At 44.4% G+C, this 138,555-nt stretch overlaps 1 protein-coding gene across 1 annotated transcript; it reads right to left on the reverse strand.

Annotated features, from left to right (window-relative positions):
- Positions 1 to 45,045: 45,045 nt before the first annotated feature.
- Siah3 (siah E3 ubiquitin protein ligase family member 3) lies at positions 45,046 to 109,054 on the reverse strand. Its single transcript, XM_076872734.1, has 2 exons — positions 108,847 to 109,054; positions 45,046 to 45,714 (listed from the first exon to the last, which is right to left on the reverse strand). The coding sequence occupies exons 1-2, from the start codon at positions 108,979 to 108,981 to the stop codon at positions 45,046 to 45,048; spliced, it is 804 nt and encodes a 267-aa protein (XP_076728849.1). The 5' UTR covers positions 108,982 to 109,054.
- Between the last annotated feature and the right edge of the window lie 29,501 nt (positions 109,055 to 138,555).

Here is a 138,555-nt window from a genome sequence, read left to right on the forward strand (position 1 = left end):
ACTCCACAAGAAGTTTCTGAATCTTTTCACTATGAATAGCACAGCTGCGGCAAAATATAATCGTGTACTTTGTCAAAGCTTAGAGAAGTTGGCACCGCAAGGAGAGTTATTGTATATACATTTGATCTCTATAAATTGGATTTAAAAATAAATAAGTACATAGAGATGTCCCAAACTTTCCGAGGCTGATATTTTCTTCCTTTCCTTTTACAGGAACCCATACAGCAGACTCACATTTGGGTGCTAGATGAAGCAAGGGGGATTTGGGTGGGAATAAAGATGTAGGGGTGGACAAATGCCCGGCCATCCTACCACAAGTCAGACTGTCAGTGCTGCTTCACATTTTAAGTACCATGTGATAGGTCCCTAGCACCTCGAAGCATAGCTAGCAAGGGAGGCTTGATGTTTTTGAAGCATATAATGTTTGTGAGTTCACTGAAATCCAGGAATTCCTCCAAAGGGTATTAGATCCCTCGGTGACAGATACTCTGAAAGTCAAGTGGGACCTAGTTGTGTTAATCAGCTTTCTGTTACTATGACAAATGCCTTTGATAAATCAACTTATATATAAAAAATACTTATTTTGGCTTACTGTTTTGGAGGTTTCAGGCCATGTTCTGTGGGCCCCATTACTTTGGGGCTGTGGAGAGGAAGGGTATCATGATAGGGAGCACATTGAAGAGCAAAGAACCATTTACCCCATGGTTGGAGATGAAGGAAAGAGAGGAAGAGATGAGGGCTCCACAGTCCTCTTTGCAGGCATGCTGCCTGTGACCTCCCAGTAGACCCCGCCTCTTAAAGGTCTTACACCTCTCGACAGCCCCACAGCCTGAGGAGCAAGCCTTCAACACATGAACTTTTGGGAGACACTCTAGACCCATATGATAGTATTAGTGTTACCTGAAAAAATACTGATGTACAACCTGATTGTCCCTTTTGCTTTTCTACAAATAAATATCCAAATAAATGAATTTATATTAACTTTCACCTGAACTATAATATTTCTAATATAATATTTCAACACGTGGGTTATTCAATAAAATGGAGCATGGAGTTCAACCACAAGTTGAAAATTAAGTCTCTAGCTCAAAATGTCTCAATATGTCCTACAGAGCCGGGGGTTGTGAATATTACACAGCAAACAGGATTCTTAAAATAATGACATCCAGAGCCAAGAACAACATCACTTGGTTCTTCCTGAGTCCTAGAGCACTGGGCTGATGTGTGTGTGCCACTGGGGGCAGCACAGTGCAGCCAAGGCAAGGTCATCTGCGTCCCTGCAGCAGGATGGTTCAAGTCTTTAGGACTGGAAACAACATACCTAAAGTCTACATTTCCACTTGAAAATATTTTTTTTTTACTGTCAATAAAAATCCTTTCTGTGCTTATGTAGATTTACCAGTCTAATTTTTCTAATAAGAAAAATATATTCAAGCCAGGCATGGTGGTGCATGCCTGTAATCTCAGCAGCTTGGGAGGCCGAGGCACAAGGATTGCAGATTGAAAACCAGCCTCAGCAATTTAGTAAGACCTCATCTCAAAATAAAAAGTAAAGGCTGCGGTTGTGGCTCAGTGGTAGAGCGTGGGCCTAGCATGTGTGAGGCCCTGGGTTCGATTCTCAGCACTACATAAAAATGAAATAAAGATATTGGGTGTCCACCTACAACTAAAATATAAATATTTTTTAAAAAATAAAAATAAAGAGGGATGGGGATATGGCTCAGTGGTTAAGCAACCTTGTGTTCAATTCCTGATATAGAAAGGAAGGAAGGAAGGAAAAGAAAAAAAAAAAGATATTCACTGATAAAGGGGAAAGAGGATTATGATAATATGAACAAGTCAATAATATTAATAACTATTTATATGATGCTTAATGTGTGCCAGGCATGGATCCAAGCCTTTTACTACTTCTGATTTGTTTATTCCCGTAACAATCCTCCAACATAGGTAACAGTTTTTTTTCCTCTGCACAGATGAAAGCAATTGATATTAAACAATTTGCCCAGAGGTCATGGAACTGGTAAACGATAGAGTTGGGATTTGAACCTAATCAGTCTAGCTTCAGGTGCATGTTCATAATTCCAACCCTGAGAAAGCAGGGAACACAGCTGGAAGGGCAACACTTTCCCTGCACAAGCTAGTTACGTATTTCTTAATCTGTATTGACATCTACTCTCTCTGCAGAGAGTTGTGGCATATCAAGTACAAAACTCCTACCCTCCAGAATCACAGACGACCCTTAAACTCGAAAGGCTTTAGAATCTTTATACTGCAGTTCTCCAGAACCAGAGGTCCTCATGGAACACCAGAAGACTTAGGGATCTGTAATTCCTCGGGGGGGCGGGGGTACTGTCAAAGGCTTCCTGCAATCTCAAAGCTCCTGGTTTCCTTCTTTGTTCCTGGTTCAAAAGCTGGGTTGTTGAATCTATCGGGACAAGCCCAGGTATGCTGCAATAAGAAAAACTCCCTAATCTCAGTGATTTTAAACTCAAAGTTTTATTGTACATGCATGTTATAAGCCTATTAGCCATGACACATAGATAGGCACTCACACGTTACATGGATTTTTGTTGTTGTTGTTTTGCAGTGTTAAGGATGGCATCCAGGGCCTTGCACGTGCCAGGCGGGTGTTCTGCTACTGAGTTACCCACAGCACCCCCCACTTTTATTTATTTATGTTTTTTCCTCTTGAATTTTCTCAGTACGCTTTTTTAAATTTTTAAAATTTATTTTAATTAGTTATACTTGACAGTAGAGTGCCTTTATGCACCTTGATAGATCACACATAGATGGGATATAATTTCTCATTTTTCTGAGTGTACCTGTTGGAGAATCATATTGGTCACGTAGTCACATATATGCCTATATACATACAGTAATAATGTCTGTTTCATTCTACTATCTTTCCTATCTCCGTATCCTCTCCCCTCCCCTCCCATCACTTCCCTCTACCTAATCTAAAGTACCGCCATTCTTCCCTAGTGCCTCCAGCCAATGGCTTGAAGTTCTTCTCATTGTTGATGACTCTGGCTTTCTCCTTCTTGTAGACGTTCCGAATGGGCATCACTGGTCCTGTTCTTTAGCAGAAGAGTCTCCCCTGTTGGGGCCCAGGAGGTGGAGCTTGGAGGGATCCCTGCATGTTGACCTGCAGGGACCTGATGGACCTTCTGCCTCCTTGGGTCCACAGAGATGCCAGTGGTTTGGGCCACTTTCTTATGGATGCCAACTACACTTGACTTTTCCAGGCTGAAGCCCACTCAGACGTTGGTGTGATACTGCACCATGGGGCACCTCACCATGGGCCAAGGGGTCTTGACTTATAGTAATAATTCAAGGACCCAGAATGACAGAGCAGCCATCAACTCCAAGTGACCAAGCCAAAAGAAAAGAATGCCCAGGAAGTTCTTGTACCTGCAATTAAGGTTCCACCTGGAAGAAGCGAATGATTCATGGGCCCCAACTGGCTGCAGAGACCACCCAATCACAGGAAGGCAGTAAGTGCAACCTTAGCATGATCCCAGAGTAGGGAAAAGGAAGCAGGAGTTTGTATAGAGCATTAAAAATCTCTACATTGCTAAGCTTGAGAAAGAGGGTTTCAGAAAGCACCCAAAGTACTAATCAGAATCTGCTGCGATCCCGGTCACACAGTAAACAGGGATCAGTGCCAAGCTTTATTGAGTCAGACTTTAATGCATTAGATTAGAAAGCACTCAATTTGGCTGAGGTTTTCCTGATTTCAGTGGCTGCTCCATCCAGTTTCCTGTGCTTCCCTCCCTCCCACACCCTCCATCCACCTGCCAGGTCCGGGGATTATAATACTGATGCTGTTACGTTGGCACAAGGTGAATCTTCAGGGCAGTTTTTATTTGCAGTGATTTAAAGGGTTGAGTGAAGCCATGGTTACAAGAGATGAAGAACAAGAATATTTTATAAACATTTCATGTGTGATGCACCCTCTGGATTTGCTTTTACAAAAGGAGGCTTCGTGGGGCTCCTTCCCTACCCCATCAAGCAATTTTTTAATTTTGTCTGTACTGTTTTTGGTGTGTACAAGATGCTGCTCCCACCAAATAGGGACTCTCCATCAAGGGTGGTTCTGAACTGACCTAGCACAGCAGAGGTAAGAGACTGACACTTCTCCATGCCACTGACTGGGTGGAAAAGGCCCCAACCTGGTTGATCTTGCTGTGTTTTCCCTAGGGAAAGAGGAAAAGCAATTAATTATGGAGTCATACAGATCTGAGTGCAAATTCTAAAGGCACAACTTTTTAACTTGGAGTCTTGAGCAGATCCATTTCTTTATCTTTGATGTCAACAAATGCTCAAGAAGCCGATCTCTTTAAATCGGCCTAAAATAAGAAAAGCACCAGTCTGCCATGACCTTTTCTTTGATTCTGACATGTCACGGACTATAGAATTCGGCATGTTATGGCAATGAACTGGTGACTTGGTGTGTCAGTCAGCTTTTTATTGCTGTGACCAAAACACCTGACAAGAACACCTTAGAGAAGGAAAGGTTTACTTTGGCTCATAGTTTCTGAGGTTCAGTCCATGGTCAACCACATGACTCCTTTCCTCTCTCTGGACTTGAAGTGAGACAGAACATCATGGCATAAGGGCATGGTGCAGGGAAGCTGCTCAGCTGCTCAGCTCATGTCAGCTCACAGCAACCAGGAAGGCCAGGGAGGGAGGGAGGGAGGGAGGGAGGGAGGGGGAGAGAGAGAGAGAGAGAGAGAGAGAGAGAGAGAGAGAGAAGAAAATGCATGAAGATGCCCAGGGACAAAATACAATCCCAAAGGGCACACACCCAGTGACCTAATTCCAGCCACATCCCATCTGCCAATAGTTATTACCCAGTAGAATAGTCCTTTCAAATTATTAATCCATCAAATGGATTAATCCACTGATGAGGGTATAGCTCTAATAATCTAACCATTTTACCTCTGAACATTCCCGTTCTGCCTAACCCATGAGCTTTGCCGGGGGCAGGGGGCACCCCTTATCCAATACAACATTCTGCTTAGGTCAGATAACAGAGCACAGGAGACACATGTTTACCCGGATTTGTCACTTTCTCTTTCAAAGAAACTTACTTAACTTATTTCAACATGTGTTTCAAGTTGTAGGGGGATCAAGAAACAAATAGAGGTCACTATAACAAAGAACTTTCAAGGAAAGAAATGTCCAAGTAGCCCGGGATTAGAAATGATATTGTTATGCTATTGAATTGTAAATGCCTTTATTTTACTTTCTATTTTTTGTGGAGTTGGGGATCAAATCCAAAGCCTCATGCATGCTTAGCAAATGCTCTGCCATTGAGCTACATTCCTTAGCCCTTGATTGAAAAAATTACAACCCATAAATGCATCAAAAGCAGGAAGGGAACAGGGCTGACCCAACTGGTACCCTTATTACTCTTCTGTTATTGAAGAGAAATACACATCAGTGTGGGGTAAATACACTCCGCTGCATTCCCCCCCAAAAATGGATTTGAACCATATTTTTCATTTTCTGTTTCATTAAGTATGACAATGATATTCAGTTGAAGTAGACTTATGAGTTCTGAGAAAATCAGTAAATGACCAAGAATCAGATTGACACCAAAGCAAAAGTCCCCTTAAATTCTGTTCACTGTTTCCTTAGGGACCTGGCAGCCGCTGGCTCATTCCAATCCATGGCTGCAGCCATAGATTATTAGAGCCACACTCCTCGCCCTGGAAGCTAAGTTATTTTCCATGGAGCCTGCATTCTGTAGGATTTTTGTTTGTTTGTTTACCACCATGAAAGTGATGGCTATCATGTCTAGAGAAAGATTGCTCAGAATGTATAGTCCTCAGCAAAATCAAAACCCCTGGAGATGTGGTCCAGGATTCTGAGTTTTTTCAAGTTCCTTAATACACTAAGGTTTGGAAACCATTAATTGAGTGTTCATGTTTGAAATGATTTCTAAGGTCCATTATCAGCAAAGAGAATCCTCACCTCTTGGAAGGCTTATGAAAACCAGTGGTGAATGTTCTAGACCTAGACTGTAGACAAAACTGCCTAAAACCCAAGCAGGTGTGCACTTCCCCTGACTTCGTACTCCATCCTGAACAAGAGGTCATTTTCTGGGTTTTTCCCTACTTTTCTTTTTCTTATAACTTTTCACCAATTACCTTTGAACTTTCTTTGGCTTCTGTCTTTCTCCCTAGATGTAGATACCCCTAGGCTATGTCTTGACACTTCTTTTTGTTTCATCTAGTGTCTGGTGTGGTCAGCCAGTTCAGCTGGGGACTCAAAGGTGCCTTGAAGCAGATAGCCACACCAAGCCTTCTCTTCCATCTCTCACATGCCCCTACTGTATGTCACAGAGCAGGTACATCAGTTGTCCTCTGACTCGCTATCGTATTTTATTAAAAGTCTTCATATCTTTAGGTAAAACCAGATGGTTTTCCTGGGATGTAATGCCACTGCCATTGAGTTGCCTACTTGACATCTCCTCTGGAACATCTGGGGGATCTCTCTCTGTCTTTCTTTCTCTCCCCCCCCCCTCATAGTACAGGGGTGCTCTACCACTGAGCTACATTCCCAGTTGCTGAGAGCCATAGCCAAGTGGGAATGACGCATGGCATTTTTGGTTGAAAGGTGACGCCAGCAAGCCACTGAGATGATATGATTATGTTAAGATCTGCATTCAATTGGATATTAGACCCCTGCTGTCTGCCTCGGCCTGCTACTTTGGAGCTCTAGCGGGACTCCTGGAGAGTTCCCATTGGTTGGGGAAATGCGGTAGGAGGGATTTCCGGAGGAGGGATTTTCCTGTTGGTGTAGTGTGGCCCGGGAGAATGCAGCATGTGTGGTTCGGCATATTTCCTGGGAGCGTTCGTGGTGTTGGCGGGAGTTTCAGAAATAAAGTTTGTTCCTGCTTGAGTGGCTCGTGATTTTGTGCCCAGCCAGACTGCGGCACCCAGTACTTTTTACTTTTATTTTGAGACAGGGTTTCACTGAGTTGCCCAAGCTGCCTTGAGCTTGCAATCCTCCTGTCTCAGCCTCCCGAGGCACTGGGATTATAGGCATGTGCCACCATGCCAGGCTTGTCTGGAGATGTCTCTGACTCAACTGTCCCAAAAAGAACTCCTTGTCTTCCCTGGTCCATTCTGGGACAGCAGAATTCCAGGCTTCCAGATGCTCAGGTCCAAAATTTGGGGGTAACATTTGATGCCATGCTTCTTCCTGTAAATTCCTATAGTAAATTCTGGTCACTCAGTCTCTAAAACATACCCAGAATCTGACTGCACCTCTGCACCTGCTCTGAGATAGCACTGTGTTGTCCATTATTTTCTCTCTCCTGTCTCTGACCCCATAAGTGGTCTCCTTTGTTCCATCTTCTGTTCCTTCTTCTTTAGTCTGTTCTCACTATGTCAGCCAAGGTTATCCTCTCAGAATTTAAGTTAGATTATGTCACTACATTGCTGAAAAGTATAAATCCACCCCCAACACACACACACACCATTTATCCTAGGATAAAAGTCAAAATCCATAATGAGGTCCTTCATACCCGTGTGACCTCATCTTTGACTCCTCTTCTGGCTCCATCTTCCCTGGTGACACTGGTCTCCTTGCTATTCAACCATCCTGCTGAGTATCTCCTCCCAGGAGATGGCTATGCTGTCTCTGCCCACCATGCATTTTTCTTAAACAGCTCCACAGATAACCCCCTCACTTGCTTCACTTCTTTGGCCAAATACCATCTTCACAGTGATTTCCTCCCTCACCACTCAATTTAAAACTTTACCATCCCACCAACGCTTATAATCTCACCCAGTCCTAGTTTTTCCCAAAACATTTAACTACTGTGAAAATTACTCGTTTATTATACTTACTGGTCTCGTCTTTGCCCAACTGGAATGAAAGCTGGACAGGGGTTTCTTGTCTGTTTTGTTCACTGAATTTCCCTAGAACCTAGATTGTCAAGTAAATATTGGCAGGTAAGAAAGGAAGGAAAGAAGTCAGTCCGTCAGTCCGTGGGTTGGAAGCCCTGAACGTTAGAAGAGACATTGTTAAATTGAAACCCAAATAAATCTATGCTGAGTGGCGGGGGTTGGGGGAAACTGCAAATTTTTGAGAACTAGTACAGGAGGCATTTCTCACACACTGATTGTTTCTGATTGAGCTCAATATGAGTGGTCTGCAGCGCCTGCTCACATTGATTAAATGGTTTCCTGCCTAATCAATTCTCCATCAGTTATTATCTGCGTTCTCACCTGTCAGCCACATTGAATGGTGAATGGCTTCCTCTGGCTCCTTGTCAGGCTCTGGAAGGTAAGAGGTTTGTGACATGAAGTCCTGAGGTAGGGTGGAAAGAGACTCTAACCTAAGTGCAGGTTGAGAGAGACTCCTTATTGGAGGCCAGGTCCCACGGAAGGTGTGCCCTGGAAACCAAGGCCTTCTTTGGGGTACTGGCTTAAGTGAGCCTGATGTGGAAGCTGCCATTCCATCCTTCCTTGTCGCATTGCATGTGACTAAAACACTCAGGGGTCACTTCAGGGGAACTGGGCTACAAGAAATAACCACACAAGAGACAGAAATACCTTTTTCTTTGGGGCTGCTGTGACGGTTCCCCTGACCTTAAGGGTCCACAGAAAGAGAGAGAGGGCAAGCACATGTTGACCCCTTTTATTGAGGAAAAGCCATTCAAATGAGGCAAGGGGTCAGGTTTCAAGGGGCTGAGTGTAGCTTCATGATGTCTGCTGTCATCAGGTTGACTGACATCTAGGAAGGCCACACTCAAGGGCAGAGCAAGAGAAGGGGACACTCAAAGGGCGTTTCCATGGAACATTCTATCCCAAACAGGGCAAGGGGTAATATCACAAAGGAACAGGTGAGCGTAGCTCTACCCATGGGGCTCCAGGAAGGCACGCTCATGCACGAAGACACATTTGGTTGCATTATTTCTACCCCCAAGATAGGGACTACCGTCTTCAGCAACTTAAGAGTAGCCAGATCATCAGGGAGATGACCAACAGAGCCTCAACGGATCAGGAGAGGGAAAACTGATCACATGATATGGCGGCCTCCCACACTTCCTGATCTGGGTTCAGCTGCTGCCTGTAGTGTGGGGTTAGATCCAGCAAGAGAGATGTGAAAAGGGGCTGGGATGTAGCTCAGGGATGGTGTGTGCTTGGCAAGTGTGGGATCCTGGGTTTAGTCTCCAGTACCAAACAACAAACGGAGGTGAATGGGTCAGAAGCAATCTTTGATCATTGGCAACATCCCCTGCATTAGCATTCCACTGGAGCGCTGGGTGTAAATGGGAGAATCAGTCAGTGTCAGTTTTGTGATTTGTTGTGAACATGGTCCTCCCACAGGGTGGATTAGGGGTGAGCTCATCTCCCAGTCACTCCATAACTCTCTCTTGGATGGGGTCCAAGGAGACTCACGCTGTGCTGTTTGATGTCCTCATTACCCTGGGCTGAGTTATTCAAAGGCTTCTGTGTGGCTCCAAGAGGCAAGGGCCACCAATGAGGTTGGTTCATCTGGGCGAAGGTGCTTGTGCTTTAAAACATGGTCACAAGTTCTTTGGCACGTATCTCATCGACAGATAGGGTTTATGTTCCAACCTTGAATCTGAGGGTGCTCTGTGACCAGCAATATATCAGTAGAGTGAGGTGAAATGAAGCTGTGTGTCAGTCATCTTCATCTCACTTGTGTGGTTCCTAGGACTCTATATGTAAAGTCTGGCTACCTGAGCTCCCTGCTAGAGAGGCCACATGAAGGTACTCCAAGTGACAGACCTAGTTGAACTAATTCATCCTTAAACCTTCCCAACCCAGTCACCAGACTGAGTGAGGAAGTCCCTTGGGGAGTGGATCCTCCTACCTCAACTCTCATGTCCCCATCCCTCAGCCAAGCGTCCCCTGTCCATTTCGAGTCATCCTGGCCAACGCCCTAGACATCATGAAGCAGAAACATACCCCACTGTGGCCTGAATTCCTGACCTAAGAATCTTGAGTATAAATGGGTGTCATCTTATGCTGCTAGGTTTTGGGGGTAGTTTTGAAGCAATCGGTTGCTGGAACAGTGACAGAGTCTGATCTAGCTTAAAGTAGGGATAATGTTACTGCATTTCAGGTTGACTTGAGGATTCAATGAGGCCACATGTGTCCAAAGTCAAACATGTAGTGGGAGATGGGGTGGGGGGAGGCTTAGCTCTTCTTGTCTTCCCTTTCCTTCCACTTAAGGAAGATTCACCTAATCCTGTCTGTGTTTGAAATACAAGTGTATCTAATGCATACTGTGGTCCCAGAGTGGGACGCATTTCAGTAGAACTGTTGGTTTACCTGTATTTCTATTCTTCTGCACCCCTCTCCCCAGACCTGTGAGCTCCTTCTCTAACAGTGATCTACCTGGTGCTTTGAGTATATAGCCCTTGCTGCTCTGCTTTGAGGTTTATTTTAAAAGGGACATGTTTTTTTTTTTTTTTTCTCTCCCTTCTCCCTTTCCCCCTCCTTAACAGGTTTAAGGAGACAAAATTATTGGTTTTTTCCCCCATTTTAGGCCAGTTCTCTGTCCTTGAGCACACACCTATCACAGGAAGGGGATGCCATCAGAAGATCTAAGGGATTCCTGGCTCCCAAATTAACAAGTGAATCACAACCCCCAGCACAGGGAACACCTGGACTGTAGCCTTTGAATAGCTTCTTTAAAAGCCCTGGGTTCTCCCAGGATGAGGAGAATCACTGCCGCTGGGACAGGAGTCCCCTGTGCCTCTCCTTTGCTAGCAAAGCAATAAAGCTTCTTTTTCCTTTCTTTTTTTTCTCACAACCGAGTCCTCCTTATTAAATTGGCATCAGAGATAAGGACCCAGCTTTAGGTAACATTTCCAATAAGGTCTGTTCTTTGAATATAGTTGCTTGGTAAATTTTGCTAAGAAATGTCTGTAAGCAGAAAGTTGAGCCTGTGTACATGACTTCATAGTGGGATAGGGGCGCATGAGCAATTGTATTTGTAAGAATTAAACCTGAATTTTTAAAGTTAGCTATCAAAGAGACCCACACTCTGGCACCCAACTGCCTGAGATCAATCCTGCTCTATCTATCCCTTATTGGCTATGATACCAAGCTAATTACAGAACCCCTGTGTCTCCTTTCCTACTAAAGGGGAGAAAGTAACACTACCTGAGCAGTTTGTAATGAGGGGTAAGCACTACACACCATGCACCTATAAAAACTCACCCTGTGCAACATTGCTCTTCAAAGTGCTGTCCGTGGGCCAGGGGACTACAACACTGATAGATGAACTTGTTAAGAGATGCGGGATGGGGCCAGGGTTTTGGCTTAGTGGTAGAGTACCTGCCTAGCATGTGTGAGGCATTGGGTTTGGTTCTCAGCACCACATAAAAATAATTGAATAAAATAAAGGTCCATCAATATCTAATATATATTATAAAGAAATATATATATAAAAGAAAGAAAAAAAAAAGATGCAGGAATCTCAGGCCCCAAGCCAAGAGGACCAAATCAGAATCCACATTCTAACAAGATTCCCAGGTAATTTACTTGTATTAAAAATTGAGAGAGACTGTTCTAATAAGTCTGGGCTATTCTTATGATATAAAAGAGAATTGAGATACATTTGGAAAATATCTTCCTAGAAATTTTGTGTACAGGGTTTTACAAAATGGTATGGTCATGGAGATTAAGCCAAAGGAAATATAACATGAAGGGCCACCATACAATGTATCCAGTGCCTCCTTTTCTTCCCTCCCTGTTATGCTTTGTCCTTCAGCACTTCCTCTCTTGTGCCTTGCAATACCCTCCCCTGCCTTTCTTCCCAGGTGGCACCTAGTTAACCCCAGGGCCTGAAGACTCTCTGCTGTCAAGTGTTGCCCAGGACTTACTCCAGGTAAAGGTGCCATCCACAGTATCCTGTGCCATGCCAAGGAAAGTTGCTCTGCATTTATCAGAAGTGTTCTTTTTTGCTTCACCTGTAAGTTTATCTGAAACTAGAAGCCCATTAAGAAAAATTTGATTCCTTTGGGTAAAGTGTAGACAGCTTCACCAGTTAGTATTCCTGATACTCTCCTGCAAAAATAGCCATCTGGGTCTATTTGTGGACTGCTTTTCCTAGTAATACATGCCTCTGCTAACCATGTGCGTCACCGTGGTGACACTTGTTTAGACAGTTTTTGAAATGAAGGGAATCATTATTTATAAAATTATTGCAAGCTGACTTCTCATTAAAATTTCATTAATGCCTTCCCTGAGTATGTTATATCTGATCTGTTAAAAAACATATCACCCTCTTATATTTCCACTAATGCTGTCCACCCTTTTAATACCCTGGAATGTTTTAATACCTTTTCAGTTAATGCAAGAAAAAAATAAAAACAAGATATAATGATGGAACTGGGGACACATCCCGATAAAGTATTTTGCACACGCCTGTCTCATACCCATGCCTCACTAACACTACAGAAACCAGCAATAAAAACCAGAGAGGCTTAGGAAAAAAAAAAATCCTGGGAAAGCATCAGTTAGGAAATCAGTGGATTCTGTATTAGAAGTCTTTGGATACCACTGTGATTTGACTGATAAGGGCTACCCAGGGCTGGGCATATATGACATCTCTTTTGTTTCATCTTCTCTGCAAGTTCTTCTGTGGCATGGTGGTGAGTGGCTGAGTCTTCCCCAGATGCTGCAGGGCAGTCTGCGGCCAGCAGCACTGTTCTCCAGACCCCAGGGCCAGTTTGGAAGCCAGGGAGGCAGTGGCTGGGCAGAGCAGAGCTGGGCTCCACTTCGTTCATTCTGCATAGAAGGGCTCCAGGCCTTCCCTCCCCCGTGAACTCTGCCTGGCCTCCTCTGCCTCACACAGCGATGGCCTCCTAAGATCCAGCGGATGCCAGATGTGAAATGGTGTGGAACAAAAGCGAGGAAGAAGCAATAGCCCTACCCAGGCACCTGTGTTCCTGCAGCCTCTTTCTCCTGCTGTGGTTTAATGATTCCATTGTGGGCAAAGCAAGCTGGATGTCTTTATGTCCCCAAAGGGAGTCATTCAAATTTGCAAAGCCTCTATCCCAGCCCACAGGAGTCCAAAGGTTTTTCAGGACAAATGATCTCTCTCAATGCAGATGTTATTGTTTTAATATAATGAAAAATGCAGTGACATCAAGGGCTTACAATAGCCCCCATCATTCATCCTTTCAAATCCTGCAAGTATATTTAGTAAACGGATAGAGTAATCAGGAGCACAAGGCAGGCTGCTCCATTATTCAGGTTATTACAGAATCAGCGATGTTTACTTTCTTATTACAGTTTTCCAATTAGTGGGAGAGCAATGGCGATAGCCCAGCGTGGAGTCTCCAGGGAGATGCCTGAAATTTTACATGCAACTTAAAGAGATGGAAGGAGTTATCAGGGCTGCGACTTGTGCTAATTTTCCCTTTTCACCAAGGGATTAAGTAGAGAGCTGTGGATTTGCGGTTTTAATCAGAGGAGCTGCTGGAACTTTCATCATGGCCTCTAAATTATGCCCGTTGCTCCTTCCACCCCCTGAAGGAACAGGTCACCGGATCCTTCTCACAGGATTCAGGATTATCAGGGTTTTCTGGAATTGGCAGTTGCATGATCAGCTGTTTCTCACTTTGAGCTCGAAGAACCTTTTCTCTGCCCCTGGGACCCTCTGTCCTTCAGCTCCAGCCACCCTAGCCACCCCCACTGTTTGTGCCCCTTGCCTTTCCCAGCAGGCTGTTCTTCTGTCCCTCTTCTAGGGCCACCCTTGCTACACCTCCTTCCTCTCAGAACACAAGAGGTCTGTAAACAGGACCTTCCCTTGTTTCTTAAACACTACAGCCTGCTAACATCTGATTTTACAAGCCATTGATTTTAGAAAATGTCGGTGGTACAATATGACATAAAACCCCCATAATAATGCCATTGACCCCAAGATAATCATTTTTCACCCTTCAGCCATAGTTCCAGATAGATATTGTCACTCTTTTCACTTTACAATGTGTCATGAGCTTTTTCTCATGTTATTAACAATTTTTTCGACAGCACAGTTTTGAATGACAGAACAGAACGTTACACAAGGTGTCATGGTTTGAATATGGGGAGTCCGCTGAAAGCTCCTGTGCTAATGCAGAAATGTTCAGAGGTGAGATGGCTGGATGGCGAGAGTTGCACGTAATCAGTCCATCCTAGTTTGAATGGGCTGGCTGGGTGGTGACTGTAGGAGATGGCTGGAGAAGGTGGGTCACTGTGGGCTTGCCCTGGAAGGGTGCATCTCCCCTGTGGTCCTTCCCTCTCTCTTCCTCTTTGTGCTTCCTGGCCACCTCCAGGTAGACTGTTTTCCTCAACACTCTCCTTTGGCCATGGTGTTCTCCCTTACCTTGGGCCCACAGCAAGGGTCTGTATGGACTGAGACTTCTGAAACCATGAGCTCCAAATAAACTTTCCTACCTCTAAGTTCTTATAGGTATTTTGGTCACTGGGACACAAAGCTGACTAACACAAGGGTATTTTGTTATTGTTTTAAAAAGCAAATACTTTTAGTCATTTAAGTGCCTTCCAATATTCCTCTCATATGAACTATGTAATATTAAATACCTTTGCACCTATCTATTATTATTTCCTTAAGATAAATTCTTGGAAGTGGAATTATCCACCGCTGGGGGAGACAGGCACTTTTAAAGGTTAGCACTTTATACTTATGGAGGGAAAGCTGCTATCCTTTAAAACAATTGTTAATGCACCTTCAAAGTTGTTTTTCTTTTTTGTTTCAACTAAGGTTCTTTGGGAAAACTTACAAGAACCAGGCAAAATCACCAAGTCACTCTAATTCGCTACTTTTAGGTGTCCTGTATTATATTTTGCTCAAGATCACACTAAATTTTCTGCCCAGCTATGTTTCTATCTGCCATTTTTTTGAACAAGTGATTAAGACCCCTAACTGACCATGCTCAGAAATGTGCTGACCTCTACATGTGATGATCTTCCCTGTATAGATGGAGACTCATATGTATTTTTATGTAAAAAAATATATATAAATAAAAATAATATTTTTAATAAATGATATAAATGAAATTATTTTCATACTTATATTTCTTTATTTATATAACTCTTCCCAGTGAAAGCTTGCTTTCTTTGGGGAGAACTTTGCTTTGCAAATTAACTCCAATGCTCACCTTATTTGGTGCAAATAATAAACTTCTCTCTCCTCCTTTAGCTCCTGCACTCAAACAAACCCATTGCATTCAGTCACTGAATTGCTGAGTTAAAGTGCATATATGTTTTGAAAGGTTTTTGATTCATGCTTCCATTTTAACCTCCATAAATACTGTTCTGATGCCCCATGACTCAGCAAGCAATTATATTCTTGTGACCTCTCCCTAGGGTAAACCTTCAAGTTCCTGAAGGGTTGAAACTGCACTTCCTTTTCACTTCCCTGCACATGCACATTGGAGACAAAATTTCTTGTTCATTCTTGGCTAATCAAGGTTGGGACTAGGTAAAGTGAATGAAGAACTTACACCCTGGGTTGTGAAAAGTGCTGGGTCAGGTGTGTTCTTTAAAATGTAAAGTTTTGATATTTTTTTCATTGTTGGTTTTTAAGATTTTCGCATCAGTTTTCATTTTTTTTAAAGATATTATGCCAGTGTGTTTGGGCAGCTATAACAAAATATCTTAGATTGGTGGTTTATAAACAACAAAAATTTATTTCTTATGGTTCTGAAGGCCAAGAAGTCTAAGGTCAAGGTGATGGTGAATGTGATGTTTGCTGAGAGTCCATTTCTCATTGACTGCTGTCTTCTCACTTTGTCTACATGTGGCAGATGGGGGCAAGGGAGGACTCTTTGTCTCTTTTCTAAGGTCACTCATACTACTCATGAGGGCACCACCTTCATGATTTCATCTCTTAAATTCCCACCTCCTGATACCATCACCTCGAGGGTTAGGATTTCAATCCATTAATTTTAGAGGGAACTTAGTGAAATTTTGTACCAAAATATTATTCATCTTGATTACTGAGTTTTCAGTACCACCTTGCATTTGTACCCAAAGCCTCACTCTCCTCATTCTTTTCCTAGTCCTGTGGCAGCGTCAAGGTCCTTCCTAGTCCCCTGCCACCTGAGATCCAGAATCTTGCCCGTGTTTTCCTGGGTGAGCTGAGCAGCAACCGAGTTGCTGACCATGCCTCTCTGGTCCTCTTTCTACAACAGAAATGTCTCCCGACTTGCAGATGCTGGCGACAGAAATGATGACTCCAAGGTCTAGTTCAACTTTAGCCCTCATGGTCCTTCCCTATTGAGTATCCGATGCTTTGGGTGGAGAGGTGAACTGATGGAGGGCAAAAATGGGATGGTGCTTCTTGGTTCAGGACTTCGAGTGGGCAAAGGTTACATTCTGGCCAGGAGATCAGTAGCATCCCATTGACCTTTCCTCCTTCTCCTTTCTAAACCTATAGGCATCCTCCCTCATGGTCTCAATGCTTGAAATTTTCATTTAGTGGTACTAGTTATGATAATAATAATCATAGACACTATTTTTGAGTGCTCACTTGCAGACTCAAGAGAACACAGACAGGAAGTGGTAGGGTTTTCATTAAAACTCAAGTCACCTGGCCACGACAGAATGACAACAAAACCACAGTCCTTGGTTGGGCCTACTGCATTCCAAATCTAATTTGGCCATTTCAGGCTAAGGGACTTTGGGCAAAACACAGTGGCCTCCCTTCTCCTCAGTTTTCTCAGTTGTAAAGTGGGAGTAGTGACAGCACTCACAGGTAGTGCTTTGCAAATAAAATAGCAACTTGGTGCTCAGCAGTAGCAAACGAGGATTCAGTGTTAGTGTGGTGGTGTTGGTGTGGTTATTTGTTCTGTATTACATGATACTAGAATCTTCCATTTCATCCAGGCACATGGCTAACCCAAATCAAGATTTCCTTTTCCTGCACCTGCAAGTCAGTGTGACTACCTAATTCCGGTCCCAGAACAGGAGGGACCTTGGCATCTCTTTCTTGATTGCACAGTGTGTAGTTTGAGGCCCAGAGGCACAGGCTTCACCTGGGGGATTGTCAGAAGTGCAGGATCTGAGGCCTTAGCCATCCCCACAGAATCAGAACCTGCATTTAAACAAGATCCCAGATGATTCTGGGCACCCTGAAGCTGGAGAAGCACAGATCTGGCCTTATTCCCTGCTCGCCTAATTCTGCTCCTCCTTAATCCGCCCTCCTCCTCCTCTCCCATCTTCCCCCAACAACTTACAGTGCTGCCATTTTCTCTCTCTCTTTCTCTCTGGCACTTCCTGGGGCAGAGGAATAGGACCCCTTGATGCCACACCTTTGAAACGTCCTACTTTTAACCCAAGCGTTCAAGATGTTCCTGCCTTGACTAATATTCTGTGCATCCCCAGTTCACCTGGCTTAGCTCTGACATGGATAGAAATGGTGATGGCTTGTTGGGAGCCAAATTCTGCTAGAGGAGGGGCCATGCTCCTGGTGATGCCCAGAAGAGGCTGTTACCAATATTGACAATGGGTGCGGGATTAAGCATGGAAATGATGTTCAGTGAACCAAAGAGGTAGGATAGATGAATGGGCCTTTGACTGGTGTCACTGTAGCTAGTCCCTAAATCTGCTGACAGGGACCCAGATTTAGGATACTAATGGTTACTATTGGAAAGACCCAGAGCTGAATCATGTGGAATTGTCTGTTTTCAGAGTACGCAGAAGTCAAGTTGCTCTTTGCTCTATTTCTCTGTTGTTCACCTTAAAATTCAGCTTTATGGAAAGTGGCAAGTGTTTATTGAGCTCCTCTGTGTGCTGAGCTGTGCTCAGGGTTCTTGCCTTCCTGTTCCCCAAAGGAAAGTGAGCCATTTGTGAAAAACTCTAATCTGAGAGAACCTGAGATGGAAGTGTGGTGTAGACACAGGAATGACCAGAGAGACGGGAGAAGTGGCAGATACCACATGTCAACCCAAAGCTCATTGGTGTCCCTTCTTCCCCACCAAAATCATCCTCACTTTGATCAGGGCTTCGAGGGAGTTGGATCTTGTATAACTTTGGCAACCTGAACTGGTTAAGGAAGAAGGAAAGATTTCAACACCACTATTCCTTTTTTAAAAAAATATTCATGTCTTTTAGAAATGTGTCTCTTCCCATTGGCCTCCAAGATCCTTGACAGCCGGGATTCTGTCCACCTCGGTCAGGGCTGTTCCCCCAACCCTTTGGGAACAATGTCTGACATGTGGTAGACTCTCACATGAAATATGCAGACCAACCAGGCCACTCATTTAGATCCAGCAAATAGGTATTGATTTTCCGTGGCGTGCCAGACCCCGTGCTGGGCCCTGAGGACCCTTTGGTACAGTGATACAGATTCGGGATGACAAACACGAAACAAGTTACCACAGGAGCTTCAGGGTTGCCGAGCACATCAAGGTGTCAGGAAGGTGATGTGCAGAGAGAGGGTGCCCTCCGCGAACTCCTCATGCCTTGCCCCGCGCGTCTTCCGTCTGACTGATCCTGAGTTCCGTGGATGCTTATTACCGGCATGGTTATTTTAATAACATTAAAAAGGTATATTTTTTCAAGGACTGATTACTTTTCAGAAATGCATTTATTTCCAAATAAATTTCCACATTTTATATGATTCATAAAAATGTTTTTCGATATGTTTAAGACCTAGAATATTAAATTTTTAAAAGCTTGTTGGAGTAGATATTGCCAGGAGCAATATCTAGAGAATTCACATGGAGATCACTGAATTTCCACTGGCACTAAAACTGATCTTTCAAAACCAAGTTGTAAATATTTTTTAATCATTTTTTCCCTGTGTCTTTTTATTTGAACAACAAACTGATAAAATTTGATGTCAATAAAATCGATCTGATTTAAATTTTATCATCCTCTCAAAATTCACTGCCACAGCAAGTTATATAGCAAAAATGCAAAGTTGAACAGAAAAAAGTAAAACTTCTGCCTTTTCTGCTATAAACAGAATTAAGGAATATTATGGTCTAGATATGAGGTAACCCTCAAAATCTCCTTTGTAATTCAGGAATGCTCAGAAGCGGAGCAGTTAGATTACAAGAGTTGTAACCTAATAAATCCATCCCAGTTTGAATGGATTAATTGGGTGGTGACTATAGGCAGGTGGGGGCATGGCTGGAGGGGATGGGTCACTGGGGGTGTACCCTGAAAGTAGTTACCTTCCCTGTGGCCCCTTCCCCCCTCTCTGTGTTTCTTGGCCACCTAGTTGGAGGAAGTGGGCATGACCTTGGTGACAATATCTTGTCCCCAGCACTTTCCTCCCTCCCCTGATTCCTAGCCACCATGAGCTGAGCAGCTTCGTCTGCCACACCCTTCTGCCATGATGTCCTGCCTCACCTTGGGCTCAGAGCAATGGAGTTGGCCAGCTATGGACTTACATTTCTGAAACCATGAGCTGCAATAAACTTTTCCTCTTCTAAGTTGTTTTTGTCAGGTATTTTGGTCACATCGATAGAAAACTGACCAACACCAAGAAAATGACTAAAGTCAAGAAACTAACACGGATAGCTTGTTTGACAATAAAAATCTTTGCCATTCTGTGGTACAGCTGTTTTTTAAGGAATATATCATTTATTCACACAGTAGAGAAGCTACAGAAATTTGCAATCTGGACCTCATAGATTATAATTACCTTTAGTCATTTTCATTTAAATAATTATAGCCCAGTCTTAGTCTATCTTGGGTGGTGGTTATAACAAAATACTTGAAGCTGGGTGCTTATATTAGTCAGTTTTTCATTGCTGTGACAAAATACCTGAGTAAAGCAATTTAAAGGAGAAAAGATTTATTTTGGTTCATGATTTCGGAAGTTTCAGTCCATGCTCAACTGTCTCCTTTGCACTGGGCCTGAGGTGAGGCAGAACGTCATGGCAGGAGGGTGTGGTAGAAGAAAGCTGCTCAGCTCATGGTGGCTAGGAAGCAGGGGAGGGGGGAAGGTACTGGGGACAAGACATAGTCCCCAAGGTCATGCCCACTTCCTCCAACTAGGCCCCACCCCCTAAAACTTCTACCATCTCCCAATAATGCTATCACACTATGAATCCATAAGTGGATTAATCCACTGAGAGCGTTAAAGCCCTCATGATCCAATCACTTTCCCAAAGTGTCACCTCTGCATGTAGCTGTAGGAGGGACCAAACCATAGAAGTACTTTATAATATCCAGAGGTTTATTTGTCTCAGGTTCAGTGACTAGAGGGTCTGAGCAGCATGGGGCTGGCACCCCGACAAGGGCCTCCTGACTGCTTCACAATGGCAGAAAAATGGAAAGGGAGCCAGCTGCGTGCACAGCTCAAGTGTTTTGTTACAACAACACAAGCGAGTGTGCTAACAGTGCACAGAGCAATTTCCACCAGTGAGTGAATTTCCAGTAGCTTTAAGATTATGAGTGAAGATTTATAGATTTCCCAGAAAGTTAGGAGTGACAGGCCTGGGAGAGAGAACTGTCCTGGGGAGGGAAGGTTTGCAGAATTTTAACAGAAGGCCTTTAGGTTGAAGTTCTAGTTTCCTTGCTATGGTTTGGATGTGAGGTGTCCCCCAAAAGCTCAAATGTGAGACAGTGCAAGAAGGGTCAGAGGAGAAATGATTGGGCTCTGAGAGTCTTAACCCAATTGGTGATTAATCCCCTGATAGGGATTAACTGAGTGGTAACTGAAGTGGTGGGGTGTGGCTGGAGCCGGTGAGAATTGGGGCGTGCCTTTGGGGTGCATATTTTATACCTGGAATGTGGACTCTCTCTCTCTCTCTCTCTCTCTCTCTCTCTCTCTCTCTCTCTGCATGTGTGTGTTTTCCGATCATCATGTGAGCTGCTTCCCTCTGCCACACTCTTCCGCCTTGATGTCCAGACACACCTTGAGCTCTGAAGAATGGAGCCAGCCTTCTATGGATTGAGACCTCGGAAACTGAGAGCCCTCAAATAAACTCTTCCTCCTCTACAGTTGCGCTGGTTGGGTGCTTTTAGTCACAGCAGCGTAAGAGCTGACCAAAGCATTCCTCTTACCTCTTTTCTAACCTATCTTTTATTCTTCTCTCCTGTCTCAAAACCATCGCACCAAATAAATATAACCAATGAAATTATGGTACAGCCCAACAAGCACCCCAAACAAACAAGCGACAACCACCCAAACAAAGCTACTCAGCATGGCCAAGGATGCAGGCAGCTCGCAGAAGGATTAACTGAGCAGGAGCCTTAGACTCTGCCCTGTCAGGAAAGGCCTCCCTGAGGCAGGAAGAGGAGAGGGAATTATCCAGATCACTGGCAGCCAGTGGGCAGACTTAGAGAAAGAGCATGAAATCCTGAAGAGAGAGGATGCTGGGCAAGTCCCAGGCCTGCAGGATGGCCAGAGTTGGAAAAGAAGAGAGGGTGAGGGGAAGGGAGGAGTGGAGTGGGCCAGGCAGACAGCGCGATGAACACGGAAGAGAGAGGGGGCTGGGATGTGCACAGGGCAGGAGCCAGGGGACCAAAGAGGCCCCCAAAGGGGCTGATGGCAGTGCAGAGCTCTAGTGTCACAGGTGGCTAGGGCTGACACAAGCTGCAAACCTCCACTGCAGAAGCAGCTGGAAGGACTCTGGCAGTAGCATTCCCTACCTGTATCGGTGCCAGTGGGAAGAGCTCCCAGGGTGGAGGGGGGTGGAGGGGCCACTTGGGGCAGAGTTCCAGAAGTCTCCACAAGTGGGCATTGTACTATAGCCTTTTAAGAAAGCACTGCATTTACTTCTCAGTGTTTTATTGATGTGTGTTTTTAATTTCAATTAAAATAATGGGATGGAAATGTCTGAGACCTTTCCTGGGGGAGCCCTAATCCCTGAATTTAGTTCCATTAAGAGGGCTGTGGAGACAGAAGCTTTGTCTGCCCTCCGTTGTCTTGCCTCGCCTTTCTCCAGAAATATGTAGACTCTTAGCCTCTCAACGAAGTAAGCAGTTCTTGATCACCCACCATATCAAAGGGCTAGCTAGTAAGAGGGATGCAAAGAAAGGCCACATAGTCCCAGCTTGGGGGACTGACACCTGATAGGGACAGAGGTATGTAGACAGACAGCAGTGTTCCTGTGCAAGAAGAAAGGATTGGCACTTTAATGGGGCTCAGTAAGGCACTCAGGGGGCATGCGGGGAAGAAACTGGGGTCAGGAAGCTTTCTCTGTGAACTGGCCCCTGCACAAACAGAGACTTGAAGGCTAGTATCAATCTGCTAGGAGAGAAAAGGAGCCCAAGTTCAGGGAGCAATGCAAGCCAAAGTCCAGAGCAGTGAGTCCCAGTTACTGAAGTGTAGGGGAAGAAAAACCCTCTTTTCTTCAGCCTTCGTAAGTTCTTGGCTGGAAGGAACCTCTGTAATAAAAGACAGATAACAAGAGAGAAACGAATGAGCTTATTAACCCATGCATTTCACATATACGCAGGGGACACCCAGAGATGAGCAGTTCTTAAAGAGGTGGTTTGAATTCCAGCTTACGTAGCACCTTCAACAAGGGAGTAGTCCATTTTTAGAGGAGCCACAAGACAGGAAAAGGACTTGATTCTCCAGGAGTGGCAAAGTGTGGGCAGATAAAGGCTAGTTGGTAGAGCTTGTTAAAGTAGATTCCTCTGTACCATCTCGAGGCCAATAAGGGTCCAAGGTCATCTTCAGCAATAGAAATGGGGGAGAGGATGGCTCTGTCTTTAAAAATCAATGCCCTGCTTTTAGGCAAACTGGCTGGAGGGCAGCGAGCATTCCTGCCTCTGCTTCCTCTTAATTGCCTTCAGCTCAGCCATCCTTCCTATTTGGGGGAAGCATATTCTGGCTTCCTATGGAAGCACAGAGTGTGTGGTAGACCCATAGAGGCCTGGGGGACAATAGGGGACCATTGCAGTGGCTTCACACATCACACTCAAGAGTTGCCTCATGAGGTGGTGGGGAGCCACTGAAGATTTCTGTGGGAAGGGAGTGACTGGTGTGTTGTGTGCTGTGTAAAGATAATCTCTCAACTGTACAAAGGGAGGATTGACGAGGCAAGAAGTTGAGGACACAGGGATTAGTGTCAGGGAGCCGAGATGATTTGGTAAGAATGTGTAAGGGAACAGCAGGCCTGGAAGGAAAGATTAAATGCGACTTTATAAGAGAGAGCAACGCTTATCAACCCCATCTGAAATGAGGTTTACAAAAATAAAAAATGATCATAACAACCAATGTTACTCTCATGGTTCCAGAAATTACAATGCACTGAGGTGGCCAGGTATTGTCACCCACCCGAAAATCATCATGAAGGGGAGGACTGCAGGGGGGCTCTCAGGCGGCCACTTGAGGACCTGGAGACATTCTTCCATTTGTGATGTGATTTCTTCTGAATCTTGGGAAGCATCTTGGAGGAGCAGGGATGAGGAGGAAGAATCAAGGGGATGCCCAGGTGCCTGGAAAGGAGAGGTGGGGAAAGGGGAGGGATTAGGATGCCTCTGGGGTTCTAGCTCCTCACAGAGAGGAAAGTGCTGCCTTACCAGAGGCGGGGAGCTCAAGATGGGAGAGTCCCCGGGGATGCCAGATGCACATGTCAACTTCAGGTCTCTCGAGTTTGGGAGCCCAGTGGGCCTCTCTGTGTAGTGCTCGGGCTTCCCTGGAAATCTGTGAGCATCTGCAACATCAGGTGTGGCAAAGACTGAGTAAAACGAACACTGAGCCACCCACCGAATGTAGGATAAGGCAGTAGCTCATGATCTTTTTATTCCTCCTCACTCCATGGGGCTGGGGATCGAACCCAGGCCCTCGTGCGCACTAAGCATGTGCTCTTACACTGAGCTTCACCCTCAGTCCCGCTGTGACCTTGAAAGGGCTGAGGCAGTGGAATTGCGAGGGATGAAGCTGGAACTCAGAAAGCAGGGACATGAGAGGCTAATGAAGCAGAAGGTGTTTTGCTCGAATTCGGGAACCCCAAAAGACCACCAGAGACCAATATCGATGTAAGCAGCAAAGAGGTGTTTATTGTGAGCTAGCTCGGTCCTCCGCGCGCACACACAGCAACTGGTGATGCTGAGAGGCCCCGAGCCCAGGGTTTGCAGCAGTTTTATACACTCTTTGGGGAAGGCAGGGACTTCACATACATCATAGCATCTCTTAGCAAATCATCACACACCGCGGGAAAATCATAAAACAACTCTAAAACATGATTAGTACATTCACTGTCGGGAACAAGTTGTTGGGTAAGGGTGACTGGTTAGTACAAGAGGAGGATTCCTTTGAACTGATTGGTTTAGGCCATGAGGTGTGTACGAGGTGTATACGTGCTACACTACATGGTTTCCCAACATGTTATCAACCACCATAAACTACTGGGAGGGTCATCTGGCATCCCAGGTATTTTCCCTGTCTCATGCTGATTGGTGGTTGCTAGGGGGTTGCTATGGGTCCTCACCTAGCCTGACTGAGTCAGGGACACCTGGTGCTGCAGATCTCTCCTGTTATTTGTAGATAAACAACTCAGCAGGGTGGGTATGTGCCTAGGAGTGCTCGGTGGGTCTTTCTAAGGACAAGGGTCATGCCCCCTTCTTGGACAAGCTTTACTCTGAGATAGAGTTTCTCAAAGGGTTCTGGTATCTGGATTGCTTAAAGGTCCACTCTTTCCTGGACCTCGCTAGGGGTCTTCTCAAGAGGCTCCCGCCTAGGGTTTTCATGCTGTCCTTGTCGGGTCTGCACCACCCCACCTTAGCAAGAGTCCTGCTGAAACCAAGGCAATGTAGAGAGAATCCCTCGTCCTTGACATCTGATCATTCTCAGTATCCAGTCCAATTTCTCGTCCTCCAGCTGATAACCTGATCAAGCTGGCCAGCTGTGAGCAAGAATCCTGTCAGGTCAGTTTAGCAAGAACCCCCTACCCTTCACGTCTCTTCTTTAGTAAGTTTTCACCCACTGGCCCCCTCCCCAACCTGCCCTTTCCCTTGTATTCTGAATTGAGATCAGCTCTATACTGAGATCTATTACAATAGTTCCCAAGTAAAGCCTGCTTTTTAAACATTTTAAGTGCTGTCAGGCTCTGTTTTTTTTTTTTTTTTTTTTTTTTGTAACAGTTGGAAAGAGCAGAGTGGGAAACTGAGTAGTGTGTGTGTGTGTGTGTGTGTGTGTGTGTGTGTGTGTAGGTGGCTGGGTAAGGTAATGCTGGGGTAGATGAGGACGAATTGCTATTCATTTGACATGAGTTCCGTTTACAAGTTTGTTGAACTAAGAAAAAGCAGTTGTACCTAAGAGAGTCTGCAACAATGACTCCACCTTGGGCTGTGGTGACCGTTCTGTGAACTGACAGGCCAGAGGAAAGTTACTTGCAGAGAAGGAACGTCCAGAGGATCATATTCAACTTTCCAAGAACAAGGAGCTGGTCTGCGCTGAGCTGTGCCGGATCCAGGCGCTACAGAAGTAAATTTAGCCACTGGTCATTCTGAGAATTAGGCCCCACTTAAACAGCCTTATTTTTCTTACCCCCGCTTAAAATGACCCTGTAAACTCTTCCCTAACAGGATTCATTCTAGTTTCTATTTGAAGTCTGTGATCCCCAAGAAGCAATTCTAAGACCTCAAAATAAATGCTTTTTTCCTTTTTTTTTTTTTCTTTTTGCATCACAGGTCACCTGAACTTCTTTGGATGACACTATTAAGAATTTTTTTTTTTCCTTGAGAAATTTAAAAGGCGCCCAGTAGCCTAGTAGCCTACTGTTCTTGGAAACTAGTCCTGGAACTCGATTACTAGGAGTTGAAACCAGATGTTGGTTGGCATTCCAGTAAAACCGCAGGCAACTTGGGATACAATTTTGGGATACAATGAGTGCTTCCCAATGACCAGTGTCTGGAAGCTTCTATTGGGCTGAGACTCTTAGAGGAGGCCATGGGCGGATGCCAGGTTATCCCTTCTTCATCTGGATAGGGACAAAGGACAATGTGACTTTTTTTTTTCTTTAAAAGTCACCTCCTGCCTGGCATCAGGACAAAAACCCACTAGGCTTCAGTGGTGAGAGCAGAGTACGTGCTCACAGGGGAATCTCAGAGGCAGTACCACCCCTCAGCCCCTCAGCTGCTCCCTCCCAGCCACAGCAGAAAAATCCACCTAATTCCATTTTACCTCTCCAACCTGCTGTGCTTATTAGTTCTCTGTCTCCCATTCACCCAATTGTTTAGAACAACCGAATCAAGCTGACATTTTGATAATGAACTCCAGGCGGAGGAGCCGAGTTTTCAAATTTGGTGTCTTTCTCCCTAATGTAGTTTTCATTGATTCTGAGAGTGGCTGGAACATCCGGTGGCTCTTTTACAATTCCTGGAAGAAATTTAAACATTCTCCTGGGTGGGTGGGGAAGCACCCGCTCTCTGTGCAAAGACGGGTTAGGTGTCTTCAGCCACAGCCCAGGAAACACAAATGAACTGGTTGGTTGTGGGGTGGGGGTGTGTGTCAAATGGAAATGTTTTGTAATTTCAGAGCAACTCAACAAAATAGATCCTTCAGAATGGTTTTATTTTTCTGTGGCAAATGTAGTCTTGGGCGTAATCTCCTCCTCTTCCTGAACCTGCATTTGTAGCCTTTCGCATTATCTCTGCACTAGCAGAAAATAGGATTTCTCACCTACAGATGGAGAATAGAGAAGAGGCTAGCCTAAACATTAGGTAGAAATTACTTGTCAGGTTTGATCAATTCAGAGAAAAATCCAAATCCCCTCTGAAAACACACAGTTGATACTTGGAGATTAGGGGGGATGTCCTTATAGATCCATTGTTTGGCTAAATTGCCCGCATATGCAGCCTGTTTGCTAAATGAATGATACATTTGCATCTAAATGGTCCATAAATAATTTGATTCTGCTCCAGACAGTGCAATAAACAAGCCCCCTCCTCCTATTTGATGTGGAAGATGTGGAGTGTGGACTCCTCTGTTATTGCTTTGACTGCTATTATTTGACAAGGCACCAGGGAAGGAGTACATGAATCTATTAACGAGAACCCATCTCCATTATGAGCTGAGATTTGAGTGAGCCGGCAGAGAAATCTTTCATAATATTCAGCTTTTGGTCTCCAGCTCTCTGGGCAAATTTTTTTTTTTTTTTAAATAGTAAGAAATAAGAGGCCAAGCTTGGACAGGAAGTCCACCCCCACTCTGTGCGGCCTGAGCAGTTCTGCTCTGCGTGTTGGGATGGTGTGAGGTGTTAATTACCATCTGCGCTGCTTTTCATGAGAGCGTTGATTACCTGTTCCTCCCAGCCACACGTGTGGATGCCGGAGCCCACGGGCTACAGTGGTCCACTCAATACCCCTGGGCCATTAGCTACTAAGTAAGTGGCCACAGCCAGGTATGGGGATCACTCAGCTTGCTTTCTTCCGTGTCCAGATAGATGGGTTCCAGCTCTTACTTTGGAAGGTAGAGATTGAGGGAAGGCTTGGACAGGTGCCAGCTTCCATTCGCACTTAGGTGATGCCCTGTTACATCAAAACGGATTTTTTTATGGCCTCCTTTCATGAGATTTGTGACGTTCGGTTCCTTTAAAAGGCTCCTATGGGATAGTGTGCCTTCATTTAAGAAAGTTCAATATATTAAATCCAGTTTCACATGAAAGAAACACAGAAGGATGTTTATTCACTTTGCAAAAGGATTCATGGTGGGATTCTTAAAGTGATAAATATGATATGTGGCACTTAGTGTGTGATTTAGTTTGCTGTTCCGGGACTGTGTCTGTGGGCAGAAGGCTGCCTACTTAAAGGGCTTTGGTGCTTCTGCCTTCTGATTAGCCAATCGTTGTTCCCCTGCTCACAGGGACATGGGGACCGTGAAGAAAGTAGGGTTTATCTCGGGGGTAGTGGCCTCTAAGCCCTGGTACTGCTTCTGGAGCTCCACGTCCCTGGCTCTTCACTGTGGCCCCGAGTACTGAGCACATTGGCTCATTTTACCTGGATTCTGATCCCCTTTGAGTTTGCTTTTCTGAGCGATGCAACTCCCAGACCTACACTCCCAGGTTTCCCTGGCATCTGGGACTTCTCAAACAATTTAGGAATTTGGCCTTCTGTCAAGCATGATGGCAGGCATCACTGGCTTCTCTGGGGCACCAGGTGCAGAGCTTCTGACCCTAGTGTCCTGTCCCTGGCACCACAGTGCCGCACCCCAGAAGCCAACAGCAATGGAAATCTTGTTAGAAGAGCTCTGTGAGGTAGCTGGGTGTTTTTTCTATTTGCTCTGTCCCTAGCTGTGTGACTCTCTAACCTTCCTAGAGATGACCAATTATGGTCTGATTGAACTAGCTGATATAGATTTTGTTGTCTTCAACCAAAAACCTTGACTGGTATGCCATCCTCTCCCTGTGTGTCTTGGGGAATTTGGGCTCCTGTGTACAGCTGTGCAGCTAGTACACTGCACAACCCAAAGTACACCATTTACACAGGCTGACCCGCCTTGCCTTGTGAACGGCTGTGTTGTTTTCTCTAAACTTTTGCTGCTCCCACTGCCACAGTTTGGGCCTCACTCTACAGCCCGTGCTGTCTGGCAGCCAAGTGTGAAGGTGCAATCTTCTATAAAGATTACCATTCTTTCAGACCACAGAGACTTCTCCAAGAGGTTAGAACTCTTTTATTTAGGCTATAGTTTCTTTGGTCCAAGCACTTATAACAAAATTTTCCACAGGTGGGGTGTATTAGTCATGGCTTTCATTTTTCCATAAATGAAAAATAAATAACAAAGTTGTGCCATCTTTGGGCTTTGCAGACCTGGGGGACATACTGTTTCTTCTAGAGTTATCTAATTTCTAGACATACTAGACAACTTATATGAGAACATACCTTTGATATGCCATCTAACCAAACCTAAGTCCATATCTTACCTCTTTAATTAAGTTCTTATGGACTAGCCATTTCCCTCTATCCTAAATCCCTCCAGGTACAACTAGAGGTCAGTCCTATAACTTAGAGATTCCTCCCAGGACTGTTCAAACTAGCCAATCCTACACCGTCTCAGCTTCTTACTCTGCCTCCCCCAATCCTTCCATGAAAGTAAAAAGAAAGCTTTTGCCCAGGCTTCCCCTCATCCCTCTGCCTCCTGAGGGACCCTGGCACTTCCATGTGTGGTCCTGGATGGTGTGTGTGTGCCCTCCTCTTGGGAACTACAGGAATAAGCCTTTCTCTGAAGGCAGTTGTGTCCAGGCTTGATGTCTTACTGAACCCAATTCAAACAAATCCTGGGCCCATCTTAAAACACTGGGCAAGAAAAGAGTTGAGCAGCTTCATGCAGAGTCTTGTTCCAAAGATGATCTCCTGTAATGAGCTGGATTTCCCAAGACAGAGCCCTGGAGTTTAAATGTCTTCTGCCTCAGGAATGTACATGCAGGACTCCCCAGGAATGCATCCCCTTCCCTGTTACAGTGTCATCCTGGTGTTAGGGCCGGGTCCCTGACCCTCAGACTCCAGGCCCCATTCATCATTTATTTCAGGACCTATCATACAGTAAAGGCTCTCTGTGGCCTGCTCTGTTCCCACAGAATCTTTGAGGTGAATGCACGGACTAATATGAAGATTCCAGCAGGGTTCTGACTTCATTCTTATGTTTAGGAGGGAAATCTCAGAATACCTGTACAGTTTATGGTTATTTTAACAAGTTACTAAACAATTATGAAATTGTTGAGTGATAAAAGACCCCAAGCATTACCTCATGAAAATATTACCTCTCTTTTTTTTTCTCACTGTTTTTCCATCTAGGTTTCTTTCACTTGATAATAGATCACCTTATTGTATCTGTTAGGATGTTCGCTGTCGGGTTCTAGAGCAGGAATTGACAAAATTTATCTCATGGGACGAATTCAGCCTGCTTCTTATTCTCTATAAATAAAGTTTTATTGGAACACAGCCACAACTATTCATTTACATATTGTCAAAGGTGGCTTTCATATCACAATGGCAGAACCAAGAGTTATGATCGAGGCCAGGTAGTCAGCAAAATCTGGAACATGTATCTTCAGATCTTTTACAGAAATAAATCTGTGGACCCCTTCTCTAGTGGGTAAAATGGGCTGGTAGTCTAGGGGCATTATTTACATGGTCTTCAGGGACCACCTCAAATTCTTCGTGGTGGATACATCATTCTTTAACTAAAAGAGCTGCTACCAAGCTCCTCTTGAAACCCATACCGGTTAAAGTCTTATTAACTTTCATTGTGTTGGGCCACATTTTGCTGTTGGCACACAAATGTACAAGAAACACGAGATCACTCGTGTTTCTAGGTGTCTAGGCATGAATGGCCAATTGTTCCAGAATTCTCTTCTGAAATGTGTGTATAAACATGGCGACAGTGACTCTTCTGGACCAAATTACATTGCTGGATGGTGAAGATAGATCCGTCCTCAGAGAGATTTACTTACATTTCAGGGTAATAAAATATTTTCCCTCTTTCCAGAGGAGAGGAGAGGTATGTTTGCTTGTAGTCTTATATAAAATGAGAGTTCCTGTCCTAATCCCAGGTTCTTTTCCTTTAACACACATCTTCTGTGGGTGCAGGCAACACCTAGCCCTTGGTGCACTGTTATCCTATTGGAATTGGAGCTCAGGGAACCTGCACAAAAATGTTCCTGTTGCTGTGAATAGTCAGTGCCAATTACATTTGGGCTTATTGTCTGCTTATGGGTCAAATCTGCAGAAGCAAACAACCAAACCAATAACTGATACTGGGAACTTCTGGCCCACTCCATAGTTGCCTGATGCAGGTCTAAGTGCATTTGTTTAGTTTCAAGCACACCGAGAAGTTCCTTGAGGGCTAAGACTAGATCTTTCCTTCCCAACATTCAATAGGCACTCAATAATGTTAGTCACTCAGTCATACCTTCTGTTCTTTAATGCTTTTCTTCATGGAGCACAAAAACTTTGGATTATTTTCTAAATTGATGGCTTCTGTCCAAGTGCTGATGTTATCTGAGACTCGGGTCCACAGCCACACTGATCTTGTTAAGATGCAGCGACAAGCTCCAGCCCAAGACTGTTCAACCAGTGAACAGACCCATGACCTAATAGACTTGTGGCCAGAGGCAACAGGCCACACAGCGGGCTCCCTAGAGAATGAGTTTTCCTCCTGCGTGCTTGCTTCAGACAGCAGCCCGTTCTCTCAGAACAGTGAATGCATTTGATGGATTCTTCCTTCCTACTTTTGCCAGATTTAACAAATAAGAAGCACAGGATTCCCAGTTAAACTTGAATCAGATATAAATATTATTTTAGTATAAATAAGTCCCAAAGATTACAAAGGATATATGTATGCCAAATTTTGTTTTTGTCGCTCATTTCAAATTAAAATTTAACTGGGTGTCCAGTGTCTTATTAAGCAGGACTATTCTTTGCCCTTTCTCCTCTAAGCCCATTTCCCACCTGAGCTCCATCCTCTCTAAATTCCCTCCAGAAATGGTTTTTTTATTCTTCTTTCCTTAAAGCACCCTTCTTGGGATGGTGATGCTGTGGAGCTGGATGTTAGGGAATGCACACACCTTTCAGGAGAATTCCATTGCATTTCCCTGATTAACCTATGCCGCAGTCTGGCTGGGCACAATTCAGGAGCCACTTGTCAAAAGAAACTAACTTTATTTTTAGAACCACACAAGATAAACAAAACAGCTCCTCAGGAAAAAACCCTCAGAGCCCAACTGCCACCACTGGCTTCCCACAAGCCACACACCCCAACAACCTCTTCCTCCCACAATCCTTCTGCTATTGAGGCCGATTGGCTGGGTTGCATGGGCGGAGCCAAAAAAGTCCCCCAATGAGCAGCTCCGTGGTCTGAAAGGGCAGGGAAACAGCCCAATGAGCATCACTGCAGAGGAGCCAATCAGCTAGATGTTGCTGGGGCCCCAGCAAACTTTCAGACTGCCAGCTGATGAGCTGAAGCGGACAATCTTCAACATCTGTTTACCCAATTTAAATTAAACCATTTAAATCACGTGAATAAAAAAAAATTATTTGGATCCATTTTTTCATGAGCGCTCATCATATATGACATATGGACATACGTACATTCAAACACAAAACACAAGTGTGCACACATAATACATACGACACATAACATAATAGTAAAGGCCTTATAACTTTTTACAGGTGAAATCTCCATTGCAATGTTTAAAAACTCTATAGTCAAAAAATAGAACTGATCAGCAAAACATTAACCTAGGTCTGTATGAGCTCAAAAAAAAAAAATATGGGAAAGGGCAATAATAAAATAGATATTGAAAAAAGCATTCTGGTTCTGTCGCAGATGTAAGAATAACCAAACTGGAGTTCTGGATATCACATCTTCTTTTTGGTCTGTAGAAATCGTTTTAGTTAATCTGTCTGGAATCCAAATCAGCTGCTGTTCTCCCTGTGGAAACACATAAACAGACCCCCGATTCCAGGCAATCACTGGGTCAGGACCTTAGTTAATCTCTCTGGAATCCAAATCGGCTTTGTTCTCCCTGTGGAAACACACAAACAGACCCCCGACTCCAGACAATTACTGGGTCAGGACCTTTCCATTGTCCTGTTAGAATATCCTTCCAAAGCACCTTGGGCTTATGTACATTTTTTGGACACATATGCCTTTCCGCAGCACTAAGCCCTGATGAATCCAAATTTAAGAAGTTTAGAGTAAAAAGGGTTATTTTAAGTTTATCTTTGGGGAATATATACCCCTTCCCAATTCCTTCTTTTTGCTTTAATAAGTACATTTTAATAGTTTGATGAGCTCTTTCAACTATGCCTTGTCCCTGTGGATTGTATGGGATTCCTGTTATATGAGTAATGCCAAATGATGAGCAAAATTGTTTAAAAGAGGTAGAAGTATAACCAGGGGCATTATCTGTTTTTAACTGTTTTGGAACACCCACAGTGGCAAAATTTTGTAAGCAATGAGCTATAACATCTTTAGTTTTTTCTCAGGCATGAAGGGAGCCCATCAAAAATCCAGAAGAAGTATCAACTGTAACATGCAAATATTTTAATTTTCCAAATTCTGGCAAGTGTGTGACGTTCATCTGCCAAATATGGTTAGGTATCAATCCTTTGGGATTGACTCCAAGATTAACTTGTGGTAAAAAGGTCACACAATTTTGACATTGTTTTATTATTTGTCTAGCTTGTTCCTTAGTTATTTTAAAATGCTTTTGTAAAGTATTAGCATTGACATGGAACTTTTTATGAAAATTTATAGCTTCTTCTAGTGTAGAGAAAATATGTATGTCATGTGTAGTTTTATCTGCTAAATCATTGCCCAAACTAAGGGCTCCAGGCAATCCTGTATGTGCCCTGATATGTCCTATAAAGAATGGATCTTTTCTGTCCCAGATTAGACTTTGTATAGTGGAAAGCAAAAAGAAAATAGTAGAGGAAGGGGAAATCCTACCAGCATCTTCAAGGGATACTATAGCATTAACTATATACTGACTATCGGAAAATAAATTAAATACAGAATTTTTAAACATCACAAAAGCCTGTAATACTGCCTTAAGCTCTACCTTTTGAGCTGACTGTTTGGGTACTAAAAATGTAAAAGTTTGATCAGGTGTAACTATTGCTGCTGTACCATTATTTGATCCATCAGTGAATATATTTGGAGCATTCCCGATAGGTGTTTTTCTTGTCATTTTTGGAAAAATTACAGGATGCGATGACCAAAAAGACAATAGAGGATTAGATGGTAAGTGGTTATCAAATGAAACATTAGATTTGCACATGATTATTGCCCAAGTATTTAACTCATTAGCTAACTCATCAATTTGATTCATAGTATATGGAGTAATAATTTTATTGGGAGAAAATCCAAACACTCCCTTTGCTGCTTTTATTCCTTTGAGTATTAATTGTCCTACAGCCTCAGGATACCTAGTAAGAATAGTGTTAGGAGAATAAGATAAATGTATCCATAATAATGGGCCTTCTTGCCAAAATACTCCTGTAGGAATATTTTTTGTTGGTAGTACAATAAATAATAAAGGCAAACTTATATCAATTCTATCCAAATGCATATTTTCCATATATGTTTCAATGATTTTTAATGCCTTTCTTGCTTCAGGCGTTAACATTCGGGGTGAATTTGGATCTGATGGACCTTTTAGGATATCAAATAAAGGTCCCAACTCTCCTGTTGGTATACCTAGATAAGGTCTTATCCATTTTATGTCTCCTAATAACTTTTGAAAGTCATTAAGTGATTTGAGTTGATCTACTCGTATTTGAATTTTTGGTGGATGGACCATGGTTGAGGATAATAGAACTCCTAAATAATTAATTGGAAAATTTAATTGTACTTTATCTATTGCTATCTCTAGATTATAATTTTTTAATAAGTTTGTAAGTGTGGCATAACATTCTAGCAATGTGTTTTTAGCTTTGTGTGCTAATAATACATCATCCATATAGTGAAATATTTGTAGTTCAGGATTTTGATTTCTAAGTGGCTGGATTGCTTTGTTAACATAAATTTGACACATAGTTGGGCTGTTAGCCTTCCCTTGAGGGAGTACTTTCCATTCATATCTCTGATCAGGACCTTCATGATTCAGTGCAGGGATAGTAAATGCAAAACGTGGACTATCCTAAGGATGAATTGGAATTGAAAAAAAAATCTTTAATATCTATAACTAAAACATACCAAGTTTTTGGCAAAGCAGACAATTGAGGAATCCCCGATTGAGCAGGTCCCATAATAACCATCTCATTATTAATGGCTCTTAAATCTTGCAATAATCTCCATTTACCAGATTTCTTTTTGATGACAAAAATGGGAGTATTATGGGGAGATACAGAAGGTTGTATATGTCCTTCTGCTAATTGTTGTTTGACCAGATCATGGGCTGCTAGTATCTTGTCTTTAGTCAGGGGCCACTGAGGAACCCATACTGGTCTTTCTGATTTCCAAGTAATTTTTATTGTCTCAGTGGCCCTTTCTGAAAATCCAACCCATGTCTGTCTGTTCCTTGATCTATTTGTATTGGTGCTGCTATACCTTGTTCTTGTTTTCCTAATCTTTTTCCTTTCCTTAAACCTTGTCTAGTCATAATAGTGGGTGCATTTTGGTTGATGTTATTTGTTAATGTCAAACCTAATTGATCTAAGACATCTCGTCCCCATAAATTTATAGGAAGATGATCCAATACATATGGCTGTATAGTTCCTTCACATCCTTCAGGATCCTTCCAATCTAATACCATTGCACTTCTATGGGGATTAGTCGCCACTCCTAGGCCTCGAAGAGTTTGAGTGGCTTGTTGTAATGGCCAATGTTTTGGCCATTCTTGACGAGAGATGATGCTAAGGTCTGCACCTGTATCCAGTAGCCCATTAAATTCATGTCCTTGAATATTTAGTTTTAGCATGGGGTGAGAATCTAAATTTAAAGACAGCATAGCCCAATCTACACCTGTGGAGCCTAATCCCTTGGAACCTCTTTCTATAGCACGACAAAATTTATCATGTAGGCTTGGTATTATTAGTAACTGTGCTATTCTATCTCCTGGTGAAATTACTGATATACCATTTGGAGAACTGGCTATAATTTTTATTTCACCTTCATAATCGGGATCAATTACCCCAGGACTTATCATAAGTCCTTTTAGAGTAGAAGAGCTGCGTCCCAATAATAAGCCTACTGTTCCTTTGGGAAGAGGTCCTTTCACCCCTGTGGGAATGATTTGAACTCCCATATCTGGAGTTAGTACTGATCTGGCGGAGGCGCAGATGTCCAACCCTGCACTCCCTCTGGTTTGTCTGATGAGGGATCTGATGGACAATGTGTCCTGGGCACTACCCTGATGGGGTTGCTGGGTTCCTCCAGTGCTCCGTATATTTGTGGTTTTGGGTCCCGGAGCATTGGGCCCCCCTGTCCATTTTTTGGCAATGGAGCCCAATGCTTTTCTCCACGATATTGTGGATAAACACTTGGTCCTTGTTCGTTTTTTGATAATGGAGTACCCTCTATGGTGGTTTGAGAACGGCATTCATTAGCCCAATGTCTCCCTCTACGGCATCGTGGGCAAATACCCGGTATTCTACTCCTTTGATACCCTCCTCCTATGGGGCAATTCCTTTTTAAATGTCCTGTTTGTTCACAATTGTAGCATGTTCTTGGCCTGGAATCTAAAGCCTGTTTTACTGCAGCTGCCACAATTTGCCCTTGTTCATTAATGTCTCTGGCATCTAAAGCCTGTTTTACTGCAGCTGCCATGACTTGCTCTTGTTCATCAATGTCTCTACATAATTTAATATATGTGTTTAAATCTTCATGTTTCCATGGTCTAATGATATCTCTGCACCAACGATTCGCTTGGTCATAAGCCAGTTGTTTTATTAATGGCATTGCTTGTTCTGTATTCCCAAAAACTCTGGTAGCTGTTTGAATAAGCCTATCTACAAATTCAGCATAAGATTCATTAGTTCCTTGTATTACCTTAGATAATTGACCTTGTAAACCTCCATGTCCTTGTAAAGTCTTCCATGCCTTAACTGCATCTACAGCAATTTGTAAATATACACCAGGATCATATGCAATTTGTTGCTGCTGATCCTCATAAGGTCCCTTTCCTAACAACATATCTAGATTTCTCTGAGGATAACCAGCTGCTGCATTTCGCCTAGCCGTCTCCTTGCAAAATTCCTCATTGGCAACCTTCCATAACAGGTATTGTCCTCCATTTAGCACAGCTTTACACATATTAGCCCAATCTGCTGGTGTCATGTTCAAGTTGGTAATGGATTCGACCAAGCTTACAGTGAAGGGTGCTTGAGGACCATAGGTTGTTACAGCCTCTTTTAGCTGCTTCACTGTTTTGAAATTTAAAGTATGGTAAATTCGCTGCCCTCCTACCTCAAATACAGGGCATGTTAATACTTGAGATCCTGTCTCAGGATCTGAACTATCCACTGCGGGGGTTGGGGGACTCTCAGCATATGGAGGTGGCCTTGTCAGCTAGACACTTACGTCCTCTGGTGATAGAAAGGTGTTAGTAGCAGTCTCCTGTAGAGGTGGTGCTGTTGGTTGGACACTTAAGCCCTCTGGTGATAGAAAGGTTTTAGTAGCAGTCTCCTTTTGTAACTTTCCCCCTGATGGCTTTTTCTGCTCTACACTTTCTTTCTCTGTCTGATTAGCTCGAAAGACCTTCTCTTTTCCTTGAATCTTTTCCTCTTTCTGACTAACTTGAGAGACCTCCTCATTTACTTGAATCAATATGTCTTCTCCTTCCTCTACCTTTGTCTGAATTGAAGGTTTTGGACTAAGAAAACCAGATACCAACGCCCACAATGCCAATGTGCCAGCTGGCAGAGTTCCTGGGTTGTTCGTTTCTATTCTTTTTAAATCTTCACCATGATGGTTCCATTGTGATATATTTAACAACTCCTCCTTAAAAAGCCATGGGCTACATTTTTGCATTGTATCAACGTATGCCCTGACTGTTCTTGATTTTACTGAGATGCCTTCTTCCTCTAACAATTTACTTAACACTCTTTCAGTTTGTTTTTTACTAGTTTCTGATCCCGTATTTCTACTATAATACAACCCAACAAGATGACGCCAAACAAAACCGAGACAGAATGAAATAAAAATGGAACAACAAAAATTCATTATAGCCTTTCTATCCTCCTTACATGTGCATCCGTCCTTTCTCCCTATCTGTTCCTCAGACGTAAATAGTTTTTCCTCAGAAGTGAGCGGTTTTTCTTCCGTCTCACTCATCTCCAGGGACAGGCAACTTAAAACAAAAATGAAGCAAAACAAAAGAGGAATCTTAAAATGGCTCCCCATCCTCTCACCCTGCCCTCAGGGGCAAGCGGTTTACTTACCCTCAGTCGCTCCCCGTGCGAGCCACCAAATGCCGCAGTCTGGCTGGGCACAATTCAGGAGCCACTTGTCAAAAGAAACTAACTTTATTTTTAGAACCACACAAGATAAACAAAACAGCTCCTCAGGAAAAAACCCTCAGAGCCCAACTGCCACCACCGGCTTCCCACAAGCCACACACCCCAACAACCTCCTCCTCCCACAATCCTCCTGCTCTTGAGGCCGATTGGCTGGGTTGCATGGGTGGAGCCAAAAAAGTCCCCCAATGAGCAGCTCCGTGGTCTGAAAGGGCAGGGAAACAGCCCAATGAGCATCACCGCAGAGGAGCCAATCAGCTACATGTTGCTAGATGTTGCTGGGGCTGCTGTGAGCCAATCATCAGCTGGCAGTCTGAAAGTTTGCTGGGGCCCCTTCAGCTCATCAGCTGGCAGTCTGAAAGTTTGCTGGGGCCCCTTCGGCTGTGGCTCTCAACAAACCTAGATTTTGTTTGCAGGAAACGGGACCATGGGGACCTTGAGGTAGGCAGTGGTTTGCGTTTGAGTAACTGGGACACTCTGTGACATTTTGAGGCACTTGATTTCTGGTTTGATTGTGTTTTATTTTTTAAATCTTTAATTCCCAGAATTGCCTGTTGGGAAAAAAAAATGAAGTCACTGAGACTGAGTCTTTCTTAAATGGAATAGGGAGACCTCAAGAAGATTGTACTCAAACCTGCTCCAATACACTTCAACAGGTGAAATCGGGCAGCCCCTGACCTTCAACATCTCTCAGCGGGAAGTAACCTAATTAACAAACCAATCAGAACAGGTTTGTGACTTATAATTTCTGTCCAGCTAACGAATTGCCTCTGAAAACAACTTTTGGGGAAATATTGTTAAAGAAACCTCCCTGTGCATGCCCCATGGGACACTGCTCTGAGTACCCTGATTCTGTGTACTAGAATTGCAATTCTTTGTTTCTCAAATAAATGCTATTTCCTTTGACCTCTGTGTTAATCTTTTTTAAAGTTAACACTGTAAAGTCTGATCTAAAAATCAAGACATGCCTACCCCTTGTGTATTACTGGAAATAGAATTGAAACCGAGGAAGAGGCAGAATGGAAGATTCAATTACCTTCTAGCTGGGTGGTAATCAAAGCCCCCAACTTTGATACTTAATAGATGCTTTTCCCGCTGGCCCTTACACAGCAAATGCAAAGTCTGCCTTGTCTACCCCAAGCCAATAGGGAACCAGTTCAACGCTTTCCTTCTTTCTCACCCGGCAGGCGAAGCTTACAGGGGGCTTAGTTCAGAGCTGCAGGAGAATGAGATCTGATATTTCACATTCCCCAGGAAGGTCGGAAGGTCGTGAAATGGTGACCCCTACCCAGGCAGCCAGGGGAGACCTGCGCGATGAATAAAAGCCTCTCTAGGGATTTGCGAGGTGACTCTGTGTCAGGGCTGGGGGCAGAGATTTAAATATAAATTAGGACCAGACAGGGGTTTACTTCAGTGCTCAAAGGAAGATTTATAGGGTTGCAGTCCCTTTATCAGCACCAGGCTGTGGGGATCTGCACTGTTGGCACTGGGGACTGTTCCACGCTGGGCTGGTTCATCCGTCATGGCTGAGGAGCTCCCACATCCTCATCTGCCTGCCAACCCCCCTTTCTTGCTCCTCTGTCCTCTCTGCCTTCTATTGCCAGCCCCAGATGACAGAACAGAGTTCCCTCTCACACTGGGTTGCAGAGTTCTCCTGCCTATACTCCTCTGTGCTCTTTTTAGACTGTTTGGTTTTTTCTTGCTTCTCCATTGAATGCAAGTATGACGGTTTCCAGTCACCTCTTTCCTGCTTTCCTGCCTCTTTTAAAGAACTACCCAGCTATCTTCCCCAGGTGACTTCACCTGCTTCTTTGTTTTTGGTGACCTGTTTTCTAACCTGACCTCTGGCTCTGGATTTGAAAACCTGATGTTCGGCCAAATAGCCTCAGCAGAACCCCATGGGGAAAGAGAGTTAAAAAATCAGAATCCTGGGCTCCACTCTAGACCCCTGCATCAGAATCTCTGGTTCTAGGATTCTAAAACTGGGTTCTACGGGTGACTCTTAAGCACACTAAAGTTTGAGATCCAAAATTCTGGATGTCAAGGCCGGGATCAGGCTGGGGCTTCCTCCCTCTGCTGGGCTTCTGGAGGACCACGTTCTCTCTCAGGGGAGTCTTTCTCCAGCGTGAACGTAAGCAGAGTTTGTGTGGAATTGTGAGGCAAAGGACAAATAACCCGGCCACCGTGGGGTACAGAGTGGTCCCCAGAGAGGACAGGGCCTGAAAAGTGCCCCGGCTCATGAATATTCATGATGGCCACGCGGTCAGTTTTGATCACTCAGATCCACTCAAGGCACTTTCTCTAAGCCTTTGCGAGAGCAGGAAACAAGTTCAGGGAATAAGGAGGAAGGGAAGAAGATTGAGGTTAAAGTGAATTGACAGGCAATAGGATTAGAACTCTTGCTCAATTCTGATCTTGCGAGTAACTAACAGTGGCCTGAAATTAAAGAATTAAACCATGAAGGCTTCTTTGACAACTGATCTGATAGGCCCTTAATTTCAGGGACAGTGTTGTTAGGCAGAGGCAGAGGACAGCTAAGATAAGGGACTTGGGAGACCGGAGAAGGGGAGTGAAGCAAGTCTTTACCATGCAGAGAGAAGGGCTTTGGTCTCTCTTCTCAGTGCAGACTGCAATAGGACTGGGGGCAGGTTAGTTGCCAGGGCTTCTATTTACCTCTGGTAGTGTTTTATTCTGTGCATCTAATTATGACTTTTAAATATGAAATGAGAGGGGAAGATAATGAAACCTAAGTCAAATGTGACAGCTGGCGACTCTCTGATAATAGCACTTCCTTCATGTTGCTTACTAGTGTGTGAGTGAGTGTGTGTGTGTGTGTGTGTGTGTGTGTGTGTGTAGGGAGGGACCACCAACAACAACAACAAAACAACTCCAAAGGGTTCCAGGAAACAATATCAAATGTGATTTAATGACATTTTCCACGGGAGACAAGGTAGAGAGAAAGTAGCATTCTACGTTTGCTGCTGTTGCTTTAACATTAGAAAGCCTAGAAAATTCTATGTACACATCAGTTTCAGGATAAGTAAAATGCCTCTCAATTTCCTTTCTCTTTCTTATCTTAAACCAAGGTTAAAAAAGGATAAGGAACGTTTATAGTATAATCAAGGTGAAATTTTTTCACAGTATTGGAAAAAACAAACCCTAACCCCTGTAGATAACTCATGACCTGATATTGGAGGAAATCAATGCTTATCTACAATAGATCTCTGGGATCTTTCTTCAGTGGAGGTTTTCTTCAGCTGGCCACCCTCCAGGTTAACACAATGGACAGCAAACCAACTCTTAAAGGAACTCTTCAGAACAAATTTGACAATCATTCTGGGAGACTCCACTTGATGCATTTGGAGCTGAATGTCAATCAAAGCCTAACTCTTTGATGCCCAGTTGGGATACCCCCCTCCCAACAGAAACTGGCTCCAGGTGGAACCTCAGAGAACCTCACTTCTGCCATCCCTTTCATGGAAATCACTGGGACCAGAGTCACTGATTCACAGTTGACTTTGGAGATTCTGCCATTTTCCGGGGACTTAGCCTGTTCTGTCCCCTCAGTTTTGCCCGAGGGGAAACCGTATACCCTTGCAGGGTCCTTGTCGGGTTGCAATGAAGTGAAGTAGCCAAAGCAGGAAAGGAAAATGCTAAGCTCTGTTCTTCGTGTGACATCTCTTGACTGACTACCTTTTCTGTCCCTCAGATTCCTGCCAAGGGCCCCAGTTTCCTGGGAACTCGTTTTATGTGATGTCTGAAACTACTGCTTACTGTGTCTTCTCAGATTTTGGATATTTTAAATCTCTAATTTCAAAATAGAACATTTCTTTAGATTAGGTTTTGACCTATGTGTAAGGTTCTAGAACTAGGGAGGGGCACCTAAGTGATAGGAGATTCAAGCTCTATTTATAGAGCTTGGTTTTGCTTTTGGGTTGGAATTGCTAATGGACTAGTTTTATGGGCCATGATTCTCCATGAAAGCCATCAAATATAGCTCTGTGTACTCACAGAGATAGAGAGGGATCCTGGTGGGGTGGAGGAGGGTGCCCTCTGGCAGGAAATGCTCTTGTAGCTGCTTACAAGCCTCAGAATCTCTTCTCCAGGATGGTTTGGGTTTTCTGAGGATTTGCTCTTTGACTGTCATCTCCACCCCTATCAATATGGCCACGGAGGTCTTGCTTTCTCCCAAAGTCCACTGTCTGCAATAGTCCTACCCTGTTGTGTGCATTAGCAACGTCAAGGTAATGCTCTACTGGTAAATGTTTAACAACTGGTTTCTTAGGGAGAGAAGGGGAACCCCTGGCTTGTGTTTGCTAATTTCCATGGTGCAAATTCTCCCACCATGGCCAATTTTGAGTTATCACCATGAAGTCACTCAATGTGGAGTTGGAAGATGAGCTGTAGAACATCCTTGTGTAGCAAGTTCATCTTTTGGATCTGACTGATACAAATAATGTCAGGAGCCCAGAAAGCAAAGAGTGATAAAATAATTAAGCAGTGATTAGGTTGGGTACTTATTACCTGTGCATTAAATATAATTTATTTAATTGAAAATTTATACAATTTAATTTTTAATAATGCCTGTACTTAATAATCAGCTTGCAAAATTGCTGAGAATTTAACAACCAGAACACATGGCAGCTCTAGGGTGCCACTGGGTTTTAAGTTGGCAAAAAAAAAGGAAGAAAAAGGAGAAATGAAAGAGCACATTTAGTACCACAGTACTAAAAGACTCCTAAGCCATTCGGACTTATGGCTAGGTCCTTCTGAGCCTTGGGTCGTGAGCTCATAGGAATGACGTGGTTGATGCTGGTCAGAGGCCTAGACTGTGGAGGCATACATGTAGGTGTTTCTCACCTATAAAGTGGGTATAATAAACAGTATCCATTCATAAAGTTGTTAGGGAGATTATATGGAATAGCATATTCAAATACTTAGTCCACTGGGTCATGTAGTAGACTCTTAATAAATGGTAACCGTGTGTGCTATTATGACTTCTATCTGAAGATAAAGTGATTCATGTGAATACTGATTGTTAAAAACAACCTTCCTTATATGGCCTGACATCCATTTCACCAATAATCATTCATGTTGGCTCAAGGAGAGGGATGGTTCTTTCTCCATACCTACAGAAGAAGCTGTGATTCAAATATGGGTAACTCCTTTCTCACCATTAAGTGCTGCTGTCTCTCTAGGTCTTCTTAGAATGTACATGTTCCTCAGAGGATGTCAGTAAGTCTAGCACCTCAATGTGAATGAGACAACCAGAACCCAGGGCTGTGCAGGGGTTCTTGGGAATCTAAGAAGCCTGGCAGTGGGTGAAGAGAGACAAGAAAGGGCCTTGAGACCTCCACATAACTGTCCCCACATCATCTCCCTGGGGCCGGCCTATTCCCAGGTTGACCAGATGCCCCTAAAAGCAACTCCACTCCAGTCTTCCTCTTCCTGTTTTCCCAACTGTCCTAGGGCAAAGACCCAGTTGATCCACTGCTGATGTGGGAACATTGCTAAATATTTTGGGCAGTCTTCTTATTTTGAGAACCCTAAGTGTGAAGTTGGTTAATCTGAGTTCTACCTGTGGTCTGATCACTCCATGTGTGACCTGGAGAAGGTAATGTCCTGCTTGGGCATTTTTATTGTTTTTAGTATATTGAGGATACTGATGAGGATTAACCTGAGACTCAAATGAGAGAGAGAGAGCCCTTGAAGAGCACTAAAGCTCAAACACACTTTTTGGATATTATTTTCTATTTCTTATTTGTTGTTAGCTTCTCCTTTTTCTTTAATTCCTTACATGTAGATATGGAGAGAAAGGTCTCCTTGGAAGTACCATAGATGGAAGAAAATAGCACATGTCCTCCTCCTTATTCTAAGGATTTCTAGAAACCAACATGCAAGAAGATCCTATCCAAGATCACTTACTCATAACACAGTCTTGTATGCAATAACAACGACCTGAAGTTATTCCCAGGTTGGCTCAGGTGACTTGGCACAAGAAGGCAAAGGTGATGTCCTCAGGAGCCCCGAGGCCCTGTGAAGGTTAGTTGTATTCTTCATGAGGTTTGTTTGTTTATCTGGGGCACCTGGGATGCTACACAAATGTTTTCAAAATGGTTGAGTATCAGAAGTCAGGAGAGGAACTGCGGCTTCTACGGTTATCAGACTTACAGCCAAGCAGGTCTTGGATTACAGAAAGGGACTGGGGACTAAGTAGGGAGTCAGACAAGCCTATTTTTTTCTGGCACTGACCAACCAGCCTCAAGTCATTCCTGGACCATTCTTGTGGGTGGAGGTGGAAAACTAGTGCCAGTGCCCAGGGGGAGCATTGCCATAGCTCTGAGAGCAAGCAGGATGCAACCTAAAGTTTGTCACCCACCCAGGGCTCTGAAAAAATGAAGCCCTAGCCCCAGGGCTCTAGCAATTATTGTATGACTCAAGAGGATTGCGCTGTCAAATCTTCCAAGGACCTCTTTCTGGTACTTGGGGTGTTAGGTGGCAGCAAAAGTGGCTGGAGAATTACTCTGGTTGTTTAGGGGGAGGGTGTTGTGTTTCAGGATGAATTATTTTTGATGAAGACAAGATTGCTGATGGGCAGCCGGGACAATCTGCCTGAAACTAAGTACTCACTTGGAGGCCTGCCAGGATCCAGCTGAGGTGACAGAATGGGTTGGCGAAAGGCCCACTGGGCCCCAGTAAGCACTTCTTGGGGTTTGGGTGTAATGCTTCCCCGGCGCCTGAAGTGTGGCAGAGGGGAGAAGCAGATTCAACCTAAAGAGGCAGGACTCCCTCTGAAATAGACTGAAGAAAGAAAGAGAAATGATTTGGACAGTACAACTTTCAACTACAACAGTCTTTTCCTTTTGGAAATAGTGGAGAAAGGAACTGGGGGTGGCAGGAAATAACTACTCTGATCGAATCTTACAAACATTCTATAAAACTATGTCAACAAAACAGGACAGACATCACACCAAGGTCTGGAATCACAGGATGTTTACATGATATTAATGCCCGCAGCAGACAAATACTAAATACCACAAAGTACCTGAGACAAAATTAAAAGAAAAAAAAAAGAAGGAAAGAAGGAGAAGAATAAAAAGGAGTCTAGTGTCCTGATATCCAGAGGTCCGGGGCTCACAGGCCATGTATGGGCTTCTGGTGGCTCCTGGCCTCACATCTCAGCTTCTGCGGAGTGGACTTCCGTCGCAGTGATAGCAATTCCGATGGCAAGGCTGCCATTGTCAGAGAAGAGCTGGGCCAGGGAGGTGTTGAGGACAAGGCAGTCCCCATCTGTGATGACCGAGTCCACGCACTCGAGGACAGACCGGGGGGTGGCCTCCCACTTGAGACGCCGATGGTTTCTGTTGAGCTCCAGGCGATAGGTGAAACAGTCGGCCTGGGTGGGGGTCCCGATCAGCATCATGGTGGCAAAGAACTGGGGGTGCCCTTCGTGCCTCTCCTGCTTCCTGAGCACCAGCAGAAAGTGGTGGCCGAGGCAGGAGTGCATGATGATCCAGTCGGCCGGCGCCGGCAGGTGCATGTCTGTGGCCAGGAACACTATTTCTGCTCCCTGAAGGATGTCAACCCTGTGGGTCTGACGCAGATGGGGCACAACCACCTCCAGGTGGCCTTCCCACTGGCAGGAGAACAAGGGGCACAGGCAGGGCGTCACCTGGGCAGCGTGCAGCCCTGCCTCCTGGTGGTGGAGGTGGTGGGGGTGGGCATGGTGGCGCAGGTGGTGGTGGTGGCGGTGGTGACGGTGGTGGTGGGGGAGATGGTGAGGGTGGAAGCTGCCTTGCTCTGCAGTGCTCTGAGTGATGGCACGTCTACTGGACACATACTAGAAGGAAAGAGAGTAGTATTAGTGGGGCATGAGACCTGTGTCTGTCCCTGGCTGTGACTCCCCTGGTGACCAAAATGTTAAAAGCTGATTGTCGGGCTGAGGTTGTAGCTCCATGGTGGAGCACTTGCCTACTAAGTATGAGTCACTGAGTTTGATCCTCAGCACCACATAAAACTAAATAAATAAGATTAAGGGATTAATGACAATTAAAAAAAATTTAAAGCAGATTATTTAGTGCCAACAGAGAAAGATTCATTTCTTTTAAAAATAAGGGACATTGTGGGTACCTGGGGAGATGGGGGGTTAAGATTCTGGAAACTTGGGCCAAGAAAATGCAATATTTATGCCTTTGTGATTCTTTAATAAGATATCCAAGCAAATAGCAAATAGCCAATTTTCCTCCTCAAATAACATTGTACTGTAATGGTCATCAATCATGAAGAACACCCCCCACCCTGGTGGTTTTTGTTTTTGCTTGCTTGATACTGTTGATATTTTTGTGCAGACAATAGGAGTCAATGGATTTTTTTTTTCTATTTTATCATTGCTGTTATTTTTAGAATAAAAACTCAATAATACCTATTTGTCCTTCCAGGGTTATCAGGGGTCATACAGTTTTGTGTATCCTTCTCCCAGGTCCTAAGGCAACCATTGGGACACAGAGGCAATTGTGTGCAGTTGACCCCAGTCACCAGGGAGGAAGCCCCACCCTTGACTCCGGGCACTGTCCCCCACCATGGACGCTTCTACCCTATTCCTCCGTCTCTGCTCCAGAGCAACTTCTCAGGGGCTCACTTCCAGGCACTTCCATTGTGACAGTGTCCTGACCCTTTGTTCCTCAGGGCAGTGTGCCCACAAATGTCCTTAGTGACAGTCAGACCTGCGATGGCACCTTCGGATCAGGCATTTGTAAGCATGAATGGAGCACCTGCTATGGCCAGGCCCTGAAGGCGTTAGCAATAGACAACCATGTCTCTTGGTGTGGGTGGTACAGACATTAATATGCTTATAATTAATTACACATTTGACAGGGGTCCTCCTTGTGACCTGAGGACTATGATTCATATTTTTCAGTTGAAGATACAGGCTTCAGTTGCAATGTGCCTGAGGTTACCAAGCTGGAAAGCCGCAGACAGGGATTCATCTTCACACCTCCTGACTCAGAACACAGAGCACGCACCCCACCCCAGTTCTGCCTGCCTTCAGCTCCCCACTCTCACTCCCGAGTTTCTCTTATCTTTAATTAGCTACTGAAGGATCTGGGCCCTTGGGTAGAGGTGGCAGCCTTATAGCGCCCCCCCAGGCACGGGGCCCTCATCTGGTAGTGGTCTCCTAGGCTACCCTCAGGTCGCGAAAGTCCCGTCTGCCCTAGTTCTCCAAATGCTTTCCAGACTTGAAGTGCCTTTGGGCACCTGCCTTTTCTTCTTGCTTCAGTTTGTTCCCAAAGTATAGAAAATAGGGTGAAAGTCTGCCTTTTACACTCACCACCATGGTTACAGGAATTTTTCTCTCTTCTAGCTCCCTGTGGCTAACTACTAGGGGCCGACTGGCGTCCTCCCTTTAGAGCATGAACACACACACATTCACACACATGGTGTGCAGAGACGGCCACCTGGTGGTGGAGGGGACCTAGAGGCAGGTGGGCATAGATGAGGTCTGCTCTGGAGTTGTTAGCTCTAGCTTCCGGGGTCCGGGTTCTTGCATGAGCAGTGTAAGCTATGTAAGTCCCTCCAGCAGCGCCTTGCTGCCTCTGATGGTAGCTACTGGGCTGCCTGCTGTCACCCATCCTCACCCCTAAGGGAGACATGGCGACTTCAGCCGCGAGGCAACAGACTATGTTCCAGAATTCTGCTAGTGATAAGTTACCCTTTAGTATTAAACACAGAGAAGGGAGTTACCGAGTATGTAGCATCTACTACGTGTTCGGCACTACGAAAAGTAGATTTTAGAAAATGATTATTTCATTAATTCTCTCACAGTAAAGATCAGTTTGGGGTTTTTTTGTTTGTTTACAGATAAATTAAACCTTGTTGAGTTGCCATCTGCCTGCCGGCAGCCTGGACCATTTACTCACTGGGTAAAGGGAGGGTTCCTCCCAAGAAATTCAGGGCTGTATCTCCATCAGCTAGGCTCCAGCTTGCCACAGTCCGGCTGGGCACAACAACCGGGAGGTCACGAGCCACTTGTAGATTCAAGCAGGAACGAACTTTATTCGAGAACCCACGCGAACTCCACGGCAACTCCGCTAGAACCAATGGGAACTCAACGGGAACTCCGCGAGAACTCAAAAGTAGCGGGCACCCGAGGTAGCAGGAGCCTCCTTATTGCCAGACAGCAGAGGTCCATATACACAACTGAATACACAGCCTGCCCCATTCCAGCATCATCCAGTTACAGCAATCAGTCATTATCTTAATAATCATACACAGCTTAACTTATTATCATCATCTTAATGGCTTGCTGGCGTTACCCCTCAACCACTCCTTCTGGCAAAGTGCCAGGCGCCATGTTGACTTGGTCGTGGCTCTCAACATTGAAGGTTGAAGCGGGAACTGCTTTATTGCAGGGAAACTCAGCAGGAACTGGGCGGGAACTCAAGGTAGCGGGCACCCAAGGTAGCAGGAGCCGTCTTATTGCAAAATAGCAGGGGTATATATACCTAACTGGTTACACACAGCTTGACTCAATTAGCATCAACCAGTTACAGCAGTCAGCCAATAAGGAATCCCTACCATCTAAGTGGCTTGATGGCGTTGCCTTACAAACCACTCCTCCTGGCAAACTGCTAGGCGCCATCTTGACTTGATATGCGGACCCCAACACCAGCTAGGCTCCATGGTCTGTCCAGAAGTCTGCACCTTCCTGAAAGGTGGTCTGCCTCTTCAGCTGTGCTCAGGAAAGCCTAGTCTTGTGCTCTGATGGGAAGCCCCAAATGCTGCCCCTACCCAGTCTCTGAGAAGACCCCTTTCTCACATGGGCTTTACAATAATCATGAGAGAAATACGTTATGCTTGTCTTATTGATGAAGAAACTAAGACACAGAGGGACTGAGTCACTTGCTCAAAGTCACACAACACATAAAAGATGAGGCTGGAAATGAAGCCCAGAATAGCTAAAGGGGACAAGGATCATAGTCTGGGAAGAACGCAGTCTGGATCTCAAAAGACTTTTGTCTACTTCCCTGTTTACTTGTCCAGCACCTGTGATGAAGGAAGTTTTCTTATTGGCAAAAATAATTAACCCCAAAGGTCTTGCTGACTGGGAGAACAACAAGTTTGAAAGGGCCAGATGCGAAAGAAGGCAAGATGTTTAAGAAGCAGTAAAATAATGCCTTAAGATGGCATTAAAAAGGAAGTCAAGTGTTCATACGAAGATGATCTTTCCATTTAGATGGGGTTGGGGTGAAGACTTTGGTGACCTTCCGCCTTGGTCCATGCCTTCCTCTCTCCAACCTGGTCACTTGACCTTCACACGTGGGTGGCAACTTGGTTGAACACAGGCTACCACAAGAGCCTGGAGAACCTGATTTTGCCCTTGGCCTAACGCATGAGGACAGAATGTCCTGGGATTCCCATCTCAGAAGTGGCCCCTGGGCTAGTTAACCACAAGCCCTTCCTCAGCCCACCTGCCTTCTTCTGGGTTGTGCTGTGCAGCCAATGTCAGATATGTGAAGTCACAGTAGGGAAGGAGGGGGGATACCCTGAGCTCCCTTATCCCTCTCTCCAATCTGCCCGTGCCCCCCATCAGACAATGCAACAGGAACCTGTCAGCAAAGGGAGTGAACCAAGCAAGTGTTGACTCCCTCTGGAAACGGTACTGAGCGAGGCAGGTAGGCGGAGGAGGAGGAGGATGCCTCTCTGTATGCAAATATCTCTGTTCCCTCCTATGTGATGTGGCAGGTGAGCTCTGATGAGGCTTCAGGTGGGGAGGAGAGAGAAACATGACCACAACTCAAGGTAGTCACCTAACAGGGCAAAGGGTTGAGAATACAGAAGAGCATCCTTGTTCCTGGCTCACTGGCCCCTAGGATCATGTTATGTTCTAACATAATGCAAAAATGCAGTGGAGCAGGTCCTCTGTATCTGTGCTTTCTGTCAACCACAGATTGAAAATATTTTCGAAAATCAGATCCGTACAGAACATGTACAGACTTTTTTTCTTGACACTATGTTCTAAACAAAATGTACAGCATTTGCATGGTAGTAGGTATTATAAATAATCTACTGATGGTTTAAAGGATTTGGGAGGATGTCCATGAGTTATATGTAAACTCTAGGTCATTTTACATGAGGGGCTTGAATATCCATGGATTTGAGTACCACAGAAGTTTCCGGAACCAATCCCAGCAGACACTGAAGGAGGATTTCATGCATGAGGGGCTCTCATAGCAGAAAGTAGGGGAGGCTGTTCTAGCGAGTGTGAGGGACATTTATTCTGTGTGAAGCATGAAGGGTGAATTGTTTAACAAATTAGGTAAAGGTCTTGCCGACAGGGAGAACAACAAGTTTGAAAGGGCCAGATGCGATAGAAGGCAAGATGTTTAAGAAGCGACAAGAAGTTTCCAACAGACCTGGCAGATGGACCATCTGGTGGAGATGGAGAGGGGTTGGGCCTTATTGCCAAATCAAGGGGAGGCTGAGATGGCCTTCAGTGCCCAGTGGGAAACCAGCAGGAAGGCCCAGGACTCAGCTGTGCACTTTAAAATGTTCTTGAGGGTGGCACAATGTGCCTAGGCCCACAAGCAGAGCCTGCTCCAAACCAGCACTCAGAGTGGGACCAGCAGCCAGTCCCCACCCTGTCCACCCAGTGGAACCAACAGTGCTCTTCCACCTAAGCGCCCCTGTTGCTTCCTTTGGGCTTCTTCATCTGCCAGCCTTTTTATGTTTTGTTTTTTCATTGCTGCTGTATCACAAAGCAGCCAAGGATATAATCCAAAGAGACCGAATTGAGTGACTATGCAAATAGGGTGGGACATTATGAACTCACGGAGACCGGGGCACTTGCTGTGCTCCAAGAAGGCGCTAAGAATGAATGCAGTCTTAATTCCTCATGTCTTCCTACTCCATCTTCTGATGCAAAATATGTTTCATTTAAACGATCCTTGGGTGACGGAGGTCACAGGTCTACTGGCAGGGAGAAGGGATTCTTTTAATTGGCAAAATGCTAATCGTTTTTGGAAAATGAATTCTAATCTTCCCATCTAATACAGTGGATGTGTGAGTAATTACTTTCCTTCACTAAACTGTTAATGCAACATTAGTGATTACACTAATTAAAACTAATGAACTCTTACAGACTGATAAACCCCTCAGTCAGTCAGAGGATGCCTCCCTTCCATTGGCTGTATTTAACTTCCCATTTGGAAGAGAGATTTTGAATTAACCTTTAGAATAATGTGCAGAATTGGGTTTAGAAACGTTAGGCTTTATAGACTGGGTATAATTCTTTCCCCCCAAGCATTTGTGAGGCTATTTCCACTGAGGGTGCAATTGAATTTAAAAATGCATTCTTTAATTTGATCAGCCACACTCCCGTGGTTGGTAATGGCTATACCTCCAAATCCTGGCTTTCAAAGGGAAAACCTGCCCTTGGAATTATGACATGACCCTTTCTCCAACCTGCACTCCCTGTGGTCAGCAAGCTCACTTACAGGATTGATTTTCCTTTCCACTTGCTTCCAGAACACGGCCATGCTCATGCATTTCGGCAGAAAGAGGATTCTGCACCCAATTTTAAATGACTGGCTCTTGCTTTGAGTCTGTCCGTGCTCTTATTTGTATTAATTAACGGAGGCTTTTTCATCCTGGGTGAAGAGGGCAAAGGAAGTGATTCTATGAATGTATTTCACACCGAGGAAGGAAGAGCAGGTGGAGAGAGGATGGGGTCACATGACACCAGGGCAGGGGTTAGGGTTTGGATATGAGATGTTCCCCAAAAGCTCAGGTGTGAGCCAAGGCAGGAATGTTCAGAAGTGAGATGATTACATCATGAGAGCTGGAACCTAATCAGGGTATTCATAATTTGAAAAGAGTACTGTACTGGGTGGTGACTGGGGTGTGGCTGGAGAAGTAGGTCACTGGGGGTGTGCCTTCGAGGTTTACGTTTTGTCCCTGGTGGGTGAAACACACACACACTCTCTCTCTCTCTCTCTCTCTCTCTCTCTCTCTCTCTCTCTCTCTCCCTCTCTCTCCTCTTCCTGGCTGTCATGAACTGTCAGCTTCCTTCATCACACTATTCCTCCCTCCGTCACACCTTTCCACCATGATGTTCTGTCTCACCCCAGTCCCAGACCAATGGAGTCACGGCAACCACAGACGGAACCTCTGAAACTGTGAGCCAACACAAACTTTTCCTCCTCTAAGTTGTTCTGGTTGGGTCTTTGGGTCTCAGCAAAGCAAAGCTGGCTTAAAAAATAGGCATTAGAGTATGGGGATAAAGTCAAGGCCTGAGCCAAGTTCAACGCCAGGTTTCGCTAAGAAGGGGAGCGTACGCATGCCTGCATGACACGGTATTTTGTTTCTGGGAAGGAGAGTCAGAGGTGGAGGCTAAATGTTGTCCATTTGGTTTTCCTGGCTCTGCATCTCTCCCTCAGAACCTAGTGCAACTCTGTATGTGTGCACAAAACCCAGGAGGACATTGGAATGCTTCAAAACAGCGAAGGAATAACACAAAGTGAGCTAGAAAATGCAGCCCCGGGGTAGGACTTCTTAATGAATGTATCTCATGCTCCTTTCTCCCTACCAGCGTCAGATTTCGGTTATATTTGGGGCCTAGGTTATATCATGTCTGCACCTTTCTTCAGAATACTTTAGTATAAATAATATGAGATATGCATAGATAAGATATATTATATAGATATATAATACTTTGTATATATGATACACAATCTTTTAAAAAACCATACTCCAGGGGCCTGCCAATTCCTGGATCAGGAATTCTCACTTCAAGGTTATCACCTAACATTTTATTGGAAAAGTCCACACCCCAGAAATAATGAGTACAATTGCTTCAATTCCTAGCCATATTTCTGGTTCACACCAGATGCTGCTAATTAACACTTCCGCCTGGGTCTTCATTGGCGACGTTAGTGGTTTGTCAATCAGCATAATGGATGGCGAGGAGGGAGTGGGGACCGGGTAACATCGTTCAGGGAGATCTCTTACTTTACAAATGGGTTTTAAAAGCTTGTTCCCTAAATGTTCTATGTCCAACCACTGGGTCAGGACTTCTGACGGTCTGATGCCATCTCTCAGGCGTATTGGAGTATTGGGATCTCACTCTGAAATATCATTACATGCAAAATTTCTTTCCTAGTGACCAAAATTATGTAAATTGAGTGTGGAGACTGATGAGCACACACAGGAGCCTCTAAGTCATTGACCCTTTAGATAAGAGGGATATGGGACATTGCTTTGAATAGAGGAAAATGACAACTTGGAGGACAAATCTATTTAAAACTTAGACCCAGGGGTGAAAAATAGAGAAGAGGTCCACACAGATGTTCTCACAAATATTGGTCTATGACCTCAAAAGCCTCCCATGCCAGCCCTCTTATTAATGCCGTCCTGGCTACATGAGGGTCTGGTAAGAAAATGTGGGTTACACTGTGAAAACAAGACCTACTTCTCTGAGTCCCCAAACTAGGATTGCAGGGCCTGTCTTTCTAGATCCCAGCTCTTGGCTGACCAGAATATTTCTTGTTTGTTGGGTGCCTTCAGGACAGGGACTCTTTGCTCATGCTAGCACAGCGCCAGTATGCATCAGACAGATGCTTGACCCCTCTTTGTAACACACATGGATGCATTAATCATAGCTTGCTTTATGAGGCTCACACTGGTTCTGTCCTTTATATCATTGAAGTGTGTCAGCATCGATCTAACTGGGGTTGTCTATTTGAGACAATCAACTGCTCTAAGATGGAGATGCTGTCTCCCTCCCTGGCCTCTGGAGTAGTTGTGCAGCAGTTAAGATCTTCACATACACCGGGCGGTGGCACACACCTGTGATCCCAGCAGCTCGGGAATCTGAGGCAGGAGGATCTGAGTTCAAAGCCAACCTCAGCAACAGAGAGATGCTAAGCAGCTCAGCGAGACCCTGTCTCTAAATAAAATAAAAAATAAGTCAGGGGAGGTGGCTCAGTGGTTGAGTGCCCCTGAGTTTGATCCCTGGAACCAAAAGAAAAAGAAAAGAAAAAAGATCTTCACACTCAACTCACTACTCATTTCAACCTGCACTGAAAATCAGTAGCTGGTGGCTTCTCTCCTCGAGCTGGAAGTCATTTAGAGGGACAGTGTCTGGTCCAGTAATGGGCAAATCCAGCACTTTACAGTACCTGGCATCTGATAGACTCTTGATAAGTATATTTCTGCTTGAATGAATGAATGAGCTGATGATTCATAAACAGAACCCTGGGGACCACCTGCAGTGGAGGCTCTCTCCTCTACCTTGGTTTCTCAGCTGCTGGACAAGTGTGTGTGTACAAGGAGTCCACAGCTGTGAGCTCATCAGGATGGTGTCCTGGCAGTTCCTCACCCAAAAACTGACAGGGATGGGACCCAGAAGCTGCCTTTGAACCTGACCGAGAGGCGGACCAGCTGCCAGCATGCACGTGACATAAAAACTTCAAAGAAGAAACTGCTCAAGTCAGAGAGGCACTTTCTTTGCCTCTACTCTTTACAGAGTTGACTCAAAGTCTCAGGCATTCCTTTTTGGATCATGAATTGCTTCTCACATTGGATTGGGAAGCATAGTCTGCTGGCTTGACCCAGGAAGCCTGTCTGCCTCCTGGATGGATCCAGACCACTCTCCTCTCCCACGCCTCAGCAGGGCGGAGGCCTTAACAAAAGCCCAGATGCCTCCCAATCAATCTCCTTACTCATTTTCTGTTATCAATCACCAGGAGGCAATTTCAACCCAACCAAAGAATATCCTTGCCCCTCCCGCTGTATCCTATGTCCACCTGGAGCTATACAATCCACACTTCTACACCCCATCCAGATAACTGGGAATCTCCTCTCAATGGCCTACATCAGTTCCCAGCGGCCCAGGGAATCATCATCATAGGATGGGAGGTGTGGCCAGTGAGCGGCTATTCTAGGGGGTATGCACAGAGCTTGGATGTGTGAATTGGGGTGTCCATTTGCTTTTGCATGAGGTCCATCATAGGATAGGAGGAAGCCAGAAATGGGAGAAAGTGAGACAGATGGCTGGCTGTGTACACAGCTCGTTACGAAGGTGTAACGAGCAAGAGGACAGAACATGTTTGAAGAGTCTCATGCCTTGATTTTTACTTTTAAGTATCTAGATTTACAGAGTGTGGGCCTTCACTCGTACTTTTGCTTGGAGCCTGCAAACATTTGGAGCAAGTCTGTAGTCAAAGCAAATAGTTGAGGAAGGCAGCTCCCTTTCCGTTTATTCTTTGGTTCTGCTTTTCAACTGCTAGGCTTGGAGCATGTTAATGAGTCCTGTAGATGAAAGACTTTGTCTTGAAAGCACCTTTTTATATAGTCAGATTTTTATATCTGCAACTGGAAAGGGAAACCTGAGCCTGCATGAGGAATTTAAAGGTTAAAATTTAAATACCTTAAGCTCCATTTACTGGAAGCATCTCTGTAGATTGACATGAGGACCACAAGGTAACAAGGGAGGTGTGATGGGTTCGCTGACAGTAAACCTCCGCCCATCTGGACACCCTTAGTGTCCTAACCTACCCTTAGCTTGTTGACAACAGTCACAACATAACAGGTTGCTGTGGCCCAAGTTGGTCTCCTAGCTATTATGGTTTGAATCTGGAATGTCTCCCAAAGGCCCATATGTTCAAGTTTTGGTCCCCACTTGATGGTGCTACTGGGAGATGGTGGAATCTTCAGGAAGAGGGACCTAGTGGAAGGAAGTTAGGTTGTTGGAAATGTGCCCTGGAAGTCCTGAGATATTGAGACCCCCAACTCCTTCTCTCTTTTTGCTTCCCAACCACCAGGAAGTGATCAGCTCTACCACCACACTCCTGTCTCCATAATGTACTGTGTCCCCACAGGCCAAAAGTAGCAGAGCCAAGTAACCATGGACTAAAACCTCTGAAGCCATCCGTCAAAATAACTCTTTCATGGCTGGGGTTGTGGCTTAGAGGTTGAGCACTTGCCTCACATGTGTGAGGCACTGAGTTTGATTCTCAGCACCACATATAAATAAATGAATAAAGTAAAGGTCCATCAACAACTTAAAAAAAAAACATTTTAAAAAAATCTTTCATCCTTTAAGTTGATTATCTCAGGTATTTTGTCACAGTCATGGAAAGCTGATGAATGTACTAACCTTAGAGAAGAGGTTAGAAACTAGAAATAGCAAATGCAAATTTTGGAAGCAAATATGTTAAGTCATGTGTAGCCTAGGATGTCCCTAGGCCACATATCAAAGTTGTTTTCCTCAATTATTCAAAGGCATCTTGTCCAGAAACTCCACAAATTCAGCTCACTCTGTCTGAGCTCTCCACCCTCTCCATTCCTTACCTGCTTTGTTCAATTAACTTTTATCCATCCTTAAGGGGTTCCTTATTCTGATTACTCAGGTCTATCTGTTGTGTGCGCCTTTCTAACATGCAACAAACTTATTTAACATCTGATCTTCCTGCTGGGCCATGAGGTGAGCTCCAGGTGGGGAACATGGTCTGTTTCTTCCCCATTATTTGTCCAGGACCAGCACAGTGCTGGGAAATGGGAGGTGCCCCAGAACTCTTAGTGGAGAGGATGAATGACTCCTCTCATTGATGACTCCATCACCGTCTAACCACGTTCACCATCTGCCCATCACCACTCAAAGGCAAGTCACCCACTTTGCCTCTCAGAAGCCTCCTACTTGGAGTGAGTTGGAAGGCTCCCCCCACAAAGATGTGCTCACACACTGACCTGGAACCTGTGAAAGAGACCTTCTTCAAAATAAGGCTCTTTGCACATGTGATTTAGGTGTGATTAAGCCTTGAGATGAGGTCCTCTTGGAACATCCAAGTGAGCCCGGAGTCCAGGGACAAATATTCTTAGAAGAGACATCGAAGACACAGAAGCAGAGGAGATGGCCATGGGAAGAGGGAGGTAGAGATGGAGTCATGTGGCCACTAGCCAAGGAAGGCCTGGGCCATCAGAACTGGAAGAGGCAAGGGTAGGTGCCCCCTTAGAGCTTAGAAGGAGCGTGACCCTGATGACACTTTGATTTCAGATTTCTGGTGTCCAGGCTGTGACAGAATAAGTTTATATATATATAAGTTTATAGGATTGTAGTAATGTGTTATGGCAGTCTTCGAAAATGAATACATGAGTCTTCCTGCATCCACTCTTGCCCCCTTACTGACTATAACTTTTCTCACTAAATATTCTAATGGTTTCCAGGGAGGGTCATCAAGAACCAACATACTCTGCCACCTACCTAACTCTCTGGTCTCATAATCCCTTCTCCCATACCTATCTCACTCCCTCTACTTGAAGCACACTGGCCTCTTGCAGTTGTTTGAACATGCTGGCCACATGCCTGCCACAGGGCCTTTGTACTCTTCCTTCCCTCTTCCTGGAACACTATCAGATACCCATGTGGCTCACTCCTCCACTTCATTCACACCTGTACAGTTATGTCTACTCTGAGGCTGTCCTTCTCTTACCTGTCAAAAACACACTTGAATCCCCCTATTTCACTTCACAGCACTTATCAATACCATGATAAGGTATATTAGAGGACAGAGAGACTGTAGCTCATATATTTATCTGTGTACTGTTTGTCTTCCCTACTGCAACATTAAGTTTCTTGGGAATAACAACCTGGTTCCATTCATTGATGTATCTCTGGAACATTATTTGGAAACTGAAGGGGCTTAGTGTATTTTTAAATGAATGGACAAACTCCTTTGCATCTTTTAACCTTTTCCATCTTAGAAGACTCAAGTAAGGGGCACATGTCCCTGGAGGGTGGACGTGTTCCTGCTCCTGCTTTCTCCCATTCCTGGATCTCTAAAGATAGAAAACCTCAGCTCCATGCAACTCTGACCTGGTGGATTCTCATAGCTGCTGACTGCTGAGACCGTGGAAGTTCCTGTCTGTAGGGGACCTAGGGGTCACCAGAGACCAACATTTGCTCACATGCATGCCCATTCCTGGGTGTATCTTTGAATTCTACTTTGTGGATTCAACTGAAGCTGAGGCAATGCTCATGTCTCACCAGGCTTTAAAACTGGGCCAGGGCTTGGGGTCAAGGGTAGCCTCCTGGAGTATAATTTCAGGCCAGTTCCCTGCTGGCTCCAGACTGTCTCCAAATCTCCCACACGGATGGATTCATACCTACACATCTGTACTCAAGTCTCCAGGCTCTGACAGCAGGACTGTGGGAGAAGCAGGGGTTCACTCTCTCCACTGAGAATTTTGGTTTCCTTAAGACTTGTGTCTTGCCTGAATAACTCAGACTAGGATGCTCTGGATGGCAGGAGACATAATGCTTACACCCAAGTGTGGATGTAGTCCATAGGTCTTTCCCGCCCATGTGCTAATATCAAAGATACCCGTGTGCTAATATCAAAGACATGCAAATTCAGGAGCAGGGAGACATGCTATTTCACACAAAGGGCTGTCTTCCAACCGCAGAACCATCTTTAGAAAATTAGGCCTTCATATAAGTCTGCCCTTAAAATAGGACATGTGTCATTTAACCAAGGGAGATAGAAAGACAGAATTGCACAGTAGAAAAAAATGAAAAAAACTACAGTTTGAAGTCAGACCCACTTGGGTATGAATCCTGTACTCATTAATTAACCTCTTTATGCTTTAGTGTCTTCATTTATAAAGCAAGAATAACATTATCTCCTAGGGTTGAAGTAAGAATTGAATGAGACAAAAAGAACACTATCTAATATCCTCTAGCCCAGAGTAAGAAAGCAGTAAGTGGTAGATGCTATCATCATCATCATCACATAATTATTATTATTATTGAACAGCTAACTGATTGAGATATAAGACCAGTAATCACTGCTGAGGATGCAGCACCTACTTTCTGTATCATGAAATGTGTTTCTTAGAACATGTAATGAAAATAATATTCATGTTGACTTGAACCATAATTATAAAGGACATCTAAGCAGTTCTATGTGGAAGAGACCCTGAGGTGGGAAGGAGACGTGGCCACAGCAAGATGGCTACAGTGAAACCAATGACAGTATCAAGTGTTGACAAGGATGTGGAACACTCGAAACTCCTGGGCCCGGCTGATGGAACAATCACTTTAAGAAACTCAATATCTACAAAAGCCAGACCTTAGACCCAGCAGTTCTACTCCCAGGCATGAACTTGTTGGGAGACCGTTCTCCATTCTCATGCATTTCTGCACATCTGGTACTTTGACATGCGGAGAGACCTTAGAACTCACCCCAGAATCTGGTTTCCTCTGACCGTCCCTATTTCTCCCCCTCCCAGCTATGGAGAGGCTTTCTGCAAAGTTTCCTTATCAGCCTAACATCTGGACCCATAAAGAAGAAACAGTGCCTCTGATCTCTTCCCCAAGTTTCCATTAACTAAACTTATATTGCCAGCAAGAGATAAAACTCTGTTAACACACCTGGACAGACTTTTGTCACACACCATTGTCTTCTATTTCAAGTCTAAAGGGAATCTTTTACAAATCACTGTCTCCTTTGCCAACCAGACAGATTTTATCTGAGGCCACTGTATGTTCTCCAAGCCCTTGAGCTCCCTTCAAAATCACTTATAAAAGTTAGGTGCGGTGGCTCATGCCTGTAAGCCTATAGGCTTGGGAGGCTGAGGCAGGAGGATCTGAGTGTAAAGCCAGCTTCAGCAACTTAGCAAGGCCCTAAGCAACTTACTCAGCAAGATGCTAAGCAACTTAGAGAGATCCTGTCTCAAAATAGAAAATAAGTGGGCTGAGGTTGGGGCTCAGTGGTTAAGCACCCCCAGGTTCAATTATAACCCTTCAGGTTTGTCTTCATTTCCTTCTCTCGTGTTTGAATTTCTGAATGATACTGGGCTGATAGGGAGTCGCCTTGTGTTATCTTTGCTCATCCTGTGATTTCCCCCCCTTTTATGTTAATACATTTGTATAACTTCTATCTGTCTTTGTCAAGTTTTTACAGTAAAACTTCAAAGGGCATAGGGCATAGGAAATTTCCCTTTGCCCTTACACGATAAGAACTTAATTGTCTCTTATCCCAAACTATTGTTTCAAAGATATTTGGATACTGAACAACCTAAAAAAGCAGCATCTCTTCTGGGAGCAAAGGACAAGTTTGCTTACAGCCTTGGGAGAAACAGAGGGTATCTGCCTTAGGAGCTAAGAGCAGGAAAGCTCACAGTCCACTGTTGAAGATCAGGTTTTCTAAGTTTTTGTAAGGCAATCTATTTGTAAGTACAGGCATCATTTGACCATAATTGTATTACCTCATGGGAACCGGGTCTCAGGGACCTGGTATAAAATTGTGAATGCTCTGGCCACTGCAATTGCTGTGAGTCAGAGACTGTCTTTCATCTCTGGCCCAGGAATCTCATGTCTCCTACCCACATCCATCCAGTTGTGACTTGCAAGCTTGTGAGCCTGAAAGTAGTGTAAAAATCTGAGACCCTCACTTGTTGCATTCAACACCTGATAGATATGAGTGTTATGTGATCAAAAATCATGCACGTGAATGTTTGTAGCAGCATTAATATATCCTAGCCCAAATCTCAAAACACCTAAATGTCCTTTAAATGAATAAATTCTGATACACTCACATAACACACTACTGCACAACTACAACAAAAGAATGAATGGCTGCTATCTGCAACAACAGCGGTGGATTTCAAAGACATGATGAATAGAAAAGTAGACACTGAAGAGTTCATATTTAAGAATTCCATTTGTATGAAGTTTAAAAATGTACAAAGCCAATCTGTGGTGATAAAAGTTTGAACAGTGGTTATCTTATGGGGGGACATATGTGAAGAGCCATTAAAATATCCACTTAACACCTGTGTACTTCACTGTGGGCTGTACATCAAAGAACAGAAGATGAAAGATGGGAGGGAGGCAGAAAGGGAAGGAGAGAAGGAGGAAGGGAGGAAGAATGGATAGCGGGGACAGAGTCTGCCTTTGCTAAAAGTACTGACTCTTCGGTCTGCAGATGCCCAGTGGGTACCTAAAAGCAGGATAAATGCTCAGCATCTCTGCCTTCATTTTGTAGCTGTCTCTTTTCTACTTTAAACTTTGGGTAAGATTCTTGTTCAACTCTGCACAGGGGCATTTTAATCATCTCAGGAATGTTCGTATAAAACTGGCCATGTGCCCACTTCAAGACTGAGGACACCACTGGAAGAGTAACTGAGGTATTTTTCAAAGACATTGAACTTACAGCGTTTACAGTATCCTGTTTCAGATCCCATAGACAGGCACCTACAAGTCTCTAGTCTTTGCTCTGCACCTTTCAGGAATAGGAGCTAAGAGCAGGAAAGGTCACAGTGACCAGGCAGGCAGATCACCCCCATGATGAGCTACCAGCTCTAAGCAAGAGTGATCATCTCATGGGAACCCAAGTTGCCTCCTTCCAAGATCACAGGTCTGATGGATAAACATCCTGAGGAGCAATGGAGATTGCCCCCCTCTAGTGATAAGGACTTCCCAGAACCAGAACTCAGATACTGATCACCCAGACCATTTTGACTAAGGCTGCTTGACTAAACAGACCTCTCACTCCTGCCCCTAATCTTCCATTAAACCTAGAGTTCATGTCAGTTCCCGAGAGACAAGGCTGAGATACCAGCCTGGCTTTGCCTTTCCAATAGAGCTATATGGATTCAAGTTCCTTTCCTGCTTTTGCCATTGTTTTTCCATTTGGCTTTTGGGGTTGTGGCTGGACCTGATTTATGGGGACCCCCAGACCTCTGGCCTTAGGACTATGGTAATGGAAGGAGAGAGAGAAAGAGGATGGGTGTGTCTGGTCGTTGTCTCCAGGTCACTGATAACTGGGCACATCTCACAGGGCTGTGAACCTTAGAGGGTCTTTTCTTTCACCTTCTCCTTTGCTCCTTTGGCCTGTCTGCTGGAGGCCGCACCTGGTTTCCCTTGATGCTAACAGCTCAGGGGACTGGAGGATAAGGATAAGAATCAGGCCAGAGATAGGGAAAGGGAGAGTAAGAAAAGCAGGCTCCTGACCTTTGTGTCCCAGGGAGAAAAAGGTCCTGGAAACCAGAGGAAAGGCACTGAAGGTGTCCTCGGCCTGGAGAGGTGCAGAACTTGGCCTTTGGTCCTAGGGACAGCAGACTTTTTTTCTGAGACTCTTAGACACAGGACTTAAGCACTGAAACCAGGGCCTCAGCATGATTGTCAGGGGGACAGGCTCACCCCTGACTGAGCAAATGCCTCTCCAAACAAATGGCTCCATTTGTCTCTGTGGGGTGACCGCCCTCACCCCATCTGAGGGACAGCACAGTCAGGAAAACCCACTGACAATGGCTCCAAGTAAATCCCCATAAGCGAGGAGGGGGCAGGTGTTTTATTGACTCTGAATCTTTGCCAGTAGCTGGGTACATATTTAATAAAAATTCTTAGGCTTGGGGGAGAGGCATGAGAAGGCAGAAGGGAGAATTGGTGCCCCCTGGGCTTGGGAGGTTACAGACCGGCCAAGCCATTCATTCATCTAATATTCATCTTTCAGTTATTACAGTCACCGTGTGTCTCTAAGGAACAAGTTTATTAGTGTTGCTAAGATAATTAGCCTATTCTACTTCAAGGCAATTCAGTTGCCCCCGTAAATGTATTTCTTCCCAGAATTCACCATGGCTACCTTTCAGCATGGGTTCGATTTTATTCACATTTTCCCCACTGGAGAGTGCTCACTTTGTACAAGAGTTCTAAAACTCTCCAATTGACCCAGTCTCTGAATTGAAGATTAAGTCTCCAGTCTCTAGCTCAGTCTTCCTGCAGGCAAGGGTGGCTTCAGCCTGTGTAATCCTGCAGCTCAGGTCACCTCCTGGGCCCTCGTGGGAGGCTGGCTCTCTTCCTCTCCCTGCTCCTCCCCATCCAAAGGAATGTCACAGAGGAGAGGGGACATGGGAAGTTCTAGCAATGCAAAGCCCCTGGCTTTGCGGCCTGCACTTGTATACATCTATAACTTTCCCAGCAGTTTCACAGCCAGCAAAACTCTCCTTTCACTACTCTGCTGAGAGTGAGTTAAACCCAGGATCTTCCATCTCTCCCGGTTTGCATGCACAGGAATTACCTGGGCATCTTATTAACATGCAGACTTTAGTTCTGCAGGGTTGGGTCAGCTCCCAGGGATGTCAAAGCTGCAGGGTCACAGACCACACTTTGAAGAGCTAGAGGCTGGACTCACTCTTGCTGGTTCATTGAGCATCAGGCTGGCATCCCTGTTTCCTCTGGGAATCGAATAGAAGCTTCTTAATGACCTCAGACCCTCCTCTCAAAGTCTTTGATTCTTTAGCAACCTCCAAGTCCCCTCAGGTTCCATTGTTACCTTCACAATGGAGATAATAGGGCCGCCCTATTGGGGCAGATAACTGTGATTTGTTAGTCACACACAGTCCTGCAGGCAGACTTCACAGGGGGGTGGAGGGGAAGCTGGCTGTAATTCTTAAGCAGAGAATGGGGAGTTTCTTTGTCATCGTTCTTAACACAGTATTTAGAGTCATGTTTTAGGAGAGAATTTAGTTTTAATTAGTAAATTCACCATATTTTATGGTTGCCTGTAATTTCCTACTATTTAGTTTAATTGGGTATTCTTATTCAGGGTTTAGAAGCAGCCTCCTCCTTTTAAGTAATAATGTATATACACATATGCTTTTCTGCAGGGACCACTGATTTCCACACCCTTTTGCTGTTATGTAATGAATTCATTCACTCATTCATTCATTCATTCATTCAATCAATCGTGAATTGAGCATTTGGCACATGCTGGGGGAGGTGCAGGGGATGCAAGTGTGAACACAGCAGCCTGGTCCCTCTCCTCAGAGAGCTGACTTTTCCAGGAGGGAGAAAAAATGCTTTCAGGTCAGGAAGATATTTGTGGAATGGCTAGGGTAGTATCCTGCCCAGTTTCTTGTAGAGGTCTGTCAAAATAATTAAATAGTCTGGGCACGGTGGCACACGCCTATAATCCCAGCAACCAACCGGGAGGCTGGGGCAGGAGGATCGGGAGTTCAAAGCCAGCCTCAGCAAGCCAGTGAAGCACTTAGTAACTCAGTGAGACCCTGTCTCTAAATAAATAAAAAAGAGGCTGGGGATGTGGCTCAGTGGTTAAACACCCCTGGGTTCAATCTCTAGCACCAATAAAATAAAATAAATAATAATAATTAAATAGGAGGCCATTTAGACTGAGGTGGCTCTGATACCCTGGATTCCTACATAAGCAAAATGAAACTGAAGCTCAGCCAATCACAGATGGTCCCCTGGGCATTAGTTAACACAGTCCTGAACGTCCCACTGGAATCATTCAAAGAAGGCAATGGTTCAAACTTTAACCCATCACATAATTTCTTTGTTCCATTTCTCATTTACTCTGCAAAGGCTTATCCTTCTACCACCTCCAGAGGAGCCCTGAACCACTTTAGGTTTGCAGCCGCCTTATTCTCTGTCTGGTCAAATAAACTCTTTAACAAAATTGAAGAGCTCAAACTTTATCTTTTATCCTGAGTGCAGACTGTCTCCTCTTTTCTGCTTTCTCCCTCCTCTCTTAATACTGGACCCAGTGGGAACGGAGGGGGAGAAGATAGAACCTTGCTCGGTTGCCCCAGATGGCAGAGGAAGAAGGGACTAGGATCCGCTTTAAGTCATCTTGAAACAATTGACCTGTGTCTAAATTATGCACAAAGGAGAAGGGATTTAGAAGGATTTTGTTCCTCCTCTGTCCCTCCCCCCATTCCACTGCTGCCCCCAAATTCTTCCAATGATGCACATATTGGAGACTATTTCTGACAGAGGGCAAGTTGATAATGGCACTCAAGCTTTCCCCCATAAAACAGGAATGACATGTCTCCAGTCCAGCTCTGCTAATGCACCAGCCTCGTGACAGGGAGTCAGAATGAACCTAAGCCTCTACAATGTCCCCATTCCTGGAACCCTGTGTTACCCCGACATTTGATCTGAGCCCAAGCACTTAACAGTAATTCGCTGTCTAAATTTCACAGGTCTGTATGGGTGGGCCTCAGGTTGAAGCTTAAATTTCCCTGTGTGGACTCAGAAAGGGAACGAAGTCACGGAGAAGAGAATCCAGCAGTGGCCAATGGAGTGGGGGACAGCGACACAAGTGAGAAGGATGCGTGGAGAACTGGGTGATGGGTTTCTCCACTCCTTAGTAAATAAAAGGGCGGCTCCTGTCATTTCCCTAGACAGTCGCTTCTTTGAATGATACCTGCTTCCCTCCTGGATGACAAGACCAATATGCTAACTTGGGTCTTAAAGGGTACAGTCTAGTTGGGAGGAAAAAATTATATGATGCCAATCATGGAAGGACATGCCTGGAACACACACTGACCAGGCTGACCCCTGCTGAGTCCTACATGCTAAGCGCGTCGCCAGTGTCATCTCACAGATGCCTGCTGACCTCTCCAGGAAGTGGAGACTGTTACCACAGCAGCTTGCAGACAGGAACACTGGAGCACAGAAGAGAAAAGGGTCCTTCCCAAGGCCTGGGGGTTAGTGGCAGTGTCTGACTGCAGAGTGTGGGTGCCTCCTGCCCCTCTCCGTGCCAGTCGCCAACGCTCAGTTGTCCCCGTGTGGATTATGTGCCGCTCATATTTCATTTCCTTCTGAGCTGATTCTTCCTCCCATTCAGCTTAGCTCATTAGTTGGCAGGGGAGCTCAGGGACTTAGAACTAATCCTAATATTAAGTAAAGAGCAAAGCATAATTAGGAAGATAAATCTTCTGAGGGAGAAAATGTATGTAACACATTCCAAAGTCAAGCATGGGTGATTTTTCTGCATCCTCTTGATGATCTACATCAACCTTCTCTTTTTCTACCTCAGATAACTCAGGGTGGATGGTGAGTGGTTTTTACATTTAATTTTAATTTTTTTTTCTGATCGGGAGATAATGTATGCTCATCACAAGAATTTTAGAAAACTCTGAATTGTGCAAAGAAGAGAATAGAAGACCCTCTGGATGCCCCCATCCTGACAGTATCGTGGTTGACATTTGGGAGTGTACTTTTTCTCCTGCCTGTAGACATAAATGCCTAAATGTTGCATGTACAGTCTTGTGAGCCACTTTCCCCCTCTTGATTGCTTGTGGGACAATACATGTCAAAAAATGTAGATGAGTGCTCTCCTTTCAGTGGCTCTTTTGGCCATGGAGAACTCATATGGAGGTGGCATAATTGGTTTTATTCAAAGCTGGCTCAGAAACACAACTGCTGCTTGCATCCAATTGTGCATTTTTTCATTCATTTGGCAAAACCCGCCAGACATTAGTCATAAAAAGAAAACCAAGCGGCTGGAGTTGTGGCTCAGCGGCAGAGCGCTCGCCTAGGGCGTGCGAGGCCCTGGATTCCATCCTCAGCACCACATAAAAATAAATAAACAAAATAAAGATTAAAAAAAATAAGATTTAACTCAGATCCTCAAAGAAGCTATGGTCTTGTCTCAGAGGACCTGTGTCAGTTTCTCTTGGGCTCAATCTCACTGACCTCCTTTGCCCCCTTCTCCCTTGTCCCCATGGTCCAAAAAGTAGCTTGCTTTGTTGTTGGAGGCAGCCAGGCCGTGCTCATTGGCCCTCCCCCACTTCCAATCCCTTCCTTTTTTTTTTTTTTTTTTTATACCTCTGGGTTTAACAGTGGCATAAAACTAATTTATAGCTCTTGCCAGGAAGAGGACAAATTTTAATCTCAGCCCGTCATGCGAAAAGCACTAGTACAAATGAATAATTGTTGACCCGTGCTACCTATTAGAGATTGTACTGGGGTCACCTCGTTTGTTGTTTTAACACAAGAAATTAAGGGCCCTGGCAAGGACTTCCATGGGAACAGAATCGGTAATGAGACAGAACATTGCTGTCTTTGTGGGCAACCTCTCCTGGAGCCACACTGACGGTGGAGAGAGGGATGGAGCCTCACTTCGACAACTATCCCCAGGGAAGGACAGACTGCCTGGGTCCATTTAGATGTTATGTTCTGGGTCATTTCCCCCAAGGTCCTTATCAATCAGCATATGCTTACAGAGTGACTGGAATATGTGGGACACTACACAGACTATTATTGACATTGTTATTTTGGCCACCGGAAACTCACCTGTTCCTGACTGTGATGCCATTTGTTTCTGTAATGTCCAATGCATGGAGAAATGCAGCCTGCATTCTCTTCAGGATCAAACGGCTTGACATGTAGAACCTGACTCTTGAAATGGGCCAGAAACAATGGATGAGATCTGGGAGCAGAGAAAAGCTCTTCCAACGGATGGAGAACATCTCGAACTCAGAAAGGAGCTGGTCTTTCGTGGTCTGGGGAGACCCCAGGAAAACAAGGAGAAATAAGTTTTTCTTAGAGTAGAAAAGGTGTGGGCAGGTTATAGATGCTCCTTAATTCACAATGGAACTCCACCCTGATACACCCATCATGAGTTGAAAATATCCTAAGTCAAAAATTCATTTGACACGCCTCACCCACCAAACACCACAGCTCAGCACAGAGTCCTCCTCTATCTGTAGGGGACTCACTCCCTGGTGATCTCGGGGCTGCCTGGGACCTGTGGCTGCTGCTGCTGCCCAGCATCATCCTGCATGTTGGATGATGTGGTCGCCCAGAGAAAGACCAGATTTCCAAACTGAACGAACAGGTTCTACTGAACGTGACTTGCTTTCACAGCACTGTACAGGTAAGGAATCATAAGTTGGGTACCATCTGCCCAGAGAACTTTGGGAGCAAGAGGAAGGCGGGGGGAAGGTGGGAGGGGGATTTTATGGCCCTTTTGATTGCTTCCATATCCTAGATGGATGGCTGTGATACTCAGGATACATTGAAGACGATAGGCCTAGTGACTAAAAATCACCATGGAAACATGTCTACAGAGCTGAGGCTCAACCTATATTTAATGACTCATTACATTATTTACTTCTATGCCACCTCACTAGTCAGAGACTATTCCCTCAAACCATCATTTCACCATTTTAAAGTGTTTTCCTACCTAGGGTCTCATGTGATCTCAAATACAAGCAAGGTCAAGTACCTTGGTTATTCAGGTGGGAAATTTTGCTAACTGGCATTCCCTATGTCAGGGCGCTGGGAAGGTACTTAGTTTGGATGGAGACTTAGTTTGGATGGAGGTTCTCCAATCCATGCTCACACATGGGAAGACACAAGCAGCAGGCATGGCAAATGCTTCTCACAGAAATTGTGACATTCCACAAAAGAATGGACTAGAAAATTGTAACAGAGTAAGACAATTCAATAAAATGACAGGATGACAATAAGTTTTTTCCAGTCACGGGGCCCTGACTTAAGCTGAGGGTGGTGATATTATGGGGTGAGGTTGGTTGAGGCAGAGAAGGAACGATTGAGTTAGTCCTTCTTTTGGATTATGGGATAAGGTCTCTGGGAAGAAAGAGAGTGAGCAAAACTTTTGGATTTATTGGAACAAATTCCCAGCACAGGTATTCATGCACCAGACTGGGAAGCACATTTGCTCTGTCTAAGAGCTACAGCTTGTGTCTTGGGATAAACAGTGATAATGCAGTACAGTGCGGTAATGCAGGATTCCAAAACAGAGATCGGAGGCCTGGGTGTGGCTCATGAACCCTTCGGCTAGTTCCAGATCTGCATTCAGCATGTCGCCATCCCAAATTATTATGCATTAGACAAGCTCAAGAAGGCAGAACAAGGAGTCTGTATTGAATCAGTCAAGGACCATAAATCCTGCTTGGTAGGGTGTAAGAAAGAGTGACTTATCTTCTAAGCAGTTTAAAAGAGAGGACTGCATTTTGTACATTGTCTTTCTCTGGGTACATGGCAAGTTGTCCAGTGGTATCTACTGATATGCTTCAAGTTGGAGTGTATGGATCTAATTTTATCCATTCACTCATCAAACTTTATCAATCACCTTCCATGTGACAGAAACTGAGATCCTGGTGATTAAATGATAAATAAGACCCAATGTCTGTCCCCTAAAGAGTACACTAAGGGAGGGTAGGCTGGAAAAATAGACAACTATAAGACACATGTGATCAGTTCTATGGTAGACATAAGCCTGCCAGGCTGTGGATGCAGAAAGAGAAAAATCTCACAGATTAGGTGCCAACTGAGCTGGGCCTTCAAAGATGAATGGGATTGTCTTGGCAAAGAGCAGGTTGCAGGTGAAAGAAAAGGTTTTTCAGGTAGACATCAAGCAAGGACCCATACAAATCAGCACTATTGAAAACTACAAACAGCTCCCAATCCTGGGTCAATGTGTTCAAGGTCAAGGTGGGAGGGAGTGATAAGAAACGGCAGAGAAGAGGCCATTGAGCTAAGTATGTCCTGATCAGGAGTTAGGTCTTAACATGAAGGCTGTGGTGGGTCACTCAAGGATTTTAAGGAGGGTGGAGAGGAATTTGATATGAACAGATTTTTTTTATATAAAAAATGCCAAGTAAGTGGAGTGGGACAAGATAGATTTAAGGCAATAGCAGTTGCAAAAATGCATATTTTTATCCCATTATAACCCCTTTGTAGAGATACAGATGGCTCTACACTGAAAACAGAATGGTTCCTAAACAGTAAACTGTGGTTGGAAATTTTACAAATAGAATGATTTTACATATCATTTTAAAATATAACTGCTCTATATTTTGTGAATTTATTATTGAGATGAATTACTATTGAGTATTAATATTAATGCAGTAGTATTAATAGAAACCACAGGGATAAACCTTAAAAAGAATATGCTAAGTAAAAGAAGACAGTTACAAAAGACCATATACTGTCCTGAATCACTTAATGACCAGATACATTCTAGGCAATTTTACCATGGTGAGATTATCAGAGGGCACCTGGATCAACTGAGATGCTGTGCTATCATGAGGCTACGTGATTTTATGGACCATTGATGTACACAATGTGGTTTGTTGAGTAAAATGTCACACAGCCTACAATAGTATATGAAATGTCCAGAATACAAAAAACCATATAGACAGAAAGTAGATTGATTGACAGGGGCTGGGACGAGGGAAGAATGAAATTAGTTGCTAATGAATATGGGCTTCTTCTGGAGTGATGAAAATGTTTCACAGTTAGAGAGTGGTGATGTTTGTACAACTCTTGAGTACACTAAAAAAAACTGAATTACACACTTTAGAAGATATGTGAATTATATCTTTTAAAAGTGTTATAAAAGATAGTATCATTCAGAAACTTCCTTAATAAGTAGCCTGGCATCATTTTTAGTGGGAAAATTCTGGAAACATTACTGAAATCTGGAACAAATCAAGAATGTTCACTATACTAAATTTACCATTCTACAAAAAATAACCAAAGCAATTTGATAGGAAAAAGAAAGACATAGAAATTTGGAAAGGAGAAAATCTACTGAGAAAATTATTATAAATATGGAAGAATTCAATGGAGCACAAATTTAATACATATAAATCAATAATTTTATGTAGTTAAATAAAAACTAGTTATACAAATTAAAAAAAAATACCTAGGGATAAATTTTACAGGAAACAGCTGAAGTCTACAAGAAAAAAAAATGTTTAAAATGCTACTGATAAACACAAAGAACAAATTGAGTAAATAAAAGTGTAACCTATTTAATAGGATGGATGGTTCACTATAAATATGTTGACATTCTCTAAATTTAATAAAATTATAATAAATACACCAAAAGATTTTAAAAACTCAATTAAATAGATTTTAAAAGTTTAAATGAAAAACAAATGCAGTCATAATGTTATTGAAAAATAGTGAAGGAGACTATTCAAAACTGTAAAACATAGACTAAAACTACAGTATTTAAAACAGTGTGGTTCTGGTACATGAAAAACAAAAGCAAATTGATAGACTGGCAGAGTCCAAAAAAACAGATGCAAACGTGCATGAGTCTATACAGTAGGTGAAGCAGAGTAGAATTAGCATTGAATATTATTAGAGAAGACAATCTCCTGACCCTCCCACCAGCTTGAAAATCTGCATTGAGGGTGACAGAGAAGTGAACGGAGACAACCTAGGGACCTAGAGAAGACTCAGAGTACATAAAGTTTAAGTCAGGACACAGCCCTAACCTGCTGGGACCAATGACTAGAGACGATGACACACTGAGTTGGTGTCAGTATGGACAAAAATTAGAAAGGATGCCCACCAAATCCAACCATTGACAATGCATATGCCCAGTATTGTTTCTGCTCACAAGAGCTATTGTTCAGGGATTTTATGAGTCCGACTGCTAAACACACCCATTAATCGTTAAAATTAATGATGTGGACTTACAATTAAATTGTAAATTTATTTAGTCAAATGACTTATTTATTATAAGTTAAGAATACAGCAAATACACAATATTCTTTACTTTTTAATCAGCTTGCTACACCTTTTAATCTGCTTGCTACATTTTGCCATTACCTATGATCTTGAAATTTTTTTACATATGTGTAAGTCTGTATCTGTATCTGTATGGTGGAAATACTAAATAATGATAAGCATTGACTCCCAATTTCACGTTCAATGATGTCACATGGGTAGCTTGGAGTTAGCCATGGCAGGAGAATTTATACCATGGAAATTGGCAACTGCTACAAATCAGAGTGTGATTTTCTGTTTTGATTATCTTGAGTAGAATGAAAAAAAAAGTGATAGGGAAAATGTTAATAAGGGAAAATAAACTTAAAAGTGTGCTGTACATGTTATTGTTAATCAGCACAGAAACTTGAGAAAATATTCTAAATCTGTCATTTGATTCAGCAAAAAAATCATATTTTTCAGTAATAAAGATAAGTTGACATGAATCTTTGATGTTTCACTTTCATTTTGTTAAAAAGCGAATATCAACCAACACATATAGAAGTCACACATGTTCATTGGTAATCGGTGACTTCTTTACTGCCCTGGACAGTCATTGCTGTCTGATTTTGTCAAATGATGATTGAATTGCAACTCTAGGTTGGTTATGGATACAAGAGTTCAGCAAACTTAATTGAAGACATTCTGTGTGGGTATGTGGAATTTAAAATAAAGAGTATAATATATTTGATTATTATTAGTAAATTGTGTTGCACATCCTTTGTATCAGTAAAATTTGTAATAACTTATGTACATGAATACATGCATACCTTTCTCTCAAACAGCCAATTGCTAAGCATGTGCCAATCATCTGTTCATAGGCTTCCAAGACTTGGATCCAACTCTGGGAAAAGTAGGGAATCTCCAATTTGGGTAAGATTGTTTCCAATCTTGATGGAATGGGAACTCAAAATACATATTAAATTCTGTTTTAGAGAAAAGAATGCTACTTTTATTGCCCATCTTCAATTATGAATATGTATAGAATTTGTACCCATTTTACATCTGAGAGAGCTGAATTGGGTAAGGAGACCCTGAGGCCAGTGTTTATGCTTTAGGAAGAATTACTCCCAGGGGAATGAGCGGGCTTCCAATCCTGTTGTAACAATATTGATGATCCCTGCTCAGTCCTAACTCATAAAAGAAGCTGATGTGGGTCAATGAGTCCTGAGGTGGATGTAAATCCTGGGCTGCCTTGCCTAACCTCTGACCTTTTAGCAGTTGCTGCCTTAAGGTAATTGGCTGAGCTGCTGGGAGTTAGGGTGGGGGGAATGAGGATGTTGGGGGCTCCATAGAACTGAGACCTTTAAATAGACTCCATAATTTTTGCTCCACACTTATGGCTACACCAGAATTTATAGACTACGGGTTGGAAATCATTACAAGTACTAGATGTGCTTTTTTGTGGCCACAGAACAATGAAATAAGAATATCTGGACATTGCAACAGATGCCCCATATAAATTTTGTGTGCCCACTAGACACCAAGAACCTGTGTCTCATGGAGGGATGGCCCCTGATAACAGGCAGAATCATTTGCTTTGCTGCTCTAAGGAAAGTTTCAGTTGAGGGTATCAGTAATTTGGACCATCTTCTAGTCTGGCCAACACTCAAATCAGGGAATACTGTGCTGAATTCCCAAACTACTTACCCAACAAGCCCTACCTTTATACTGACCCTAAATGTTTACAATGAATTGCTTTTTTAAAAAATCAGGATACTGTGTGTATAAATGTAGGTGTATAACCAATGTGATCCTGCAATCTGTACACGTGGAAAAATTAAGAATTCATACCCCATTTGAATCAAATGTATGATATGTCAAGATCACTGTAATGTTTTGAGCAATAATAAAAAAATTTAAAAAAAAACAAAGATCCATCAATAACTAAAAAAATCATATGCATGATGTGAACACACTTATAAAAAATCATCAAACTTATTGCAATAAAAATTATTGAATGCAACCACATCAGATAACGGTAACTAACTCTGGGAACGCTTCTAGGCAATTTTTTCCTTAGTATATTTCTATGTTTCACAAGTGTCTGTACAGACCATATTACTACTTTAATAATTAAAAAAAAAACCCAAAACATTATTTTTAAAATAATGTAGTTGAGTGTAGATGTAAAACAAAGCAAAACAAAATCAAAACAAAAGAAATCCTCAGCAGTTCATGATGAGGACTGTCACTTTGCCATGGGCTCCTTGTTGAAGTTAACTCTGACCCAGAGCCCCTCACTCCCCATCCCAGAGTGCTGGGGCAGGAAGCTAAAGGCACAGTTCAACAAGGGTAGCCGAGCTCAGACAAGAGCACAACCAACATCCTGGACCCTGAGCTCTCTGCTGTCCCCTGAGAGATTCCTCTGGATGCTCAGCCCTACCTGGACATTCCAACCCAGCCTAGTCAGCCGAATGGATGGATGAGCTTCTGCTAGCACCAGGCCTGGGTGAGGAATTGTTTCTATCAGGAGCCTCCATACATCTTGACTTTTGAGTGTGTCCACTGGCTGATATAGTGCCCCTGCAAACCACTCTGGATGCTTAAAATCCAGGAGGCGTTTTTCAAACTCTGTAACTAGAGCAGGTGTTGGGTGACTTAGGCATGGGGGTAACAATGTGTCCTGGAATCAGAGCAAATCACACTCTGGGAGGTTAAAAAAAAAAAAATGCTGAGACAGGGACCAATTTTGAACTGGAATTTTAGCCCTGTGCATTTGCCTGAGACTTGATGGTTTTTCCACTGCTGGGCATGCAGTCAGGGACATAGCCTTAGAGAAATAATATGCTGCTACACTGATGTAACAGTGGGAGCCTAGAATTGATATTCTACCAAAAATGATCAATTTGAACAAATTCTGCAGATAAAATCTTGCTCTTTTATTGCTGCCAATCAGGTATTGACCATTCTGGAGAAACAAATAAGTAAACTTCCCCTGGTCCTCTGGCTCACAGTGCGCCTTTCCAGAAAGGGCCTGGTATGGACTTTTCAGAAATCAAGATAGTCAGAGAGAGAAAAAAGAGCATGCTTGCATGCTCATATCTATTTGTTGGATTCCATGAAAATATGGTTGAAAGATCGTTCTAATAGACCTGAGAGAGGCGGAATAAGGAAGCAGGTAAGAGAATGGGTTAGGAAGGCTGGATTCGAGTCCCTAGCTAGTCATTCATTCACTGTGCAACCTGGGGGAAAGGTGTTCACCCTCTCTGGGTTTCATCTGCAAAGTTAGAACAAAGGTAGAACTTCTGTCACAGGGTGATTTCAAGAATTAAAAAAGCTTCATATAAAACCCAAGGACACTACCTGGGTCATAAGGGTTGGCGTTGCTGTTGTTGGTGGTGATAAGGATTCTTTTCTTAACAAGGTAGGACGGGTTGGTTGGGATGAAAGGTGATGATAATTGGGACTCAGGCCACAGCGGGGAAAGAGAACATTTCCCAAGAGAAATGAATGTATTCAGCCTAACTAGGTTTTGAAAGCTCTGTAATTAGGCTTCATTGATAGGAAATAGGCTGTTCTGAAAACGAACTTTTAACGACTTCTAAATGAAAAAGGGTGACAATGTCTTTGCAACTCAGGAGGCCATTTTTGGATCCCGGTGCAATGAAGTCATGGCATAGGCCTGGAGGTGACGGCTTCCACTCTTAATCCCTCCAATTTCTCAGTCCAAGTGCCAGGAGTTTGCTGTTGTGGGCTTTGATGGCCACTCCCATCACCTCTGCTGATCTAGGGACCTGAGGTCATTAAGAGAAACGGTCTTGTGAAGGGAAGGCCCTTCTGTCTCTGGGGAACCACAAAGCCTCTAGCCAAGGGGTCTGCCTGAGCAGGGCCCCGTCCTGCCATCTGGTGGGAAGGTGCTGTCTGCACTCTCCCTGACACATTCCTTCTAGCCTAAAGCCATCAACAAAAGGACACCTCCAGGAAGCAATGAACATGAGGAAGAAACATGCCAGTCACACTGGGAGCAGACCCAGGGACTCTGAAGAAGAGCTCCCGGGGGTCCCCAGGCTCTTCCATACAGACACTTGGCCTGAAGGTTGGCAATGCAGGACCAAGCTTGGGAACACGCACCAAGCTTTCTGGTTTTCACATCTCATCTTGCTCTCACCCAGACCCCAAGGGAGGACAGAAAAGCCCTCTGAGCCCATTTATAGACAAGGAAACAGAGAGGTTACATGACAGGCCCCTGGTCCCAAGGCTAGGACTTGACAGGCAGGGAACAGATGTGGCCCGATTCCTAGTGTATCCTTTTTTTTTTTTTTTTTTTTTTTTAATTTCCAACAGGAAGAGGCTAAAAATAGTGCCTGCTAAAGAGCTTTCTCCCAAAGACTGGAGGCACTATCTTAAAGATATCCCATTAATCCTCACGTTCACTGGGGAGCAGCAGGTGGCTAACATTATAATGATTATAATGATCATTATCATGACATGGAATCACTAGGGGCCCGGGGTACAGCTGCCTTAATGCCGTGCTTTCCTGTGATGCATACGGGGTTCATATATATGTGCATACACACACACACACACACCACCACCACCAACAACAACAACACCAATAACAATGACAACCAGATGAGGATACTCTTACTCGATGTCAGGATGGGACCTGAGATCCCAGGAGGAGCAAACAGAAAATTTGTTTCCTGGGTTTCTCGTTTTGCTTCCTGGACTGTGGAAACCAAACAGCCTCTTTCCCACCAGAAAATTTCCCCAGGATTTTCTGCTGTGCCTGTGGCACAAAAGTCTCTGCAGATGACACACATGGGAAGAATTAACCCAGCTAGGGAAGGTCTGGGGTATCTTCACAGGCTCCAGTGCAGAGAGCAAATAGAGGTTGTGAGTATCCCCTGGGCTGGAAATGTGAGGTGGCATCCCTTCCCAGGAGAGGGAAAGAAACCAGCACATGGAAGCCTCGGGGGGCAGGGGGGGGTCTTCTGTGCTCCTGTCAGGATGGCAGAGCTGTTGGGGCTGGGTCCTCACCAGACATTTATTTTACACAGTTCTGGTGACTGGAACTCTAAGATCAAGGTGTGGACAGAATGGAGTCTGGTTAGGACCTGCGTCCTGGTTTGCAGATGGCATCTCATTGCTGCATCTTCACGTGGTGGAAAGAGAGCGCTAGTCTGTTTCTCTTCTTTTCAAGACACCATATCACCATGAGGACTCCATCCCCATCCTTTTATTCAAACCTACCTACCTATCACCCCCAAAGCCCCATCTCACTGAAGGTTAGGATTCCAATGTCTGAATTTTGAAGAAATGCGGACATGTGGCCCATGACCCTCGTGCATCTGTCCAAGAAGCGTTTTTGGAGCACAGTCCCCAAGGAGCTACAGTTCACTTCATTGATAGGTAAACTGGCAATTATGTAGAAGTGCCAGATCAAGGGACAGGCACTGGGTGCCAGGGGACATTTAATAGAAAAACCAATGCCATCTCGGGGCATCAGGAAGGCTTCTGGGAGGATTAGCAAAGATAAGGAAGGGGATCAGGCTTCAAAGAGTAGTGATAACCCATGCAAAAAGGTGACGCCACCTGTATAGGCTTCATCTCTCTAACCCAGATTCTCAGTCCCTTCCCACAACCCCACACTGCTCAGAGCCTCCTTGGATGCTGGGGGAGTCACAAGTTTGTCTCCAAAGATCCAGCAGAAATGAAAAAATTGATCATGGTGGGTTCTTTCTGGGGAGGGGCATTTCAACTTCCTGGAAGTGATTGATAGAGAATTTTATGTGTCAACTTGGCTAGGCTACCATACCAGATATTTGTTCAAAGTCTGATCTAAATGATGCTGTGAGCATAATTCTTAGATGAGATAAGTATTTCAATCAGTAGGCTTTGATGGAAGTAGATTACCCTTTATAAGGTGAGGGCCAGTTGAGAGCCTCAAGAGAAGACAGACAGATTGAAGTCCATCAAGAAAATGGGAATTCCACCTCTAGCTTGTTTTCAGAGTCAAACTGTGGCATGAATTCTTTCCAGGGTCTGCAGTGTCCCTCCCTCCCTGCCCCCTTGCAGATTTGAACTGACCAGCCTTCATAACTGCATGAGCTAATTCTTAACGTCAGTCAATCAATCTTCTCCCTCATATATATTTACAGTATATATGTGTATATGTGTGTGGGTCTTAGTTCCTTCCTGCTGCTATAACAAAATATCTTAGATGAAGAGATTTATAAATCACAGACATCTTTTCTCATAATTCTGTAGTCTGGCAATTCCATGATCAAGACATCAGTAGACTAGGGCCAGGCAACTTCCTTCCATCCCTAAGAACATGAATCCCATTCATGAGGGCAGAACACCCCTGTCTTAATCACTTTCCACAAGATCCACATCTTAATACTGTCACACTGTGAATTGGGGTCTCTACATATGAATCTGTGGGGACACCAGTATTCAGACCATGACATGTGTGTGTGTATACATGTGTACGTATGTCCAGTCAGTCCTCCATATCTATGAGTACCATATCCATGGCTCCAACCAACCATAGGCTGGAACTGTAGTTACTACAGGACTACAACGTTTGTGACTGTAATGAACACAAAGAGACATTTTCTTGTCGTTAATTCCCTCAATACCACAGTGTATCAACTAAGTATTAACATCATGTCGTATGTAAGTAATTTGGAGATGATATAAAGTACAGGGAAGATGTGTGTTGTTTCTATGCAAATGCTATGCCATTTAAGTGAGGGACTTGGGCATCTTCGGAGTTTAGTATCCACAGAGGTTCTGGAACCACGGCCTTCAACTGCAGAGGGGCAATTGTCTGCACCTGCCCACAGACTGTTCTCTGGAGAACTCTGGCTAATCACTGCACAAGGCTAAGCACTCCAGGTTGAAATGGCTCCATCTCACCCCTGGGAAAGGCCACACTGTTTGGCTTTTCCTGATGACTACAAGTGTTCACACTATGATCCAAGAAGGTTTTGTGGGAAGACAAAACAAACAAACAAACAGACAAATAAAAAAACCTGAACTGGATTCTTGCCTCAGCCTCATAATGAGACTCCAGAATCCACACAAGTCCATCAGTTTTCTGGGATTGGTGTCTTCTTCGGTCACACAGCTGACAGAGCTTAAGGTGACATGGCAGTGGTGGGGGGTCCATTTAATAAGAATGACAACAGATATCATTTATGCAGTATTTGCCAGGAGCCACACCCCACATTCAGGCACAATCTCATTTATTCTCACAGCAAAGCCATGAGTCAGGTAGGCACCATCAGCCCATTCTAGAGGTGAGGGAACTGAGTCACAGGGACGCTTAGCTGCCATGCCCTGGCTCACACAGGTAGTTGGAGGCAGGACTGAAACCAGGGCAGCTAGGTCAGGCCCTTCTCTGCTTCATGGCTCTCCTGCACCTTGATGGAGACCAGACAAGCTGAATTCACAGCAGCAGTCTAACTGGGGTTCCTGTCCCATGCCACTCTGTCACCCTGTTCTAGGGGTCCTCTCCTCTGTTCACAAAGACCACAGAGAAGGATTGGACTGAAATCAAGACAATGATGGATGATGTATTTGGTGAAATACGGTACATCCCAACCAAAGAAGAAAAGGTGCATACAACCCACTGTGTATTTTGGCTAACATGTAGACTGAAAATAATGTGCATCTATTTTTAAAAATCCTGTTATAAATTAGAACAGCTGAGTTTTTAAAGCCCTTGAGGAAGGGCATTCATCCGAATGTAAATGTCAGCATAACCCTCTCGACAGCAGCCCTCGCAGGCCGCAGCCTATAATTATGCTTCCTCTAGGTAGAATGTCGCAGCGCTCCACCCACCCTGACATCAGGGATGTTCAGCTAGGGCTTCTCTTCACACAGGCAGCATTTAACTGCTTCTCACCTGCCCTGGGACAGCCGAGCCAGTGTGAGCACAGAGTGCAACAGCTGTTGGGGAGAGTACTACTGTAACGCATGTGCCTTCAGGTAGCAGCAGTTACAGTGGTGACAGCGACAACAATATGCTGAGTGCTTATTACCAATCAGATAATTATTCTGTTGAATCTGGCAACGTCATTTCATTGGAAAGGGGCAATCCTATGCAATGACTAGGAATCCAAACGAGGCCACTGAATCCCATTGCTACTACTTACTGTCTACTATCTACTTAATTTCCTCATGAGTAAAATAGTGGCCTTTCAGTATTATGGTAAGGATTAAGTGAGTTAATTTATCAAAAGAATTTACAATAGCATCTGGATCCTTGTAAGTGCACATTTGCACATGCACACGTATGTAGTTGGACCTCCATATCTGTGGCTTCCACATCCAATCATAAGTCAAAAATACTGAAAAAAAATTGTCCATGCTAAACACATAATTAATTCTTGTCATTCTCTCGAAATGCAATATTGTGACTATTTCCATAGCATTTACATTGAATTAGGTATTTTACATAATCTAGAGATGATTTAAAGTATATGAGAGAATATATATAGATTATATGCAAGTACAAATCATTTTATGTAAGAGACTTGGGCTTATGGGTATTTTGGTATCTGTAGGGACCAATTCTTGGGGGATACTGATGAACAATTGTATACATGTGTGACAAGTTTATATTTATGTATGTATTTTTGCTCCTCCCAATAGTCCTATGAAGTGCATATCATCATTACTCCCATTTTAGAAGTGAGAATAGAATCTGGGTCTGCTGGAGCTGGGCACCCATCCACTCACCCAGGGGCTCCAGTTTGCTGTGTGTGAGGAGATGGTGTGTTCAATGGAGGCTGCAGGTTCCCACCTGCATCCCTGGTGACTCCATCCCCCAACACTCCAATGCTTCCCTTCAGCAAATTCCACGACTCTGCTCCAGGAACAGGTACTGACAAATGATGGCAGAAATTGGGGAAACCCCCAGATGCCCAGGAGTGAGACAACTCTGAAGCATGCCTAACGTCCATTCCCGTGGAACCCAGGGGTCTTCACCCCAGTTGCCCAAGTGGTACCCTCTTGTGCATGTACCTTATGTGGCTTCCTTTATGTCTCTGTCTCAGGTTCCCATTTCCCTACCAACATTTCCTGAAATCTCTTGCCAAGTAACCTATTTGCGTTCATGTCCTCATCTCAGGGTCTACTTCTGAGCGAACCCAAATTAAGACACGCATACATATGCATTTGCTATGTTTTTGCATGTAGTTAGGTTAGATAATGACTTAAAGAGATAATTAAGTGCATTTGTTTCCTATGGTTCTATAACAATTTTTTTTTACAAGGTTGGTGGCTTAAAACAACAGAAATGTACACTCACACATTTCTGAAGGCCAGAAATCTGGTTTCAGTATCATTGGGCCAAAATCCAGGGGGCTGCCAGCATTCCTGGGCCTATGGCCTCATTGCTTCAATCTTGCATCCTGGACATGTGCTAGGGTGCTAGGGACATGTGAGCTCATGAAACACAGTCCTTGTCCCCCAGCTGCTCACACTCTAATGGAGAGATGGGCAAGAAACACCACCTCTACAAGGTGCTGGCTAAAGGCTGAACCAGAGCCATGAGGAAGGTGCTGAGCAATTGAAGGGCACACGACTGAGCCTGGGCAAGGCATGGAGGCTTTCTTGGAGGAAGTGACCTCCTGCCAACCCTGATGGGAACCCAGAAGTTAATATTCAACACAGCAGACACTGCCAGTGACCACTCTGCATCCGATTTCCCCACTTTCTCCAGAAGACAGCCTGAGTCGGTTGGGGATCTGAGCGGGGCTATACACTACACGGCCCTGCCTTCCATTCAGAGGGGGTGGCCATGGAGAGGTAGTGGAGGTCACTGGATGAAATTTCTGGAAAGCTCTTCAATGGGCAGCAGCCTCAGGCCACATGCCCTTTAGCCTTTGCCCTTCCTCCTTCCTCCTGCTGCATCATGGATGTGATGATTTGCATTGTTAGGTCAGCTTTTGACCTCAAAGACACGGAGCAAGGAATCCCTGTGGTAGAAAGGCCAGTGTAGAAAGTCAAAGGACCATGGGCCCCAGTGGCCTTCTGTGGTCATCATATACTCTCCAGGGACTGCTTGCACCAGTTGTTTTAACATGGCAGCCCAGTACACCTCCCATAGGCCATTGCTTGGATGGTTCTGTTTTTGCTACTGGGCTTTACTTCCAGCAAATAAAAGATGGGAAGAACTTTCGAGTATGAAAAAAAGAACCGTGTGCACCAGTTCACAGATGCGGGAGGTCACAGTGTGCCTGGGAGCTGCACACCATTGGGCTTGACTGGGTGGATGGTCTGACTGGGTAGATGGCCTGCAGGCAGAGCGGGGGTCACTGGGGTACTCAGAAGATCATCAAGGGCCTCTGCAGGAAGCCAGTAACTCCAAATTAAAAAAAATTATACAGATCTATTGCAAAGAGGAAGTCAGACTCTGGAGGAGTAGACAAAGGAATTAGAAAAAGCTGGGATTTGGGAGAAACATATTTACTGGGTGACCAAACAATGTGGTAGGGAAATAGCTTTTCAGCTGCTCTGTTGTCACAGACCCTGCACGTCAGAGGACCTGCTCTGGGCTGCCTTTACTGTGTCCACCTCAGGGGCACGGTCCACTGTGACCTTCTAGATCTTGCTCCACAGACCTAGTCCTTGTACCCAAAGACCCAAACCCACTCCCGGAGCTGGCAGGGCCTCTACCCTCCTGTGTTAGTTCGTTTGTGCTGCCGTATTCGTGATATCATAGACTGAGTAATCCATAAAGATCAGAAATGTATTTCATCTCGACACTAGAGGCTGAGAAGTCCAAGATAATGGTGCCTGCAGGTTCAGTTGTCTGGTGAGGGCTGCTCACTGCTTCTGAGATGGCTGCACCCCTCAGAGGGGTGTGCATGGTACATCCTCACACCACAGAAGGCCAAGCGAGCCACACGTCACTGGTGAAACCTCTTTTATAAAGGCCTTCACTAAAGGAGGGACATTTACCACATATTTTCTTCTTAAAGGTCCTGCCTCTTAATCCCATCCCATTGGGGTCATTAAGTTTCAACACTTGAATTTGGAAAGACACGTTCAACCCTAGCACCTCTTGAGGATGGGTCATACCCCACTGTGTCGCCCCTGAGCCAGGAGAAGTCAAGAGGCTGTATTGGCTCAGGGGATGGAGGAAGCTTTGAAGTGTGGTCTGGGGTGCTCACCCCCATGTTGGGGAGTCTCTCAGGGTGTGGCATGGAGCCAGGAGTTGGCTGAGAAGGGTGGGCTATGGGCAAGGGGCTTGCTGTCTTTACACGACCACATCTGCTGAGGAGCAACTCAGAATCTAGGAAGTGTGATTTGAACTTGGTCTTCCAGGTTGTCACAAGGCTGTGCTTACAAAAGGTAGAAGAGAGTGTATTTTGTGTTTCTTAGCTTGGTCTATAACTGAAGTGTGAGACGACGGGAATGGAAAGAGTGGCAGTGCCAGCAACTCCAGGGTGCTAGCCCCTTCCCACCACCCACTCTCCTTCACAAGCTCCCACACCCATCCCCTCTCTGCCCTGAACTGCTTCTGCAGGCGTCTCTGGGTTACCTGGGCTTCCCTCTCTCTTTTGTTTAAGGTTCTGGGGCTCTCGGAGCTCCAAGTTTTACCAGGGAACTTAGTTAGCCTTACCAGGTGCTGCAGTTCGAAACTCACATTGAAACACAATCCCCTTGTGGAAATATGAAGAGGTGGGGCTTTTAAATGAGATTGGAGCTCGATCAGCTCTCTGAATGAATTGATCAATTCATGAGATTAGTGGATTGATAGCCTTTTTTTAATGGGTTATTTAGAGAAAGGATCTGCTATAAAAGGTAGTTTGGCTGAGTCTCAGACTCCTTGTCTCTATCATGTGATGCCCTGCGTCACCCTGGAATTCTGCCAGGAAGAAGTCCTTGGACCTATGGGCCCAAACCTCTTTGCTTTATCACTTGCCCAGTCTGAGATACTCTGATATTGACCCCATAGAATGGACTAGAATAGCAGGGAGCCAGTCGGTGGCTGGGCCGTTTCTGTTGAGTCCCGGCCTTTCCCCTTGTCTAGGAGGCTGATCCCTCCACTGGTCCTCCTCCCCTCCTCCCCAGACTTTCTTACCAAGCTCTCTGTTTTCCCCTCTGCACTTTGTACATATGGTCCATGCCATTATGGGATGGATTATATCCCCAAAAAGGTGTTCAGGTCCTAACCCCCTGGTTGTAACCCTACTTGGAGACAGGGTCCTTGCCAATGATCCATTGTACACGAAGACAACTGGGTGGGTCTAAATAAATAGGACCAGTGTCCTTATAGAATAGGAAAATTCAGACACAGGGACAGACACACACGCATAGGAAGGTGATGTGAGGACAGAGGGAGAATGCCATCTATCAGCTGAGAACTCTGAGGCCACCAGAAGCTGGGAGAGTGGCATGGACAGACTTTCCCTCACAGCCCTTATAGGGAACTAACCCTGCTGTCACCTTGATGACAGACCACCAGCCTCCAGACCCCAATACATTTCTGTGTAGTGTCTTAATTTGTAGTATTTTTAAAAATTGTGTTTTAGCTGTTGATGGACCTTTATTGAATATATTTACTTATATGGGGTGCTGAGAATCAAATTCAGGGCCTCACACATGTTAGGCAAGCGTTCTACCACTGAGCCACAACCCCAGCCCAATCTGTAGCACTTTGATACACATCAGCCCTAGGGCCACCAGAATAGGTACAGTCTTGCCCATGTAGCATTTAAATCAAAGGCCCATCACATACACGTTTGCAGGACAGTGGTCCCCCAGGGTTATACCGGAGCTGAAAACTTGCTATCACCTAGTGATGCAGTAGCTATGGTAACATAGGAAAATACAGCACATATAACTATGTACGGCACAAAGTACCCCACAATGATCATAGATGACAGTGTTACTGGTTTATGTACTTCCATACTATATTTTTTATTATTGTTAAAGTACACTCCTTCTACTTATAAAAACAAGTTTACTGTAAATTGTATGCTGTATTCTGCTGGCAGCAGTCTCATATTTCTTGTTTACCAAGTCTCTTGATGCATCAAGAGACCACACTGAGTGACTTACCTGTTCCATCTAGGTCTGCGTGAACACATGCTATGATGGTCAAATAATGAAATCACCTAGCAAGGCATCTCTCAGAACACAGCTCTGTGTCTTATTAAGGAACACATGGCTGAACTAACAGCTGCATCAGAGTATGTATGTTGTCTCCACAACGAAATCATCAGTTTCTTAGAGGCCTGGACCATATTGGCCCAGGACCTAGTACAACACCTGACACACTTAAAAAATGTTGGTGCCATAACAAGAATCAGACTTCAAGGTGGAAAATCACCAGGAAGAATTTTAACCATTGTCCTAATTAACTACAAATAGGTGCTAATTATGAGTAAATATTATGCAAATGATTCTGTGCTCCTCTTCATTATTATCATCACATAGATGTGCATCCCCCCGCAGGAAAATACTAATAACTGTTCTCAATTATTGAGTTGATAATCAATGAATGTGGGACAGAAAGGCAGTGAAGAGATGGTTTGTTGCCCAGCAATGGGGTAGGGAGAAACGAGAACGAGTGTTCACTGAGAACTATCTGGAGGTTCTTTTTCTCATGCTGAATTGATTTCTGGTTCTTATCTTTCAGAACCACCTTTTGTGGAGCACAAATGAGGGACTGGATACCAGCTGGGCATGATTTATGAGGGTCATCTGTGGCCAGCACGGGGACTGCTCACATCTGTGTGTTCCTAGCTGGGACTACATGCCTTTGCTCTTATGTCACATGTCCCCTGCTGCAAGTGACATGTGTACCCAGAAACTAGGCTTCTGGAGTCATGGGTCCCAGCTCTCCAGCACTAGCCCTGAGATCTGACCAGTTGCTGAGATTTGACACTTTTCTAAAGACATCAGGTCTCAACTCAGACCTGCATAATATCCTGCTTCCATAATTCAGGAATAATAAGCAGAAAAATTGCAGTCTTTCTGGTATGTGATTTGGGGACTTGTTCTTCAGCTCTGATATAATTTTCTTAGAGGTGAACAGATCTCCCCAGTAATCATTCATTTCCAAGTATAGTAGGCAGCATATTACCATTTGAAAACAGACTGAGCTGAGAGTACTTATTTTGCAGCTAAATAAACTGCATTTGAATTTGAATCTTTTCTGATTTCATCTCAGCTCCAAATTATTACTCAAGAGTGATCAATAATCTGAATAAGTGAGCTACAGTTTTCATTATCAAATAAACATACAGAGTAGGAAAAAAGCAAAAAATGATATTAATAATGATCACCTCTAGGCAGTAGGATGTTTGGTGATTTTAATTGTTTATATTTCTAATTTTTTATTTTGAAAACGTGCATATATACATGTGGAGGGCAGGGATGTTCCTTTTCCAACAGTGGATATCCTCAGTATAGATGACAGCTGTTTACTGCCTCATCCTCATTCTGAAGCAGATTTTAAAGTTGCTGTGTTCTCATACCCCTCCTCCAACCCCCATGACCTGCAGCCCCTGCCTTAGATATATCTCCGTGAGGCTCTCTTTATTTCCTTTATTAAAGAGCAAATGAAGTCCAGAGGCCACCAAGTCATCCACAGAGGTCGATTCTCCTTGGGTCACCCTACAGAGAAACAAACACTTGGAGACTCTTCTATTTTTTTTTTTTAATTTTATTTTATATTTTTTGGTACTGAGGATTGAACTTGGGGACCCTCGACCACTGAGCCACATCCCCAGCCCTACTTTATGTATTTTATTTAGAGACAGGGTCTCACTGAGTTGCTTAGTGCCTCACTTTTGCTGAGGCTGGCTTTGAACTTGCAATCCTCCTACCTCAGCCTCCTGAGCTGCTGGGATTACAAATGTGCACCACCAATTTAGGGACTCTTAATCCCCTGCCAGACACAATGCTCCTCCCTCAGTTAAATCCGTCCCTTCTGCTAGAGATGAAAGCTACTGACTCTCAGTAGAAGGAGGACACCCATTCCACAATAGTCCTGGGTCGATTTGAACAGTAAATAATTACAACTAATATTTACATGTTGCTGAACCGTTGTGGCCTCTTAACTCTGGTTGCTCAATTCAACTGCCTGGGGAGCTTTTACCAAAGCCACTGCCTGGCACACCCCAGAGTGTGGATCAGAGCCCCTGCAGCTGGAGCCCTGTGAGAAGTCCCCAGGCAATTCTAATATGCAGCTGGTGCCAACAACTGCCACTTCGTGTTTAGAGCACTTGTCCACTATTTCTGCTAATCCTTGGAACTGCTATAGGCAAGGCGAGCCTGCCCTATTTCCCCAGGCAGGTCTTTTTATAGCTACGACTTTAAAACCTTAAGTCACATTCCACTTCTGGAGTTTTTTTTCCAATTTCTTTTTCTTTCGTGAAATCTACAATGGATATGCCTTCCAGCTTGAAAATTCTCCAGGTACCCGAACATAAACTCTCAGCCCTTGAGAGCTCCATCTATTCTGTGATTCCCTAAGCACTGGAAGCATTTTGGTCTCAACTTTTGCTATCCCAAGATACCGGGAAGCCTTTCCTTCCTCTTTAGAGCCAGCATTAAATGCTTTGCGAAAGTATGAATCCAATTGTTCAACCCAGTAGATTGGTGAGGGTGTGGGTCAAAGGCCTGAGCTGTGACACTGTGACCTTGGGCAAATTACCTACCAGCTCTCATCTCCGTGGTACCATTGAAATCACATTTTTAATACTCTCCATAGTAGCTGGGTGCAGTGGTACACCCTGTAATCCCAGTGGCTCCGGAGGCTGAGGCAGGAGGATCACAAGTTCAAGGCCAACCTGAGCAACTTTAGGGAGGCCCTAAGCAATTTAGCAAGACCCTGTCTCAAAATCAAAAATAGACTGAGGATATGGCTCAGTGTTTAAGCACCACTGGGATCAATTCTTGGTACCAAAAAATAAATAAATAAATGATCATAATAATCTCTATAATAAGTTCTACAAAGCTCAACTATGTGTTTCAGCTCTTTGGTCTTCACAATGCTAATAACTCAGGGGGAATTTTTACATCCCATTTTACATACAATTTAGATTTAGAGATGTAAGTGAACTTAAGTTTCAAAATCACATGAGTAGTAACTGGCCAAACTTGGTTTGAAGTCAGTTCCTGTTTGTTCCAAGCCCTTTGTCCCTCTGTGCCATATGAGGTTCTTTCTATAAGTGTCAATCATGTTCCCTGCATCAAAGGGCTGTTGGAAAGACTTACTGTGATGAGGCTCTGTTGCAGGCAGGGGACCTATCTGCTGTGGCTATCAATAAAGCATTGTTTTATTGATAGCAAAAATAAGAGCAAAGAATGACCAAAGTGAGGTAGGATACATTCCACTCCATGACCTGTCATGAAATTTTTCCCTCTCCTAGATTCTATGAGCTCAAAGCATCTGAACCCGATCTCATCTAATTAAAGCAGAACCTCTAGAGGGTGGGATCCAGACTTCAGCATTTTGTCTTTGTTTAAAGCTTCCTAGATGAGTCTATTATTCACGCAGATTGAAAAACACTGTTGGAAAGAGACCATGTGTGTTTGAAGCCCTAGACTCAATCAGGCTGGCACATAAAGAATATCCTTAGAAAAATGATGCACCAGAGTTGAAAAAAAAAAAAAATCCAGGTTAAAATCCAGCTTTACCACTTATTAGAGAAAGAGACTTAATTTCTTTGAGCCTCAGAACCCTCATTTATCAAAAAATAAAAACAAAACAAAATGTTTGTCCTCTACTATCTCCAGGGCTGTGCTAAGAAGTGACAGGGACCAACGTGAAGTGCTCACGCGTCCGTGCTTGTGAAGTGACACATTATGCAGAGGGAAGGCAGTGTGACAGTATTATAGGTGCTTAATAAATATTTATTGATCTTCACGAGGTCTTACCTACCCATCTTTTCTTCACCCTTAAATATGAAGCTGGGGGAAATAAATAAGAGATATAATTGCACCTCACACTTCAGGACTCCCTAGACATCTTGCATTAATAGGTCTCTGCAGCTTTCCTCTAAGTGCTAATAATTCCTGGGCGTTTTGATGGTAGCACTTTCTCCCAAAGATGAATTGACCCCAGCTAAGAGCCAGGCTCCTTCCCAAATCTCATTACAATCAGCCTTGATGGCAGTCAGGCTTCAGAATGTAACAAAATTAGAGCTTTTAAATCATTATCTCGACTCTGGGAGCATCATGTTAATAAATGGGAATGTGGATTATAGAGACAAGGCAGGGACCTATTGGCAGACGCGTTGGCGACCACGACGCCACAGCTTCACCCCGCACTCCTCTCCATAGATGGGAGGGAAATCAATTTCAGCCCATCCAGGAGCACAGCTCCCAGTCCAGCCTGGGGGCCATTTGAGCTGACCCTTCTACTTCTCTGTACAATCATCCTCCAGGGACCCACCTCTCCCATCTCCCTCTCCTGCTAAAGGTAGGAAAAATGAACAAGTCAGTGTCTTTTAGGGAACATCTCTAAGTAAGAGGTGACTTAGGAGGCAGCACTTTCTCTGCTGCAACTCTGTCCTTTGCTGCTTTTCTGAGCTTCTGAGCATCAGTGCACGCCTGTCATAGGTCGGGTCCCAGGAAGGAAGCACCCAGAGATGACAATTCAATTACACTTCTGTTTCCCATGTCTCTTTCACTCAGCCGTGTGTCCCACTTTCTCTATGGTGTGGGCCCAAATCCTTTCTTTTCTGGATGTTGCTGCAACCTCTAACAGGTCTCCCGCCAGCTTCCCTCCAGGATGTCCTGGCTGCTATGGCGCTCTTCTCCCTGCTCACTTCCCCACCAGGGAGTTGAGAAGCATCCAAGGCAAGGTCCCTTCTCAAAGATCTTTGTGTCTGGCCCTGCCCTGTCCCCTGGACAACTCTACTCCCTGCTCCTGTGCTTCCTGGCTGCATCCTCCAAGATCCAGCTTTCCTCCAGACCTTGGTAGACTCCACCCAGGTCCCACAGCACCTAGAGAACTCTGTCTTCCTCCCCTGGCCCCAACACTCACCCCATGTCTTTGTTTCTTAGTTTCTCCTTAGACTGTGCCTAGAAGGTGTTTCCCACTGGGCCTCAGCTAGGTTCTTCCAGGGATAATTCTTTTCATTTAGATTCAAGCTAATGTGTCACTGTTCTAGAGAAGGGTTTCCTGGATGAGCCAGTCTGTAGAACCTTGCTTGTTTTCATTCTTTGTAAAACATTTAAATATATTTATTTAAGTTCCTTCTTGGACTGGACAATAAATGCTATGAGATCAGGAACCTGTTTCTGTCTTTCACAAATATATCCCCAAAGCCCAGGACAGTGCTGGCCACACATTAGGTACTAAATAACTATTTGGATGGATGAATGGATAGATGATAGATGATAGGTAGATGGTGGATGGATGGATGGATGGATGGTTGGGTGGGTGGATGGATGGAAGGATGGATGGGATGGATGAATAAGCAGCCTTCTCTGCAAGTCCTCCTGCTTTTACCATGTTTAATGGGCAGTCACATAATCACAACTCCTAGCGCAATGGACATTGTTAAATATATATATATATTTCAAATTGAATACAAATTTGCTCTTTAGGAGTTTATAGAACTGAAGGAAAGATAAGGCATATTTAGAGAGACCTAAACTCTTTGAGTTATAAATACCCTAAAAGGAAGAGGAGAAGTGACATGGGGCCAGCAGGCCACGTGATGCAGAGGATGCCAGCTTCCTACAATTCTTGGGTAACAGATGCCCTCAAATTGAACCCAGACAAGCCACGACCTTGGGATCCATGGGGATGAACACAAGAACTAGAGTAGTCTATAGAGTAACCAACAGCGTAAATTGTCCTCCCTTTATTTGTGGCTAACAATGCTTCAGTTTGGTTGATGGCAATTTAGTGGCCACTCCCATGTTTGAGCCAATCACTGCTCTTTGTTCTCTCAGAAGATCTTGGCAGTTCTGGTGGCCATGTGACCTAGTTCTGTGTGTGACTTGAAAGGCTATGTTTTGGAGGAGGGAATTCTGAGAAAGCTTTTGTTTCTTCATTAAAGGGAACTATATCATCCTTTCCCCTTGTATTTGTCTCGAGTGCAGTCACAATGGTTAGAGCTGCAGCAAGTATATTGTAACCATATGGTAATAATTTAAGGGAAAGAGCAAGAGAATCTCAGAGGGACCCATACTGACATTTTGAGCACCTGAGCTACTAATGGTAGAAAGCATTTACTCCTAGCCTGTTTTGCAAGAAAAATATACCTTTATTTGTTCAAGCCACCATTGCTTGATGTTGTTATTTACAGGTGATCTTACTCTTAATGGATATGGAACTATACAGACATGTCGATTCTGGGCCAGTTGGTCACAGTCCTCAGAGGGATTGGGAAAGTTCTAGACGGCAGAGAATAAACCCAGAACTGGATTTCTTCCCAGCATCAGTCTAGGTGGCTCACTCTCAGGACAGACTCATGAATCCCATAGGCTCAGGAGACTTCTAAGCTCCTGGCTACAGCTTGCCCTGATTACGTCAGTAAAAACAGTCACCGGGGTGGCCTTGTGATCAGACTATAGGAAAACGAGTGACGTTTTCCTCCTAATTCACTGCTACTTCTACATAAAGCTTTCATTTTATCAGTATTTCCAACCAGCGTGAGTCCTTCCCTCCCTCTACTTCCACAGCTCTTGGTACTGTCTGCACTTGATGTGGCTTTATAGACATCCGATCTGTGTGGTCCCATGGGTCCCTGAACTGACAAGGACCCTCCTCTTGACGTAATGTGCTACTGTCACTGTGAAATTGTTGATTTTTAACTAGAGGCCCCATGTTTTTCTTTTGTACTGCACTCCCAAAAGTATCTAGTCAGTGCCGTTCCCACTTACAGGTTTTGTGACTTTGGGCAATGTCTTAGCCTCTCTAAACCTCAGTTTCCTCCTGTGTAAAATAAGAATAACTAATTCCTTTGCTCTTCAGGGGAGGACTAAATGAGATATAGGCATGGCATTCCCCACTGCCCCTGGCCTGCTCTGAACAGCTCCCTTCTCCTGCTCCTCTCCCCTGGAGTGTCTGTCTGTCCATGATGGACTAATACTGGGTGAGGTTAGGAGTCTGTCTTCATAGCCAAAGGCCTGGTCTAAACTAGTGACAGTCAAGCTCTTTGAGAGTTGTGCTCATCTTCCCCTCATGATGCCTATAATGGTTCCTGAGAATCTGCATGAAAGTCCACTTCTCCTTCTGAAGATTCCATCAGGGAATAGCATAATTTAACAGCAGAATGATAAAAAAGGTATATTCAGGATTTTGAATTTCAAAAATTGCTGCCCCTATTTACCAATAGAAGAGCAGTCAAAATTTCCTCTCATCTCAGCCTCCATATGGAATTAGATGAGAGCCAGAACATTACCATAAGGAATCGAATGCAGCCAGGATTCACCCCTTTTCAGGGCAGAAGGCAAGGCCCATGATGGGAGCAACAAAGACTCTTCTTTTTCATTTGGGGGTACTGGGTTTTGAACACAGGAGCACCCTATCCCTGAGCTATAACCCCAGTTCCTTTTAATGTTTTATTTTGAAAGAGGGTCTTGCTAAATTGCCTAGGCTGACCTTGAACTTGTGATCCTCCTACCTCAGCCTCTTGAAGCACTGGGATTACAGGTGTGCACCACGGCATCTGGCTACAAAAGTCTTTTTCAGTGGGCCACTATCAGCAGCAACTCTAGCCTCCTTGAGGACTGAATTCTGGTTGCATTGTGATGTCCGAGGGGAGGCAGCAACCTGCTTACCAGGCAGAAGAGGCAGCATCTATCCTCAAGTGTGGCTTAAAAGGAATCAGTCTGTGAAATGAGTGGTACTGATAGAGTGGTTAGAAGGGAGGAGAGTTTTGGACAGAACTAACTCATTTTTTAATATTTAGAAAAAAGTGCCCAAAAAGAAATATCCCCCCTTTTCCACTTCAAATCATTTTTAATAAGCAATAGCTTACAGAGCTAATTTGATAGTAGTTAATGTGGAACTCCCAATGACGGATGCTAACTCCTTCAGCGCCTCCGCAGAGCTGCGAGGTAGATGTGTTGGTCTCACTTGCTTCGCAATGGAGTAAATTGAGGTTTCCAAGGATCAGTAACTTGCTCAAGGGCAGGTAGCTGGCAAGCCCAAGCTGACTGACACCAAAACTGCCTGTGCGTGAAGTGCATGAATCTCGAGTGTGCAGCTTGGTGAATTTTAACACACACGAGCCCCAGCAACTGCCAGCCAGATCACAGCGTCAGGAACTTGCTACATTCTGGAACGTTCTCGCGACCAGTGCTCACTCCACTTCTGACATTATCCCCAGCAATTCATTTGAGGTAAAACAGTCTTGCTTGTTTCCCTTTCTATAATCTTTTTTCCTCAAAGAAAACTAAGAGGTGGCTTTTCTCTCATACTTGCTAATAAATTTCATGTACATAGTTATGTATATATGAGATATACAAAATATCTCTAATGGATTTTTGTGTATGTCATAAATGCACATATTATACAGAGAGAGAGAGAGAGAGAGAGAGAGAGAGAGAGAGTTGAGGATGTAGCATATGTACATCTATATCTCTATCTATATAGAGAGATACAGATATATAGAGATAGAGATATATATGTCAGAAGAGTCCCTCAAGACTTGGTGGGACTTTAATGAGTGTGTCTTCTGTTTGGTTGGAAAAATTCAGGGGAATCTAATTACCAATGAACAGCTAGAAAATAGAAATGGAGATGGGAGGTTAAGAATTAGGAAAACAGAGAAGAATTTAGGACTTTTCCCATGAGAATGCTGATACCATGGGTATCTTCCAAGGATTCTAACATCTCTCCTTTATAGCACCACCACATAGTAGGAGCCCAACATATAAATATATCTTCATAGCAGGTGCTCAGTAAACTAATGAGCTACTCCATCTTTATTCTTCCACGTCTCCTCCATGGTTCACAATCCAGAGCACTTTCAGCTCTCTGAAGACCTGGCAAGGGCAGAGCTTCAGGCCCACTTCCTTAGCTCCTTTGGAACAGGTCAAGTCCCTTGAAGGGTTCTCAGGCTATTGTACATTTGGACTCAGCAAACCATCCTGGGTCCTTTTAGGTACTGAGCTACTACTGTTTGCCATGACAGTTATTTCACATGGCTCTCATAGCTTTGCAAGAAGTTACAAGAAAGGAAAAAGGCTGGGGGGAGAAAAGAAATGTGGAGACCTTTTTAGAATAATCAAGGCTAAGAACCAGAAAGGGGGGAATTTCTCCAAATGTTCCCCTCTACCACGTTGTGAGATGAAGACTGCTGAGCACTTTGTCCGATACGTCCTCATTTGATCCTCAGGATGAGCCATGGAGGTTGGCAAGGCACATGCTGCTATCCACCCCACTTTTATAGGAGAGAACAGATCTAGCAAGTGGTAACCTGCTGAAGGTCAGATGCAGAGATGGATCTGACTAATGCTCAGAGCCACCAGCTCCCTCCCCAGCAAGGTGACTCCCTGCGGCCTTGTTGGCCCCAAGCTGCTCAGAGCCTTGGGAAGAGCTCAGCCTGACTTTTAGCAATCAATCAAGAATGTTCCTGAGGTCTCTGCACAAACTTTTACCTAGCAGTCTCAGAAGCTGCTCTTGCAAAATGCTTTCTTATTTTTTGTCCAACCAACACTGAGGTCAAAAACAAAACAAACAAACAACAACAACAAACCAGCAATAGCCACCCCTCCATTCTGGATCAGTCAGCCTGGAAAAACCTATTTCACTTCCAAAATTCAAACTGAAAACAGCCTTCTGTTCTCATTAGTTTGGGTTGTAGCAGTCATTACATTCTAAACAATTAATCCCCAAATGCCAATTTCTTACTAGAATTATCCTGGACTCAACAACTGGTTTTCTTAGCAGCAAGGCTGAAGCAATTATTCCTAGCTTTTGTAACTAAACATGCTGCGCTTGACACTTTACAGTGTTGTCGTCATCATTGAGTTATCAGCATCTATCTCTATCAGGGGAAAGAAAAGGCCATTCAATTGTGAAGGCCCCATAATCAAGTGGCCTGCTCCTGGGATTCCTCTGCTTGCTGAGAGGAGAGAGAGAAAAATCTCCTGGGCCTCAAATCCCACTGAAAATCAGGATTTAGCATATTTTGAGACCAAAAAAGGGAGCATGTATCAGAGGATTCTCGGGTTACCGGACAGCTTTTAGTGAGCTCAGGTGCAACGCTGGGAATCTGGGTTGGCCCAGGAGATTACCCTTCCTTCCAACAAGAGAGGCAGGAGGCTTCAAGCAGGGCACTCGGGGAACAGTCAGGAGCCCAGCCCACCCTGGGCTACATGAGGCTCACTCACCTCCTCATGCATTTACCCAAATGTAGGCCTTCTGAAGGATGGCAGGGTAGAAGACACAGGCAGGCTCCTGATTTCATGATCCTGGCCCCATCACTCACTGCTCTGTGGCCTTGGACATACTGCTTTCCCTCTCTGTACCTTAGTTTCCTCATTTATGAAGTGGTGGTAATAATAGCTCTACTTCACAGGGTTATTTTGACGATTAAATGAGGCAATATGCATAATTACAACAGTGTGTCTGGCACATAGTTTGTGCTTTATAAGTGAGTGTGTTTAAAACTAAGTGAAAAAAGAACTTTGCTTTCACAATTGAAGGGTCCTTTTAATGTTCTCTCGTCCTCGTGAGATCCGAGAGCCCACAAGAAAGATTAGAAGGGCAGAAAGAGAAAAACTGATCCCCCACCCACCCACAAAGTCCCAAGTGCCCCTCATTTATTAGAGAACCTGCAGACCACCTTTGGCACCATAGTGACAGGGTCTCTTCCCCCGGCTATTAAAAAGTGAGCTTCAGAACGCAGAGAGAGAACCAGTCTTCAGATCATTTGACCTGAGGTCAAAACAACTATAATTCAGCAGATGGGAGCCAGACGCCATGGATTTTTTTTTTTTTTTCTCTCCTTTTACTGAATCACCCTCAGAAACCATGGACCAAGCACGGCAACTGAAGACCCTCCTCACATCTGGCAAGGTAACAATAACCTCAATAGCGATAATAACAGGAAATAATAAACCCACACAGGGCTGACTCTTGGCCAAGCACTCTTCTAAGCACTTTATTACATGAACTCATCCAGTCCTCGGTGCGATGCTAGTGGGTGGGTACTCTTGTTATGCCCATCTTACACACGCCCAGAAAAGCTCTGTTGTCAGTCCAAAGCCACACAGTGATCCCAGGTGGTGTGTCTCCAAAGTCCAGCCCTCGTGGTCTGTTGACTGTATTGTCTATCCACGCTCAACCTCACACCCTGTCCGAGTGCAGAGGCCCAACTCTGTGCTCCGGCAGGAGGGATCTGGGCTTGGGAGTAAGTCTCACTGCTCACCTGGCTCGGGCCTTGCACCTGGAGGCCTTCCTGGTACCACATTCCTGCCTTAGAACACCCTGGGGCACAGGCTCCTGCTCCTGAGCTTTCTGATCAGGGCTCCCATTTGCCTGCCTTGCTCATGAAGTCCTGAGCCTCCTTTTATTAATTATCGTTTAGCAAGCACCTACTATGTGCAGGTCATTAATTTAGGCTAGGCCTGGGAATACAGGGCCCTTGAGGAAGTCTGCATCTGAGATGGACACAGATGCACAAATAAACTAATGAACCAGCAGAGTCTGAGCGCTACGCTTAGCAATCCAGGGATCCGTGAGTCAGAAGAGAGGCATTTGATTTTCCCTGGGACCAGGGGTTATCAAGACAGGCTTCACGGAGGAGGAGAGGGCATGGGCTGAGTCTGGAAAAAATCTGGCCCTGGTCTCTAATCTGGTGGCTATGGCCCCATTTCCTGCTGCTGGATACTGCCTTGGAAGACCCTAGTTGCCTAGAACTCTTACAGTGGTCACTTTGCAAGTACCACACTCCATCTGCCTGGACATACCCACATGATCCCAGAGAATAAAAAGAATTGGATTTATTGTCCTTGTTTTGTAATTGGTGAGTGGTAAATGCACAGATATCTGCTGGCCTGGTGCCTGCTCTGGGTGTGGGGCACATCCTCTGGAGAGTCCAGTGTGAATCCCACATCTTCTCAACTTGCGCCCCCCTGGTCTGTTCCTGGTCTTCCCAGGTTCTTGTGGGGGGGGGTGGAAATTTTCCCAGAATTCTCTTTTCTACTCCCAGATGTCTTTGGGAGATCTGGGGACATACAAGGGAACCCATCATATCTAATTCTACACTCAGATGACAAAAATAAGACTCAGAATTTAAGAGACTCATCTGGTGGCTTTGACTATGTTCACTGAGTCACACCTATAATGAAAATTTGTCCCTTGCTTACAGTGCAAGGTTTCCTTCCTTTCATAATTTCAAATGCTCTCCTTCCTAGAGGTTCTTTTTGAAGTGTCTGAGCTACACCCTAATCCTCCAGAGATTCTTTCCGACCTCACTGGTCAAATATTGTGAGACATTTTCCTGGAGATTACCTTAATCTACATGAAATAAGAATGAAGGGAAGAAAGAAGAAGGGATGGGAGGATGGAGGGATGAATGAACATTTATGAAAGCACTATCGTGTTCTAGCCAGTGGCCTAGGCGCTTTCATATATATTTACCTCATTAATCCTTCATTCACTTCATGTTAGATATTTTGTTATAGACAAGAAAAATGAAGCTCAAGATGGTTAAGTAACTTGCCAAGGGTCATATTGTTTTGCACTAAATCTGAGGCCACATCTGAGTCTAAGGTCCATGTTCTTTCTAGTACGTGGAGGTGTTTAGAATACATCCATGGGTTTTCACTTTTCTACTAAATTTCTTGCACCCACCATGAATGGGCTAAGCTTGTGCAATTAGGTTACTTCCCTTTTGTTCCCAATTCATTCACCTCGTCACAAATTTCTTCAAACCTCCTCCTCCTCCTCCTCCTCCTCCTCCTCCTCCTCCTCATTTTTCTTTTTTCGTGGCTGTGGGGATTTGAACCCAGGGTCGCTGTACCACTGAGCTATGACCCTGGGACTTTTTTAGTCTGGCTAAATTGCTAAGGCTGGCCTCCATCATGTGGATCCTCCTGCCTCAGCCTCCTGAGTCACTGGGATCATAGGTGTGTGCCATCACTCCTGACCCATCTCAAGCTTCTTTTGAAAAGAGGCTTCTTTTGAAAAGCTGCATGTAAATAAATCTAATTGCAAACACCCATCTCTGCACATCAAGGTCACCTTAGAGGGAGGCTGAGAGCAAGTGTCACCCTCTGGTCTGGCAGATGGAGAGGCTGAGGCTGAGTGACTTGATGACTTGACACAGGAGACTGACCAAGCCAGGATCCAAATGCAGCTTTGCCTGGGGATCCGAAGTGGACTTCCTTGGCCAAGTACTTTCGAGAGTGGGCGGAAGTGCCCGGGAGCTCGCCTCTCTGTTTCCAATCCCTCTCGGATTCTTGGAGAGCGCGGTGTTTCTGGCTCTTCCTTCAGTAAGCATGCTGAGAAGGGTCCAACTGGCATTTATTTAATTACCATAAACAGATGCATCCCTTTGGCTTCAGGGAGACAACTTCTTGATGTGCTCAGCAGCCCGTCTGCCTACAAGGAGGCCTTGTGCAAGACACGGGTGGGGGACAGTCTGGCCCTTACGGGGAGCGCCAGCCCTCTCACCCCTATGCCACCACCCTGAAGGGGACTGTCATAAACAGGCACCCTGGGGGACCCGGAGAGGAGTGGAGGCCTATCAGGTCTAGCCACCTTCCTCAGGTGTCCTGGTCATTCTTCCCGCTTCTGTGTCACCTGTGAACCTTCTGCAGCCCTTGGTAGCTTCTGCGTGTGTCCTGCCCATCTTCTGGTGATTCCTCTGCTTGGCTCTTGCCTGAGCATTTTCCTCCAGCCACTAACGGGAGCAGGAGCACTGACCATCCTTCCTCCAGCGCAGCCCTGGAGCAGCCTGCCAGCCCCATTCCTTGTCCCTGGGATGGCCTCCCCACTCCCACCCTGGCGCCTCTTAGCTCCGTTCTTCTCCTGGCACTTTTGCAAAGGAAAAATGTTTGTAGAATATTAGGGGAAGGCCTCACCAGAAACCAAGGTAAAAGCTGAGCTAAATTAGGTAAGAGCTGGTCATTAAAATTTTGTTTCTTTGATTTCAGGGAAAAAAAGATTCAGTAATAGAATGTGGCTGCTAATGAGAAAGGATGTTTCAAAGGCCTGTGGTTCTTACAGAACAGGTGCTGCATGGGAAGAGCCATGTTCTCTTAAAGGGCCTTTTTCTTTTTGTATAAAAAGATCTCTTTCTTTCTTTGTTTCTTTCTCAGAGAAAAGAGAAATGTTATCTTGGTAATGTTATCCCAATGCTTAGAGAGCATGTGCATTTCTAATGTGTCCCTAGCTCCCATGTCACTGAACAGCAAGTCAGATGTTGACAAGGCAACCACACCTCCCAGATCAGGGGTCAGTCTTAGTTTCAGACATGCTGTCCACCTGTCAAACCAGGTAACCCATTTTTAAAAAAAATGGTCCTGGAGCATAAACTTCCTTTGCTATGGGATAATTTTGAGTTGGGAATTTAGGTAAAGCTGTGACAAAGATGTCCCTAAAGGAATTTAAGCAAGTCATCATTTCTAGAGAGTTTGAATTTGGAACACTGTGCTATTTGCAGAAGCTTCAAGACAATCTATTCTGAAATCAGGAAAGAGAGAGAAAGAGATAACACAGAGGTTGAAAGCATGCAATAGACTTTTTCATGCATGGGATGGGGCCTTGGGCAAGTCACTTTGTCTCTCGGTGCCTGGGCCTCAGCTTCCTCATGGCATACACTTGGGGCATTATCTTGAGACTTTTCTTAATAAAAAGAAATTCAAGTAAGTCACTTATTGAAGTGATTGGCATTTAGTAAGTGCTCAATAAATGTTATGCAGTAATACACACATACACACACACACACACACACACCACACACGCGCGCGCGCGCGCGCGCATACACACACACACACAGAGTCTTAATCTGGGTTAAAGCAGAGCCTGAGATAAGGTGATTCCAGCAAGCAGAGGAAGAGCCCAGAGTCACTGCTACAGGCCACAGGGGCTCAATTCCATGGGGCAGCCTACAGAAACACAGAGACCCAGCCCAGGATCACCACCAAGAGCTGCAGCATCTGTACCTGTTTTACACATGAGGATGAGTGAGATGGGGGTCCCTGCTAAGTATTTTAAAATGAAAAATAGTATATCCAATATTAGTCCTGGGATCCAGTAAGTTGGCCCCGATGTTTGTTGTGAAAAGTGAACTCTTAGGGATGACATGTCAAGAAGTGCTTTAAAGCACAGGATATGAATTTACAAAATGCTATTTCCCAGTGGCAGATGCATAAGATTTAACAGAGTTCCTGGATGGAGCATGCTTTCAATATACGGCAGCTACTTCTGATTGCTATTGTTGTTATTGTTATTATCGTGTACATAACTGAGACAGTAGAAAACTATCATCTGAAGGGTTGAGGATGTGTAGCCAGCTCATCCTAGGTTAAAACCACAATATAATCCCAACTGGCAGAAGAGGTTCTGAGTAGCTACTAACCTTAGACGTCTCCGCACATCTTGGCCAAGTTCTGTGAATCAGATCTGAGGTCGCCATGAAGTCTGCCTACAAAGCCAGAGGTGGCTGGGCTTGCTCACCAGTCTCTTGCAAAATCTGCAGTTATCGATCTGCATTTGGTTCCATCTCTGAGGCCAACCTATCCCCATCTTCCCTCCTCAGCTGTGGTTTGCAGTGCTCTTCTGCAGAGGGCCCTCCTCTCCTACCAGGTCAGCCCCTCCTTTCTCAGGCCATTCTCTCCTAGTGGAGTCCAACGCCGCAGGCAGCTGCAGGCAGCCCTGCAGCACACAGCTCCCGCCTCATTGTGGATTCGTGATTAAAAATACATTAAAGGTCTAAGAAATTATTAAGAGATACAGTGTTGTGCAAGCACAACTGACATTTCCAGTTAGACCACAATTCTAAATTACCCACAAAGACCCTGTTCTTTGGCTGAAAACACTAGGCTGCTTTCTGACCTGTTTTCTGATGGTCCTTTCACACTGGGCCCATGGTCAAGATGAACATGTAACCTTTGCTGGTAGAACTTGATCCATCAGGCTATGTCTGGGGGTTATAGCTGTGTGGCTCTGGTGACATCCCATGGAGTCTTGTCCCTACCCTTCATTATAACCCAGCACTAGAGACACAAGGAATATTTGCGGTTTTATTGCCCCACAGCTGCCCAGCAGGTTCAGACCTTAGCCATGTCCTGGGAATGAGGGCCCTCTGGAAAAATGTCCAGCACCACTGTGGGGACACACATCACAGAGGCAGTGACCTTAACCAAGCCGCCCACCCCTCATGGGGTGGTGGCAGAGGCAGAGAGTGGCTGAATGCAGAGCATGAGGGTTGGACTGGCCCTACTGCAGCCCATCCAGCTGTGGCCTTGGACATGTCACCTTATCCCTTTGAGCCTCAGTTGTGAAGCTCAAACCTTGCATAGAATATCATTCTGGTTTTCTTTGCTTGAACACACAATAGTTTGAAACTTGGTCCCTCAACAGGTGGGACCTTCTACCTCTGTCCCTGCCCAGTCATTCCCAACATCCAGTTGTAGAAGTTTGCTCACCCTTTCAAGTTAGGCAAACTGAGTCACACCCTGCACACCAGGTAATATGTCTGAGGACGTGGACTCAATAGCAATGATAATGTAACTACTGTGGATGGAGGAATTATAATGTGCCAGGTCCTGAGCACGTTGGTATTCTCTACACCAACCCTTTTACAGGTGAGGAAGCAAGACTCAAGGAGGTCAAAGGTGTCAAAGGTTCCGGACACATAGGAATGATAAATGCTCAGTGATGTGGAAATGCAGATTACCTTGATTTGATTATGTACTTGTGTTGAATTATCTTATTGTACCCTGTATATTTGTACATTTGCTGTGTCAATTTAAAATAAAGAATTTGAAAGATATTATTAGATAAAATTTAAAATGTATTATTTAAAAGATATTATTAGATAAAATTTAAAAAAAAAATAACATGATGGGGGTTAGCCAAAGGGGAACAAAAGGGGGGCTGGACATAGGAAAGACAGTAGAATGAATCAGACATACCTTTCCTATGTTCATATATGAATACATGACCAGTGTAACTCCACATCATGTACAACCGGGAAGTGTGTATATATATATATATGTGTGTATATATATATATATATATATATATATATATATATATATATATATATATATATATATAATGTCAAAATACATTCTACTGTCACATATAAATAAAAAAGAAAAGAAAAGCAGGATTTGGTTTAAACCCAGATCTGTCTGACTCCCAAACCCATACTTAGCTGAAACATTACTCTTTCTTTCTCAGCATTACTCTGTCCCCTCTCCCCTCTCCCGAGCCTGGAGTGATCAGTCACAGGTGTGTAGGGGGAGGATCCTGTTCATCTCCATTTCTCCTTCTATTGCATTGATCCCACCGACTGGAATCAGCACCTGTGACCTGAATATCACTGCTATTCAGAGGCCACTCAGGGTCCACCCACGTGGACATCTCAGGGTGGCCATCATTTGTGTGTGCGAGAGTGTGAGTGTGCATGTGAGTGTGCATGTTTGGGGGGTGGAGTCAGATGCCCCTCCCAGAGCCGCCTACCCGTGTGCTTCCCCCAGCTGCTGCTAATGGAAAGAAGCCATGAATAAGTCATAAGGGGCAAGTTTTCAGGATGGGTGGAGAAGGAGATTTATCTGCACTGCACGGCTCCTGGCTCTGTGAATGACAGGGCACCCCGCTCACTGAACCCCTGTCCCTTGGTGGGCACATATGTCCTGCCAAGACCCAGCTCCTCTCCCGCTGGACTTCTAGACTCAGAACCCAATAGGGTTCAGCACTTTGAAGCTAAACATTAAATCTGTGTAGGGCAAGAAATTATTTTATTAAAATTCCCTTCAAGGCTAAAGGCAATTTACAAATAAATATCAGAAAGAAACTGTGAGTACTGCCTGGCAGAGAGAGACTGCCAGGTTGGGGGTGTGGGGAGCCACTGTTACTCTAATAAGCATGTTGATGGAAGCTGCTGCTGGGACTCTCATCCACAGTGGGCATTTGCCGAATGTGAGCTCCTTCGATTCTCACAGACATCAGAGAAGGGGAACATTGTTTTCTCTTTTTTATAGATGAGGACCTGGAGCCTCTAAGAGGCTAAGTTCAAGGCTAGGTGTCAGCAAGTGATAGATACATTTGGGATTTGAATTCACTTGTCCAGTGCTCATGATTCCCCGCCCCAATTCGCTCCTTCTTCCCATATTGATCTTGTGGACTTATAACATAGGCACCAAGGATTAAAATATAAAGCTCTACCCTTTTACTGTGTACCTTATTAGCATACATACATATGGTATGTATGCACAAGGCCCTGGATTCAATCCTCAATATTGATCTCCAACCTCACCGCCCACCCCCGCAAAAAAGGGAATTTGAAATAGAAAAGGACAGAAAATTTGAAGAAGGATGGAGGAATAAAGGAGGAGGAGGATGTAGAGGCTGTGATTTGCTAAGAAATGTGGGTTTGGTGAAGGGGGATGGTAGGGTATGTGGTGCAGCCCATGAGGCCAGGCTGCTGGCCCCAAGTGGGGTGATAAGGTACAGTAAGAAGCACTAGCAAGTGTCTGCCCCTATAGTATGTACCTGGGACATTTATCTTGGGTAATTTGAAGGCAGTTTGAAGCAGTTTAGTGATACAGATCTGGCAAAAGGAGACCTAACTTCTGTCCCTAAATAGGCAGACTTTGCAAAAGTCATGCAGGCGGTCAAATGGTAGTCTTCAAAGATATGTCCACATCCAAATGCCCCGAACCTGTGAATATTATCTTATACACCAAAAGAGTGACTATCATATTGTCAAAGGTGTGAATAAACTAAGGATAATGGGAGGGGAAGCTCATCCAGGCCCAAAGTGCAGTCACCTGGGTCCTCAAAAGATGAACACACAGAGGAGACAACACAGAGAAGAGAAGGAGGCATGTGATCATGGAGGCAGAGATAGGAGGGATGTAGCCACAAGCCAAGGGGTGCATGGAGCCTTCAGGGATTCTGCCCTAGCGAGTTCTGAGAGAGGCTAGCCCTGCCAGTGCCTGGTCTCCAGGACTGTGAGACAGACAATGAATTTCTGTGCTTTACTGTGTTTTTAAGCTGCCCAGTTTGTGGCAATTTGTTACAGCAGCCACAGGAAACCAACATAAGTAGCGTCCTTGATTATAAAATAAGGTTTAATCTCCCAGCTTTGACATTCTACGAACATTTCCTGAGCCATAGACCCCATGGGAAGGTGGGTCTCCATTCTCCAGGTTGACCCCTCTTCTGAGTCATTTCACATCTAAACAGGTTCACTGATCCCTTGGGGAGCAGAGCTAATCGAGTGAAGCTGACTTTTTAAGGGTAAAATACCTTCACCGAGAGTTACATTTTTCCCTTATAATTTCTTTTATACCAGGATTGAACCCAGGGGTACTTAACCACTGAACCACACCCCAGCCCTATTTATTTATTGAGACAGGGTCTCCCTAAGTTGCTTAGGGCCTCACTAAGTTGCTGAGGCTGGCCTTGTACTTATGACCCTCCTGCCTCAGCTCCCGAGTCACTGAGATTATAGGTGTGCGCCCCTGCGCCCTTTCTCCATATTGTTAATTCCTCAAAAAATATTCTGTCTTATCCCAGGGATGCCATTCAAATAACTCTGACCTCTCTGTGGATTTCAAAGAAAGAGCTCAGTCTCAGTTTTCTAATTTTCCCAAATAGTCTCTATAGATGGAGGGACCATGGTTAAGGGATACCACGGAATTTGCTTGGGGGCTGCTGGATAAACGCAGTACAGAGGTAATCTGCACCCCTCTGCAAGTCACCTGCTTCAGCCTTCCCTGCAACTCAATCACTAGCACACAGCTAACCAAATTACTGCTCAGGGCTCTGGGCCTCCTGTTATGTGACTCGGGAGCCTCATTTGCAATCACCATTAACCAGAAAAGCTGCTCGACTGCTCCGTGCCCATTGAGTCGAGTGTCATAGGATACCAAGGGGCTGGAAGAGGCTGCAGACAGCCTCTAGGATAAAGCTCAGAGAGTGCAGACCATCAGCCTCGACCCACTCCCCTCGCTTACTTTTCCCCAACCCCTGTCAAGTGCTAATGAGCAGGAGGTGGCTCCAGCCTAGGCAGAGAAAGAAGATGGGAAAATTGGTCAGAGGACTGGGAACGGAGCCCTCAGAGGTGGCTGTGTGAATAAATAAGAACTGGGTAACCCACATCCCAGCTCTTAAACAATCCTGTCAGAAACCCTTAACTGCTTTACAGTAGGAATTCACACTGCACGCTCCAAAGGCCATTTCTAAATCTCTAAAAACAAAGCTCAGGTTTTGCTTGGGTCTTCAGCTCACATCCCTGCTGCTCCCTGCTGTGCTGTGTCAGGCAGTTAGCAAAGCCCCAAGGCAGCCAGGGATTTCCAAAGATTACCCCAATAAACAGTTAAGAGGTGATGTTTGGCTTTGCCATACATCTCACATCTCTCCTGTTTCTCTCCTTGGAGGATCACCTCCTCTTCCCTCCCCCCCACTCAGACTACATTTCCCCCCATAGACTAGTCTTAGAATGAAAGGCACAGGGATACTACAGAAATGGTACTGAAATGCCCCAGTTACAGGTCTCAAATCTGCCAGGCACTTAAACCCATCATTGTCCCATTCCGTGTTTCTGTCTGTAAGCCCAAGGTTAATGGGTTACCACAGAGAAGAGCAGCAGGGATCTGGCTGGCTGGAGGCAGGAATAGCCTCCCCTCCCAGGGAGGTGGGAAGACTTATGTTCCCAGGTCAGGATGCAGAGGAGGGCACTGCGTGGAGGTATCAGAGAGGGCCTTTTGGAACTTTGCCAAAAAGCATTTTGCATTTTGGGTATTTTTTTTTTTTTTTTGCAGAAAGCATTTCTTTTTTTCAGGAACTTGTTTTCCAAGCCTGTGGTTAAAAGGAGGAAGTCGCACAGACATCTCTTCTCAGTCACTGTCCGCTGGCGGAGTGCTGAAGACAGACCGCAGAAGGGCTCTGGCTGCAGACCCTTCCCTGGGAGAAACCTGGCTGCAGGAACTGGCCATCCCGCCCACCCTCGAAGGGTACTACCAGTCTGAAGGCGGGGCAGAAGGCAGTGCTGCGCAGGGCAGCCAGTGCCAACGGGAGAGGAGCCAGGGGAGAAAGGCTTCTTGGGTCGGGAACAAGCAAAGGACGCGCGGAAGGAAGGAATGCTGAATCAGACCCAGGCGCGGCAGCCTCAAGAGCGCCGCCTGCGGCTTTCTCGCCGCATTGCAATAACTCTGTGACCTGGGAAGCAGAGGGCAGCCAGCCAAGAAAACTGGCTCCTTGGGGGCCGTCTCTCATGAAGCGGGAAGGAAAGTGGGGGTATCACTTGAAACCCTTATCTTTGCAAGAAGTCATCCCTACAGACAGAGACAGACACAGGGACACAATCTTATTTGCTGTATTGCCTGGCATTCTCTTAGAGCTGAAGTGTCTCTAGCACAATGCCACTTACTCCCAGGGACCCTTTTAATTAGGGTAGGCGTAGTGGTGTAATGGCTCTAACCATGGTATCTGCAGGCCCCAGGAAGGCTCTGCCTTCCGCTTAAAAGAAGAGGCATGAGGCTTGAAGGAATCCCAGGTTACTGAGTAATCACCATAACAAGATTGAGAATGAAGGTGACCTATAAAAGCATAGTAAATACACGAGTTGCTCTTCTCAGTAAGCGAATTTGGATTATAACCCAGCATTTGCCTCAGGTTCTTGGATGTTGTGAGAATTCCCAGGAAAACCCAGACAAAGATAAAGAGTGTAAAAGTACTTCCACAAAGAAAAACGCAGGCTTCCCAGCCTTCTTTGTAGCTACATACAACCTTGTCTCTCTGTCCTTGGTCACAATTTCATGTTCCAGCCTGTCATACAAAGTGTGGGGAAGCACCACAGATCAATAGCTATTCTGGGTTATATTGCCACAGTTTGTTCATTCTCTCTCTCTCCCCCCGCCCTTTAAGAAAGAGAGTTATTTATTTATTTAGGTAGATCACAGCTTATTACATTGAAGGCATATTCCGGGGTCTATTTATGGAAATTAACGTTTACAAAGAGAACCTTTTTTCAGCCTTTGTGCACTTTTTAATCTAAGCAGTGGGGCGGTGATACTTCTAGAGGGTTGTTCCTTTACAAACTCTGCAAATGACTGTTAGGCCTCAGGTGTGAGGAGTAGGTAAACTTAACTGATGGGCCACCCAGATCTGGGATGAGCATGGGGTGCTTATGGAGACCCCTCTGAGTTCTATGCTGTGCCCCAAGCCTGACAGCATTCTTACACTCCATATGCTTCCCCCCCCAACCAGTGGTGATTCTTTTATAATCAAACTCCCTAAGTGGATTTTTTTTTTAGTGGGAAATGAAAAATCAAATGAGAGTGTATGTGAAAAAGTGAGCCGTGCAAAATAGCCCCTCAAAGCATATGTCACCTATTTTTATGTTCCTGCTTATAGGATTTCCAAGTTGCCTGAAGGCTCCAAATGACAACTTTTGAAGTTCCTACAAATTGTATGCAAAAACATACATTTTTTTTTTTTTAGAGGAGAGTATTACAAAGCACATTTGCCCCTCGTATCTCTTGGCAGCCTCACAATGCTGTGGAGGAGCCAGGACAATTATTCCTATGCTCCTGTTGAAGGTGATGAAAGGGAGTCTCAGAGAGGTTCAGTCATTCAAGGTCACACAGCTGGTCAGAGTTAACTCAAGGTTTCCAGTCCTGACTCTGAACCCCTGGGTTTTGCAGCAGGAATAAGTGTCAATATCCAAGCAGATATCACCCAAAAATATCCACAGATGGCTTCCCCTCACCCCACACCAAGACCTCCGCACCCCTCTCTCCTCCATCATCAGCTACGGTCAATGAACCATATAAATTCAAACCTCAGAAATGCTAAGTCTCGTAAACAATTTTTAAAGGTATTAAAATGCAAAACAGGAGTAAACAAAATTTCTTGCCACAGGGAACTAACTAATGTAAAGTGACAAAATAATGGGAGTTCGAATGTGGTCTCGAAAGCGACCATAAAATGGAATTCAGAATTATATTTTAATATGCATGCTATACACTTGCTTTGTCAGGGATGACTGGTAGAGAGTTCTCATTTATAAAACTAAGCTATAAAGGAAGAAAGGAATGAGAGGAGAGAGAGAGAGCCTGCACGAGCCAGACCCAGAGGGAGAGAGGGAGAGAGAGCGGGAAACGTTGAGTGAGATGGTATTAGTCACAGCTAAGGTCCCAGGAAGTCAGTTCCTAGGTCGGGTCAAGTGTGCTGGTTCCAGTGCAGTCCATGGCTCCTGCACTTGGGGCTGGCCTTGGCATGTGGCCTCAGGCTCTCCAGGCAGCTGTCCTTCCTAGGAACTTCCAGGAATGGGGTTTGGAGGGATGATCAGCACAGGCTTGTAGGGTGGCAGCTAAGGACAGCTGCCAGGTGAGAGTTCATAAAGTGACAGGCAACATCCGACACTCTACCCAGCAGCAGTGGTCAGAAGGACAGATCTGTCCTCGTGCACACACTGTCCAGCATTCCTGCTACAGACCGGCCCCTCCCCCTGCCCTCAATCCTCCAGTACAGTGGGGAGCACCCAAAAGCAACTCTCAAAGAAAGAGTCCCACCTTTTATTTCAGGACAGAGCTAAAGTGCTCAGAGTTTCTCATGTGGGGAGTTCAGCTGAGTCCTCCCACCATGCCTCACCCCATTTTCCCCCCTCCTCTCCATCACCCCTGGCCAGTGGCTCTTGATTCATTCCCCCCTCAGCCCTGGTTGTGATATGTAGTGATCCTTCTAGAGCCCATGTTTTGACTGTTTCTTAAAGGGCCTTGACAGAAGGCACAAAGGCAGAGGCAGGAACGTCAGAGGAGCAGCCAGGCAGCCACCGGCAGCTCAGCACCCAGCTGCCAGCAGAGCTTCAGGCAGCAGAGGCTCCAAGCTGGTTTCATTATTACACAACTGAAGCAAAGCCCTCCTCCCCCTCCTCCTGTACTCAGGAGAAAGGTGTCCAACTAGCTGGCAGGAACACACCAAGTCCAAGGACAAGGGCCAATACTTTGCAGAAGGAGCCCCCTCACCAATTCCCTGTCTCCGGGCTGCTCAGTCCTGCAGGTACTTTTTGCTGGATCTGTAGCCCCCTAGCCAGCAGGGGCTTCCAAAATCCCTGTACTCAACTGCCTTTCCCAGCACATGGGACAGACAGCGATCTGGGTAACTTTTCAAATCCCGTCTTCTGAGCACTTGCCCCCAAACATTTGAAAGAGTGGTGGGTACACCCCCCACCCACCCACGCCCTGCTCCACACACAGACTCTCTCCACCACCTTCATCCACACCCCCCCCCCCCCCCCCGCCATCCTGCTCCTGTTGCCGGCGTGGGGAAGACACTAGACCATCGCTCCAGTGTTTTAGGGAAACAGCACACCGTCAGCAGGAGCACCAAGCCAGCTAGAGAGCCAGAATGAGCCCAGGCAATCACCTCCGACGACTACAAGGTCCCAGCACCCGCGAACCGGTATTTGGAAGGGGCTCGGGCGCGGGAGGCGCACCTCGGCCGCCAAGAGGAGGGACCAGTCCCCGAGCAGAATGCATGCACAATGCTGCCAGACAGCGACTCACCTTTAGGTTGTGCGTGGGATTGACAACGCAGACAAGTTGCCCAGCAGCAGAGAAAACCCGTTTGGCTTTGTAGTGCTGAAACCGGAGGTGAATGAGATCTAACACAGCCCCAAAGCACTGGGTAAAGAAAAGCATCCCAACTTTTGGGGGGGTTGTTGGCACAGGAAGGCAGAGGAGGGAGCTGTAGGTCCTTGGGCTCTGGAAGGAGCGCAGCCTCTGAGACACTCCGTTCCAGCCTGGCTTAGCGTGCCTTCATATTCATCATCAAAATAAGACGGTTAGAATCTTGCAGCAGTGGGGCAGCCAATCAAAAGGACAGAAATGTTATCCTTGAGGTGCAGAGACAGCCAATAACAAATGCCTCCCCTACCGAAACTCCCTGATGAATTGAGCCTGGCGGAGAATGTATTATTGAACATTACCATAGATCAGCACATTGCATTTATCTTGTGATTACAGCCAACCATACATAATGCTGGGGAGATAGGCTGACAAAATTGATTGCTTAATGTGTCTCCATTTATTAATTGACTTAATTTAACATGAGAGCCTTTCTTAATGCCCTGGCCAAAAAAAAAAAAAAAAAATGTAAAGCGTTTAAACCGCCAAATAGTAAAACACCCTGCTCCAAAGTAGGCAGATGGATAACGCAGATCGTGGCTCTACTCACCAAAGCTGCTTGGGAGAAAATCAAATATTACAAGACTCCGATTCCAGATAAGGATTTGGCAGCAGCAGAGATGTGTATCTTTCAATCTTGCGCTCTGACTCTCTGCAATTTGGATTACAGCCCCTTGATAAATCTAACTCTCCACTTTTTATATATCTAAAAAAACAACTGACAAACTCATTTGGAGCCGAGGGGGGAAAATATGTGTATATATAGACATTTTTTTTTCAAAACACTGTAATTACTGAAATCTTTTTTATTAAAGCATAAAAATGCACAGAGTACACTTCTAAAAATAATGAAATCCCTGATGCATGAATGCACACACAGAAAAACCTACACAGAGAAGAAAGTGGCTTGTAAATCAGCAAAATAATTACAGAGGCAGAGACCCTTTGCTTGTCATTCATTTGCATATTGGTGGGCAGCAAATTGCTAATTAACCACTAGCTGGTTGGAGACATTAAAATAGAGATTAAGAACACACACCCCACATCACTTACTTGCTTGGGGAATGCTAGTAGCACTGTTTCTGTGCTGGAGCAGGCAGAGAGCATTTGGGTGCTCACACTGTAACACAAACTCACCTTGCTCTCCCAAAATGGGCTGGTGGGACCAGGCCACCAGGTGGTTCTTAAAGAAGGGCTCCCAAGCAGTACATAGAGAGTTAGGGTTTCTAGGGATGAGCTCTGATAGTGTATGTGGTCTTTATAACTAAAGCCAGGTGTGTTATATTTTCACACTTCTTGGCTATTTCTCTATGGAGCAGTCAGACCAAATCCAGTGCTGCCTGGGGCACAATCAGTCTCATTAGTGAATTGCAGCCATTGAGTGTAAGCTCATTACTCCTTCCTGAATGACTCTCACTCTGCCCCACTACAGTGCTCAGGTTGCAAAGCAACAACAGCATATGCTGATTGGGAGGCTGAGGTAGGAGAACCATGAGTTTAAAGCCAACCTCAACAACAGCAAGGCACTAAGCAACTCATCGAGACCCTGTCTCTAAATAAAATATTTTAAAAAGGGCTGGGGACATGGCTCAGTGGTTGAGCGCACCTAAGTTTAATCCCTAGTATTCCCCCCCCACACACACACACACACAAAAAAAAGCATATGCTGAAATATCTGGCTGTTTCTTCGTCAGGCAATAAACTAAAACAGAATAAAATATAGGAAGAAAATATGCCTATGTTTAATGACACGGGAACAGAGCAGAGCCCAGGTTAATTTTAACCTAAATTTAACACCAAACCCATATTTTAAGGGACAAGCTCAACACCAAATAAAATTGAAAAATTGTGCTTTTAAAAATAATTGTTCTGGCATAAAACTAGATGACAGCGTTCAAATTGATTAGACCTTTTTCAATGTGCTGTTTTTATAGAATATGAATTCCTGGACCCATTTATTACATGGTTGTAAATAAAGGCTGTTGGTCTACACTATCAGAATTTGCTTTCTGAAGTTTACATGGAAAAAGCTTTCAGCAATTCAGCAGGAAACCATTTTGGTGTGTTTTTATTGTCTTAAAAAAAAAAAAAAAAGTGAACATAGACTCCCATGGATTCCTTAAAGACACACTTCATAATTCAGAAAGGTTCAAACTTCCTCTTTTATATTCTTTGTAGAATGGGTTTTTTGTTTGTTTGTTTCGTTTACATTTAATTTTTTTTTGTTCATTTGTTTATTGCTTTTCTCACCCCCTAGAATAAGACCCCTGAGGGTGAAGCTTTTTTTGCTGTCATCTAGTTTGGTTTCTTTTCAAATCTATTTTAAATAAAATGATTATAAGGAAAGTAAGGAAACCATCAAATAGAACAAAGGTCTATTATTTGATTGATAATCTCATGTTTGTTTAAGATTTAGAAATCAGTGCTCCTTGTATGTTTAAAATTTTATTAAAGATTATTTTCAGAGAAATATTAGATTCTCTCAAATTGAGAGGAAGGCACAGTGAGTTCCCGTGTGCCCCCTGCCCCAGCACATGCATAGCTCCCCCCACTGTCAACATCCTCCCCCCAGCACTGCAGGGCATTGGTTGCAATTGGTAAACTTCCACTGGCGTATCATCCTGATCCAGAGTCCACAGTTTACAGCAGGGTGCACAGTACACTGGATATGCTATGCATAGGCACAGACTTATAATGGCAAATATCTACCATTGTAGAATCGCCCAGGAGGGTTTTACTGCTCTAAAAATCTTCTGTGCCCTTTATTCTTTGCTCCTTCTCCTCAAATCCCTGACAGCCATGGGCCTTTTCACCATCTCCATAGTTTTGCCTTTTCCAGATGTCATAGTTAGGACTATGTGTTATATAACCTTTTAGAGTGGTCTTTTCACTTAATAACGTGCATCCAGGTCTCTCTGTGTCTTTTCAGGGCTTGATAGCTCATTTGTTTTTAGTGTTGATTAATATTCTTTTTTTCTGGATGTGCCACAGTTTATCCATTCTCCAACTGAAGGACATCCTGGTTGCTTCCAAGTTTGGGTAATTATGAATTAAGCTGCTGTAAACATCCATGTGCAGGTCTTTGTATGGACATGTTTCCAACACCTCTGGTTATATACCAGGGAGCCACATTGCAAGATTGCATGGTAAGAGTATATTTAGTTCTATAAGAAACCATCAAACTGTATTCCAAGGAAGTTGCACCATTTTGCATTTCCACCTGCAATAAATAACTTCTGATATTCCTCATCCTGAGGCACAGATTGGGGTGATATATCTATAAGTAAGGAATGCCAAATATGACCAGAAAGAGAAGCATGGAACACAATCTCCCTCATAACCCTCAGGGAGAACCAGTCCAGCAGACACTTGGATATTAGACCTCTAGCCTCCAGAAGTGTGAGGCTAATTTTCTGTTATTCCAGCTGCCTGGGTTGTGGCACTTTGTTATAGCAACCCTAGCCAACTAGTGCAATAACTTTGTCCAATTCATGGAAATCTATGCGACTGAGTTTTCTGTATGAAAGTTTTATATATATATATATATCCTCAGTAATACTAAAGTACATGTGGATGAACTTGTCATTGAATTTTGAAATGGTGAAGTACTTCACCATTTGTAAAAATAATTTCTAACAAATAAAATTGAAAAGAAAAGAAATAATTAGAGATATTTTACAGGAACAGTGACAAAAGATTTCCATTCCTAATAAAGAACTCTTCTCTTTGCACTTGAAAGAACTAAAGTTACATAGAAAAAAGTTGACAAAAGATACAGACAGAGCACATGGAAGAAATAAAAAGATGAACAAGCAGAATGCAAAGTTACCAAGAAGGCAGAAGTCCCAGTCCTCACCTTCTGATCCAATAGAAACATCAATGTGACAACCATCCACAGATGAAAATACCTCTAGGAATTTTCCAGAATCCCAGTTGTACACATTAAATATGTATAGCTTTTTGTATCTCATACTTCAAATAAGAGGTTTTAAAATAAAGATTAATAAGCAAGTGAAAAATACTCAATAGAACTAGAAGTCAAAGAAATAAAAATTCAAACAAGATAATATCTTTTATCTGTCAAATTGATACTTTTCATTTTTAAACAATCCACAACATGGAGTAAATTGTAGCCATAAAATTATGTGGAAAAAAATTCAGAAAGACACACGCATAAAACTATTTGTTGCAATACTATTTGTAATAGTAAGAGACTAAGATAAAAGAATAGGGATAAATAAATCATTAGTTAAAGAGTAGAAACCACCAGATTATCTCTGTATGGAGGACTGGTTGAATAAACTACATACATTTACATGATGGTAACCATTAGCCATAGAAATGACCATTATCTGCGAATACTGGACTTCAAATACTGAAATGAATTCCATGTATATCGGTGTCTGAAAAAAGAAATATGAAGGGTAGTATGAATAACATGAAAATATTTTAGAATTAGAAGTATGTATTTATTTAAGGAGTTGTTTTTAAAAGGAAGAATACATAAAAAGTTTTTTAAAAAGTTAACATAGAGGAGAGAAGAGTACAGAGTGTAAAGAAATGAAGCTAGATTTTCTGAATTTAAGTTTTCTGAATTATTTAAGTTATTTTATAAAATTATAAAACAAAACAAAAAAAGAAGGAATTCCCAAAAGTCAAAAGCAAAAGAAAACAAGTCAACTGTTTTTTAAGTTGGTGGAACATGCACACAGGGGACAACTTTATGTGAATTCAGAACATAGTAATGTGGGGATGTGGCTCAAGCGGTAGCGCGCTCTCCTGACATGTGTGCAGCCCGGGTTCAATCCTCAGCACCACATACAAACAAAGATGTGTCTGCCGAAAACTCAAAAAAAAAAAATATTATTAAAATACTCTCTCTCTCTTAAAAAAAAAAAAAGGCTGTTTTTTAAAAAAAAAAGTTACGGAAAATGTAACTACTTTCGGTTACATTGGCGATAGTGTTTATGTGGTTTAAAAATACCCCTCCACCTTCAAGATGTAGAACCTAATTTTCCTTTTTGAACGGGAGCAAGATTTACTGAGTTGACCATAATAAAAAGCATACAAGTGATAATGTATGATCTGTAAGCCTTGGTCATCAATGGAATTGAAGTTTCCCCACTGTTCTTCTGGATGGCTTCCTCTTAAGCCCATTTCATACCATAAGGACTCTCTGCCACCAATCTAGAGAGGTCCATGTGGAAAAGAAGTTCTGTCTCCCGACCCACAGCCAGCAGCCTCTTTCCAGGCATGGAAATGACTGTCCTTGGACACAGATCCCTCAGTGTTGGTCAAACCGCCAGATAACTGTAGCCCTAGCCAAACTCCTTCATCCAACCTCACCAGAAACTCTCCTTAGAATAGTCCAGCTCAGAGCAGCTCTCATATTTCTAACTTACAGAAACTGTGACTCAATAAATGTTAATCATCGTTCTAAGACACTAAATTTTAGGGTAACTTGTTACACAGCAATAGATATCTAGTTCAGAATTTGTACCAGAGGTAGGGTATGCCATAACAAACCCTAAAATTTAGGAGTGGCTTTCAAATTAGACAGTGGATAGAAGATGAGTATGTTAATTAAAAATGAAAGTGCCTTGAAAAGATTGTTGGTAGAAGTCCAAGGTTGAGAAGGACTTATTTGCAGGGGTGATGAATGGATTGAATGGGCTATTGTAAAAAATCATAAGAGATCCATGAAGTCTTTAAAAGGAGTACATTGGCAAAGATATTACAAACTTAAGCTGAAAGAAGCAGAATATATAAAACAGAAAGAGGCTTTTGGAAACACAAGTTTCTGTCGATAAGAAGCAACTGAGAAAATTGTTCCAGAGAAAAGATTGGTTGCCTTTCATGGGAAAGAATGGATGTCCTGGAGGGTAGGGCTAATGGTCAGACACCAGAGGTGGAAGCTGTAGAGACGTAATCTCAGGCTTCGAGTGCCAATCAGAAAGCTCCATTTGCCCTGATGGATTTCTGAATTGCTATGGATCAGGGCTCTTGTGTGTCTCCTGTTTTTCTGTTTCATATACTGTTGGTGGGGTTTATGGTGGTTATCTTATGCTTCTCCCACCATTCATGTTAAGTGTACCTGGGGGCAAGGAGTGAAAAATAACTTCTCTTTTTTAGATCCCAATTCTTCAGATCATGAGGAATTGTGCTTAGGGAGCTGAATTCAACGAACCACACCTGACGCGTGTCTTCCGTATCTGGACCTGATTTAGGTGACAAGACCTGGACTTCCAGTTGATGCTTGAAGGGAGGAAATTTTGGGGAGTCTTCAGAAGGGGTAAGTATATTTTGCATGTGGGAGGAATGTAAGTTGTTAGCCATAAAGTAAAAGGAAATATGCCTGAAAATTCTTTGACAATCCTCTTTGAACAGTTGGAGACCATGTGACATAGTGACTTAGGGCAGCAACCAGAGATTCTGAAGATAGATCACAAAAGCAAAGCTGCTTACACCTTGCTCTCTAGCATCACCTGCTTTGGGTAAAACCAGAACTCATATTGCAAGGACCCTCCAGCAGCTGTGTGAGAGACCCCCGTGAAGAGAAACAGAGGTCTTCTATCAACAGCCAGTATCAGCTTGCCAGCCTTGGGAGCAAGTCCCAGTGGAAACAGATCTCCCAGCCCCAGCCAAGCCCTCCATAACTTCAGTCCTGGCCAACACTTTATCTGCAATCTCATGGAAGACTTTGATCCAGACTGTAAGCTAAACTACGTAAGATTTGCTGTCTGTAGAAACTGTGATATTATTAGTGTTATCATTGCTAGGAGACACCAGGTTTGGGGATAATTTGATGTGTGAATATGGCTGATGAAGCAAATGTGTAATTAAGTGGGTGTCATTGGTGTGAAAGGAGCTACAGGTATAAGGTCAATGAGGTTAAACTTGATTGCAATGATTATAGTGTACACCTTTTATGTTAAGGAAGAGAGGAGATGAGGCAGAGAAGGAGGAGAAGTAGGGAAAGGGGAAGGGAAGAAGAGATTAAGGTAAAGAAGGAGAAGGGATGTTACTTAGTCTGATCCACTGAAAAGACCTTCAACAATGAGTACCATTGGAGCCAGACCATGGTTTGCATGTACCTTTTCCCACTGAAAACAACAACCCAACAAACTAGAGATCAAGAAATGGATAGTTCTATATCTGGAGCAGAAAATGTGTGAGATAAGCCTGGAAACATCTCCTCAACACAGAAAGTAAGGAAGCAATTTAAAAATTAAAAAAAAAAAAAAAAAAAACTAGGAAAAAAAATGGTAGAGTCTTGTTAAAGACTCAGAAGCCAACGTGAAGGGGCTGTCACTGCTGAAGATGGGACAATTGGAGCATCATTAAAATCATAGCTGCAGTGGATTAAAATATATCAAAATGTTCTAATCCATAATGACATTAAAAAACTAATTAGTTCCTTTTGGATCATGTTTGGCATCGAATTCGTTAGTTTGGTAACTGGCTAATAAAGGAAATAAATTCAGCATATATCCTGTCTTTCCTGTGTGAGCTGTACCTCCATATAATCAGTGATTGAGGAGAAGTTTCTCTTTGTAGAAGCATTCCAGCTGTAAACAAATAAATAAAGGGAAAACAAGAATTAAAAAAAAATATTTGAATGAAGGAATGGGTCTGGGCAGTGATCATCAATGGCTGCTGCCCTCACAGAACAGAGACAACCAGGGAACACTTCCCTCAGGAAGGAAAAAACATGGCTTATGAAGCAGGCTCACCTAAGTGACCAATGTGCACCCAGCAAACCTCTAGGTTCAGCTACCAAGTTTTAGGAACTATAGGAAACAGAGGAACATGATCAACGACAACCTGGGAATCCAACTAGTAAAATCCAAATCATAGGAAACTATAGGAGAAAAGACCGGGTTCTTTATTAAACAAAAGTACATTGCAAAGACAGAGAGGGACCAATCAGGCAGTAGGTGGGGAGAGAATCATATTTCAAATAATATGCAAAAATGTCCAACATCCATTAAATTAGGAAAATCAGGATATAAAATTGGATTTAAAACATATGAAAAGTAGCAGCATTTGTCTCTGGGTAGCAGGACTGTTGGTCATCTAAAAAAATTTCTTTCTGTGGTTTCCAAATCTTTTTCAAGAAGCATATATTTATAATCACTACATTATATATCTTTTGAATGAGAGGGAACAAATTTTTTAAAATTAGTTAAAAAAAATAACAGTGAAAAAATCATACAATTTACTCGCGGTTTTTTGTTTCTTGTTTTATACAGGTTCTGTCCTTCCATTCAGTGAGATTCTGTTTTCTACAAGAAAACCAACTGATCCCCCTGGACTGTAGTGTGACGATGGGTCTCGTCTCCCTAGTAACAGGTGTGTATTTTATGAGGGGCCTTATGGGAAAGACCCGAATGCAAAGGAATGGATCAGGGCTGCCCTGGGCTTGGAGAGGCTGAGAGCAGTCCGGCTGGCCCTCAGAAGTGCTCAGGCCGGTCAGCATCTGGACTAGGAATCCTGACTTTTGGTAGATGACACACAGGAAAAGGAAGCAATCAGCCTCCACATAGTACAGGTTGGGTACAGATGGTCCAAAAGCAACAAGTTTATTCTGTAACGTTGCCAAGGCAACAGCAGCTGCTTCTGGCATGGAAGAGGGTGGGGGGGGAGGGGAGAACGGTGGAAATAAAGAGGCCGGATGATTCCGTAAATCTTTCCTAGGAAAATAGGAAGGAAGATTGCAAAATAGCAAATATTATCTGGGGGTGCCTAATTCCACAGCACTTAAGGTGTCAGCAACGCAAGGCAAATGGTGTTTTTCACATTACGATCTGCCTAGAACCAAATGGGAGCCCAGTGTCTCTTGTCATATTGTCATTTTCCCTTCCATGTCTCCAAACAGCTTTATCCCCTTGAGTGTTAAAACACATTGATGTTTTCCTGTGACAGTTACCGCAGCCTCTATTCACAGAGCTGAAAGACGCTTATTATGTTTTCACTGTGTCTGAACCTAAGGGGGAAGGAGAGAAGAGAGGAGAGCATTGATCTTCCTCCTCCTCCTCTCCTCCCTGAGACTCCCACCTCCAAATCTTTTTTTTTTTTTTTCTGGCAGAGGAAGAGGAGGAAGGGAGGAAGGCGTCTCATGCTGGGCAGAGCCCTGCTCCACTTGTGACAGGCCTTAGAGAGAGGTAGGAGATGAAGGGAGAGAAACTGAAGCAATGGTGTGCAGAGGTTGAGTTTCTAAATCATTCTCAAGCTGCACAAAGATCTAACACATTGGCTCAGGGGAAGACTCTTTCTCCATCCAAACCCCCATTGACTGTGTTCAGGACCCGTAGTCATCTTGTGTGGTTTTCACCTGCCCCAAAGTAGAAAAATTTAGAGCCCTGCTTGTGTCCATCTGGGACTGAATTTTTTTTTTTTTTTTTTAAATGCTAAACCACTTTGACATCAAGACATCATGACCTGAACATGAGGGTGAGGCTAGTCAGGGCAACCCAGGTCTGAAGGCCAGGCTGTTTCCCCGAGTGGCACTAGGGAGGCTGGAAGCCAGGAGACCAGCATCTGGGACCCGAGCTCCCAAGTCTGTGAAGAGGAGCCTCCAGGCCAGCTTCCTAATGTTGGGCTTTTGATGAAGCACAGCGTCTAGAACACCACTATTATAGTCACTCTTGTTTGACCGTGTTGGCAAGGGACCTGTTAGTCAGCGGTCACCAGAGAAAGAGAACAGAAAGCACACAGGAAAAAGAGAGAGAAAGTGAGAGAGATTTATTTTAGGGAATTGACTGATGAGATTGAGCCAGCTGGCAAGTTCAAACTCTGCAAGGTACGCTGGCAGGCTGAGACCAGGGAAGAACTGATGCTGCGGTTCAAGTCCAAATGTCATCTGCAGACAGAGTCCCCTCCTCTTTGCGGAGCCAGTCCTTATCTCTTGAGGACTTCAACTGAATAGATGAGGCCCACCCACATTATGAAAGGAAATCCACTTTTCATGTTAATCTTATTAAAAAAAAAAAAAAAAAAAACTTTCATGGGTGGCTGGGGATCTAGCTCAGTTGGTAGAGTGCTTGCCTCATATGCATAAGACCCTGAGTTCAATCCCCAGCACCACAAAATAAAATACTTTCCCGGAAGCATCTAGTGTTTGACCAAATATCAGTATACTATGGCTTATCCAAGTGGACACATACGATTAACCACCTTAAAGCACCGTCCAAAGGCTGGTCAGTCTTCTCCTGGGAAGTTCCTGACAAGTCAGTAGCCATGACCCCAAAGATTCACTTGCACAGTGGTTAGGGTCCTACTGATGCAGTCTGGGGCATGGCTTCTGCTGAGTAGCTAGGACTAGATCTGAAGTCTCATTTACTTGTGCTTTGCTGTTGTTGATGATGGACCTTTATTTTTTATATGCAGAGCTGAGGATCGAATCCAGCACTAAGCAAGTGCTCTTTACCACTGAGTCACAACCCCAGCCCCTTATTTGTGCTTGTTCAGGAAATAAAACAAAGGACAACAACAACAACTACACCAGGAAGCATATCAAAAGGTAATTTCTACTGCAGATCCTGGGGTTCCTTTGTGTTTTTATTCCTATCTCTTACAATAAGTGAAAGAGGAAGATATTTTAAAGGGAGCCCTGGATTGGGGGCAGGAGGTTCCACACTCTAGTAAAGCAGGTCATCCTTCCGGTGCTGACAAGGGAGTGGGGAAGATTTCTATGTCATCTGTGTAAAAGTGCAGCCAGGGCCAATTACACTGGAACCTGGAAAAGACTTGAAAGCCGAAACCTTGCTGGAGTGATTCAGCTTTCTCAGAAAAGCGAAGCTACATAAACACAAGGCAGGGCTGCTCCCAAACAGAAAGGAGGGCAGGGGAACTGAGCCACATATCTCTGAGGATGCCACCTCGTGGTTTTTCTTTTTTGTTTGTTTGTTTGTTTGTTTGTTTGGTCCCCGCCTCCCTCTCTTTTCTCTTGAGCAAAATCTTACCGGGTCCTAATGGCCCATCACAGTTTTTCCTCCAGCTTATGGCTGCCTGCCCATCTTTCTTTGTGTGGTGCACACAGAGCGGTACAGAGCCTTTTCTGTAATCTGCTGTCAGAAAAGGAGCGCGTCCTGGATGAGAAGCCAAGGGCAAAGACCATGTGCGGGCGTTTTAGAAGGTGCCCCTTCCGAGTCTAGAGAAAGAGGTGCTCTCAGACTCGGCTGCTGACAGTGGCTGTCAGAATGGTAGTCCTGGAACAGAGTTTGGAAATAAGTAGCAAATGTCTCAAAGAGGCATAGGTACCTAGAAGTTCCGTTCTAAGGAACTTATCTAACAGAAATATGCAAATATCTGCACGAGGAAATTCCTTAGGGTATTCCTCTACTAGTGAAAAGCTACAAGAGACCTAAATGCCCCACAAAACATAAGATCCAATGAATGAATTCCAGTCCACCTTGAGAATAGACTGTTATGGAACCATTAAAATATAAAACTATGATATGCTTGTGTGTGTGTGTATAATGAATATCGTCATGTACTTACAGGCAAAGATATCCATCACATGTTGAGGGGGGGTGTAGATCACAGAATATATGTGGAATTAATTCTATGAAAACTACACATATATGCAAAGTTTTGTAGAGCAAAATATTCAGAGATTTTTCTCTGGGTAGTAGAATTTTGGTTGCTTGCTTTATCTTGTTTTACCATCTGTATTTCTGTTTTTCTACAGTGAGCACATGATTACTTCTGGGTTTAAAAATAAGGAGAAAAGTGCTTTCTTAGATATTAGTATTGGCTGCCCTCTAATCTGCCCAGCCCTGATTGGGAGGGTTTTGCTTGAGGCCCCCAGGCGTGTCCAGGAAGGAAAATTGTTCCCAGCGTTTTCTGTTACTTTTGCCTTCCACTGGCATTTAAACATCAGTGTTGATGGTTACCTCGCAGATTGATTTTTCTCTCTCTCTGGTGTAAAACAAAATCCTTGCAGCCACTAACACCGGGTAGCTCTTTGTAAGGAATCTGGATCCCAGGCTGTGGTGGATTCAGTAAAGCAGTCAGGTAATTCCAGCAGGGACCCTGGAAACTTTAATTATCATAAAGGCAATATTTCTTTGAGGTTTGTTAACCTAACTTCATCAAGAAGATTCTGGGGCTAATGGCAAAATCCAGAAGTCAGGGACATCATTGAAGGCAGGACTGAGAACCCTTGAGGCTGCCCCTGCATGCATGCGTATGCATGTGTGTATTTCAGCAAGGGAGGCTGGTTTCTTTTCCTATTAGTGAACCCTAAATTCTGATATTTTCTGTGTGTGTAATGGCAGAACTTGAAATGAGGCTATTTCTCCATGGTTCTGGGAGAATTCACCCTGAGTGTTCATGTATGGATAAGCAGCCAGCACTTCCAGGTCGGACACTGCAGAAATGTGGTTTATAATCAAGTTACCCTGTTCCTCTCTTCGACTGTTGACTTTTAGTCAGAGATTGAGCCTCCTGATTACACAAATGTTAAGAGATCTTGAAGTGGTTTCAGACTTTTAGGTCCTAAAACACAAAGCACAAGGCCCATAGTCACTCCATTTCTTAAAGGGTAGCAAATAGCAGTGCACATGGGCCAGAGGGGTTGGAGCAGGAGGTGGACATACTGCTCCCACACCTGCGGTGCCAGATGGCTTCAGGAGTGGGCATCATCGGCCTGAAACCCCTCCCCTCCTCCCACTTGATGTAAAAAATGGAGAGGCACATTCTTTTCTCTTCCTCCTCAGCACCTGCTAGCCTCTATTTGTATTTCTCTAAAGGCATTTTGCCTTATCCTGCTTTGCGTTCTAGAAATATCTGAATACATTTTTGGACTCTTACTAGATTGCAAGCTCTCTGAGGGTGCCAACATCCTAAATTGACTTGGCATTGACAATGTACGGTACCTAGCAGATGTCCAACAACAACAAAAAGAAAGAAAGAAAGAAAAAAATCACTGAATGATGAACAGTTAGCTCTTGAAATTTACTCACTTCCACTGACAGACACAACAGGAAGTTGGAGCCCTTTAAGAAAACAAAAGCTCATTTTTCAAGCTCCTAATAGTTCAATGGTTGTGCGTCATTCTCCCTTCTCAAGAAAGGAGTTGCCTCTGACCTCATGGCTTTGATTTCTTCTTATTCTACCCCTCCCAGCTGAAGAGGTGGATTTAGCAATTAAATCGAAAGGCTCATTACTCAAAGACCTGTTCTCCCTCTGAGACTCTGCCTAGACAATTTCTCTGCACTCCACGGCTAACAAGCTCCCTGGTGATGGAGCTGACTTAGTCTTTCCACTTACAGTCTATCAAATGGATTCATAAAGTCAGCCAACTGGTGTTCATCATCCAACTATTATATGTTCAACCCTGAGAAGTAAAATTCATATTTTTAGAAGCTTTGAGCTGAGGAAGAAAGTAGTGTTTTATAGGTTACAAAAAAAATAGTATGTAGTTTATTTAATTTATTCCTTTCTGCAAAACGTTTGTAGCTGGGCACAGTGGTGCATGCCTGTAATCCCAGTGGCTCGGGAGGCTGACACAGGAGGATTGCGAGTTCAAAGCCAGCCTCAGCAAAAGTGAGGCACTAAGCAACTCAGTGAGACCCTGTCTCTAAATAAAATACAAAATAGGACTAGAGATGTGTCTCAGTGGTCGAGTGCCCCTAAGTTCAATCCCCAGTACCAAAAAAAAAAAAAAAAAAAAAAGATTGTATTAAACTGAAAGATCCCAGAACTCACCATCTTCATTTCCTCCCTCTCCTCTTTCTCTCCTTTCTCCTCCTCCTCTTCTTTTCCTCTCTCTCTCTCCTTCTGGCACCAACTACAACCTTTACCAAAGCCTTGTATTCAGGGTACTGTGCTGAGTGTGTAAAACTAAATACAGAGAACTGTTAGATGAATGCGGGTGGGGCCTTGGAACAGTGTTACACTGTGGGCTGGAACAGAGACTATGGCTTCCATTTCTAAATGACACTGTAGCCTGTGGCTGCTGCTCTGCAGGACATCTAATAACATTAATAGGATGCACCATAATTTACTGGCACCATGCCCCTCTCCCTCTCCCAGGGCCTAGGATGGCCAGAGGCAAGCTCGGGGTGTTTCTATAAACAGCGGTCCGCTCCCTGATAGACGCTCCAGTGAGGGACATGCCGCCCCTCTAATTAGGTGGCACTCCTCTCAAACCCCACCCTCAGAAGCCAGAGCTGTGCCCGTCATCACACACCCCAGCCTCTCTACTCAGTGGCTGGGAGTTCCTTCTTCAGTAGAATGTTCCACCCTCCCTTACCTTGAATCTAAATGGAGTCTCACATGTTGCCCAAATCATCAGGCCAAACCCCCCTGGATCATGAAGAGCAAGGAGGCTCGGAGTGAGTTAGAGATGGCAGTGAATTCATACACTGGAGGGAGCTCCTCATTCCGTTCCATTATGTTAATTCTTCCATCTCAATAACCTAATTCCCTTCCCCCGACCACACACATTTTTCTTTTTCCTGATGAAGGAGCTGATTGATGCTGAAGTCAGAATCCATCCAATTTTGTGATGGTCTGAATACTCAAGGCGATTGTCCCGCAACAGCCAGTGGCTGTCACAGGCCCACACTGAAACAACCCCCACGTTTACAGCAGGTTATTTGGGGGCTTTCGAAAGGCTGGTGGTGTGTGCTAATTGTGCATCTAGGAGTTCGTGTGCTTGTGCCTGCTTGTCCTGGACAGATGCCCAGGTCGGGAAATCTATAGAGGGTTATCCCAACATTTCCCTCCCATCTGTCTCAACCTGCCTTCGCGCTGCCCCAGAGAGGCGCTGCCCCAGCTTGTCGGCAATGCTCTCTCACGCAGCCTGCCCTGACGCGGTGCTTGTTTATTATTCAGTTATTAGAGTTATCGGATGTGCTTATGGCTTATTACCCTCTGGATACATTTACAAGTAGGACAGGAAAAAAGCTCAGCAGCTTAATTTCCGTTTTTACCATGAAGTGTGCACCTACTGTGACGTCTATTGAATAAAGATTTTATGACATACTCTTCTTCTCAAGCTTACATGTTCCTCTTAGGGGCTACGGAAAATGTATATATGAGCCCTCCCAATGAAGTAGGTAAGAAGCAGGCATTGCCAATCAGGTGACTGGGAAGGGACTGCCTACGGGAGCGACCCAGGGGTTCCGCCCTTCCCTGAAAGGGGCAGCCCTGCTCCCCGTTATGCCATTAGCTTCACAGACAGGTCTCTTTTCCTTCTGGGTCTTTCTGACACTTGTTCTTTCTCTGATTTATGGATAGAAGGGAGCACACACCTGCACGCATGCACACACGTTCGCGGCTGTTACTTCACAACCTCCTCCCCATAGCACGAGCCCAGAAGCTCAGGCAGTTTTCTGCAGGGACGTATATCATCTCAGGGGACCCTCCCTTGTGGCCACCTCCGGAGGACAGAAGGTCCCAACTCTCTGTATTTCTCATATACTCTGATGCAAAATGAAGGCCCTGTCTATATATGGACTGAGTACCTGGGGATGGTCCTCTCTACGTGTGAGGTGACAGAGGACTCACGATGCTTCAGGACATTTCTCTCCCTACTTAGAAAGAGGGGGGGCTGGGGATGTGGCTCAAGCGGTAGCGCGCTCGCCTGGCATGCGTGCGGCCCAGGTTTGATCCTCAGCACCACATACAAAGATGTTGTGTGTCCGCCGAAAACTAAAAAATAAATATTAAAAAAAATTCTTTAAAAAAAAAAAAAGAAAGAGGAATGCTGAAATTGAATAGTCGGAAACCTAAGTCTTATTATTCTGGCTAGAAATGTTCAGTTGATCATGAAGGGAATCTGGTAAATGGAGAGTTCTGTCATTTCTTCTTTCTCATTTCTTCTCATTCCTGCCTTTGTCCCACCCACCCCACCCCTAGATTAGCCCCCAGATCACTCCAGAAACCATTTGGAGCCGGGCAGATTTCCCTCCCTGTGGCAACTCACACAGAAGGTTGTGACCCTATCTGCTAGCCAGGTGTTTATCAGAATGACACTCGGTGCTAGGCCTCCTTGAGGATGGGGGCAGGAACAGAGTCTGGATGAGTGAGGACTCCCCTGGAGAATGACACCTGGGTGCTCCCTCTGCTTACCTTTCCAAAGCTCGAATAGAATAGATATGTCCCCAAGTACTTAGAAGCACAGAGCCTACCATCTTCTGCTCATTCTGTGGAGAAGAGTCGGGGACCAGCCCAAAGCAGAGGCTGCCTACAACAATAGCCCATGTTTGGTTTGGTTAGAGGTTTAGGGGCCCTGGAAAGAGCACCCCCAGGCATTCACTTCCACTCTGGCCTGTCCGGGTTCTGGAGTCACTGTTTGCTGAACCTGGGATTTTGCAAGGAAATCAGAGGTCAGCAGGCCCTACCCCAAGGATCCTGACAGGCGTGAGACAATCCAAGCTGGTTCGGTCACCCCAGATCGACAGAGTGACTGGTGGGGAGCGGAGTGGAGGGAGTTGGCTTGTTCTGCGGGGGTCATGCTCATCTTAAAAGCACTGCTAACGCTGAAGCACAGGAGAGGAAGGTTGTGAGTCATTTAGACACTAAAGGGAGAGCTGTCTATGGATTCTACAGCCGCTGTTATCCCGCCAGTGAGTGGCTCTTTCACCCACCAGCCGCTCCCTCCACATAATCTGACCACAACAGACAGCCCCCTGAACACAGGGCTCTTCCGTGGGATGCTGTGACAGCTCCTTTGCCATCAGCCCTTTTCACCCTCTGGAGCCCCTGCTGCAGCTCCCGCTCCTTACTGCATCTGGAAATAGTTATTTCCTAAGGATACACTTGGGTTTGTGTCTTGGAAATACTGTTATTTCATCCCAGAAACAGAGCCCCAAACTGTTGCAGGTAGTCTATTATTGTTGTTGTTGCTGTTTTCCTGAGCTGCTGGAATCAGGGGATGAGGATTCCGGGGGTTCTGCCACACTTCCCTCAGTCTCTCATTGACTGGGCTTCCCAGAGGAGAAGCTCAGCTGTTGAAATGCAAATGGCCAATACAAAGGTAATCCCTCCTGAGATCACCGGGGTCCTCAGTGCCAAGCTGGGCTTTGCCAAATACTTGGAATAGCTTTTCTGATCCAGGCAAAGGGGAACGTTGGTATTTTTCATTAGTGGGATGCAGTTGTTCTTTAAACTATCCGTTGTAATCCATTAGTGGGTTCTAAAATCAGTTTACAACGGGTATTAAAAAAATATATATGGAATTGAACCAAATAGAATAGAATAAAAACATAACTGCGCTTCATGTAATAAAGGTCAGTCGCTCTGTGGCGTTTTTATTCTATGGTGTACACATGCACCGAAATATGAACGTGTGTATTGAGGTGAGACATAAAATGTATTTGTTTATTTTTTAACCTTTACTTTTATTGTGAAATATATTAAACTCCCAGCTACAGATATACGGTTTATATATTTTCGAGACCAATAAAACAGAAACCTGAATTTCCACCACTCGAGGGGAGAACCAAAACAGAGCCTGTCACCCCGAAGTCACCTCCTCACCTTTTTCCCCTCCCTCTCTCTCTCCCTCCAGAGGCAACACAGTCCTGATCTTGATAATAATCATCCTCTGCTTTCTCTTTATCATTTTACGCCCCTCCCCCATGTACATATCAGGACGGATGTTTAGTTTGTCCTGTCTTCGAGCTCTCTGTAACTCCATCTGAGATGTGCCTCTTCCTGTGGTCATGGTGTGTGTGAGATTTGTCCCCTGATGTGTTCAGCTGTGGTTATTTGTGTCACCACAATACAGTGACCCTTTCTGGAACTGCATCTTTCTCTCTCTCTCTCTCTCTCTCTCTCCCCCTCCCTCCCTCCCTCCCTCTCTCTCTCTTTCTTTCTTTCTTGTACCAGGGATTAAATCCGGGAGTGCTTAGCCACTGAGCCACATCCCCAGCCCTAGTTTGTATTTTATTTAGAGAGGAGTCTCACTCAGTTGCTTAGAGCCTCACTAAGTTGCTGGGGCTGTCTTTGAACTCTTGATCCTCCTACCTCAGCCTCCTGAGCCACCGGGATCACAGGTGTGCGCCACCACACCTGGCTGGAACTGCATCTTGATTTACACACTGTCCCATGGCTGATGGACACAAACTTCATTCTAGATTGAGCGTTTATAACCTTCTTCTTGGTTTCCTTGGTTTTCTTGGTATGCCTTTGGATGAGACCCTCTGGATATATAGGAGAGAGATGTTGGTTTGTGGGTCCCGTATTTTCAGCCTGATGAGGCGGAGCCGAGGGCTTGCCCCTGCAGCAGCCCACACGTGGTTTTGTTAAAATGTATTTCTGACTGTGGTTGTGGTCAAAAAAGTTGAAAGAAAAATGCTGGAATTGAGAAGTTGGAAACCTAAGTTTTATTATTCTATTATTTTAGAATAATATTGGCTACTGTGGCTAAGGAACTATCCCCTCCATTTGAAATAAAACCCAAGAAACCAGAGAAAAGGACATTTATTCATTCATCAACCATTTTTTTCCTTCCTTCCTTTCAGTGCTGGGGATAGACCAAAACACTAATCCCTAAAATCTCCTAAGAAAGAATGGTACATCTCGACAACAGAATCTTCTCCTTGCCTTTGTGTGTCTGTGTGTGCTTCTGTGTGTGTGAGAGGGGCTGGGCAAGGAGGGAGATGGAGCAGGAAAAAAATAAAAGCTGCTTCCATTTTTGGAGTACATGTCGCCTGCCATGAGCTTCCTACACACCGTCTCAGTCTCCACACCAGCCTCAGAGAGGAGGTATTAACCTGTTCGTTGGAAGATGAAATTAAGAACACACCCGAAGTCGGGTCGCCAGGAATGTGCTAGAACTGGAATCTGACCAGACCCCTCTATCTCCAAAGCCTCCCTTGGGCCTTCTTCCTGGTGCCCTGGCACCTGCAGGCTGTGGTCCTCTGCCTTATTGGGGCGTGGCCTTGACCTGCTGCTGCCCTGGACACCACAGTGAGGGAGGCACAGTTCCTCTAAGGGCTCCCTCCTAGGAGGCTCATGCGTCCACCTGATCCCTAGCTCATGTCAGATGCTCACACTTCACAGCCTGCCCCTCACTTGAGTTCTTCCACCCCTGACTGAGCTTGGACATCTCTTCCCATTCATGGGCTTTGCACAGATTTCCAATCTCTCACTCTTGACCCAGGAGCAGTCTAGTGGAGAGGACTTGATCAACCCTCCTCCTCTGAAAGTTCTAATCCTCCCACAGGAAGCTGAGCATTAAAAGGGGTCACTCCTTGACTCCACCAAGTGGTTCTCGAATGGTGACATTTCAGCCACTTGAACTGGCCCACCAGAGAGAACTGTTAGTAAAACAGGAATTTCTGATCCACACTTGGCAGACCTGAGAGATGCAGTTGACAAAATCATGCCTTGAGTGACTGGACCACAAGGTTTGCCATTTGTACCTCTGCAGGAGCTCTTTGGGGTTCTACGTTAAATAGCCTCCCCTATAAATTTCTCCGACAAGATCTAAGTTCCCTGTGGCCAGGGAACTATCCCCTTCATTTGAAATAAAACCCAAGAAACCAGAGAAAAGGACATTTACTCATTCATCAACCATTTCCTTCCTTCCTTCCTTCCTTCCTTCCTTCCTTCCTTCCTTCCTTCCTTCCTTCCTTCCTTCCTTCCTTCCTTCCTTCTTTCCTTTTACAGTGCTGGGGATAGAACCCAGGGCCTTGTTCATGTCAAGCAGACACCCTACCACTGAGCCACACCTCCAGCCTGTCTTCAACCATTTTCCTACCACCTTTGGGAATTATGGAAGATTGGTAGGCATGAGGATAAGGGAATAACACACAGCTTTTTGTCTTGAAGAGTTTGCAGTCTGGTTTGAGAGGGAGATGCGAAAATTACGAAGGATAACACAGTGTCATTATAGTTATCAAAGCTTCACACTCATGGCTTTCTCAGAAAGAATCTATTTCTTGGCCTCTGTGGGATTGGGTGGGACCATGAGGCCTGTTCTGGCCAATGAGTTGAAAAGGTAGGACTGTGCTTCACTGAGGGGCTGAGCATTCAATTTCTCATCTCAGTGACCCCAGGATGCTCTTTTCCCTCTGCCACAATAGTGAGAGAAGCATGGAGAGTTACTGTTTTGTCATCCTGGGTCCCGAAATGAGGATGACCTAGAAGAGAGTCCTATAAGTATGGAATATAAGAGACTTTTGAGGACTGGGAGTCAGTGGTAGAGCTCTCACCTAGCATGCATGAGGCCCTGGGTTCAAACTCCAGCACAGCTAAAAAGATTTCAGCTACCAAGTTTGGAGAGCTGCTTGTTACTGTGGCATAACTTAACCAGTCCTCACTGATACAAACATGCAAATGTATTTATCCGTTCTAAGTCTGTGAGTGCTTATTTCCATATGTCTAACATAGAAGGAGGTTTTCTTCTGGTGTGAGACACTCTCCTGACCATGAAGAAACCCATGGTGAAGAAGAGTATTCTTGGAATGTTCTAAAAGCCTAACAACCCATGCAGTAATAAACATATTCAGGCAGATTAGCCACTTACCAGCAAGATCCTTGATTTCTGCAGCACTGCTGGAGGCAGAGAACTCGTCGTGGTTAACAGACTTAATTAGTAGCTCACAGTCACAACCGAGATCATTTGTAAGGCCAATGGACAACACAAAGTGAAAGGAAGCACCGATCAGCAAAGATGGGGAAAACGTGTTATCTAGGGAAATAAAATTAGTTTCTCTTTACTCAATCGGGGCTCACTTTCAAAGGCAAGGTCCCTTGGGACAGGGCTTATGTTCAAGGTGCTACTTGCAGGGCCCCCACCTTCCCATCACTTTCTCTTTGAGCCAATCTACTCCAGGACTGAACCCTGACCCTTCAGGTCCTGGGTCTTCAGCTGCTGGGCAGCACACAGCCCTGCAGAGCCCCAAGTGAGAGGCTCATGGCAGTAATTCATCTAGCTTTGTAGTCCCTGAGAGTCACAGAGCCACTCTGATGTACCAAATCTTAACTGAAAATAAGGGCCTATGAATGTCCCCCTCTCCTGTCATAGGGTTCTTGGGGGAAACTGAGGTAACTGCCAATACATTGTGCCTCCACCAAAGTTCTCTGGAGAAAATCCAACTATATAACCAGTCTCTCCCCGCCCCGCATACCCATTTTATCCCACATCTGTACACATATGAAGATCTGACTTAAAGAATGGACTCCCATTGGATGGCCAAACCTGAAGCTGGCAAGTTTATGGGGCAGGCTGGACACTCGGGCAGGATTTCTGTGTCACAGTCTGGGGCAGAATTCCTTCTCCAGAAAACCCGCTTTTGCTTATAAAGTCTTCAACTGGGTGAGACTATTATGGACTGAATTGCATCTTCTCAAAATTCCTAGGTGGCAACCCTAACCCTGAGGTGACTGTGTTTGGAGATGGGTCCCTTAAAGAGTTAATCAAGGTTAAACGAGAGCATAAGGACAGAGACTCACCCTGTAGGACTGGAGACACCAGAGGAAGGATGCAGGAGGATGGAGAGAGGACAGCCACCTACACGTTGAAGAAAGAGGACTCAAAAATCAACTCTGTTGAAAATCTGGCCTTGGACTTCCAGCCTCCAGAACGGTGAGAAATAGATTTCTGCTGGTTAAACCTCCCTGTCTGGAGTATTTTGTGTGACAGTCTTAGCAAAGCCACGTAGAGACCTCCCAGAGCATGGAGGGGTCTCCTCCACTTACCTTTCAGGCAGATTGCAGATGTTAGCCACATCTTAAAAATACCTTCACAACAACTTCTCAACTGTGTTGGTCCCAACAGCTGGGTCTCATGGCCTACCCCTGCCCCCAGTGCAAATACGTGAAGCCTGCAGCAGCAACACGCCATGTAAGATGAAGTCTGTCATTAGCCTCCCTTGATTTCACGTCAGGTTTTGCCATCAAATGAGTTTGTAAAAGAATCATTGGTTTTTGGAGCTTGGGGATAAGGATTAGGAGTGGAAGGAAACTAAAAACTAATTTCATTTACTTCCTAGTTTTGCTTCTAGCCAGAGCTGTTTGCCAAGGTATATTGAAAAAGCAAAGTGCTTTTATCCATTCCTAATAGTGATAATAGCAGCTGTTTTTTTTTTTTAAATATATGTGTAACATTCTGCCAAGAGTTAAGTAACTTTCTTTCTCATGTATCTTTCACAATTACCATATGAGGTATGTATTATTTTATGGCCATCTTACACCAGAGGAGACTTAACACAGAGATGGAAAGTAATTTGCCCTAAATCACACAGCTACAAGGAGGCAGAGCTTGGTGGGGATCACTACGGGGAGGCAGCTATATATATATATTGTGGCCCACTGTAGTGCCCCCTCCCATAAGTGGATGTGTTCAAAAGACAAAAAATATAACTTCAGGAAACAGAAAGTGCAAAGCCTGCAGCCTTTTATCAATACCAAACCACAGACACTCAAAGCCCTTCCATTTTTGGCTTGTCCCAGATCTCTGCAGGAGGAACATTTCTCAAGATCTGCACCAATGCTGCCCTCCTCCTGGATACTCGGTGCCCTGCAGCTGGCAGCTCAGCATTGGCCATAAGCCTCATCCTAGAGCAACCCCCCACCCCTGCCCCTGCCCAGGACTCAACCTTCTAGTTGATTGGTTGGTTTGGTAGCATTAGATTTCATGGCTGCTCCCCAGGTCCCTGGATTCCACCCTAACAGGTGGTGCTGAGGTCCCTTCTTGAAGGTGGGATAGAAATAGGAAGGCTCTGGAGTTCTAGTGTCCTCTGGTTGACCATCTGGGTGGACTTCATTCATGCACTCTGAGCCATCTCGACTTGCAGGAGATAGTCAAACTGTGTCCGTGGCTCAAGGTCGGTGGGAGGACTCAGAAAGATAAGGCGCATGGCACTTGTCATGCATAAGGAGCTTCAGAAGTACTACCCCTCCTCCTTTAAAGGGAGCCAGGTGATAGGAACAGGCTAATTCTCGCCCTGCAGGGTCAACATTTAGTGCCCCCTTATTCAGGGATGAGTGGCCTCACACCTCTGGCACACGGTGCCCGGGCCTCATTCACTTCCAGAACCACAGAGCCGCACCATGAGGGCTGACACCTGTCCTCAGGCCTTAGGTCAGAGCTCCCCTGGAATTTTCTTCCTCCCTTCAGCTCCTTCCTGTGATGTGATTGACAAGCGTTTCTCTGGAAGCAGATCTGGGAGGGCAATGTCACAGCCTCGGAAAACAGTGTCTTGTTTAAATTGCTTTCTTATTTTTTTTTTCCATTTTTGAATTTAAAGAAAACAGAAGCCTAAACCCTACAGTGAAAGATTCATTATATAATTTACTGCACTTGCCATTTTAAGTGGTAATTTAATACAGCCACTGTGCAAGTCACTCTTATGACAAAAATTTTCCTGGCACCTCACCAGAGCCCATGCACCTGGGAGAAGCCACCCCTCCTGGGAAGAGAGTGGTGCTATGTCTCTGGAAGATGGTGTCTGTGTGACAGGAGAAGCCACAAGCTCTTGAATATTTTCCGGCCCAGACAAAAACCAATAGTAGAGACACAGTGGTCTAATGACTTTGCAACTCCATGGAGATTAATTTACCTTGAGGGGTAAAATACAGAGACATTCAGAGCAAAAACCAAATGTCTCTGTTTTAAAGGTAGCCTGAAGCCTTAGCAGTGCTGTGTGTGCATAAGATTCTAGTTCAAGGGAATTTGAAGAGGAGTTTGTGATCTGTGGGATTTAATGACTTTTCATTCCCTCATTGGCTTTCCAAAATTTGCAGCATCATTATTTCTTTGCAGAGTTTGGATTAAGCATGTTGCTATTGTTATCAACAAAGAAATTAAGTGGATGTTGTTCTTACTTTGATGCATTAATTGCATTCTGTATTTCTATGACTGCTACTACTATTTCATCGGACATTAAATCTTCAGGAAACATCTTGACATGTTCTCAAAAAGTTATGGTAAAATACATAATACGTAAAATTTACCATTTTGACCATTTTTTGTGTGTACAGTTCATCAGCACTAGGCACATCTTATTGTGCTATTTGTGAGACTTTTACTTCATCCTATCATACCCAAAGTCTGGAGTCACACAAAGGGTCATAGCAAGATCTTGTTGGCTAATTGATAGGACTGTTCTGCCCTTCCAGTTCTATCAGGATATTGCACCTTTATCTCTCGGGAGTTTCTCCTCCATTCAAAGTAATTACTATCATGAAGTTTTCTCAAAGAACTAGGAATGGAACCACCATTTGACCCAGTTATCCCAATCCTCACCATATACCCAAAAGATTTTAAATAAGCATACTACTTACACTTATTTACTACAATGACACAGCCACATCAATGTTTATAGCAGCACAATTTACAATAGCTAAGCTATGAAATCAACTTAGTTGCTCTTCAGCAGATGAATGGATGAAGAAATTGTTTTACACATTGTTGGGGTCCGTAAACAAGTCAAGATGGCGCCTGGCATTTTGCCAGAGGGCGTGGTGTGAGAAGTAATGCCAGCGAGCCGAGCCATTAAGATGATAGAGATTCCTTAATGACTGACTGCTGTGTCTAGATTATGTCAATTAAGTTAAGCTGTGTGTAATCATTAAGATGATGAGGATCCCTTATTGGTTGACTGCTGTATCTAGTTTATGTTAATTAAGTTAAGCTGTGTATTCAGTTATGTATATATACCCCTACTGTTTTACAATAAAGGGCTCCCACTCCTGCTGTATCAATCTTCACAAGTTACAACACATACACACACATATACACACATGGAATATTATTCAGCACAAAGAAGAATGATCTTATGACATTTGCAAGTGAATGGATGAATCTGGAGAGCATCATGCTAAGTGAAATAAACCAGTCCCTAAAAACCAAAGGTTGAATATTTTTGCTGATATGTGGAAGAGGGGAGGGGAAGAAGAGAAGTTCAGTAGATTAGACAAAGGGGAATGAAAAGAAGGGATGGGGTTAGGAATAGGAAAGACAGTAGAATAATTTAACATAATTTTCCTGTGTACACATATGAAAATACCTAAGTGAACCCCATCATCATGCCCACTCAGAAGAATGGGGTCCTTACTAGAATAAGATCTATCCTACGCTTGTATAATTTTATCAAAAATAGATTCTACTGCCATAAATAACTAAGAAGAACCAATAAAATAAACTTAAAAAGTAATTACTATAAAACTCTTTTATTTTAGCCAATACCCACAGATGCGTAGGTAGTATTTTTTCTGTAGTTCACAGTCACTCTTCTTTACACAAAGACTGCAAAGCTATGAACGGGGCAGCACTGTGCTACCACACCAGTTCTAAGCAATTTATAGATGTCGCTCATTTACTGTTTACAAGTATCCTCCCCATGGTGGTTTATCTCTATGTAACAGATGAGGAAACTGTGGCCCAGTCAGGGTAACCGGGGCCCACGGCTGGGACCCAACTCCATGTTCAGGTGAATGCAGAATCCTATATAGTACATCGCCTGAGAGAAGGGGGACTTGGAAAAATGGGGAGGGTCTAGGAGGGTGATGGGAGGGTAAATGGGTGAGGAAGAGAGAGCAGTCTCCCTGTCCAGGAGGAGTCAACATCAACTCTGCCCCTAACAGTGCTTAGAGGCGGGTGGCCACTCTGCGTTCTTAAAGAGAGAACTCCCGCGAAAGGCTCTCCGCCTTGGCCCCTGCCTTTCTGCCTTGGGAGTCTAATTACAGACATTACGGATTAATTTGATCACTCGCATTCTCCTGCTCACACAGTCACTCAGAGCTGTAGGCAGAGTTTCTGATTCTGCCTTAAATTAAAATGCCAACTATTTGTCAAGACAGATTTTCTTAACCAACCATCTCCAAGTATTGGAATGTCTCAGTCGAGTTGAAAATGCTTCCCTGGGGAGTTACCATGGCAACCCCTGTCTGCAGAATGGCAGGATCAGATCCTTAAAAGAGACTCTCATGTTGTGTGGCCACTTTCAGCCACAGGCCCACACTGGGTGTTGCTCTGGGTCCCTATCCTGAGGATCCAGGAGGAAGCCGGGAAGGTCCTGAGGACGCGAGAAGCTTCTCCCCCAGCTCAGGAGAGGGTGTGCCGTGTCTTCATCAGGTTGTGCTTATTTTCTTCTGTCTTTCCTCTGTCTTCCAGGCTCAAGGTCAGACATTGAAACGTAGACTTACTTTTTATAGAAACAAACTAGCATGCAAGTTATCGACCAGGGAACTGCCTCAATAAAGGCAAATAAAATGTGACAGAGACATTTGAAGGTTTGAAAACTGGAATCTGGTTTTGAGATCATTTTTAAGAGCATTCAATGATTGTGTGTGGGATTTTGTTTTGTTTTGTTTTCCTCAGGAATGGAATGGAAGTAGAAGGCCGAGAGTTTTGCTATGTAAAATTTGACATAAGCAAGTTTTAAAGTTAGATCCACTCCCGCAAGTCAATCCTGTGCCAGCAAGATGACAAGCAACGTACCTTTAAAAGATGTCCAAGCCTAGTTACGTGTGCACGCAGGCTTTTGTGAATGTGTGTAGAAAAGATCTGTAAATGTCCCAACAGGATTGGTCTTTTCTTGTCCTATCTGGAAGATCTGGTCCCATTGTTATCTTCATTGGTCATATCCACAGGAAAATTCCTGAAAAGTCCACTCGCCTCCTTTGTCCCTCCCTTCTGCCTGATCTCTCTGGTCATCACAGTCTGGCAGAGCAGGAATCATGTGGATTCCTTCACTAAGAAGCTCGGGAAGCTCATGGTCACAGACCCCCAACCTCTTGGAAATTCAGTCTAAGGCTGGTGCATTCGTTTCTGCGGGCAGCCCTGACAAAGAGCCACACACTCGATGACTTAACAGAACAAAAATGGGTTCTCTTACAGTCCCCAGGTCCAGAAGTCCAAAAGCCAGGGTCACCAGGATTGGTCCCTTCTGGAGGCTCTGACCGAGGGTCCCGTCCATCTGTCTCTCCTCGCTTCCAGTGACTCCTGGCGTCTATGACAGTCTTCGCCTTGCTGGTGTAGGGTCTGGTCCCTGCCTCCTCGTCACGTGGTCTTCTCCCTGGTTGTGTCTGTGTGTCTCCTCTTCTCACAAGGACACCAGTCCTATTGGGTTAGGGGCTACCCTAAGCCAGGACGACCTCATTCTAACTTGATTACATCGTAAAGATCCTATTTCTAAATCAGGTCATAGGCACATGTGGGGAGAAAGGGAGGTTAGGACTCTGTCCTATCATTTTGGGGAGACACAAATCAAACCCCAACATTTGGATACCTCCTGAGACAGGCCCTGAGACAAAGACTTAAATGCAAATCGTTTCTTTGTGAGGTGATCCGCAGAAACACCGGGAGGTCATTGAGGAAAGTGTTAGATTTTCTTCAGTGTGACAAAAATACCTGAGGAAAACATCTTATATGAGGAAAGATTTATGGTTGGCTCATGGTTTCAGAGGTTTCCGTCCATGGTCAGCTGGCTTGATTGTTTTGGGCCCCAGGTGAGGCAGAACATCATGGTGGTGGGAGTCTATGACAGAGGAAGCTGTTGGCTCATGGCAACTAAGGAAGGAGAGAGAGAAAGAGGGGGAGGAAGGGGTCAGGGACAAGATAGAGTCCCCAAGGGCAGGCCCCCAAGAACCCATCCCCCTTTAACTACAGCTTCCATTCAAATTATTAATCCCACTATGGGTTAATACACTGATCTTTCCAAATGTACCACCTCTGAACATTGCTGCGCTGGGGACCAAGCCTTTAGCACGTGAGCCTTTGAGATCCAAACCGTAACAGAAAATGATCAAGAATATAAAAGACAGCTAGGACAGAGAGGGCCATGAGCAAGGTACCCACGTGGGCAATTGGGCTCATCCCTCTGGGTCCCCCAGAGCCAGTAAGTACAGAATGCATCTCAGAGTCGCCCTGTCTGAGCAAGTTGGGCATTTGTTTTCTGTCAATGGCTGAAGGGTGCTGGAGTCACTCCCAAGTTTCCAGCCTGGACAGGACACTGAGCTGAACCACCTAAAAATGCCCTTGGGACAGAGCTACAGGTGGGGGCTAGAGGAAGCTCTGCACTTGGCAATGACAAGGGCCAAGTGTCGGCTACGTCCTCAAATTAGTGGGGCTTTCTTTGGGGTTGAGAATAAGAGAGATTAATCGTAAAGCATCTCAACTCCTTTTCAAACATTGTCAGATAACGACTTGATACATTTTGAGTGCAAAAGATATTTTATTTCAAAATCATTTTCTTCCAATGTGTCCAGCTCTAGAGAGTCATGGCTATTTTAAAATCGGGAATGGTGTTACCTGAGGACAAGTTAAATAATCATCTTGTCCCTGTGTTCTACCTTTCCATCTTCCTCCAGTTTGATTTTCAGTTCTTTGCCTACCCCCTCCCTCCTCCCATCCTGCGAAATTCCCAATTAATCTTTGAGACAAAAAAAATCACACCTCCCCCGAGTGTCTCTTAGTTTGCCTCCTGCCGCCCGGCGCCTGGCATGAAGTCATTAGCCCATAAATGTTTGACAAGTGAATAAGTAAATATATGAATGAAAGAATGAATGTGATCGCTGGTGCTCCAGGTTGGCTCACTGCCTCCCTCCAAAGAGCCAGCGTGACACCACCATTCCATGGCAGTCTGTCTGTGGCTCCAGCATCCCACACGCGACAGCTCTATGGGCCGCCGTCCCAGTGCTCCTTGGGGCAAGAATAGGAGAAGGGCGACGTACTTTTCCGGTGATAGACCTTTTGTTCCCTTTTTCTGGATTTCTGCAGAAACTGAGGAATATCTGAAATACTGGCATGTCTAATTACCCAATCTTAGCATCATGAATTCATCAGCGTGTCTATGAAGTTCAATGCTACTACCAGCTCCACAAGGAATGTCACCCTCAATTTCCTCTTCGTTACTATTACCCATATTAGCATTGCTGTCCGCACCCAGAGCGTTTGTGCTTTTTACACGTAGAACCTTAGGAGTAATTTTCCTTGGATTTGGAGATGAAGTAACAGAAACTTTTAAGCTTTCAACTTCAAATCTATTACAAAAGTATATTTTTTCACATTACTTTTTTTTAACATTCAACAACAATTTAGTTAATATTGATTGCAGGACTACTTGCCCTGAGAATATACTAGCACGAGACTCAGTTCCCCAGAAATGTCCACAGTGGTTTTATTTACGAGACAAAAGATGAAAACAACCCAAGTGTCCGTCACAGATGAATAAATAAACAAGGTGTGGCACGTGCATGCCGTAGAATGCCACTCAGCCATAAAGGGGGGTAAAATCCTGATACATGCCTCGACGTGGATGTACTTAGAAAAGGCCATTCACAAAAAGTCACAGGCTGTAGGATTCCACTTATGTGAAATATCCAGCATAGGAAATCCCTGGAGTCAGAATACAGAGTCAGGAAGCGGGGGACCTAGCAAGTGATTAGATTAGCAGGTAAAGGTGCTGAAAACATTTTGGAACTAGGCAGAGGTGGTGGTGGCCCAACAACAGGATGTGCTAAAGGGACACCGATTGTGCACTTTAAAATAGTCATTTTTACATTTTTAAATTTTACCTAAATAAATTTAAAAATGTAAAAAAAAAAAAAAAAACCCAGTTCTTTTTCCACACGGTCCCTATTTCCTAAGTTTCTCAAGTTGTACAGCACCCAAAGAATCTA

Source organism: Callospermophilus lateralis, chromosome 12 (genome assembly GCF_048772815.1).
Source record: "Callospermophilus lateralis isolate mCalLat2 chromosome 12, mCalLat2.hap1, whole genome shotgun sequence".
NCBI lineage: Eukaryota > Metazoa > Chordata > Mammalia > Rodentia > Sciuridae > Callospermophilus > Callospermophilus lateralis.

Bases quoted from the DNA above. Each gene is read 5' to 3' on its own strand.
- Siah3 (XM_076872734.1), bottom strand. From the start codon at position 108,981: ATGCTTTTCTTTACCCAGTGCTTTGGGGCTGTGTTAGATCTCATTCAC. The intron at 45,715-108,846 runs GTGAGTCGCTGT...CTTTCCTTCTAG, and splicing joins ATCCCACGCACAACCTAAAG to TATGTGTCCAGTAGACGTGC.